Raw genomic sequence first — 118,244 nt, 5'->3', positions numbered from 1 at the left:
GTGCAATGATCTGTGAGCTGCTCTGACAGCTGGTGCTTGAAGTTAGTGAGGGAGATAAGAGTCTCCAGCTTCAGCGATTTTTGCAGTTCATTCCAGTCATTGGCAGCAGAGAGCTGGAAGGAAAGGCGGCCAAAGTAGGAATTGGCAGTGAAATATACCTGCTGGAGTGCGTGCTGCTATGTTGACCAGTGAACTGAGATAAGGCAGGGCTTTACCTAGCAGAGACTTGTAGATGACCTGGAGCCAGTGGGTTTGGCGACGAGTATGAAGCGAGGGCCAGCAAACGAGAGCGTACAGGTCGCATTGGTGGGTAATATGTGGGACTTTGGTGACAAAATGGATGGCACTGTGATAGACTGCATCCAATTTGTTGAGTAGAGTGTTGGAGGCTATTTTATAAATTACATCGCCGAAGTCGAGGATCGGTAGGATAGTCAGTTTTACGAGGGTATGTTTGGCAGCATGAGTGAAGGATGCTTTGTTGCGAAATAGGAAGCCGATTCTAGATTTAATTTTGGATTGGAGATGCTTAATGTGGGTCTGGAAGGAGAGTTTACAGTCTAACCAGACACCTAGGTATTTGTAGTTGTCCAAATATTCTAGGTCAGAACCGTCCAGAGTAGTGATGCTGGACCGGCGGGCAGGTGCGGGCAGCGATCGGTTGAAGAGCATGCATTTTGTTTTACTTGCATTTAAGAGCAGTTGGAGGCCAAGGAAGGATAGTTGTATGGCATTAAAGCTTGTCTGGAGGTTAGTTAGCACAGTGTCCAAAGAAGGGCCAGAAGTATACAGAATGGTGTCATCTGCATAGAGGTGGATCAGAGAATCACCAGCAGCAAGAGCGACATCATTGATGTATACAGAGAAGAGAGTCGGCCCGAGAATTGAACCCTGTGGCACCCCCATAGAGACTGCCAGAGGTCCGGACAACAGGCCCTCCGATTTGACACACTGAACTCTATCAGAGAAGTAGTTGGTGAACCAGGCGAGGCAGTCATTTGAGAAACCAAGGCTGTTGAGTCTGCCGATAAAAATGTGATGATTGACAGAGTCGAAAGCCTTGGCCAAGTCAATGAATACGGCTGCACAGTATTGTCTCTTATCGATGGCGGTTATGATATCGTTTAGGACGTTGAGCGTGGCTGAGGCGCACCCATGAACAGCTCGGAAGCCAGATTGCATAGCGGAGAAGGTACGGTGGGATTCGAAATGGTCGTGATCCGTTTGTTAAGTTGGCTTTTGAAGACCTTAGAAAGGCAGGGTAGGATAGATATAGGTCTGTAGTAGTCTGGGTCTAGAGTGTCTCCCCCTTTGAAGAGGGGGATGACCCGCGGCAGCTTTCCAATCTTTGGGGATCTCAGACGATACGAAAGAGAGGTTGAACAGGCTAGTAATAGGGGTTGCTACAATTTCGGCAGATAATTTTAGAAAGAGAGGGTCCAGATTGTCTAGCCCAGCTGATTTGTAGGGGTCCAGATTTTGCAGCTCTTTCAGAACATCAGCTATCTGGATTTGGGTGAAGGAGAAATGGGAGAGGTATGGGCGAGTTGCTGTGCAAACAAAAAATGACTCCTGGAACTCTGAGGTCGTCCCATTTTTTACTATAGGGAAATATAGGTATGTCTGTCTATTTCGCCAAATATCTCGCAATGTGTATATTTAGATCTTTTCAAGTCATGAGAATCTCTTTCTAATTATGTAAGGCTGGGCATTGTAGACCATAAATAGTCAGAAGTTGCCATTTTTCCCCTACTTCCTCTTTATGCAGACAAAAGCACACTTGGCACCATCGAGCTGCGGATGTTTACTTTCTACACAAGTTGTTATTTTTCAGTTCCGTCATAAGAACATATTGTAGTGGTAAAATAAAAAGGGATCCATTTTTTGGTGTCATTTAGGCGAAATTGAATTCTAAGCGTCACTCTAGTCAAAACTTTGCTTAGCCAACGTTCTTTTGCGATTTTCAGCCTTGGGTGAATGTTGACTCGTTCTGTTGTCCAGCCTAAGCTGGACTTGTATCCACCTCCTAAAGAGACAGTCTTTGCGGCTCTGGCTCAATGCGCTGAACCTAAAGAAACCATCAAAACGTCCCTTTGTGTGCTCCTACCGCTTTTTTGACAAAAAGCCTACAGTGGAGCATCCTTACCCAGAAAAATGGCTGGCTACGATGCTCCACTCGTGAAGAAGCGTTGGTCAGGCAGTCATCATCAGTGACAGGTATGCCACACACTTTAGCGGTTTTCCTGCTCTCATTTTGTGTCTCCCTCTTCTATCTTAGCACACTCTCATAATAGCACAATTTATTTCCTCTACAACTCAAATTTTTTTTTAAATCTAATTTTATATATACTTAATGTGATTATTAAATATTATTAGGAGCGTTCATGCAGTATGGTGTTTTATTGTACATTTTTTATTATTAATTGTCCATTGATTTCTTAACAGATGACACAACAGGCTCAAGTGTACACCAAATTGAAATGGGGATTGGCCTTTACAGATAGAAGGAATGGATATGCCTTCAGAGAAGGATGCCCAAACCCAATGGGAAGACCCATCTCTAAGTAATCACAACTACAGCTCAGGTGATCATGTAAAGCCCACTACCTGTGAGGCAGAGACACAGTGCCCAGCAGCACCTCTCTACAAAACCCTGCTGAGGAACAAGGCTGTCACGCCCATGTGTAGAGACGGACCAAGGCGCAGCAGAGGTTGAGTTCCACATCTTTATTTCTAAGTGAAACTTAAGCAAAGCAAAACAATAAAGACGAAACGAAATGACAATGGAGTGCTAACATGCCACTACACATAAACAATATCCCACAAACACAGGTGGGAAAAATAACGACTTAAATATGATCCCCAATTAGAGACAACGATTACCAGCTGCCTCTAATTGGGAATCATACAAAGCACCAACATAGAAAAAGAAACTAGAACACATCATAGACATAGCTCATAGACACCCCCTATTCACACCCTGACCTACTAAACCATAGAGAAACAATGGCTCTCTATGGTCAGGGCATGACAGAAGCACTCTGTTGACAATTCCAGCCTTCACAAAAAGAGGCGCACACCTGTCAGAGGAGGACACCACATGTACAAGACGGATAGCTAACGTGAGGGTTCATGTGAAACGCTTAATTCAAAGGCTCAAACGGTTTAGAATCATCTCACAGACAGTGCCAATCAACCTCTCATCTAAAATGGACAAAATACTTTGAATCTGTGCTGCCCTGTGTAACCTGTGTGGTGATAGCATTCATGAAGATACTGAATGAACTGAGCAATCAAATGCCATTCACAGGGTCGATTTCCCAATATGAATTAAAGTTGTGTCAAAAGTTACGTAAAATACATTTCAATTAATTCTATAACAACTTAACTTAATTTGTTTTACATACTCATTAATATTAATTAAAAAAAAAAATAATTAAAACAATTTCCACAATACTGAGACTGTTGATGCATCAAGTCAAAGCTTTTTAATTGAAAAACAATTTGTTAATAGTAACTGCAAACAGGAAAGACATCTGACTACATACTTCTACAGAGCGACATATACTTGTCACTTAGTGACAATCTGCCTGCCTGATGCTCCTCAACAATAACTGGCAGCATGTGTGTAAAGTAGAAGGCCTTCAACCTCAGGACAGCCTCTGCACAGGACTGTGCATCATAGGGAACAGGGATGACAACTTGCTGGGATGGAGTCGAGATGAGCATCTTACTTTCTCTCAAGTCCTGTGCAAAACTTACCAATTTGCACCTGCATGTAGTAGCCACGTGGCCCATGTGGTTGCAGTTGGGGTGTTTCCTCCACCACCTTCACATCACAGGCTTTCCCATTGAGGACATCCTCCAGAGAATCACAGCCTTTCCCCATGACCGGACACTTGATCTCCAACAGCTCCTTGGAGTTCAGCACTCCCGTCAGGGCTTGCTGATAGCCATGGCTCTTCAACACTGACAACAGTGCCTCTGTGGTTCACAGAGTATCCACAGTCTTCCAGCCACTGGGAGGCCAACAGCTCATTATCTTCAAATACATTAAAATGGTACAGTCACAAATAAATATTCCTTTCAGTCTAATTTTACCTAGGAAGCTACTGGCTGTGATATTATTGCTGGTTCAGCATTAACACACTTATAGAGCAGACACCCCAAAGTCAGATTCAGGTGTCTCAGGCTCCTATTCAATTATTCCTGTGAGTGGGAGGCAGGAGTGGGAGGCAGGGGTGGACATTTTAGATGCTTTTCTGCATTTTGGTCACTGGCCTTATGGTGTGTGAAGTCAATGCTGTTTAACCGCTTTGGCTCATGGTTCCTCCGTGTCCCTGAATTCCATTGTCGCTGCTCATCTGTGCAGGCTACGCCAGTTAGCACACTGTACACGGCATTCTGCACATGTGATAGAATGTTTGTTACAAAAAAAGACATTCAGAGAAAATCTCATTATTAACAATTGTGTGACAGGACTATGTGATCAACTTAATCAAAACACATGCAAGTTTCATCATAAACTTACCTTGCTATTGTTCCCAATGAGAAGAGACCACTTATACTTACCATACTTTAGGCATTACCCCCCAACCGCAAGGATATTTTACAAACCTTATTCACCCAGAAAAACAATAACACTAAAGACACTAATAAAACAAACAAATACATGATTGACAGATTGTGTCAGAGCAAAAACCAAGCCATGAGGTAGAAGGAATTGTCCGTAGATCTCCGATACAGGACTGTGGAAGGGTACGAAAGCATTTATGCAGCATTGAATGTCCCCAAGAACACAGTGGCCTCCATCGTTCTTAAATGGAAGAAGTTTAGAACCACCAAGACACTTCCTAGAGCTGGCCGCCCAGCCAGACTGTGCAATCGAGGGAGAAGGGCCTTGGTCCTTCTTCTTCTGTGGCGATGGGAGAACATTCCAGAAGGACAACCATCTCTGCAGCACTCATGGTAGAGTGACCAGACGGAAGCCACTCCTCAGTAAAAGGCACGACATCCCGCTTTGAGTTTGCCAAAATGCACGTAAAGGACTCTCAGACCATGAGAAACAAAATTCTCTGATGAAACCAAGATTGAACTCTTTGGCCTGCATGCCAAGCTTCACATCTGGAGGAAACCTGGTACCATCCCTACGGTGAAGCATGGTGGTGACGGCATCATGTTGTGGGGATGTTTTTCAGCGGCAGGGACTGGGAGACTAGGCAGGATTGAGAGAAAGAAGAATGGAGCAAAGTACAGAGATCCTTGAAGAAAACCTGCTCCAAAGCACTCAGGACCTCAGACTGGGGTGAAGGTTCAACTTTCAACAGGACAACAACCCGAAACACACAGCTAAGACAACACAGGAGTGGCTTCGGGACAGGTTTCTGAATGTCCTTGAGTGGCCCAGCCAGAGCCCGGATTTGAAATATGATATATGCGTTGATGTAATGATAGAATAGAATAGGATGAACTTCAAGGGGGAAATTGTCTTAGACACACAGTATGTACTGCTGCATACCAAATAGACACTGTACATTACATACTCAATTGTATGGGGTGGATTTAATGTGATGATCATGTGCCTGTTGCTGCAAGTTTCTCATCTGGATATTATTAGTTGTGTGCTTAAAGTTAAAGTTGTATCCAATTGAAAAACATTCTTTTGACATTCTTTTCAGGATGCAACAAGATGGACTGCAACAATCCTCTGTTAAAAAGAACGAAAGGCCAGCTGTCATATATGAACAGGGAGAACTCCATGACACATCATCAACTGTTCCTGTGCCATAAATCCTGCGAAATTATAAAATAAAAAATAAATAAGACGTACTCAGTAAGTGTAGCTACATTTGATTGTAGCAATGTGAATGCCCTACCCACGTCAGGATTTCCCTGCACACGATCTACTTACTTTCTTTTGTTACATTTTTATTTTTAATTAATACATTTTTATTTATTGTGTGCTTGGGGGCATTGTCTTGCTGGAAGATCCACTTTTGACCAAGTTTCCATCTTTCTTTCAATGCCAAACCCACTGCTGGTGTGCGTGGCCAAAGACGTCTATTTTGTCTCGTGACCGTAGCACCTGGTTACAATCCAAGTGCCAATGCCATTTAGCAAGCTCCAGGCGTGTACATTTATTGGTTACTTGCAATAAAAGCTTTTTTCTGACAACCCTTCCAAAGGACCTGGCATTGCCATGGGGGTGGCGTCTAATTGTAGATTAAGAGACTTGGTGTCCCCAAGATGCGACCAAGTTCTGTAATTCTCCTTGGACTTTTTATTGCCTCCAGAACCATCTTCCTCACTGTGCGTGGGGACTTGATCCACATGCATCAAGGGTTCCAATATTATTGTATTAATAAAACAATATGTTCATAATACAATACTGTATTATGAATGGTGTCCAACAGGGGTTGATTGTAGGTCCTGTACTTTTTACTGTATATATTAACAATATTATTGTCATTGCAAAAAACTGTAACATGCAGGTGACACTGTTGTGTATGCTATTGCTCCCACGGTTGACAAGGCTCTTTCGGAGTTTCAATCGGCCTTTATTGCCTTGCAGAAAGCCTTTTTTGAACTGAAATTGGTACTTAATGCAGGTTAAACCAAGTACAAAAATGTATCTGATGATTTATGCATATGTACATTGGAAGCATGTTGAGGAGTTCATTAAGAAATTAATAATTAAAATGGGCTTCTTTTATAGGAATAAGTCATGCCGCTCGTTAAATAGCAGAAAACAAATAATTCAGTCGACATTCATCCCGGCATTAAACTATGACAATATCATCTATATCCCTCAAACTCAAACCTGGACCTCAAAGCCAGTTCCAATGATTTAGACCTGGGATACCAGGTGTGTGCAATTAATTATCAGGTAGAACAGAAAAGCAGGGTAAGAGTCGAGAACCCCTGGTCTATGTGTATGCAGCTGCCATAGTATGAAACTCATTAGATGCAGTTTATCATAGTGCACTACGCTTTGTTACAGGCGATAAGGTTAAGTACACAAAAGTAGGCCGGCCCTCTCTTAAATCTCGTAGATCAATGCACTGCTCTATTTTCGTTTATAAAACCCTGTTGCGCCAACTTTCGCCATACCACAGACATACAAGTCACCAGACCCGCTCAAAGGAATGGTTCATTTGATAGTTTCCGGTTGATCAGTACAGAAATAGGTAAATCTGCATTCAGTTTTTTTTTTCACCGTGTATGGAATGATCTCAGAGCTCTCTGCACCTTGATGCTCTGGTGTCTCTAGGGCAGTTCAAGTCGTTATTGAGGTGACTCCTTGTTTAAATAAAGGTGGCATCTTTTTTGATGGCAGTCTTGTTTATTTTCATTGATATATTTATTTTGAGGGTATCCTGTAGTTTTGCTGTTGATGTATTTTCCTTTTTGAAGTAGCTTATGTTTGAGTCGTTTCTAAGAAAAATACAAATATATATTTGATATTAAATTGAATACATGAATGATCACTGAACCTGTCTGAATTACATTCATTATCTGAACCTAATTATACAATGGTCGATGTGCTATAATGCTATAATAGGGGATGTATTGTTTTCATTTATTAAAAAGCATTGAGTATCTTTTGCCAGTATCCAGCCGTTTATAGGAATTGTATCATATTTATAAAAGTGATATAATTCATATAGGTTGACCTTTGATTAGTGGGACAGGCGATTCCCAGTGCAAATTGGTCAGTTACAATACATTCACCAATGGCTTTCAGCACCCTAGGAAAATACTACAAGTCATATGAGCTTAAAAAGTCTTGATTAACAACCTTTGGGGTCTAAGATGTTGAGATAATTGGCATTAAAGAGTCTGACTGTCATGCCTACTCCCGCTCCCCCTCTCCAGTGCTCGACATCGCTGGTCTACTAACGCTGGTCCTGGAACCATCATTACGGACACCTGATCCCCATCATTACACACACCTGGACCTCATCATCATCTTGATTACTTTCCCTTTATTTAGCCCTCAGTAGCCTCAGTCATCAGGCAGTACTGGTTTTGTCTCGTTCAGCACCCGAGTCGTCCTAGCGAGCCAGATCCCCAGCCCACCCAGCAGCCGGCCAGGGAGGCGATGACTGACAGTCCCTCCTGGGACACCATCCAAATGCCGTGGCTTCCTACTCCAGTGCTCCCTCTATTTCACCCATCAGACAACAGCCCCCACCACTGAGAGGTCCAAGGTTGCCACGGTCATTTCCCTGCTGACCAGGCGGGCGTTGGAGTGGGCTACAGCCATCTGGGAAAGAGGAGAGGAAGAGCTGGGTTCCTGCGAGAGGTTCATGGCTCTGTTCAAGGTGGACTTCGACCATCCACCGGAGACCAGAGAGGGAGGTGAGCGACTATACCAACTCCGGCAGGGTGCCCAGACCGTTGCTGAGTGCGCCCTCACCTTCCGAACCATGGCAGCCACCAGCGGATGGAATGAACCGGCGCTCTGCACCCTATTCCGTAGAGGACTGCAAGAGTAGGTCCAGACAGTGTTGGCGTGCGGGATGACCACCTTTCCTTGGACGCACTCATCACGATGGCTATCCGTCTGGACAACCTTCTTCTGGAGTGCCGGCACCTCCCTCGCCCTCCTCCTTTGGCCGTCCTGGGCAGAGCCTGAAACCATAGAGGTAGGGACCACACACCACTCCTCAGCAGAGCGGGAGACAACTGGGGCTCTGTTCCTATTGCGGCCAGGAGGGGTACCAGCTTCAGCGGTGCCCGGTGCGTCCCAACCCGGGGTCCACTGGGGCGGCCCAGTGAGTATTCCATCATGGTTTTCCGCCAAACCCTTCCTGGTTTCCATTTCACTGGCTGGCCTTTGACCCCTCCCTGAACATCACCTAGTACCCGCTCTCCTTTCCCAGTCCAAGCCCTGGATAACTGACCATTGGGATCAGGCACAATCATGTACATCACAGCACCACTCACCCTCACCGTGGGACACATGCACCAAGAAAGCCTTTCCTTCCTCATCGTCATGGTAAAGTGTAATTCCTTACACCAGAGAGCGTGTTTGCACTGCTCCAGAGATTTGTGTATATTTGTAAATAACCGCTGGTGTACGAAATCTAATAGTCAGGAAGTCTCGAGGTTTTGCTCGCCTGAGGTAGAGTATCTCAAGATAAGCTGTAGGCTACACTATTTACCAAGAGAGTTTTCATCTATATTCTTCGTAGCTGTCTAATTACCACCAGAAACCGATGCTGACACTAAGACCACACTCAATGAGCTGAATACGGCCATAAGCAAACAGGAAAACGCTCATTCAGAGGTGCCGCTCCTAGTGGCCAGGGACTTTAATGCAGGGAAACTTCAATAAGCTTTACCTAATTTCTACCAGCATGTTAAATGTGCAACCAGAGGAAAAAAACTCAAGACCACCTTAAACTTCATATGGCTGCAAGGGGCAGTATTGAGTAGCCAGTTAAATGGTGCCCTTTTCAAACGGCCTCGTACTCAATTCTTGCTCGTACAATATGCATATTATTATTACTATTGGATAGAAAACACTCTCTAGTTTCTAAAACCGTTTGAATTATTTCTCTGAGTGAAACAGAACTCATTCTGCAGCACATTTCCTGACCAGGAAGTGGAATGTCAGAAATCAATGCTCTGTTCAACTTCCTGCCTATAGATGGGCATGATACGTAAGAGTCTACGTACACTTCATACACCTTCCCCTGGTTGTCAAGAGGCGGTGAGAGAAGAAATTTCGTGTTTATCTTGGTCTGAGGTGGAATTAAAGCTCTTTGTATGACATGATCGTCCATTTCCCGTTTCTGGAGCGTGCGAAAGAGGACATGGATTTGCCTTCTGTTTAGCTGTCGTTATGGACGACTAACATCTCCGGTTTAGATTTTATTTGATACATGTGACCATATCATCGTAAAGTATGTTTTTTCAATATAGTTTAATCAGATTATTGAAATTTTTTCAGGAGTTTTGCCATGTTCCGTTCTCTGACTTTGTTGACGTTGGAGAGATCCGTGCCACTTGGCAAGTGCCCATGCTAAATGATGAGGGAAATTTGCCGTTCCAGATCCAAACAACGACTGTTCTGGACAAAGGACACCTTGTCCAACATTCTGACAGAAGATCACCAAAAGTAAGAAACATTTTATGATGCTATTTCTAATATCTGTCGTGCATGTGAACTGGTCGTCGGCGCCAAAGTGTTTCTGGCTATTGTGGCTACGCTAATATAACGCTACATTTTGTTTTCGCTGTAAAACATTTAATAAATCGGAAATATTGTCTGGAATCACAAGATGCCTGTCTTTCAATTGCTGTACACTATGTATTTTTCAGAAATGTTTTATGATGAGTAATTAGGTATTTGACGTTGGTGTCTGTAAATATTATGGCTGCTTTCGGTGCAATTTCTGATTGTAGCTGAAATGTAAACTATGATTTATACCTGAAATATGCACATTTTTCGAACAAAACATATGCTATACAATAAATATGTTATCAGACTATCATCTGATGAAGTTGTTTCTTGGTTAGTGGCTATTTATATCTTTATTTGGTCGAATTTGTGATAGCTACTGATGGAGTAAAAAACTGATGGAGTAAGAAAAGTGGTGTCTTTTGCTAACGTGGTTAGCTAATAGATTTACATATTGTGTCTTCCCTGTAAAACATTTAAAAAATCGGACATGTTGGCTGGATTCACAAGATGTGTACCTTTCATATGCTGTATTGGACTTGTTAATGTGTGAAAGTTAAATATTTAAAAAATATATATTTTGAATTTCGCGCCCTGCACTTGAGCTGGATGTTGTCATAAGTGTACCGGTGTCGGGCTGCAGCCCAAACAGGTTAACTCCACACACAGAGACGCGTACAAAGCTCTCCCTCGCCCTCCATTTGGCAAATCTGACCATAATTCTATCCTCATTATTCCTACTTACAAGCAAAAACTAAAGCAGGAAGCACAAATGACTTGGTTAATAAAGAAGTGGTCAGATGACGCAGATGCAAAGCTACAGGACTGTTTTGCTAGCACAGACAGGAATATGTTCCAGGATTCATCCAATGGCATTGAGGAGTATCCCACATCAGTCACTGGCTTCATCAATAAGTGCATTGATGACGTCGTCACCATAGTGACTGTACGTACATACCCCAACCAGAAGCCATGGATTACAGGCAACATCCGCACTAAGCTAAAGGGTAGAGCTGCTGCTTTCAAGGAGCGGGACACTAACCCGGAAGCTTATAAGAAATCCCGCTATGCACTCCGACGAACCATCAAACTGGCAAAGAGTCAATACAGGACATAGATTGAATCGTACCACACCAGCTCCGATGCTCGTCGGATGTGCAGGGCTTGCAAACTATTACAGACTACAAAGGGAAGCAAAGCCGCCCAGTGACACGAGCCTACCAGACGAGCTAAATTACTTTCTGCTCGCTTCGAGGCAAGCAATACTGAAGCATGCATGAGAGCATCAGCTGTTCCGGACAACTGTGTGATCATGCTTCTCGTAGCCGATGTGAGCAAGACCTTTAAACAGGTCAACATTCACAAGGCTGCAGGGCCAGACGGATTACCAGGACGTGTACTCCGAGCATGTGCTGACCAACTGGCAAGTGTTTTCACTGACATTTTCAACCTGTCCCTGACCGAGTCTGTAATACCAACATGTTTCAAGCAGAGCACCATAGTCCTTGTGCCCAAAAACACTAAGGTAACCTGCCTAAATGACTGCTGACCCGTAGCACTCACGTCTGTATCCATGAAGTGCTTTGAAAGGCTGGTCATGGCTCACATAAACACCATTATCCCTGAAACCCTAGACCCACTCCAATTTGCATACCACCCCAACAGATCCACAGATGATGCAATCTCTATTGCACTCCACACTGCCATTTCCCACCTGGACAAAAGGAACACTTATGTGAGAATGCTGTTCATTGACCACAGCTCAGCATTCAACACCATAGTGGCCTCAAAGCTCATTCAATAAGCTAAGGACCCTGGGACTAAACACCTCCCTCTGCAACTGGATTCTGGACTTCCTGACAGGCCGCCCCCAGGTGGTAAGGGTAGGTAACAACACATCTGCCACGCTGATCATCAACACGGGGGGCTCCTCAGGGGTGCGTGCATAGTCCCCTCCTTTACTCCCTTTTCACTTATGACTGGATGACCAGGCATGACTCCAACACCATCATTAAGTTTGCCGACAACACAACAGTGACTCTCTACCGGTACACCCTGTATATAGCCTCGCTACTGTTATTTTACTGCTGCTCTTTAACTATTTGTTATTTCAATTTTTTATTTAACACTTATTTTTCTTTAAACTGCATTGTTGGTTAAGGGCTTGTAAGTAAGCATTTCACTGTAAGGTCTACACCTGTTGGATTCGGCACGTGACAAATAAAATCTGATTTGATTTCATTTGGGCAAAGGTCCGTCCTCTCCTCCATTCTTCCATCCTCCTGTCCTCCGTGGCCCGGGAACAGATAAGTGGTCAAGGGTGTCAACAGAGACGGAAGAGCACGTGAGACACCTCTGGCTTTTTTTTTTCTCCTGGTACAATGAAAGTCAATGAACTTAGCAGACCAGACCCAGCTGCTATTGCATTGGTGTCTATGAGAGAGCCACCCCATTAAGCAGACCGGAAAATACAAGTTTTTTCAATGGTAAACAGCATTCATTTATCCACCATCTTTGGTGTCAATTCGTTAGTAGCCAAACCTGGGGGGTGAACGTTATTTATTACATTTACATTTAAGTCATTTAGCAGACGCTCTTATCCAGAGCGACTTACAAATTGGTGCATTCACCTTATGACATCAAGTAAATGGAAGAATACTCTTATTGCAATGTGGATGGCTCTTAAAAGAGCCTTTGGTTGTGCATAGTGTAGTCTATGGTGTTGCCAGGGAACAGCACCCTCTTAAAAGAGCCTTTGGTTATTTATAATACGTACGGGTTACATGGAGAAAATCGGACCTCTCTGAAATGAAAGTGGATGCCCCTCCCTTCAGTAAAATCTATTTTTCCTAAACCCCCCGTAAACCCAAAATAATAATGAAAACAAAGTGGATAGCAGAGAACATGTCTACTTTTCACCCTCACTTCTTGGACAGACCAGAGCCTTAGATATGCAGTTTTAGAAACTGTTATTCATCTTGGAAGCATTACATGGCAACGCAGGAATTTTGTTAGCGCACAGGGCTGCGGGCCAGAAAGTTGTGGGTTCGCAGATCAACGTGGACAAGAGTAGGAGTGGAAAATGTCCTTCATAGTAAAAGCATCGCATGAATCTATCATCGTATTTGCAGGTCTGAGAAAAAAAATGCCTTTAATAAATATTTCATGCAATTCTACATAATTTTAGCAGAATATTTGTTAATATCACACAAATAACCGAAATTACAGGCTAAGAATGGACAATGAAATAGGCCTGTGTTCATCTTATCAGATTTCTCCAATGCCAAATCAGTGTGTCTTGTTTGCAACGAAACTGTCCCTGTTTGCAAATAATTAAATCTGAGACATCAATAGGAATCTGAGCATTGTACTTACAAAAGTTATGCCTACCTTTCCACCTCAGACCCAATGACAGAAGGTCACAAGTGTTTCCCTAAAAGCTGTCTGGGTTACTTTAAACATCTTCTATTCTACAGAAAGTGAATAGCTTCATCAATTGATAGTGACATAATTATATTACTTCCCGAGCAAAGTGGATTTTTTGTCTCCTCGGCTATAGAAGGTGGTAGCTCAGCCTCTGAATTTCAAAGAAACAAAACAATGATATCCCCACCTGTCTTCCCTAAGTTATAGATCACTTTATAAACAGGGTGGATCGAGCCCTGAATGCTGATTGGCTGACAGCCATGGTATATCAGACCTAAGGGCTGTATTCAGGCACTCTGTGTTACGTCATGCATAAGAACAGCCCTTAGCCATGATTTATTGACCATATACCACGCCGCCCCGGGCCTTATTGCTGAATTATATTACATAACATGATCCAATATGTACCTTTTAGAGATACCAGACCAAATTCACATAGAAATATGTGTTATAGATATGTCGTTCTCATTGAAAGCTAGTCTAAGAAGTGGTAGTTCTGTTCTATGTGCTCTATTTCTATGCTTCCCATTCTTTAGTTAAATTCTTTGCATCTTTTACTTTCGGTTTTGTACACCAGCTTCAAACAGCTGAAAATACAATATTTTTGGTTATGGAAAATATATTTCACAGCGGTTTAAATGGTACAGTGATTCTCTACACTATACATGCTTTGTCACATAAACTGATATTTGGCGAACTATTAGAATTTTAGCAACCAGGAAATGGCAGGGCGATTTCTGCATAGTGCATCATTAAGCTAACAAGGGTTAGGACTGTGCTTTTTGACATTTTCTTGAATAAAAGGTAGGTCTCATACCCCCTCAGTTCAAGTCTTGGATCTAACTTAACAGCCCTTCACTGACACTGAGATGGGCTATTTAAAGAGTGCATGGAGGGTGGAGGAATTGACTGACAAATCTATGGATATAGCAGCCTATAGCCTAATTGCGTCTGTCAAACAGGTAGGCCTACCTCTTATTTCTTAAATAGGAAGAAATATGCTCCAACACAAAGCCATCTTGTTGTTTGTGAAGTCTAACTAAAATCAAGATGGTTGGTGTCAATTATGCCTACTCGAATTTGCTTACTTTCAGCACCATGAGCTGTCCGTTTCCAAATGATTGTGCCGCCGCTGCTGCTTCAAGTTTCAGCACCACAATGTAAGTTACTCAAATCTGGCTTATTGTGAGGTCAATAACTCTGTTGACCTCTAGTCCTCCTTATCATCTCTGCGCTCTCCTTCTCCAACTGAACAGTACATAGGGTATAGGCTAGTCCGTGTGAAAGATGGTGATTGTTTGGGACTAGGCTTAATAAAAATGTATTTTCGGAAGCCTTTTCGGAAGACTCTCCTCCTGAATTGACACTGTAGGCCTACGCAGCACAGCCATTAGTTAGGCAGCACACAAAAAAGTTTTGGATCAGCAAGAGCAGAGCTGGGGCTCAGGGTTGGAATATCCATTGCAGTGTGTAATGTCACCTAGTTTTATTTACATCATCCCAGCATTTATTGGGGTGGCAGGTAGCCTAGCGGTTAGATTGTTGGGCCAGTAACCGAAAGGTTGCTGGATCAAATCCAAGAGCTGACAAAGTAAAGATCTGTCAGTCTGCCACTCAACAAGGCAGTTAACCCACTGTTCCCTGGTAGTAAATAATAATAAATTAGTTTTAAACTGACTTGCATAGTTAAATAAATATATTTTTAGAAATATAACTTTCCTCAGTTCTTCTCCGAGCATGCACTTCGTAGCCTATAGCACATAGGTTATAGATAATTTGATTGAGGCCACACTAAATAGGCTATAGGCGCACGTGATGGGGGGTGGCATCGGGCACACATCGATCAGTGGGGGCTCCTCAGAGGAATGGGAGGACCATCCTCTTCAGTGAATTTTGGATAAATAAAAATAGTGAAACATTAAAAAAAGTTATCCTTTTTAGATAAAACTATACTAAATATCACTGAAAAATAGCCTAATAAGCAAATCATTCTAAAACACAGAAATATTTAAATGTCATCAATTACATGACCCTCCCCTGGACTAAAATTTAAAAAGCATGACCCTCCCCCATTTTCCTCCAGGTAACAATTCTGTAAATTTCGATCCATCCCAAAGTTAGTTGTGCAAGACAATTTATAGATTAGTTGATTGGAGTCAAGTGTGTTAGCTGTTGCTGGGGAAAAAGTGGGACACCAACCAGGCCCCCAAGGATTGGAGTTGCCAATCCCTGTCATAGATCAAAGGAAAAGTAGCAATACTTAAAAAAAACATCTGCATGCTTTTCTACTCCGACCATAGAACAGCGGATTCAAAGGGGGTGTGGCAGATATCAAAACCCTTCCGAGGTAGGATACCCCTGTGCTTCCTCGCCAAAAGGTGACTATTGAGGAGCGGAGGACCGTCTTCCATTTGCCTACTAACGAATTGGCACGCTCCTCGACCGAGAAACACTATTTTCACGCCACTGTGTAGCAAGTTAGGAGAATTTACGCAGCAGGTTAGGATAATTAACATCGTAGGTTATCAAAATCACTTATAATCGAAGTGGAGTGAAAAGTGTACCCCCCTCCTTGACCATTCGACCACTTATCAGTTTCTGGGTCACGGAGGAGAGGACAGACTTTTAACCAAAAGAGAAAACCCCTCCGAGTATTCTCCCCTCCTCGATAACCTACTTCAGCAGAGGACGCACGAGAATATCCTCTCAGCAGCTAGTGTGGAAATGTTTTAAAGAGCAAATGCTCCTAAAAAACAACTTGTCATTTAGAAAACAGCCTATGTGTCATCGATTTGAGTCAAACATTTATTCTACTGGCAAAATTGAGTACAAAGTGTAAATAGGATCATTTTTGTCAAGTCAGTCTTGTCCAAAACTGAGTTTTGTGAGACTGGTGGCCGTGACAGCATCACAATGTAAATGAAAGTGTTTTGTTTTTTTTCATCCTGCCCACAGCACACAAGTAGTCTAATCATCAATTTGGAGTGCAGCTGCATGTGACCCAATCTCTAATTCCAGTGGTCAATTTGGGTTGACTTTGGATATACGTATGGTGTAGTTAGGGGCCATCTATAAATTACACAATGTACTTGGGAAAATGTTAAAATTCCAGTAGCTCCACATTTCATTGACTGCAAAAGCTCAAACCAACAATAAATTGTAGAAATGTGGTATCTGGAGCTCCAGCCCTTCCGGTTCTATGTCCGTAGAAATGTATACACACATATTGAAAAGCATTCAATGAGAACTAAAAGGTGTGCAACGTGGTCCCGTGTGGCTCAGTTGGTAGAGCATGGCGCTTGCAACGCCAGGGTTGTGGGTTCAATTCCCACGGGGGGACCAGGGTTCAATTCCCACGGGGGGAGCGGGATGAATATGTATGAGCTTTCCAATTTGTAAGTCGCTCTGGATAAGAGCGTCTGCTAAATGACTAAAAAATGTAAAAAAAACAAACAAATGCAACAGACAATATTTTTTACAACTTAGATTGTGTAATTTATTGAGTCCCTAACTAGCTCCGGAGATAGGCTATCCAAAGTCAAACAAACTTTGCCACAGTTGCACACCAGCTGGCTAAAGCGAATTGTCAAAATAATTTGACCACACTCTGAAGCCAACTCATGTTTGAATTCAGTCACGGCCGCTAGCATTTCTTAACATCTTTGATGTAAAGTCCCCTGTTTAGGTGACCTGTGTGGTTCTGGTACCGGTTCCAAGCTACGTTTTTGCTTAAAAATCGATCTGTGAACACCGTAGATTGAAATGGCTTGCATTGAGCAGCAGCCCTGATTCACAAAGACACTGGAGTATTTGTCATCTGCCTGTGTGAAGCAAGATGTCTGACACCTGGCCTGCAGGCTAGTCCCATTGCTCACAGGCCTTAAGAGGTTTACACAGCAATGGATGAGGGGCTGTCCAACGTCTACAAGGACCTGAAGGAAGCGCTGCTGGTGAAGTTTGACATCTCCCCAGAGACCTGCCATCGGGTGAGTCGATGGGCTCATGGCGGGTTTAGCTGGCACTGCAGTACCTTAATAAAAAGGGGGGACAGGAAGCGCTCCACTGCTGTACCTGAGTCGGAAGCTCTTGACCAGAGAAACCATGTATTCGATGTGGGCACAAGATAGCCTCCGGTACTACCTTCTTGGGAGATAATTTGACCTGCACACAGACCCCTGACGTGGATCCAGACCATGAAGGACAGGCATGCTTGCGTGACCAGGTGGTATCTGGAGCTCCAGCCCTTCCGGTTCTATGTCCGTCACAAGGAAGGAAGAGAAAATGTCACGGCAGGCTGCCTATCCCGGCTTCCCGAAACCTGGTCGCATCGGGAAAGGAAGGTAACGTGATGGAGAAGTCCGTCAATGACACCATTTGGTAAGCTAACACACTCATCTACCCTTCCCTGCTACATTTTCAGCTATGTTAGCAATGTGGGTCGACACAAGTTAACTTAGCGATCTCTGTTAATACATTACCTCCCTTCAGTAAGTTTGGTATGATATAAAGGAATACACAGACAAGCTTTCATCTTCAATTTGACATTGCTCTTAATGTTCTGGATGAGCGCTGTGTCTGTTCCCGTCTGTAGGTTTTGGGTATGCTGGAATAAGGACCATAGCTACGGCAATTGGGCTGGCTTTGTAGTGCCTGTCCCGAATGGCGCGTTAATGTGAATAGGCATATTGGAAGACACCATGTCAGTAGTGATGGGATTCTGTAAATGTTATATACCAATTGCAAAGGTTCAATTAAAAACTCACGTCTAGCTGGGTGGAAAATTAAAGCTGATGTTTGGTATTTGGGGGGGGCTTTTTGATAGCACTGTTTAGCTGTCCTCGTGTATACTTTGAGGTAGTGATTCCGAAAGAAAAATGGTACTATGTAAATGAACACCCTTGCACAGAAGTAATTTTGTGGCTTCGCCAGTTTTATTTGGTAGAGGTTAAGGTTTTTCTGGTTTAGCCTCCTGGCCTACTCAACGAGACAGTTTCATTTAGGCGTTATTGAACAAAAATCTTAAACAATGCCAAATCTAGAAGATTCTTCACACCCCCTTTGAAATCAGCAGTTTTCTGAGAAAAGCATGCTTCTCATCCTAATCTGTAAAATGTCTTACAACTCATTTAAATGTATTATCACTTTACACTCATTCTCCTGATGACAGGCAAGTGGAGGAGTCATTAAATACAACGACATTAGTTTCCTCGATTAGCTTTGACCCTTTACAAAATGAGGGGAGGACAGGTGACCAAAACCAATAGTCTCCTCTGGTTTCCCAGCTCTGGAATCAGTCTGTCAAGAATGAATGAAAAGCAACACAGACTGGAGCCATGTTCAAAACCAATATTGACTCAGGTCAGTCAGTGATATACTCTAGACAAAAATCAAAATGTCAACCAGTTTAAAATGTTTGGTTTATTTAGGTTATCGGTACATTTCTCCCAAATATCAGGGAATATTCACTTAAGTATTCCCCCCCATTTCTAAAACGTAATTTTTCCATACATTGTGGAAAATCTGATTATACATTTAAATAAATTCTTTCCTCTTAAAAAGTTTTCCATTTCATTTCTTTTTTTGCTTTTAATCTTTTCATACAAATCTTCACTTCAATAGAAGGTGTAAGCTTGCAGAAACAAAAACACACAAAAAACCCTACCTAAATAAAGACCGGTAGCTATGTCACAATGCAGGACAATGCTTTAGCCAGCTGTCATTCAAAATATTCAGAAATAACATTTCAGAGTTCATAAAGATACAGGCTTGAAACGAACATGGCATAAATGATTTCACACTTAAAACAACCCATATGACAAGGCAGACTTCCTGCCATCCAACCATTTTCAATCAATGACACGGATTCTGATGTATTGATTCAATTAATGACACGGATTCTGATGTATTGATTCAATTAATCACATCGATTCCATCGACTTGAACATAACTTTAATGCCCTTTGAACGTCTTACAATGCCTTACTCTCATAACCCAAAATCCAAGGTAATTTTTCAGATTGCAGCTTTAAACTGTAGCTTTTATGAACCAGAAAATAGCTACATCTGTATGTTTATCAATGTTAGCTGGCTAACGTTTTGACCATTGGTTGCGATCCACCCCTAGGTCAAGGCGAAGGCAGAGTTGAAGGTGGGAGGAGCCTGCCGCAGCTCTGAGGTAAGTCTTAGCATGGCGCCCCCAGTGGGCTGACCTCTGTTACCTCTTCAGACCTTTCTGGGCCTGCTTCAGTAAAGTGTCAAAGTCAAGTACATCAAACTTGCCCTTTGCAGGCGATGGGTCATACTCACGGTTAGAATCTGGAGGGAAGAGAGAAAGAACATTAGTGTCACTGTTAACTCTCCTTGCGTCACTGCAATCAATGTAGGTGTATATCAAGAAAGTTGCCAGAACAATAAATAAAGATCTATGATCATTTTATCTGAAAACTGACAACTTGTACCAGTGTTGACGACACCCCAAAAAAGTATGTTCTACCTAGATCAGCGTAGCTGGCATTGCAGAACTGTCTCCTTCCCCCAAAGCAAAGGTCAAAGGGGAGTTCGTCGGGTTTACGGAGCTTGCCACCATTCTCGATGGCTGTGAAAGCGTCCTTCGTATCGTAGTACGTCACAAACCCATAGTTATCCCTATCACAGAGATGGAAAGCAAATATGAAAACACATGCATTAGTCAGCAAGGGTTGTATTGATTCATTAGGGCACACAATTGATAATATTTTTATAAAATGCAGAGACTACAATAAACGTCATAGTCCAGGTAGACCTGCTGGTCGGTTTCCTTCCGTTTGGTGACATGAACACTACCAATGACTACTATGTATGTCGAGGTGTGAGTTGTTCTTAAAAGAGCCACCTGGTGGTTTAGCCAAGAGGCCCCAGTTATAAACAAGCCCGGTTGTTGCTGTAGCAGCTGTAGATTGGCCTGAGAGACCACAGAAAGGGTCAACCAGGTTCAAAGACAGTGCACTGGGGGGGGGGGGGGGGTTCATGTAACTGACAGGGTAAAGCCTAGGTGTTAGCACTGGGATAAAAATCTGTTTTCAAGTATGGTCCAGTAAGCGTAAAACCGAGGAAAATGTTCTGTGATGAGGCAGTAAGACAGACTTGTTCTATAGACACTTATTTTTAGTTTCAAAATGTTTTCCATAATCATGCCTACTGAACATGAGGAAATACTCGTTGTTGAAACAAAACATGACCTATGTTTGAGAGTACTTACCCATGGTCTCTAAAGTGTAGAGTGCACTCCTCAATCTCTCCATAGTAAGAGAAGCGTTCCCTCAGCTCTTTCCGAGTCATTGTCCCCCGGATTCGCCCTACATAAACAACCCTACGCTCCTCCTGAGGGGGGAGTGAGAATGACAGTCAGATGACATTTCTTATCCTGCGCCACGATTGGCTTAATTTCTCCCCCCCCCCCCCCTTCCTGACCCGTCTCAGACAAATGCCTCAGTCTTCAACTGGAGAAGACATGCTGCGCTGGAAAACTGAACCCAAAGACACAGAACTTGACCCAGAGACAGACTGTCCCGTTCCGACTTGTTCTTCATTGATACACGATAAACTCTTATGGAGGTTACTAAATGGGCACAGATAGCAGCAATTCTTGAAAAAAGGCACAAATCGCCAACTTCACTTGGATAGAAATGTACTCACGATCGCTTTTTCTTTGAGTCTCTTCACCTCCTGGCTGTTTTCTCTAGATTCAGGCCGGTAGCCTGGTCTGAGAGAGGGGCTATGGGAAGAAACAGAATGAGAGCAAGGCGATCAATGTTGTATATTAAAAAATAAAAAAAAATCTGTATCAATAAAGCCAAGTACATTACCCCAAGTAGTCAGGAGAACATAGTGCCTTCAGAAAGTATTCATACCCCTTGACATATTTCACATTTTGTTGCGTTACAGCCACTGTTCCGACCAGCAAAATAAAGTTCTGAACCGGTTTCAAACCCCCCCAAAAACTGTTTATCGTTCCTTTCTCTGTAAACCTGAATTTTTAATTTTTATTTAGCTAGACAAATTTAAACAAATCGGTGAGGATAGAGCAGCTAGCTGTGCAGCAGGTAAGCGATTGAATCTGTATAGAGAAATGTGTATTTTGCCATATAAGCATGGTTTAATGATAATGAAAGAGTCAGTGTAGGGCATGAGATTCAGAAATTGAGGGTGAAAAAGCATTCCTTGAAGGGCATCTTGTTAGGACATGCATTACCTGAATTAGGCCCACAGAATTTTACCTACGGAGAAGCAGCTTCTATGGAGGAACTTTGAATGTCTTTGATCTTCCGAGTTGGTTTAGCGTTGGACCAGAACTAACAATACCTAGCTAAAACACTTGTGTGCAGAGCAGCACTAGAATTAACATCTTACCTTTATGTAGTTAATAAATCCAACATGAAACCTATAGTATCCTTAACATCACTCCCTAATTTCGTCAGAGGGGGAGGGGCAGGTAGCCTACACCCACTGGTAAAGACTTCCAGCTGGCAGGCAGACGCTAGAATAAGTTTGCGTTACAGTGAGGGATTTGCATAGGCGCTTTGATTCGTGGGACTGGAAAACAACTCCTGAAAATGTAAAAGAATGCTATTAACCAGTTCCAATCCAACGGTTCTGTTCCGGAATAGTATAGATCACTTTGTTCATGGTTCTGTCCTTGAAACAGTTACAACCCTTGATTTGCACATTAATACAATTCTTCCAAGATTTGTCAAGTTGGTTGATCATTGCTAGACACCCATAGATTTAAGTCAAAACTCACTATGCCACTCAAGAACTCCAGTGTATATTTCACATTGTGTTTTAAGTTATTGTACTGTAGAAAGGTGAATTTGTCTCCCAGTGTCCGTTGGAAAGCAGAAAACCAGGTTTTCCGCTAGAATTTTGCCTGTGCTTAGCTATATTCTGTTTCTAATTTGTAGCGACTGGGTGTATTGATACACCATCTAAAATGCTTTTTTTTTTAACCCACCTACCAACAGGTGCCCTTTGCAAGGCATTGGAAAACCTCCCCGGTCTTCGTGGTTTGAAATCACTGCTCATCTGAGGGACCTGAGTTGTGTGGGGTAAAGAAATGGCGGCAAAATCCTGTACGGAGCCTTCACCGTGCGCTGCCACTTTAAGAGCGCACCAGCAGTCAGGGAGGAAGTAAAGATGGCTCTCGGTTGGTGCGGGCAGCTTGACAGTGTCCAACGCTGCAGAAATCATTTATGTTCAGCGTGCTAAGTTGTAAAGTGTTTAAGTCAAGTCAAATCGCCGGTGTTAGCGCTCTAGGTTGTGGTTGTAATCTTTTGGGACCGCTCCTGTCAATGTTCGCGTGGAGTAATAGCAACATTGTTGCAAAGCTTTGAAAAACAAACCATCAGGTGTATCAGACAGACCGTGCAACTGCAGGCCAGAAGTCAACAGCTAAGACCCCTCTCTTATGTCCCCTCTATCGCTCCAGTGCTTTTCACTGCAGACTTTCCTACATGCTCCTTTTGATGTTCAGTGTCGGAGTATTTGTCCCCAGCCAGTCGTATTTGGTGTGACATTTTAAAGTTAAAGGGAGTTTGCCTGAGGTATTCTTTGAACTGTATCGATTTTGTGGGGGACTATTTACATTTGGCCGAGAAGATTGACATTAAAACTTCTTAGCGCTAGGGGTCAGTATTATTATTATTATTATTATATATATATTTTTTTAAATAACGTACCCAACGGAAACGGACATTTTCTCTGGCCCAGATCGTAGAATATGCATATAATTTACAGATTAGGATAGAAAACGCCAAAGTTTCCAAAACTGTCAAAATATTCTCTGTGAGAAAAATAATACTTATTCTGCAAGCGAAATCCTGAGAAAAAGTAACCCGGAAGTGATAATAAAAAATAAAAAAAATCTTTGTTTCCTGGCACGTCTAACCTCCATTTAAAGGGTTATCAACCAGATTCTTTTTCCAATGGCTTCCTCAGGCTGTGACCAGGCTTTAGACATAGTTTCAGGCTTTTATTTTGAAAAATTAGCGAGATGTTTCAAAAGAGGTTAGGTGTCCTCTGAATATTTCCTGCGCGCGCGGGATGAGCTCACCATTTTCCTTTTCTCTCTTAACCTGTTATGGCTGCACGCTGAATATTGAAAAAACTGGAAAATGTGTGCACATTTTCAAACGGCCTCCTAAGAAACTTTTTATTTTCCAATATGCATATATTTACTACTGTTGGATAGATAACAGTCTGTAGTTTCTAAAAAGGTTTGAATTGTTTCTCTAAGTCGAACAGAAATATTTTTACAGCCATTTTCCCAGCCGAATTGAGTTTCCCAAAATGCGATGTGTCTCTTTAAGACCTTCTCTATAAAAGGCCATTTGACTTGGGACCATATAAACACGTCAGAGGCGTTCGTCAGACTGTAATGCGGAAGTGAGAATTGAAAGGAGTCGAATATCTCGTCCCTGGACTGAATAACACAACTTCTTGTGAGACCTGCGCAGTTAAAATAAAAATCCGGGCGCGAAGGATAATTTGATCTCGGCTTCTGGAACAAGGTAGTTAACGTTGAATATGATGCCTGACTACGATATTATTTGCTACATGTCACAAAATCATCCTAAAGTATGTTTTTTCAATATACTTTAATTATATTATTGCAATTTATTCTGGACTTTAGATGTGAAACGACGGAAGAATTTTTTGAAGAAACGCTTTCTGGCGCAGCAATGCTACCGTGCTAGCTAACCAAAGAGGGAAATAATTCGTTCTGGAACCCAACTAAAGACTCTACTGGACATTGGACCCCGTTACAACATTCTGATGGAGTACCAAGAAAGATAAGACCCAATTTGGGATGCTTTTTCATATATATGTCGAACTGTTGAATGCTAACTCTGCTAACTATGCTAGGCTAGCGCTTGACTAGAATCAATGCTGCCTTATGCTAGCTTATGATGTTAGCTAATATAACGATATATTGTGTTTTCGCTGTAAAACACTTCAAAAATCGGAAATGTTGTCTGTATTCACAAGATATCTGTCTTTCATTAGTTATCCACCATATGTTTTTCTGAAATGTTTTATGAGGTGTAATTAGTAGCCGACGTTGGTGTATGTATTTTCTCTGGCTACTCCCGGCTGGATTCAGACTGTAGCTATGTATTAGCATTTTTGGGTAGCATCAATGTAAAACTGATTTATAGCTAAAATATGCACTTTTTATGAACAAAACATAGATTTATTGTGTAACATGTTATATGACTGTCATCTGAGGTCGTTTTTTCTGGGCTCTTTAGGTTGGTTTTAGTTTATTTCGGTTGGTTGTGCATGCTACTTCAATCATAATTCATACTTCATAATCATAATTCATACGTGTCTGTCCACTTTTGTATTTGGTGGTGAGCTAACATAAATATATGTGGTGTTTTCTCTGTAAAACATTTAAAAAATCGGACATGTTGGCTGGATTGACAAGATGTTTATCTTTCAAATGCTGTATTGGACTTGTTAATGTGTAAAAGTTAAATATTTTTAAAAAATAGATTTTGAATTTCGCGCTCTGCAGGGGTGTCATTTTCGGTCCGAGGTCGGGCTTGCACCCCAAACAGGTTAATGAATAGGTTATGCTCCGGTTGAAATATTATCGATTATGTTTGTTAAAGACAACCGTGAGGTTTGATTATAAAAAATATTTAATGTTTCTACGACCATTTCGGATACTTTTGGGGATTTGTCGAACGGAACACGGCTTTTGTTTTCTCAAAATAATGCTCAACCCAAATGGCATTTGTGATAAAAGTAATATTTATCGAACAAAAAGAAGATTTGTTGTGTAACTGGGAGTCTCGTGAGTGGAAACACCCGAAGATTATTAAAGGTAAGCGATTCATTTGATTGCTTTTCTTACTTTCATGACCAAGCTAACCAAGCTAATATAAGGCTAAACTAAAGTAGCATTGAAAGCTACACTCACAAAAGCTAGGATTTCTTTCGCTGTAAAATATATTTTCAAAATCTGACACCATAGGTGGATTAACAACAAGCTAAGCTGTGTTTTGGTATATTTCACTTGTGATTGCATGATTATATTTTTAGGAAGATTTTTGAATTTGGCGCCCTGCAATTCAGCGGTTGTTTAGGAAAGTGAACCCGTATTTGGTATCCGTAGCGCAGAAAAGTTAAGGCCTTTTGTTTCGTCTATGAACAAAGACTGTTTTTTCCTTTGCATTATCTTTTGCCAGATCTCATGTGTTATATTCAACTACATTAATATCACATTTCCAAACTTCAAAGTGTTTACTTAAATTTTTATTGTTCAGAAATGTGGTGGGTACTTTTCGTTCGCAGGACTTGGTCCTGCTAACTGTTCCAAATGTCCGAACTGAATTTGGCAAGGGCTTTTATGTACTCTGTGCCGGCAGCTTGAAACGCCTTACAAAATACTTTAAAACTGGAAGAACTTGTCCCGATTGGTGTTTTTAAATCACTGATGAAGGATTGAGACCGATTCCCTGACATGTCAATGTTTTTAATTTGCTGTTTTATGATTTTGTTACACTCTTGAATTCTATGGTTTTTACTAGATTACTTGTAGTTTTTCATGTTGTCAGTCTAATTGTGTAATGACTTGGTGCTGCCCAGGACGCGCTTGAAAAAGAGATTTCAAATCAATGAGCCCTTCCTGGTTAAATAAATAGGGAATATGAACAGGCAACAGTACAACAACAAAAAACTATGAAGATACTGTTAAACAGAACTCCTGTTGTTTTCCCCAAGACCACCTGCCACAGTTAGAGCTCCCTCCCCATCAAATGACATCCCCCCACTTTTGGCAGCCCAGAAGACGTCGAGCTGCTGTTTTTCCAAGTGTAATGATACTTTATATCTGGCCCCTTACTGACTTAGAGGTTCTTGCCACCCTCCGCAGTGTTCTCCATGGTACAGCAAGAGACTTCTGGGAGATTGCCCATGAACATATCAACCTGGAAGGAGTTTCAAAACTATTCCTCTCAGAGGACTATGAGGATGAACTAGTGGAATGGATTCACAACAGAGTCCAGGGTGAAGCAGAGACAATATGGGACGTTGCCTCATCCTATCGAGTTCTAGTCAGGAGATGGAAGGCTGACATTACTGAGCAGGAGATGGTCAAACTCATTCTTAAAAACATGGTTCCCCGCCTTGTCAGTCAACGTCGGGAACAGGCGCAGAATGTGCATGATCTGGTGCGTCTTGGTGCTTCCAGCCCTTCTCAAACTCAAAACCCTGTTCCCTCATGGCGGTATGCAACCAACTCTCGTTGGGATAACCAGTCTCAGCCGTATGTGCCCAAGATCCAAGACAAAAGTCCAGTGACGTGCTGGAGGTGTAAAGTCACACCCTCCAGGTTCTTGCCCCCCCCCCCTATGGCCAGCATAAGAATTTTAAAAATGTCAGAAAGAATGAAAGACAATTGGGTCAGCCTCCATGTCCACCATGAAGCCTTCAGACAGCACAACTAGCCGTCTCTTCTATTTCGCAACTATTGGGAACTCTGATTGTTGGGAACTGGAGGGAAGGCCATAAATCGACAATACAACTTACACCCTACCCTGATGCACGAGGTCCCTGTAGCTCCTCCCATGAGGAGCTTCAAACCTTGGAGGAAGGACCATTGTACTTAGCCATTGGAAAACCTACCACCCCCTCAGGTTGGATTTATATGAAAATAAAGCTGCATGAGATTAACCTTCCTGTGGCTATTCTTGCAGATACGTGCCTTGCATTTGCTGTAAGCCTTGTCCTGGACTTGAATGCACTTCAGTGGACTGACTATTTTGATGCCCGAACCGTCATAGCTGCGCTCTGACCATTCCTGGCCTCATCCATTTCAACCTGGAAATGCACTGAATTCAGGCTGGAGCCTGCTACCTTATCCAGAGTACTGGCTAGGTCAAGACAGACAAAAACAAGTTCTACCAGTGAAGCAAGGGAACCAGGCTAATCACCCAGTTTACAGCCGTACCCCTCTTATCCGAGAGCAAAAGCAAACTTGATGCCGATTTCTACATAAAACAAGCATGTCTGTCATAACGAGAGGTGGCAGCTCTCCCAGATGTTGGAGAGGAACAGTGAGGTCTGAACTCTTACCCCCAGACAGTCTCCAAACTCTCCAAATCAAGACCCAGCATGAAGTCCATAAAGCAGCATCCCTACAGGCTAGCCCCCGCCAATCTGGCAAATCTCAAAAAGCATATTGGATAATTGAGTTGTGGAACCTTTTTAATGGATGGGCTTTGACCAGTTGTCCTGATTCCAAAGAAAGATGGTGGATATCGATTCTGTGTAGACAGGAAGCCGAATGCCATAAAGCGATAACTACCCTCTACCGAGCATTAATGACATACTGGAATCTCTGGCAGGAGCATCCATCTTCAATAACCTGGATCTAAACAGCGGATATTGGCAATGGATCCCGCCAGTCAGGACAAGACTGCCTTTGTCACCCCTCCTTCAAAATCATGCCTTTTGGTTTGAAGAACGCTCCAGCAACCTTCTAAAGGCTGATGGAGACCGTTTAAACGCTACTTTAAATGTGTACATGACACTGCAACAAAGTTTCCCCATGGGGACAATAAATTGAGTAAACAAGTCCTGTGGGATCTGAGAGGAAAGTCTTGTGTATCTAGTCGGAATCATAATCTATTCCTGTCACTGACCATCTGCAAGACAGTCCGTCTTCGACAGACTAAAGTGTTATTTCTGCTTGCCAGAACTAACAAAGTTCATTAGTCATGTGATTAATGCTGAGGGTACCCATGTAATCCAGCCAAAGTTGCAACAGTTCCCAATTCCCAGATCCCTCAAGGCTTTTCAGCGCTTCCTGGGTATGGCACCACGCATTTGTGACTGACTTTTCAAAGGCAGCCGACGCACTCAACCACCTTAAGGGAGTGAAATTCCGCTAAGTGTCTGGATGATGTGTGGAGAGCACAGCAGAATGATGCCGCCATCATGGCAATCCACAAGTCTGTACAACGCAGACTTGTCTCGCGTCAATGAGAAGTTCAATACTTTATCCTGAATTATGCTCCAAAAGGAGAGGAAACACATAGCACCCATTAACGTGTCGTCATCCCCTCTACATTGACTGACCAGATATCCAAGCTTATCATGAGTAGCCATCTTGGCGTTTAAGCCCTACGGAAATTTACAGGAGGCGGCTTACCTGGCCAGGCATGAGGGTTGATACCAAGAAGTTTGTACAGCAGTGTGAAGTCTGCAGTTTTGCATTTCTGGCAGCAGACCGAGGTGAACCAACCAAATGAAATGCTGGGAATTGACCTCATGGGACCTTTTTCTCCCAGCCAAGGGACCCAGAATTAATGTTTATTGGTGGTAGTGGACATCTACACACTGTGTGGAGTCGTTTCCCCCCCCCAACAAAGCCACTGCATCCGCCATTGCTCCAATTCTGTGAAGGGAGGTCTTTACCAGAGTCAGGATTCCAGACCAAAATCTGACCGAGTTCCGCAGTTAATCTCAGGAATCTACAAAGAGCTCAGTACCTACTAGGGTGTAGCTGCCAAGCTGACCACTGCCTACCATCCTCAGACAAACCTGACGAGAGGGTAAACAGCACCCTGAAGGGGATGATTGCTTCATTTGTGGAGGACCAGCACACAAGGTGGGATCAGCGTCTTCCTGAGGTTTGCTTTGCACTGAACCCAGCCCTGCACTGAACCCAGTCCCAACATTTCACCTGACTGACCAGCGTTTGATGCAGTACACCACCACCACACCTTTCTAGCCACAGCAATACAGCTATTCATTCTTGAATCATATTAAACACAGAATTAGTCCATGCAACGTGTGAATGCAAATACTTACTCTTGCCATAACGGAGTTGAATAATCAAGACATTTATGCTTTTCATTATTATTAAATCATTTCTGACATGGTTGTGTGTAGGCCAGTGGCATCTTAAATTCAGGCTGTAGCAAGGAAATGTTGAAGTCCAGGGGTGAATAATTTCTTTAGGCAATGTACACAGACTGCATGCGGTTAATTTTGTTTTTTACCCCACGGCTGTTCACAAGGAAAGTGCTTTAATTACCTGCGTGGACTCCTGCCTCTGCGCCACGCCCGTCTGTGGGGAGAGCGGGAACGGGACCTACTCCAGGACCCAGACCGGGAAGAGGAGTACGAATAGCGCCGCCTGGGAGGAGAGCGGGACACGGAAGGAGAGGAGGAACGAGAGGAGGAACGAGAGGAGCAAGACGAGGAACTGGAGCTGCTCTTAGAGTGACGAGGCCTGTACCTGGAGGAGAGGGGGGAATCTGTCAGTGATGTCAGATGACGGACGGATTAGATATCGCCATTAGTCATCGGTTTACATGTGACATCACCTTTTTGAGTGCTACATTGGTAGCAGATGGGGGGGTGACAGATTGAGAACTCATGCTAAGTCTGTTCAAAACTGACATCTGTGCCCATAGCATGAACCAGCCATTTTCCCCACACTGACTAGAGATGACTGGGATGAATATGGACATTCTCATCCCGTCAGATTTAAGACTCAGTGCCAATAGAGGACACTGCCTTGCCCAGTGAGGGGACAAATAGATTTTAAGACAGAAACAAAGAGGGGATGAGCATCTCACCTCTTCCTGGGTGGAGAGCAAGATCTAGACTGAGAAGAGGACGAGTGAAAGTCAGACTCCGAGTCAGTAGAACAAGGGCTGGAGGAATGGTGGATTCTTCTTTTCCTCTCGCGTCCTCCCTTTCCTTCCCTGGGGCTGGGGGAGCAGGTAATGTTGTGGCCCCGGTAGGATCTCCCTTTCTTGGGACTCATCTCCAGGGGACAAACCTGTTGCTCCTGCCTGGTGGGAGAAGCTTCAGGGGTCCCCAGCGCAGAGCTAGTCCTATCAGTCCTTACATCCAGGGGCAAGGGAGCCTGCTGGGTCTTCGTACCCAGGGCAGGGATCAGGGTCTGGAAGGAGGGGGCAGGGATCCTCTGGGGTGCCCTGGTAGTGGTATTGCCAAGTGGCTCGATGGTCCTGATGGTGATGGCTGCTTGCTGTTTGACATTCCAGCGCTTGCCTGGCTCTTCAGCAATAGCCACAGGCACCTTCTGAGGGAGGCAGTAGTCGTGGTCTGAGAAGGCCAGGTTGAGAGCCACCGTGTTGGGGGGGGGAGTTACAGAGGGGCTGGGAGGCTTGCTCCGAGGCTTGGTGGCGGGCAGGGGCCGTGCGTTGATCTGGATGGCCTTGGAGGGCGATGGTTTGGGAGCGTCAGCCGCTCGGCTCTTGCCGAGGAGTGCCACGGGGGCCAAGGGCTTCCACATCTGGTGAGGAGGAGTAGCTGGAGGGGTCAGACCTAGAAGGAGACGGGAACAGAGAGTAGTCCACTGCTGTTAAATCTGAAGCAGAATGCCTCATTGTCATTTAAAGGTAGATTTTAGACCACAAGAATGGATGTCAAGCATTTTACCAGGAGATACAGGCAGGTGCTCCAATTTTCCATTTACTCCATGAGTGACAGCAATTTATCTTTAGGGTGTAAACCTCTGCCATGTTTTCAGTATGTTAGCAGTGTATAGGGCGGCAGGTAAACTAGCAGTTAGTGGTCGACCTACAACCGAAAGGTCGCTGGTTTGAAGACTAGAGCAGGGCACTTAAACCCAATTTGCTCCAGGGGCACCACACTATCATTGACTGACACTGAAACATTTCATTGCACCTATCCACTGTGTGACAATAAAACATGTTTTTTATTATTAGCATTAGCAGTGTACAGGGTAATTGGTGTGCGACTAGCATTAGCAGCGTACAGGCTGAATGGTGTATGATTAGCATTAGTAGCGTACAGGGCCCAGTTTCCCTGATCTCTGATCAGCTTTATCCATTCCAATCTTACCTTAATATTAGAAATAACCCAACAATACTGACGACGGATCAGCGCCTAGACATATCGCCTATGGCTACAAATATCAACTTCGTAGTTATCGGCAGTCAGACAGATAATCTTGATTCTATGTTTAGCGGAGATTTGGGCATGAAGTGACACGGTAGGGGGAAGAAAAAAAAGATACCTAACGACGCACTTAGCTGTTCTACGAGTGGTCGAAAGCAACTAACTGTTTAAGTGCAACTTTCCTAATGATTGTTATATCTCCCAAAAGTGAGCAAAACTATGTTCCTACGGAGGTTGGAATGATGAACCTTAGCCTTAAGATGTTTTGGGAAACCGGGCCCCGGCTGATTGGTGTGCGATTAGCATTAGCAGTGTACAGGGCGATTAATACACTTAAAATCCTGGAGCTGCATAAATCATGCTCTACCAACTGAGCCATGCATGACCATTGGCGTATGACTAGCATTAGCAATGTACAATTAGCATTAATAGCCAAAGACAAAATTGTCTATATCGGGGGGTTCGGGGGGGAGAAGGCTTTGGTCACAATTTAAGGTTAGTCAAAGTTAGCAGTGTGGTTAGGTTTAAATCAGATTTGACAAGTTACATTTAGTAAATAGACAGGGATTATGACCGTGGCAACTAGTGACGACCGGGTGATTTGGTTTATGATTAGCAGAATACAATTAGCATCAGCAGTGTACAGTTAGCATTAGCAGCTGACAGGGTGATTAGTACAGTAGTTCTTACCTGCAGTGCTTGTCAGGTCATGTGCACAGACTCTCTCCACAACTGTCCTGTCACATGGCTGCTCCATACTACAATTGAAAGAAACAAACACACACCTTCAACACCGCTTCATTGAACAGGTACACTTCTAAGATGAAGTGTAAGGCTTAAGTCCAGAAGCCACACAGACAAGGACAGTAGAACAATTGGGAATTGCCCATTGTGCGGTCAGACATCAAGGTCTTCAGTGTGCGGTAGGTCTCAAGTTAACGCATACAAAGTACCCACACCCAGAGCAGCATGGGGCTGTAGGGTAACTCACCTAGAGTTTCCTACAGCTGCTGCTCTACCAGAGACCTCCAGAACATACTGCTCCTCTTTTGCTGGAGAGAAGAGAGAGAAGGAATGAGTCAAATCAAGGGAAGGGGGAGAGGTCAGCAAAGTAGCATGCTCACCTTTCACCAACACATTCATAGGCACTCGTTGCCAGGATAACATTTTGGGCTAGATCTACATGTTTCCGCCATTATGCAAGGCCTGGACTAGTCAGTGGCAGTGCCAACACACACACACACACACATCTGGCCAGTTGTTCTAGCTGGGGGCCTGTACATCCAGCCGGACAAAGGCAGTGGTCAAAGTTAAATGGATCTGCAGACAGGGCAGAATTCCAGCTCAGTGGACATGTCCGCATAGCAGCCACCCTGACTATGCAGCATCTTATTTTAAAGGCACAGTAGCAATAGTATCAAATGTGAACCCAATTTCCCCCCTTGTAGGGCTGGACAATATGGCAAAAATATTATATATATATATATATATATATATACATATATCTCAATATATTTTTCATAGTAAGACAGTACGGGTTTTTGAATAATTAAAAAGGCAAACCACCCATGTAACTTGCAAAATGCTCAAATAGCTCTTTGTTGACTATTGCTGGGTGCTATTGTCCTCCATCAGCACCGGCCTGTACCCTACCTGCCCAAAGCTCTCTCCTGGCCCCTTACACTAGCTCTGAATTTGTCCTGCTAGGTGACCTAAACAGGGACATGCTTAAACCACCTGACCAAGTCCTAAAGCAATGGGTCCCCGTAAATCTTTCTCAGATTACCAAATCGCACATGGTATGACTCCCAACACCCAGAAAAGGCTACTCTCCTTGATGTTATCCTCACAAATAATCCTGATAGGTATCCGTCTGGTGTTTTCTGTAATGACCTTAATGATCACTGTTTACCAGAGTGACTGCACGCAGGGAGAAACTGAGTCCGAGGTACTAAAGGAGCTCCGTAAACTTGACCCCCCCAAAAAACATCTGGCTCAGTTCTTTTAGACCCTTTTATAGTCCCGTACACCTTTTTAAATTCAACCTCCAGCTGCGTACCCCCTCTAGCACCATGGTCAGCACACACAAATGTTTTTTTTGCCATCATTGTAAGCCTGCCACACATACTATACATTTATTAAAACATAAGAATGAGTGAGTTTTACCATGAGCCGGGTTGTAACAGCTCTTATAGGACCAGGGCAGAAAAATCACCAATAAATATGCTCTTTATTTAACCATCTTACATAAAAAAACTCATTTGTTCGTCGGAAATTGTGAATAACTCCCCACAGGGTAATAAGAGCGTGCTTGAAAGGATGGACATAGACTCTCCAATACAACCAACACTGCAGAGTTGTCTTAAATCAGTTTCCACAGTCTGTGCCTTCATTTAGTTTATGCTAGTAAGGGCCGAGAATCCACTCACATAGGTACGTGGTTGCAAAGGGCATCAGTGTCTTAAAGGCGCGATTTGCCAAGGCAGGATACTCTGAGCGCAGCCTTATCCAGAAATCATGCAGTGGCTTCTGACTAAATTCAAAATGTTCACAGAACCACTTGTTGCAATTTCGATGAGGCTCTCTTGTTCAGATATCGGTAAGTGGAATGAGGCATGAAAGGGATAACGAATCCAGTTGTGTCATCCGTTTCGGGAAGGAACATGCGTAATTGCGCACCCAACTCACTCAGGTGCTTTGCTATAATCACATTTGACATAGCCCGTAACCTCGAGTTAATTTGCACACAAAAAAAATCATACAATAATGGAAAGACCTGTGTATTGTCCTTGTTAATGCGGACAGAGAAGAGCTCCAACTTCTTAATCATGGCCTCAATTTTGTGCCGCACATTGAATATAGTTGTGGAGAGTCCCTGCAATCATTCAGGTGAGAAAAAACATCACCCAGAAAGGCCAGTCGTGTGAGAAACTCATCATGCAAGCAGTCAGACAAATGAAAATTGTCAGTAAAGAAAACTTTAAGCTCGTCTCTGAATTTTAAAAAAAACGTGTCAATACTTTGCCCCTTGATAACCAGCACACTTGTGTACAGTATGTTGTAAAAGCGTTACATGGTCGCTGCCCAAATCATTGCATAGTGCAGAAAATACACGCGAGTTCAGGGGCCTTGCTTTAACTTCTTGCAACTATAGGGGGTGCTGTTCCGCATTAGCATATTTTGGTCTCCAAATTAAACGGCCTATTGCTCAATTCTTGATCGTACAATATGCATATCCTTACTAATATTGGATAGAAAACACTGTCTAGTTTCTAAAACCGTTTTAATTATGTCTGTGGGTGACCCAGAACGCCCTCTACAGCAAAAATCCTGACATGACTTGCGAAGGTCTGAGAATTATCCTCTGATCTGGGTTCAGTTTTAAAGCCTGTGTATATCCTATGGCTTGAATTGAACTGCACCCGCCTTCCCCTGGATGTCAGTAACCAATGAGAAGTGGAATGGTCTGTCTGCGTAGCTGTCCGAGGTTATAAAGCCGGATGGAACGAGAGTACCTTTCTTTGTCTCGTTCGTTATGGCGCATGGCAAGAAGTCAGGATGAAATTTTGGAACGCTCAGTTATCGACCAGAGATGTATCCGTCTGTAATTTAATTAAATATAGGTGTTAGAAACATCATAACGATGTTATTTGAAACCGATTTATATCAGTTTATGCGAGTATAGTGCTATTTTTCAGAATTTCCTTTGTATCTAGTTTGAGGATTTGGACATGTGTGTGCGACATAGCTAATGGTAGCAGCTAGTTCCAACGGTGAAGAGGACGTTTTACAACAAAGCAACTATTCTTTTGAAGAAAAGACACATTGCCCAAGATACTGATGGAAGCTCGTCCAAAAGTAGGAACTATTTATGATGTTATTATGTATTTATGTGGAAAAATGTCAGTGTTTGCGCGCCACTTTTGCAGGCACTGGTCTGGCTGCAACGCACACTATATGTCTAGTAACGTTAATTTTAAAAATCTAACATAGCGATTGCATTAAGAACTAATTTATCTTTCGATTGTTGTCCAACATATTTTTTTGTCAAGTTTATGAATAGTATTTTTATAAGAATAGGCGCTAGTCCAAAATGGCGCCGGCCAGAATACATGCAATGTTTGTAGTGATTACATAGTATAACCACGATTTGTGCTGCTAAATATCCACATTTTCGAACAAAAGCTATATGCATTGTGTAATATGATGTTACAGGTCTGTCATCTGATGAAGTATATCAAGGTTAGTCAAATTATATATCTTTTGTTGGGTTGTTACGATCGCTAACATTTACAGCTGGTAAATGCGGTTGTGATTCTGGCTATTGTGGTACGCTCATATAATGCTATATTGTGTTTTCGCTGTAAAACACTTAGAAAATCTGAAATATTCTCTGGATTCACAAGATCTGTGTCTTTCGATTGCTGTAGGCTGTCTATTTTTCTGAAGTGTTTTAGGATGATTCTTTTGGTAATTGACGTCGGTCTCAGTAATTATTCCGGCTGCTTCCAACGCTATTTCAGATTGCAGCTGCAATGTAGAACTGTGATTTCTACCTGAAATATGCACTTTTTTCTAACAAAAACTATCCCATACCATGAATATGTTATCAGACTGTCATCTGAAGAGTTTTTTTCTTTGTTAGTGGCTATCAATATCTTAGTTTAGCCGAATTGGTGATAGCACCTGAAGTAGTAAGAAACTGATGGAGTTAGAAAAGTGGTGTATTTTGCTAACGTGTTTAGCTAATAGATTTACATATTTTGTCTTCCCTGTAAAACATTTTAAAAATCTGAAATGGTGGCTTTATTCACAAGATCTGTATCTTTCATCTGGTGTCTTGGACTTGTGATTTAATGATATTTAGATGCTACTATCTACTTGTGAAGCTATGCTAGCTATGCTAATCAGTGTGTGGGGGGGTGGGGGGGGATCCCGGATCCGGGTTTCAGAGGCAGTAGAAGTTAACAAAGTTAACCATTTTCACTGTCCAAACGTCTTTCAAGCCGCCAGGTATTATTTTAGCAGCAAGAGCCTCTCGGTGGATGCTGCAGTGTACCCAAGTGGCGTCGGGAGCAACTGATTGCCCGCACATTACCACAACACCATGTCTCCCAGTCATGGCTTTTTCACCATCAGTACAGATACCAACACATCTTGACCAGCAAAGTCCAGTTGATGTCACAAAGCTGTCCAGTACTTTAAAAATATCCTCTCCTGTTTTCCAGAATAGGATGTCTTGAATAATTGACCGCCCATAAATGTAACAGACATATACCAGGAGCTGTGCCAGGCCCGTCACGTCTGTTGACTCATCCAGCTTTAACGCATCTAAATCACTAGCTTGTAGCAATTGTTTCAAAACATCTATGTCACTGATGAATCATGAAACTTGTTTGAGGCCTTTTCCCCCGGCATTGTCCCAGCCATATCCGCGGCAAGAGGAAAAATGAAGTCCTCAACAATAGTACGAGGCTTTCCTGTCCTAGCCACTCGGTAGCTCACCATATAAAGACACTTGTAGCCCCTTATTAAATGGCAGGTGTTGCTTTTATGTCTTACTCGAAAGTAGCCTTAATTCTTGCTCAAACTCCATAGCTTATTTTCCAAATTGGCATGTTTGGTTTCTAAAGGACTGGACAAGAGTGAAGGTTTCATAGAGTTGTGAGATTGTTTTATTTGCAAAAGTACTTAATGTGGCTGAGGAATGGCACTCCTCCCAATATAAGTGAACCCCTAAATCAATGCAGTTCTCATATTTGCGCCTCTGATGGTCCAACGTCCCCGTCTCTTGTTCGGTGCTTTCCCGGTGAAGGGGACAGCCGCTTTTCGGCTGCATCAGATTCACAACTGTCAGCGTCCATGCTAGCTGGGCTAACAACAAATGTAGAATTACTGACGCTAGCATTGGACGTGCTCGAGGATGCAGAACTTGAGTCACCGACAGGTGCAGTACTGCTGGTATGTCTCTGGGCCTTTTAACCATTTATCAATTTAAGCAAACGGAATGAGCTGCAGCTACATTTGGACCGTTAGTGGAATTCCCGTGAGTGTAACGGTTAATGTGATAGGATGTTAATTATTTGACTAGGCTACCTGTATTTGACATTGTGTTATTTCGCTGAACCCCAGATGTTTCACTGCCAGAAATAAAATTAAACAGAGGCCACTCAGGGAAGAACCCCCCCCCCCAAATGTACTATAGCCCCAATGGAAAATATAAATGTACTTAATATATTTTTAAAATGTAAATCACATGTTTATTTGCGGGACCCATGACAGCATTGCACATACACCAGTTTGGGAATACCAGCTGTAGACCATTCCATTCTTGTGGGCTGGCTAAGTAGTGTCTCTGAGGGGTCTTTGGCCTGGTTTGCTAACTAGCCATCTCAAGAGTGCAGTGTATAAAGTCAGAACATCTGTCTCAGCCACTACCTGTCACCAAGAGAGTACCCCCAAGGCTAGATCCTAGGCCCCACGCTCTTCTCAATTTACATCAACATAGCTCAGGCAGTAGGAAGCGCATTCATTTATACGCAGATTGTCATACTCAGCTGGCCCCTCCCCGGATTTTGTGTTAAACACTCAAAAGCTTTCAGTGTCCAACAAGCTTTCTCTGCCCTGAACACCTCAAACAGAAGGTCATGTGGTTTGTAAGAAGAATAAACCCTCAGGAGGTAGTAATCACACCTGTGGGGAGAGGGGCAGAGCTTGAGGTAGTCACCTCATACAAGTACTTGGGAGTATGGCAAGCCAGTACACTGTCCCTCTCAGCACAAAGCTGCAGGCTAAATGTTACGGATCTTATCATGTGTGTATTTCTTTGCTCTCCTTCTCCTCACAGGTGGCAATCGTTCCCCAATCAGTCATCAGAAGACACACCTCCCCCTGTTTCCATTACCCAATCACATCCCCTTTCCCTTGGTTTGAAAACCCATTCAGTTGTTCTCTGCAGCTCCATCTCTCGGTCATGCAATCTCTCTGTAGATCTCTCATTTGGTTTAGCAACTACATGTAACTTTGTATGTTATCCTGTGAGTATTGTTTTGTTATGGTGTTTGACTGTTTGATGGTGGAAAGGGAGGTACCAAGACAAGTCGTCCATGGGCATACACTACCCGTAGGAATACTTTGTCTAAGAACTCTAGTTAGAATTGGGCGGACCACCCACTGTATTTTTGGTTAGTTAGCTGTATTGAAGTAGGCTAGTCTACCTTAGGGGTGTTTTTGGATTTGTTTCTTTCCTTGGGTCCAGCTCAGCCCTTTTTCCTGCCTCCCACTTTTACTGTGTGTTTACCAAATAAACCATGAGTGTTTGACAGTAGATGTTGTCTGTGGTTTTGTTCTCACTTTTTTACTGTTATAATTTGCATGAGTTGTGTTACGGGTCTCGTTGCCATCCCCCTAGACTGTAGAGCCAAAGGGATTCGTAACACTAAAGTTAACTCTAGACTTGGTTTCCTCTATCGTAGTCGCTCCTCTTTCACCCCAGCTGCCAAACCAACTCTTATTCAGATGACCATCGCACCCATGCTAGATTATGGAGACTATTCATAGATTGGCAGGTAAGGGTGCTCTCGAGTGGCTAGACGTTCTTTACCATTCGGCCATCACATGCGCAACCAATTACCCTTATAAAGACACATCACTGCACTCTATACTCTTCTGTAAACTGGTCATCTCCGTATACCCGACGCAAAACCCACGGGTTGATGCGCATTTATAAAACCCTCTCAGGCCTCACTCCCCCCAATCTGAGATACCTACTGCCGCCCCATTCTGCCAGTCACATTCTGTTTAAAGGTCCCCACAGCACACACACATCCCTGGTTCACGCTTCTCAGTTCACTGCAGCTAGAGACTGGAACAAGCTGCAAACAGTCAAACTGGACAGTTCTCCCTCTTCATTTAAATGTTTACCTTGTCAGCTCGGGGATTTGATCTTGCAACCTTTCGGTTACTAGTCCAACGCGCTAACCACTAGGCTACCAGCCGGTTACCTACTGGCAGTCGTGGCTGCTTTGCGTGATGCATCGTCTCTACCTTACCCTTTGAGCCCAATGTTTGTACCATGTTATCTTGTGTTGCTACCATGCTGTGTCATTTTAGGTCTATGTAGTGTTGTGGTGCGTTTTGACCTATATTCTTTATTTTTAATCCCAGCCCGTCCTTGCAGAATGCCTTTTGGTTGGCCGTTATTGAAAAAAAATAAAATAATAATCTTACACTTCAAGTTAAAAAAAAAAAAAAAAAAAGTACATTACATGTTGCTTGCTAGCTCTAACTAAACATTCATGCTTGGCCTATTCCACTGATTTAGAAGATACCATAGCACAATCATGCTGCTCTAGGCCTACACCAGCACTTAGATCACACTTAGCTAGCTACGCTTACATTTTGCTAACAACATTTACTTTAGCCACAACATGCTAAGAAAAGAATGCCTTTGGCAGAATACATTGAACAAAAATAAGGCAAAATGAAACAATTCAAAGATTTTACTGAGTCACAGTTCATAAGCAAATATGTCAATTGAAATAAATTGATTAGGCTGTAATCTAAGGATTTCACATGACTGGGAATAGATATGCATCTGAGGCGTGGATCAGAAAACCAGTCAGTATATGGTGACCACCGTTTGCCTCATGTAGCGCGACACGGCTCCTTTACGCATCGAGTTGACCAGGCTGTTGATTGTGTCCTGTGGAATGTTGTCCCACTCTTCAATGGCTGTGCGAATTTGCTGGATATTGGTGGGAACTGGAACACACTGCTTTACACGTCGAGCCAAAGCATCCCAAACATGCTCAATGGGGACATGCCTGGTGAGTACGCTGCAAGAACTGGGCCATTTTTCAGCTTCCAGGAATTTTGAACAAATCCTTGCGTCACGGGGCCGTGTATTATCATGCCGAACCGTGAGGTGATGGCGGCGGATGAATGGCTCGACAAATGGGCTTCTGGATCGCATCACAGTATCTGTGTATTCAAATTCCCATCGATTAAAAACACAATTGTTCCTAATCTGTAGCTTATGCCTGCCCATACCATAACCTCAGACACAATAGGGCACTGTTGCCAACACGTCTGCCATCTGCCCAGTACAGTTGAAACAGATTCCTCCGTGAAGAGCACACTTCTCCAGCGTTCCAGTGGCCATCGAAGGTGAGCATTTGCCTGGCAAGAGGAGCTTCAGTTTCATCAGCCGTTTGAGTGGCTGGTCTCAGACCATCCCGCAGGTAAAGCCAGATGGAGGTTCTGGGCTTGCGTGGTTACACAGGGTTTATGGTTGAGGCCAATTGGACGTACTGCCAAATTCCTTAAAACGATATTGGAAGCAACTTGTGGTAGAGAAATTGACAGTACATTCTCTGCCAACAGCTCAGGTGTCAGCATGCATGCTCCCTCAACTTGAGACATCAATGGCATTGTGTTGTGTGACAAGTGCGCCTTTCATTATCCCCAGCACAAGGTGCAACTGCATCATGATCATGCCATTTAAGCAGCTTCTTGATATGCCACACCTGTTTTAACTTCTTATGGCTGCAAGGCAAAGTGTTGAGTAGCCAGTGAAATCGTGCCCATTTCAAACTCCCTCCTACTCAAATCTTGCTCGTACAATATGAATATTATTATTCTTTTTGGATAGAAAACACTTTCTAGTTTCTAAAAGAGTTGGAATTATTTCTCTGAGTGAAACAGAAGTCCTTCTGCAGCACTTTTCCTGACCAGGAAGTGAAATGTCAGAAATCAATGCTTTTTTCAACTTGATGCCTATACATGGTCTTAACACGTAGGAGTCTGCTGACACTCTATACGCCTTCCTATTGGTGTAAAGAGGATGTCAGAGAAGATATTTTTTTGCTCCTCTTGGTCTGTGGTGGAAAAAAAACAACTTCTTTGACGTGACCGTCCACTTCCGGTACTCTGAAGGAAGTGGGATTGACTTCTGTTTTGCCTTGGTAACGAACGGCTAACGTCTCCGGCTCTATTTTTTTTTGATACATGTGACCATATCATCGTAATGTATGTTTTTCAATATAGTTTAATCAGATTATTGAAACGTTATTCGGGAGTTTTGCCGTGTTCCGTCCTCTGACTGTGTTTACGTTGGAGAAATTTATGCCACTCGGCTAGTGCCAATGCTAATTGAAGAGGGACATTTGCCATTCTGAAATCGAAACAACGACTCATCTGGACAGAGGACAAGTTCAACATTCTGATGAAAGATCAGCAAAAGTAAGACCCATTTTATGATGTCATTTCATATATCTGTCGTGCATGTGAACTGGCCGGCGGCGCCCAATTATTTCTGTCTATTGTAGCTACGCTAATATAGCGATACATTTTGTTTGCGCTGTAAAACATTTAATAAATCGGAAATATTGTTTGGAATCACAAGATGCCTGTCTTTCAATTGCTGCAGACTATGTATTTTTCAGAAATGTTTTATGATGAGTAATTAGCTATTTGACGTTGGTGTCTGTAAATATTATGGCTGCTTTTGGTGCAATTTCGGATTGTAGCTGAAATGTAAACTATGGTTTATACATGAAATATGCAAATTTTTCGAACAAAACATATGCTATACAATAAATATGTTATCAGACTGTCATCTGATGAATTTGTTTCTTGGTTAGTGGCTATTTATATCTTTACTTGGTCGAATTTGTGATAGCACCTGATGGAGTAAGAAACTGGAGTAAGAAAAAGTTGTCTTTTGCTAACGTGGTTAGCTAATAGATTTACATATTTTGTCTTCCCTGTAAAACATTTTAAAAATCGGACATGTTGGCTTGATTCACAAGATGTGCACCTTTCATCTGGTGTCTTGGACTTGTTAATGTGAGAAAGTAAAATATATATAAAAAAAATTGATTTTGAATTTCGCGCCCTGCACTTTGAGCTGGATGTTGTCATAAGTGTACCGGTGTCGGGCTGCCCCCGTAAAAGGTTAAATGGATGTATTATCTTGGCAAAGAGAAATGATCACTGACAGGGATGTAAACAAATGTGCACAACTTGATAAATAAGCTTGTGCATATGGAAAAATAAGTTTTATTTCATGAAACCAACACTTTACATGTTGCATTTATGTTTTTTTCTGCAGTGTAATCGTGTAATTATACAACAGTTGGAAGCAGCATCGGTGTCACAGACATCTCGTTTCTTCTGACCATGCAGACTGAATGGCAAGTGAAGTGCCCGTGACTCCGTAGTCGAGCAACATGCTCCCCTTGAGTGATGGGGCAGGGCTACGACATGCAGGAGAACAAGGTGAGACACGACTTGCAGGAAGCAAACGGCAAACTATAAAAATGTACAAATGTGAGTGAGTTGGGCATCACATTTAACAAACCTTATATTGAAATACCATTATAGCAGGCACGGTAAAACCCAAACCGGTCAGTGCATCAATCCCTTTATATAATTAAATAGGTATAATGCCTAGCCCTACCCCCTTGGGGAAAATGACAAAGGCTCATTAAAAAGGTTGTGACATCAAAACCCATCACCTGAAACAGCCATATCCCACGTTAGCAACTTTCACCTCAATGTTTGAACTTGAATACCAATGCTTTCACACGAGTTGGACACTTAACTTCTTATGGCTGCAGGGGGCGTATTGAGTAGCCAGATTATATGTGCCCATTTCAAACGGCGTCGTACTCAATTCTTGCTCGTACAATATGCATATTATTATTAAAATTGGATATAAAACACTCTAGTTTCTAAAAACGTTTGAATTATTTCTCTGAGTGAAACAGAAATCCTTCTGCAGCACTTTTCCTGACCAGGAAGTGAAATGTCAGAAATCTATGCTCTGTTCAACCTCATGCCTATACATGGGCGTGTGACGTAGGAGTCTACAAACACTTCCTACGCCTTCCCCTGGTTGTCAAGATGCGGTGAGAGAAGAAATTTCGTGTCTATCTTGGTCAGAGGTGGAATAAAAGGTCTTTGTTTGACGTGACTGTCCAGTTCCTGTTTCTGGAGCGAGCGAAAGAGGACACTGAAATGGCTTCTGTTTAGCTGTGGTTATGAAAGACGAACATCTCCATCTTAGATTTGATACATGTCACCATATCATCGTAACGTATGTTTTCAATATAGTTTAATCAGATTATTGAAACATTTTCGGGAGTTTTGCCGTGTTCCGTTTTCTAACTTTGTTGACTTGAGTAATCCGAATCACTTGGCAAGTACCCATGCTATATGAAGAGGGATATTTGCCGTTCCAGATCAAAACAACGACTATTCTGGACAAAGGACACCTTATCCAACATTCTGACGGAAGATCACCAAAAGTAAGAAACATTTTATGATGCTATTTCTAATATCTGTCGTGCATGTGAACTGGTCGTGGGCGCCCAAGTTTTTCTGTCTATTGCTGCTATGCTAATATCACGCTACATTTTGTTTGCGCTGTAAAACATTTAATAAATCGGAAATATTGTCTAGAATCACAAGATGCCTGTCTTTCAATTGCTGTACACTGTTTTTTTCAGAAATGTTTTATGATGAGTAAATCGGTATTTGACTTTGGTGTCTGTAAATATTATGGCTGCTTTCGGTGCAATTTCTGATGTAGCTGAAATGTAAACTATGAATTATACCTGAAATATGCAATTTTTAAAAAAAAACATATGCTATACAATAAATATGTTATCAGATTGTCATCTGATGAGGTTGTTTCTTGGTTAGGGGCTATTTTTATCTTTATTTGGCCGAATTTGTGATAGCTACTGATGGAGTAAAAAACTGATGGAGTAAGAAAAGTGGTGTCTTTTGCTAACGTGGTTAGCTAATAGATTTACATTGTGTCTTCCCTGTAAAACACTAAAAAAAAAATCGGACATGTTGGCTTGATTCACAAGATGTGCACCTTTCATCTGGTGTCTTGGACTTGTTAATGTGTGAAAGTTAAATATTTTAAAAAAAATATCTTTTGAATTTCGCGCCCTGCACTTTGAGCTGGATGTTGTCATAAGTGTACTGGTGTCGGGCTGCACCCCTAACAGGTTAACTAGATAAGACTGTCACCATCACATTCAATATTCACTTGCTTAATACATCACAAATCATGTAACCAAACATGAACTCAGAACTAGGGATGGGCGTTTGAAAGAAAAGTAATACTAAAATAATGGGGAAATTGATATCCAGAATACATGAAATTTTGTTTTTACTTATGTTTTTAACCTGAGCACAAAGGGACAGACTACAGCTCTGCTGTTGCGGGGGAAGGGCCGGATGGTGTGAGAAATGCGAGTGGAGCTGACAGGAGGGAAATAGACATGGCGCCAAGCCAGCTCGTCAAAGACTAGTTAAACTGGCTAACTTGCAGCAGCCACAATGTAATTCATCACCCCATTTGACAGTGCCCATCTTGACTGCGTCAAATCGGCGTAACCTCAAGAAGCCAGCTAGCTAAACTAGCCAGGCTATATTTTGCCGTGCTTTCTCCTTAACTCTTTTCATATTAAAATCACAGCCTACCTGCTGGTTGCTGTAGCGTACTCTTTATTTTGCTAAATTTTTATTCCACCATTTAAATTCCACCTTGCATTGTAGTAGTGATCACTTCATTTGAAACAAGCTACATGCATGAAGGCTGGGACGCACGTCATATAAGCTACTACATTCTGAAGTCCGTTTTATTAAATAAAAGTCAAGTGATGGTATATCCTAATATGTAACATCACATGGTTATCTTAATCAAAGAAATGAGTCGGTCAATCCACTAATGAAGGCCCCTCTAGATAAGCCAAAACACTGATAACGCTGCTCCGCCAAGCTACTTACCTGCACCAAAACACACAGGACATTGTGCACAATGCAGATGGACCTGCAAAGTCCAATGTTTGTCAGCCATTGACTTCGCAAGGTGCCCGTTCTTAACCTCAGGGGTCTTGGCACTCTAAAATCGTCCACCCACCCCATACAGGGCCAGAGATAGCCCTGCAACCCTACACGCCACTTCCCTCCACTATACAGTCCAGTGAAAGTGATCCTGGTGACAGATTTAGTCTAGTACTACTGAACTACCGGACCCACTGAGCGGTTAGCTAACATGTGGTGTTGGCCTACACCAAAACCATTAGGCCACTAGCATGCTCGAGGAGTAAGGGCTACGTGGATTATATTTTCAGCCAGGAACAGTCAACCATTAAAGCAAAATTCCTGACTGTTTTCTAACAGACTGTCTTGTTCAATAAACAGTGGGTAATTCGTTATAGATTAACTAAAAGCCAAAGAAACATGGAAATGTGAAAGAAGGAGAACGCCAGTGTCAATACTCAGTATCACTCACCTTGCGTCTCTTCAAACTGCTCCAGCAGGCTGGTGAGGTCAGCAGCTTCAATACCTGTGAGATAACAGAACCACTCAGTACTATACCAATAAACCACAAACGGTGGCAAGTCTAAACACATTTAAGCAACCAGAGGATCAGTAGAACTTGTGTCCACTCACCAATTTCACTGGTGAATGCCTCTATCAGCTCCTGAGTAGGGCTCTTGGCTTTGGGGGCTTCCTGGGCTGTAGTACACCTCACTGCAGGTTTGGAGGACTGGGTGGTGGAGGGTTTGGCTGGGGTAGACCCAGGAGTGACTGTAGGCAACTCAGGCATCTTAGGCCAGGGCAGTGTGACTACCCCCTTCTGTAGAGTAGTAACCACCTTCAAAGGAGCCGCAGGGGCAGGTTTCTGAACACAAACAGCAGCAGCGTTGGCGGTGCAGTTGACCGTTTTCTCAAGTAGAGCAGCAGCGATGGGGGTGGGTTTTTGGGCTACAGTAGCAATTAGGGTGGGCCTGTTGGCATCTGTAGTGGTTTTAAAAGAGGCTCCACTGGAGCTCTGAGATTTGATAAGGACCACAGTCTTGCAGGGTACCTGGGACTGGAGCAGGGGGTTCGTGAGTGCAGGATGGGGGGCCTGGGGTATATTACACGTCACAAAAGGGTTCTGGGGTGGTGGGGGTAATACACTCACAGTACTGGATGAAGGCACAACGGAGATGGGGGGTTGGCTAGCTTTAGCTGGCTGTGGAGTAGGAACAGCCGCTTGCTGGGGAGGGGTGGTAGGGGATGCATTTGCACTAGAAGCCTTGCTTGGGGAAGATGATTTGGAGGCCAGCATGTAAGCAGGAGGCACAAGCAGAGCTTCGGGAGTAGGAGGTGCTCCTGGTCCCATGGGCTGCCAGGCTGCTTTCACCTCCACCTCGGTTTTCCCTGGGGAGGGGTGGGGGCGACGAGGGTCTCTGGGAGAGGGGATGGGGAGGCAGGGGATGGGGGGCAACTCGGTAGGGGCATCTGGGAGGCTGGGCCACTTGGTGCTCTGGTCCTCTGGTCTCTCTAAGGGGGCCGGTTTCTTCTGCTGCCGCAGCAGCCGGTACTGCTGGAGGGACAGGGGCTTAGGCTTGGGCTCAATAGCCTGGGAGGCCTGGGGGATCACCTGGGGGACCGCTAGAGAGGCACCATTGGACTGCATTATTGCCTGAGGGGCCACTGACACAGGTAGTTCACTTGGGTTAAGCGCCTGGGGTGCTACAGGGTTGATTGTCATTGCCTGGGGGGCTGTTGGGTTAGCTGCAGAAGCTAGAAGGCTTTGAGGCTTCTCACAGCCTGTGGTTCGTTGGGGGACCTTCTCGGGGGTCATAGTCACCGGCAACAGGTCAGAGGCCATGACCTTTGACACATGGTCAGAGGCGGGGATGACCTTAACGCTGGGGTGTGTGGATAGTGTTAGGGTTGTGACTTCCACATGGCTCTGCCGCGGTATGTGTTGTGTTTCGCCAGCATGTGTCGCTCTTGTCTTCTGTTTTGGGGCTTCGGGGGCGGCCACAGATATGGCATAAGAAAACGACTCCTTGTCCTTTTTCTCCGGTCTGGTCGTCTCCTTGACGGGCTTCCGGGGCCAGGATTCCTGGGCTGCGCACCTATGGGAGGCGCTCCTCAGGACCCTCCCCTCAGCCTGGGCAGGTTCAGGGGTGACCTCAGCAGGTGAACGCTTCACTTTGTTTTTACGTTTCTTTTTCCTTCGAGACAGACATCTTTCTACAGTCTCTTCCTTTGGTCTCCTGTAGATAACATTCTCACCACTTGCTTTTGCCCTCAGGGTCGCGGCAGGGTCAGCCACCTCTGCTGTGTCGTCGACTACGACGTAATTCACCGCCTCAGACTCTGGCGTCTCCAACATATCCACCTCAGAAATTTCATCCGGAACCCTCTGCTCCGCTTTGAATGAGTCTTCTACTCCCGGCAAGGAGAGAGAGAGACGAGAGCATCCCATATCTGGGATGGCAAATATAGTCTCGCCATGCTCTCCATGTTCGACCACTTCCAGCAGTATCCCTTCCTCCGCCAGCAGCAGTTCTTCCCCTTCATCCTCCATGCACACTGCCATGCAATAGGGGTGCATGTGTCTGACCAGCTCTCCTAGACTCACTGACATGCTCTCTCCGTCCATGTGCTGCTCCAGAGCCAGAGGGAGGGACAGGCCACCCCAGTTCAGGAGCTCTTGCTCTGGGGACGAGGGTTGTCTGTCTGGACTCAGGGAGGGAGAACAAGCCTCTGCGTCCTCTTCCTCCTCTCCGTCACTCCTCTGGACGGACTCCTGTGTCCTAGGGAGACTCTGGATAAAGAGGGGGGAAACCGTTTGGTTAACGTCTGGAGCTTTCCCTGTTCAGCTTGGAGGTTTATAAACATCAGCTGGACCACCTGCACAATGCAGACTTCACAACAGCTAGACTATTTGGGTTGTGTGCACGTCACCGCAATAAGGCTCATGATTTCTCTGAAGACTTATGTACATTTCAATATGAAAATAGAGCAAACGCTAAGAGTGACAGTTGAAGGCATGTACAAGAGGGAGGTAATGAAACGGTGTGCTACCTTTCCGGTGGAGAACTGTCGTGTGTTGCAGGGTGTCTCGCCCTCTGGAGGCGAGTGGGACAAGCAAAGCATTTTCCTCAGCTACAATATCAGAAGAAAAACACAGGACAAACAGTGAAACAGTTAAAAAAAAAAAATGTAAAAAAAAAAATGCCTAAGTCATTGGAACACATTGTCACCAGTTTCTTATTTGTTTAGACGGCCCTGCTTCCTAGAGCTGGGTACATCTGAGCCCTACGAAGTTTACCGTCATGTATACAGTTACATCTAGGGGTGTAACGGTTCACCAAACCATTGGTACGTATTGCGGTTTTAGGGTCACGGTTTGGTTCCGGTACAGCGAGAAAATGAAATGACAGTTCGTGTCGTTTGTTTATTCAAAGGCCTGTTGCAGTCAAGTGATTTTCCTGTGTTTCATATGCATTTCCACATTAGGTTGGAATACTTAAATTGTGAAAATGACGACAACACCCTTTTGGTGTATGAGCCGTTTGAAAAGTGGGATTGAGTACTGGCCTTCCATGGTGACACCACCATGCTGTAAATTAGTTAATAAGCAAGAGAGTTGTGCGTATATCAGTGGCTATAAAAAAAAAATTGCTCCTGTCATTTCTTTGGCCCGGACAAAATCAGCTACGAAAGGCTGCTTGGAGACGAAGTGGCGTTATTTTCCATTGCCGTCTTGCTCTGGTGGTAGGAAACCGGGGATATGTCAAGATGTTTGAGGTGTTGGCAGTGGCGACATACTGTTAATATTATATCCAAAACTGTCCATCGGCGTTGTAATCTACCGGGAAGCAAAAATGTTCCAAACTGGAGACCTAAACGATGGAGAATCCTCGTTCGTCGGCCCCACCCACAGGCCATTGTACATGTTCCTGGCTGCACTTTACAAAATGACAGTTTGAAATGCGGATTACAACGTGCGTATATGCTCTAGAGGCAGACCGATTATGATTTTTAAACACCGATACCGATTATTGGAGGACCAAAAAAAGCCGATATCGATTTAGTCTGCCAATTTTAAGACAACTACAACAATACTGAATGAACAATTAACCCTTTAATTTTAACTCAATAGATTATATTTTCAAATAAATAATGCATAAACAGTGTGGATTAGTAAGTGTAATATGTGCCATGCAAAAAAAGCTAATGTTTAAGTTCCTTGCTCAGAACATATGAAATCTGGTGGTTCAATATTCCCAGTTAAGAAGTTTTAGGTTGTCGTTATAGGAATTATGACATGTCGACTTTCTCTATACCATTTGTATTTCATATACCTTTGACTATTGGACGTTCTAATAGGCACTTTAGTATTGCCAGCCTAATCTCAGGAGTTAATAGGCTTGAAGTCATAAACAGCGCTGTGAAGCAAGCATCGCTAAGAGCTGCTGGCAAACGCAGTAAAGTTTGAGTGAATGCTTTTGAGTCTGCTGCCGCCTTCCACCGCTCAGACTGCTCTATCAAATCATACTTAATTATAATATAATAAACACAGAAATATGAGCCGTTGGTCATTAAACCCTTTACATTGAAGATATTTGGATTTTTACAAATTATCTTTGAAAGACAAGATCCTGTCTTTTTTCAGATCCTGTCTTTCAAATCTTTTTTTATGTCAGGAGACACCAGTCTGATTCACAACCCTCCTAGTGGACTAACACATTGCGGACGCCGCAGGTATGGCACACCAGTATGATGTAACTTTAATACCCATAATTTCTTATCTATAATGTTTATGGTAATTTATTTTAATGGTTTGAATACGGTATTACCGTTATTATTGGAGTGGACCCAGTTGCGGACCGCACAATCTAGACCACACTTCTGCGGTACAAGTTTGTTTCATTACATTTAGGAGTTGTCAATTTATTCATCGTCATTTGTTTGTAGCGCTCCTATCAATGTTGAGTAAGGGTGTGCACCGGACTACACAGAAGTAGCCTTGGGCCACTTGGCGTCACAAATTTAGTCTTATAAATGTGCATATTTGGGGGATCTGATAGTATTTCTGATTGAACAGTTAGATAGTGGTGGTGAATTAAGTAATTTGTTCTTCACCTCAAAAAGCAAATGAACAAAATCTGTTATTACATGTTTCGGAGTTGTGCAAACAGCGATAAGTTCAGTTTGTATGTGGGACTCACCGGAGAGTGTTCCCGGCCTTTCTGGCCAGTCAGTAAATCAGAGTCTGGCAGTGTGTCGAAGGGGGACAGGTTCTCGTTGTCCACGTTATCCAGGATCTCAGTCAGCGCTGTGAGCAGTGTCGCCTCATTATCCTCATCAAGTCCAACTTTATTCTGAGAAATTTATTTTTATATAAATTGTGACATTTCAGCAAATTCTGTTAAATTTGAACTATTATACAGTTAGCAAAAAGTTAAATGACATAAAAGTGGCTCTGGTCAGAAGTAGTAGATCACTATATAAGAAACAGGAAGTGATTTGAACTTTGAGCCTTACCTCTCCTGTGGTTGTGTCCTCAAATATGGACAGTATGGAGGCGTCCAGACAGCACAGGGCCTCCAGAGCTTCCCCTGTCTCCAGCTCCAGACTGTCACTCGACATGCCCCCGTGGAGGATCACTGCCTGATGGGGAGAAACAGGGGGAGTATGGGTCAGCAAGCCTGAAGAACCAGAACCTAACAAGTCAAAGCGATCCGAAATCAACCAATAGCGCCAACACCCGGGCTAGTTGCAACTAGTTGCAATTTGATGCGTTGTTTAATCAATATATCCAGTAGTGATCTTCCCCTTTGACCGGCTGGGAATGTATTACTTTAACCCTGCGCCATTCCTCTCAAACCTACAAATGGAGAGAAGCCCTACCATCAATGGCTCTACGTATAACAGCGTTTACTCAAGTTATGGAAACAATTTAGGATACCCGTTTTTAAACCAATGGTGATATAGCCTATATTCCGGATGTGAATTTTCATTAACGATTCAATTCGCATCTAGATGCATGGGCTCCAATGTTTTAGTTTGAAACAATCCAGTGGGATACATGTTGCATTAACAATTTTCCATGTTAAATGAATAGGAGCTGGGCCTCTGGTTTAAACAGCTTAGAAGTCACTGCGGACAGATCCAGCTTAACTGTAAATCAGCAAAAAGCCGACAGTTACATGCAATACCGTTCGATAGGCTACTGAACTGAAGGAGAGGACGCGTCAATTAACTGGTGTTTTCTGAATAAAAAAAAGCAGCAAACAGTGAACCGTCGAGTCACAACTTTTGAAATCGGTTTTCTGACCAGTGCATGATTAATTTGGACGCACTCACTAGGGTTGGCGTATCCAGATTTTCATATCTTCCTTCTCTTACCCCGGGATTTACAGTATTACCGGTTTGGTTGGGGAAAAAGTCCAATAGGCATCTTACCAGAATGCTAACAAAACGTGCGCAAGTAATAGTGAATTTGCATGGAGGCTGCTAGCTAAATATGGTAACGAGCACAAACAAAAACACATTTCTAAAGATAAATATATCTTTGAGCTGAATTGCCTATCTATATAGGTTGGAGCAACAGAATGTCATTGAGTAAGTTGACATTTACAAGCGAATGTGAACAAGAAACTAAAATTAACAAAGTTGACGCATGCAGTACTGGCTCTCGAGCAGCATGTCTACACTGTGGAGTCAGCCGTCACTAGCGCAATGATCTGCTCGGAGAGGGGAGGAGCAGACAGGCTGAGAGGAGAAAAGAAAACGCAATGAAATCAAGAGTAGTGGCAGCAGTACAACTAACTAATCCAAAGGGATTTGCCTTCCCAAAACTAATATGGGCCGTCAACTTCATAATTCAGCCATTAACTTCGATAGCAAGTTAACTTCTTTCAACAGTCGCCATGACGCAAGACAGACCTCAGGATTGCGTTCTGGAAAGTTCCCGTTATAGGGCTTAGATATATCCGGCTCTGATTTTATTCGATATAGGTGTTAAAGACATCATAATGTTGTTATTTTAAACCGAGTTTTATCAGTTTATATCAGTATATTGCGATTTTCAGATAACTTCCAGCACTAAGAATTTTAGTGAAAAAAGGTTAGTGAAAGAAGGTTAGTGAAAAAATGTATATCTTTTGCTGGTTTATTCGTTATCGCTATTGTTGGCTTGAATCAATGCTGTTGTGTGGTTGGCTATTGTAGTAAGCTAATATAATGCTATATTGTGTTTTCACTGTAAAACACATAAAACATCTGAAATATTGTCTGGATTCACAAGATCTTTGTCTTTCATTTGCTGTACGCGGTGTATTTTTCATAAATGTTTTATGCGTATTTAGGTAATTCACGTTGGTCTCTGTAGTTATTCTCGTTGCTTTGGTGAGAGTTGTGATGGTGGCTGCAATGGTAAACTATGATTTATATCTGAAATATGCAAATTTTTCTAACAAAACATATGCTATACAATAAATATGTTATCTGACTGTCATCTGATAAAGTTGTTTCTTGGTTAGTGACTATTTTAATCTTTATTTGGTCGAAATTGTGATAGCTACCTATGCAGGAAAAAAATGGTGGGGGAAAAAAGTTGTCTTTTGCTATCGTGGTTAGCTAATAGAAATACATAGTGTCTTCCCTGTAAAACATTTTAAAAAATCAGAAATGATGGCTGGATTCACAAGATGTGTATCTTTCATCTGGTGTCTTGGACTTGTGATTTAATGACATTTAGATGCTAGTATTTACTTGTGACGCGATGCTAGTCAGCTTTTTTACTGGTGGGGGTGCTCCCGGATCCGGGATTGTGACCAAGTAGAATTTAATAAACTGGCCCTAGAACAGACTGCCTGATTTCAGATTTCTCACTTCCTGACAGGAAGTTTGCTCCAACTTGAGTTCTGTTTTACTCAGATATAATTCAAACAGTTTTAGAAACGAGTGTTTTCTATCCAATAGTAATAATAATATGCATATTGTACGAGCAAGAATTGAGTACGAGGCAGTTTAATTTGGGAACAACATTTTTACAAAGTGAAAACAGCACCCCCTATTGAGAAAAGGTTAACCCCTAATTTAACACATTCTCATGCAGAAAAAGAAAATGCATAAACACATTGGTGCATTTTTTTTTAATAGATCAAAAATATTTAGATTGTAATATCTGCTCGGCATCACTAATTATGTGCTTCAGTTGCACTTCTAAACCCAGATGAGAATAAATGAACGGGCATTCTATCAGCAGACAATGCTCTGACTGATGCATACCTTCTTTTCTCTGTACTTCAGTGTGGCCAGCCTATTTTTCTACCAGTAAAATGCAAGACTAACTAAGCAAAACATTAGAAAAATGTACACTAAAAAGTGTCGGGAAAGTGTTCAGTTCTTCACTTTCCGCGGTTAGGTTAAAGCCTTATTCTAAAATGTATTAAATGCCCTCACCCCAATCTACACAATACCCCATAATGACAAAGCAAAAAACAAGCTTAGAATAGTACAAATTTACACAAAACCATTTAAATAAGTATTGACCTCTTCCTCAGTACTTTGCTGAAGCACCTTTGGCAGCGGTTACAGCCTCGAGTCATCTTAGGTATGATCCGTCAAGCTTGGCACACCTGTATATGGAGAGTTGCTCCCATTCTTAGCAGATCCTCATGTTGGATGGGGAGCTCATGTTGGATGGGGAGCGTTGCTGCACAGCTATTTTCAAATCTCTCCAGAGTTGCTCGAACAGGTTCCAGTACAGGCTCGGACCCTCAAGGACATTGAGACTTATCCCAAACCCACTCCTGCATTGTCTTGGCTGTGTGCTTAGGGTCGTTGTCCTGTTGGAAGGTGAACCTTCCCACCAATTGGAGGTCCTCATCGCTCTGGGGCAAGATATCAATGAGATCTCCCCGTTTCCAACGCAGGGATGTTGCCAGGTTTCCTCCAGACTTGACACTTGGCATTCAGGCAAAAGAGTACCATCTTGGTGTCATCAAATCAGAGAATCTTTTTTCTCATTGTCTGAGATTCCTTTGGGTGCCTTATGGCAAACTCCAAGCAGCCGGTCATGTGCCTTTTACTGAGAGGCTTCTGCCTCCCCAGATTGCTCAGTTTGGCTGGGCGGACAGCTCTGGGAACTTTTTCCATTTAAGAATGGAGGCCACAGTTCTTGGGGACCTTCAATGCTGCACATGTTTTTGGTACCCTTCCCAGATCTGTGTCTCGACACAATCCTGTCTCAGAGCTCCACTGACAAACCCTTCAACCTCACTGCTTGGTTGTTGCTCTGACATGCGCTGTGGGACCGTACATTTGCCTTTCCAAAATCATGTCCAATCAATAGAATTTACCACAAGTGGACTCCAATCAAGTTGTAGAAACATCGCAAGGACGATCAATTGAAAACAGGATGCACCTGAACTCAATTTCATGTCTAATATTATTTTGGCAAAAATGTCTTTAAAAAACAGTTCAGTTTATCATTATGGGGTGTAGACTGCCGAGTAATTTTTTATTTAATCAATTTTAGAAGGCTGTAACGTAACAAGATGTGGATAAAGTTTGTCTAAATACTTTCCGAAGGCACTAAAACATACACTCAAGTATGTTGACACCCCTTCAAATTAATGTATTCGGCCATTTCATCGAAACGTGTATGAAAATCGAGCACACAGCCAAGCAATCTCAATAAACAAAAATTGGCAGTAGAATGGCCTTAATGCAGAGTTCAGTGACTTTCAATGAGACACCATAAGATGCCACCTGTCAAATTTCCCCTGCCCCGGTCACCTAAGTGCTGTTATTTTGAAATTGCCCTTCAATAGAGATGGACTCAGCATGCTCACGCTTCCTCCTGTTGTGCTATTTACACTCACATGACTGGCTCAACTGTGCTGGCGAACTAAGTAAGCTTCATAACATATAAATGGACCAATGCCAGTGTTGCACGTTACACTAACATCACGGTACCAAAAACAGGAAACATTTTTGAAAACCATAGTACCGTTTCACACGATACTACCAAATTTCTCAGCACTACCGACCTAAAAAACCCGCACCTGTAATAAAATGTTTATAAAGTCAGTTGTCTATAAATTCTGTTAAATTTGAAGCAACAGCAACTAGTCACTTGTATGCACCGGTCCAATAATGTCCACTTTCATACGTGTGTGGCAGCTGTAATCCACCAGCCGAAACCTCTTCCAGCCTGCTTCTCTCCGTCCGCTCTTCATGTGCATCTATTCTTCAATCAGTTGAAAAAACAGATGTACCCTTGATGGCGAGGGGGGGATGCAGACCCTGATCGTTCTTCTGTTACTTTAAAGCGGTACGGGCAAAGTTCATACATCTAATTTCATCCCTGGTATGACCAAGAGCACAGGCCAGACTGATAAGCATTGCAAGTGTGCAGTGCCAGAAAGGGGAAAAAAAGCTTTACGACAGTCATGCTTGAAGTGTTACAGCAAAGGAAACAGCTCCTCTAGTTCAAACAGCTGTCAGTTGTTTAAGGACTCACAAATGGCACTACTTTCTCTTTCTGCATGATTTCACGCACCTTTGATATAACTTCACAAACCATGTTAAAGGCCGTTTTATACTAATCCCGGGCCGCTTATGGTTTTGATAAACTTATGTTCAGTCATGTTAGCAAGCTAGCCAACGACCTGGTAACTTGACAGTAGGTCTAGGCAAGTAATTGGCACAGGAAGAAAGGAAGAGGGGCTGCTATTCATGAGTTGTGCTTAAAATAAAAGTAGGATTCAGTGTTTAGTCTTACATTAGGCATATCAAAAATAAAATAAAAAGCACTTTCTGGTGCACATTACATTGTTTGGTGCCTAACATTTTTAAAGTTGGGAGTGTGTTTTAATGAAAAATTCCACCCCAAAATGCTTTATGACAAGCAAAACATATTGGGACTGTCAACATTGGCCTAAAGAAACAAAATACCAAAAGATGGTTTTTGGGTGGATTTTCTTCTTAACCTGTTAAAGCTGGGGGCGCCGTTGTCACTATTTATGGTAATCGTGTAATTTTTGAAACGGCTTCCTACAAAATTCTTGATCGTACAATATGCATATTATTACTATTATTGGATAGAAAACTCTAGTTTCTATAGGCGTTGAAATTTTGTCTCTAAGTGGAACAGAACTCATTCTACAGCAATTTCCATGACATGGAGTCAGATTTCACACATTTTGGCCCCTGATCTGGAGTCAGTTTAAAGGCCACTGTGAACGCTAATCGGGATACGGACACTGCTTACGTCTTCCCCTGTATGCCTTTACGTGATGACGATTTGAACGGTATCGATTGCGCAATCACAGCCACTATAAATGAAAAAAACCTGTAGGTGGGAACTCTTTTCCAGCTGCGTCGGGCGCGCGGTGGACACCGACCTGCTCTTTTTCCAAGCATTAGTGTAGCCAGTAATATTTCTCAGGTCATGTTTTTACTCGTTATAGGAGTTAAAAACATCATAAGGTAGTTAATTTAAACCATTTTATAGCAATTTATATCCGTTTAGTGCGCATTTTGGGACATTTATTTCTGAGACACTTTGAAGCGCCGGGCAGGTTTCCAGTTCATGCCGAACGCAGTTGGCATCTCCACATGGCAAGAGGACAGCTTTCGACCAAAAGACGATTAGACCCAAGAAAGGATTCTTTGCCCAAGATTCTGATGGAACATGATAAATCGTGTTTGTCGAAAAATGTTAATGCTTATGACGCCATCTTGTTAGACGTAGCTTCGCTTGGCGCAAACTGTATTGAAAAGTAAGGATTATTTTAAAAAATGTAAATCAGCGATTGTATTAAGAATTAAATTGTCTATCAATCGCTGTCCACCCTATATTTTTTAGTCACGTTTATGAGTATTTATGTATACGACTAGATCACTGTCTAATATGGAGCACGACATTGTCTGACCAGCTGGGCTACTTTTGTCATTGTCTAACCATGATTTTGGTGGCTAAATATGCACATTTTCGAACAAACTGTATATGTATGTTGTAATATGATGTTACAGGAGTGTCATCTGAAGAATTCTGAGAAGGTTAGTGAAAAAATTTATATATTTTGGCGATGTTTACGTTATCGCTCTCTTTGGCTAGAATCAATGCTCTGGTAACGTTTGCATATGTGGTATGCTAATATAACGATTTATTGTGTTTTCGCTGTAAGACACTTAGAAAATCTGAAATATTGTCTGTATTCACAGGATCTGTGTCTTTCGATTAGTGTATGCTGTGTATTTTTACGAAATGTTTGATGATTAGTAATTAGGTAAACACGTTGCTCTATGTATTTATTCTAGTCCATTTGTGACGGTGGGTGCAATTGTAAACTATGATATCTACCTGAAATATGCACATTTTTCTAACAAAACATATTTATGGTATAGGATAGGTTATCAGACTAATCTGATGAGCTTTTTTCTTGGTTAGTGGCTATCAATATCTTAGTTTAGCCGAATTGGTGATAGCACCTGATGGAGTAAGAAACTGATGGAGTTAGAAAAGTGGTGTCTTTTGCTAACGTGGTTAGCTAATAGATTTACATATTTTGTCTTCCCTGTAAAACATTTAAAAAATCTGAAATGGTGGCTTTATTCACAAGATCTGTATCTTTCATTAGGTGTCTTGGACTTGTGATTTAATGATATTTAGATGCTACTATTTAATTGTGACGCTATGCTAGGCTATGCTACTCAGTGTGGGGGGGGGTGTGCTCCCGGACCCGGGGTAGATACTCGTGAAAGGTTAAACAATACCTAAAGTTGCATTGGAAAAGTAGTTTGAAATGTTTGGACAAAGCTTACAGGTAACTTGAGATATTTTGTAGTCACTTTGTGCAAGTTGGAACCAGTGTTTTTCTGGATCCAATGCGACAAATAAATGGACATTTTGGATATATAAATTGACGGAATTAATCGAACAAAAGGACCATTTGTGATGTTATGGGACATATTGGAGTGCCAACAGAAGAAGCCGTCAAAGGTAAGGCATGAATTATACTTTAATTTCTGTGTTCTGTGTTGCGCCGGGAGGGTTGAAATATGATGGTCTGTGATTGTTAGCTGGGGTGCTATCCTCAGATAATAGCATTGTTTGCTTATGCCGTAAAGCAATTTTGAAATCTGACACTTTGGCTGGATTCGCAACAAGTGTAGCTTTAATTTATTATATTGAATCTGTGATATCATGAAAGTCACATTTTTATAGTAATTTATTTGAATTCGGCGCTCTGCAATTTCACTGGATGTTGGCCAGGTGGGACGCCACCGTCCCACATATCTCAGAGAGGTTAAAGCGGTACAACCTCAGTGTTCACAGGAAACGCGCCCTGGAAGTCGCACAGAATCTCCATACATATACCCATTAATTGTTGTAACTGGTACCGGGGACCTTCAGACGAGTCGAGGCTGGGTGAGCAAAACTGAGCACGCCATCGAGTCCCTGGGAGCCTAATCTTTCAATAGATAATAATAGTTTGTAGGTCAAACCGGTTGGACGCTACAGATGATTTTGTGCATAGACAGATTTTCACTGCGTCTCATGGTCACAAACACCGCTATAGCTCTGCCACCTTTCACTGTGGCTGAGGAAGGGCGATATCGGCAGATTGTGACACTACCCATCCTAAAAATAAATAAACACTGCTAGCTTAAGAGGGATTTTGATGGGGACTTTTCCATTATGTTAGATTTCTGCAGGGCATGGAAATTGTAGGTCAAGGGTTAACGGTAAATGTACTACTGGTGATCTATGTAACGGGGAACTGATAGACAATAACAAAGGGCAAACAATTCACAGTTAAGCTATGAAACAATGAATATGCACTAAATGGCAGGAGAGCACATTCTAGAGAAATGTGCCGTGTGCATCTTGGCCACACTGCGGCCTCCGCAAAGGATCAGTCTACTGAGAAGAAACACAGGTGTGGCACAAATATTTTTGCAACAATTATTTTTTTTAGCACTAGTTTAAACAGTAACCTAAATGGGTTCAGCCCTACTATTGGTGACAACACTAATGCATATCGTTACATCCCTAGCCTAGATGAATTCTAGCTACTTCTGAAGCACACGTGCACTAGAAACGAATACTGAATCCTGTAAATGCATGTGTTTATTATAAAATGCTAAAACCTCGATACAAATAGATAATTGAAAATACAAAAGTGCTTTGTGGAATATTAGGTTCTACATTGTGTAAATGCACTATTTTCCTATGGAAATGCTTTGTAGAAAATTGTACACTGTCTCCAAGTCAGGTTTGTGATCTACAACATGCAAGAGATCCGTCATGGATATACTGGTAAAGCTACCAGGTCTTAAGCTAGCTAACAACGACATAATAAAAATGACTGAACGACGAGTAAACAAATGGTTAATGGCTCGAGGAGTTTTATAAAGTCATGCAACATGGTTTGAATGCAAAATGAGGCCAGCCAATCCACTATAGCAGGGGCGTACTACTCATTCCACAGAGTGCCACAGAGTGCCGAGGGTCTGCGGGTTTCCCCCTTTCAATTAAGACCTAGACAACCAGGTGAGGGGAATTCTTTACTAATTATCAACTTTAATGCATCAATCAAGTACAAAGGCGGAGCGAAACACCGCGGACACTCAGCCCTCCACGGAATGAGTTTGACACATGCGCTACAAGTTCAGCGGGTATTATGGGTCATTTCTTTTGAACTAGTTGGGCCAGAAACCAGTTTTCGCTGGTGCATTCAATAAAGTCACAAATCTATGCTCAGTTCTTAATGGCATTCAAAAACAGCACAGCAAAGCTTAAATCATAAAAATGTTTAGGCGCAATGCTCTCAACTTAAAATTCCAGGTGGCACAGCAAAATATTTAGGAGCATATGCGACAAAATGGTCACACCCTGGGACTACCTACACACTAGCACAACAAGGTAATGTTACACAACAGGACAATGAAGCAGGTTAGGGCTGATTTGAGGTGAGCAGGACAAACAAGCACGAAGCACAAGGATAGGAGCCCTGGGGAGAGCATTCCGATGCAAATGACCAATTGCTCCAGAATCTGAAGTTAAAGTCTGGGTGGTGTGCGCGAGAGGGGTATCTGTGTGTCTTTAGAACTAGGCCAGGGTGCGAAGGCTGTCTTCTACAGTGACAAGGAATCCGCCTCAGGCAGAGGGTTCACGCCATCCCACAGCCCAGATGTCTGAATTGTTTACATGCGACAATCGTAAAATCAAAACCACAAAATAAATACCACCAAGCATCCAATACTCAGTCCTTTCAAATCAGAAGCCGGTGAGTCACTTATGAAGATCAGTCTCCATCTGAGTTTAACACTGCAGCAGCACAGCCCTAACGAGGAAAAATATTTGGAAGCTTTCCAACAAACATAATGTTACATTGGGCCAGACCATCATAGCATTGTAGAGGTAAATGTAGCCTAGTATCTAGGCCCCCATTCCAAGTGTGAAACTGAAGATGTCCCAATGAAGAAGAAATAAAAAAGTATTCTTATGGTAGGACCTAAACAGTTGTGTTCACTACCGTCCACTTACACAAGTCCCGCCATCACGTAATGGATGCCTGGGAACTCTGCATTCCATTTATGGGGAGAAATAAAAATAGATGCAAGTACAACTGCAATAAAATCATTGAACAGCACATATACCTCATACCTAATCCATGTAGCTGTCGATTATTTAGATATGGTAGTTTGGCCAAACATTCTCTCTCTCTGTAACCCACGTGTCGTTCAGTCCATGCACAATTATCTGACCCTGCGCAGTAGGAAATGTTGCTACCACGCACCTCACCCAAAGGGATCTCCTTCCTCATTACCACGTGTTGCACTACAACAAACGCGGCTCCGCTGCAGGAAAGACGGTTGCTACCCTCGTGGAATCCAGACAGGCACTATTGTATACACATATGTGCTAATAATACCTCAAATACAACTCAGTTGTCTGAAATATACACAGACTGGTATGCAAGTTTCATGGATGACCGAGGAAACGTGGCTAGTGCTGTTGGTTTGAGTGAGTCAACAAGAGATTCATTCGCAAACACCACGTGTTGCTCATACTAATGAGCATGGTAGTGGAAATAATATTACAATCGCATACACAACCTCGGGTTAAAAGAGAAGTGTTGCCAATTGCCCAGAGGTGTGCCATTATGGTCTAAAATAAGGTTGCATGTGTAGCCAGGGGTTCACTCATTACAAACCATTTCTCAAGCCAACTTACCTGCAACCATCTAACTGTAAAACAACGTTAACGATAATGCCCATTTTGTACATTACATTGACAATCTATATACTCGCATTCGGGATTATGCAGTTTCATTGAATGGTTTACGTCATACATTTACAACCACGTGGGAATGAATCTTGAGAACGAATTTAAAGCTAGGCCCAAAATAACATCCGTTAACATGGCGCATATAGATTGCATTTACACGTTTATCCAATCAACACATTTGGTTATATGATGTTAAAATGGACAGACATCGACTTGTCACGATTTTATACTGATATCCAGGTAGTTGTCAATGGCCTCATCTTAGCCAAACAAACTGGACAACTCCCTATTAGTCATCCATGTGGTTTTACGTTAACTAAATTAGTACATTCAGTAATGGACATCGGATTACTACACTATATGCTCATTACATTGTTTGACCGATGTAGTAAACAATGAAATTAAAGTCTAAATTCAACACATTTAAAGCCAACATTAAAACACGTTGTCTACAGCTAACCACACATCCGGGCATTATCCCGGCTAGCAATGCGTTACTTAGCTAGCCGGCTACTTCAGAAGGTTTGTATACTAACTAATGCAGCAGTTAACACCCATGAAAACATTCTACGTATAAATATATCTTAGTTGTAATCTTACCATCTGCTAATAATCATGCCATGATTCGTCTGTGCAGCAGTGATTTTATCCACGTGTCACTTTTTCCAGCGCATTATTCCCAGCACACGAGACATTCACATACAGCAGAAATACACGCATGATACCAAATATGAAACACCTAAGTGTCAAATCATTGTACTTTACCTCGTCCAGTGTATTTGTAGAGAAAAAATCCATGTTGCAGGCAGTTAACATCGCCTCGCCTGCTCCCCACCGCGCCGCCATCTTAGCAACAACTCTTGCTCTTTGCGGGGATTTTTTTTTATGTGAATCGTGCACTGATGGAACAAGACGGGGCGGGGACACGTGGTATTTGGATTCCCGGCTAAATGATCTATAGGGTCAGAGTTTAACTCCGCCCTCGCCGAAGTCTGGACCAATCTATGGTCTGGACCAAAGACAGTGGCATAAACCACAAAGTTTCCCAAACCCAGAGATGCAACATAGGGAGACTTTCGCGAACGCTTGCGTGGCAGAACAGGCCGGGGTTAGGGGTATGATATTATTCCTTAGTTGTTCATATTCTAGAAATCCAAAGGCTAGATTCGAGCCAATGCTTTAAGTATTTGAACATGTCATTACCCCAACCTTGTGACATACTGACACATTTGCTCCTTTGCACCCCAGTATCTCTACTTGCGCACTCATCTTCTGCACATCTATCACTCAAGTGTTTAATTGCTATATTGTAATTATTTCACCACTATGGCCTATTTGTTGCCTTATCTCCCTTATCCTACCTCATTTGCACACACTATATATACTTTTTATATTGTATTGTTGAGTGTATGTTTGTTTATTCCATGTGTAACTCTGTGTTGTTGAATGTGTCGAACTGCTTTGCTTTATCTTGGCCAGGTCGCAGTTGTAAATGAGAACTTGTTCTCAACTAGCCTACCTGGTTAAATAAAGTTGAAATTAAAAATAAAAAAATTGTCAAAAACGACATTATATCGAAGGAGTGGCTTTGATTTTTGACGGCCTGCACATGCGCGAAACCACCCCAACGTCGCCATGATATCGCCTAAAAGCGTGATCGGGGATTTCTATAGCAGAAGCAGTTTCTTCATACTGTACCGTTTTTTATTATACCTCAGTGGTCTGGAGCAGGGATGGCCAACTAAACTGGCGGCCCGCAGATCAATTTCCAAAAACACCCCAGTCAATTTTTTAAAATAAAAAAATACAATAATTTTGAACTCAGTCAGGGTCTCAACCAGTAGTGGAAAAAGTACTAAATGGTCATACTTGAGTAAAAGTGAAGATACCTTAATAGAAATAATTAATGTAAAAGTGAAAGTCACCCAGTAAAATACAAGTTGAGTAAAAGTCGAAAAGTATTTGGTTTTAAATATACTTAAGTATCAAAAGTACATGAAATTGCTCAAATTTAAGTATCAATGTACAAGTAAAAGTATACGTCATTTCTTATTCCTTATCTTAAGCCAACCAGACTGCACGATTCTCTTGTTTTTATTTATGGATAGCCAGGGGCGCACTCCAACAATCAGACATCAATTACAAAAAAAGCATGTGTGTTTATTGAGTCCACCAGATCAGAGGCAGTAGATGTTCTCTTCTCATGGTTGTTCTCTTGATAAGTGTGTGAATTTGACCATTTTCCTGTGCTGCTAAGCATTGAAAATGTAACGAGTACTTTTGGGTTTCAGGGAAAATGTATGGAGTAAAAGGTACATAATTTTCTTTAAGAATGTAGTGAAGTAAAAGTTGTCAAAAATATGAATAGTAAAGTACATATACTTAAAGTATTTTTACTTAAGTACTTTGCACCTCTGGTCTCAACTTACTGTTAGAATAGTAGAATACACAAGGTGCACCTTGGCAAAATGTGTAGAATTGCAGGATATTTCTCTCTGGAGTCAAGACTGTGGTCAGTTAAATGTTTGGCCCGTGAGGTGGGGGTTCCCTCAACCAAATCTCGGTTAGGGCCCCCAAAACACTAGCCTACTAGTATAATGGATTTAGTTAAGAGAGGTAAGTGCTCCACAAATAGATTACAAAAATCTGTGTGGTGGTAACACAGACCCATGAGCCACTGCGGCCACTTATGATGAGTTCAGATTTTTTTGTGGCCCCCATGAAAGTTGCCCATCCCTGGTCTGGACAGTGAAGTCGGTAGGGCTCAAACGTTCCAAAGGTGTTCGCATACATAAGTTCGCTTTTCATCATTTAGCAGACACTCTTATCCAGAGTGATTTACAGGAGCAACTAGGGTTAAGTGCCTTGTTCAAGGGCACATCAACACATTTTTCATTACTGGGCCAACATTCTTAACACCTACGCTATCCATCGCCTCTTGCGCCTACAGGAAGTGAATGTTTGTGCTCGCATATACTTTATGTATGGACAAATACATGGACGAGTACATCAACTTAACGCAGACAGGGTTATTACAAGTCAAAATAACATTTACATTTGTCAAAAAGTTTAAGGTACATACTGCTTTTTAGTTTTTACTGATCATTTCTAAGTAATGATTCAGTTCTATCTTAAACAATAACAATTTAAATAGGGGGTTGTTCTCTTCATCTTTTGAATAAAGAAATCTTCCAGGAAAAATAATCAAATTAACAATGAAAAGGTAATCGGGGTCCGTGTCAGTTGGGTCAAAATAAAACACAAAATCAGTTTTCCAAATGAACATTGAAATTAGTTTCCCCTAAAATAAAGTATTCTAACTCAATCAAAAATCTTCTGACATGAGAGCAGTCCCAAAATAAATTGTCAATAGTTTCTGGGTCACAACCACAAAACACACATTTGTCATCAATAGCAATTTTAAGTCTGTACAATAAAGGTCTTTATATGGTACACTCTGTGAATTAGTTTATATTGTAGCAGTATTTATTAGAGAGGGGTAAAGAAAGAATTTATTTGGGCGCCAGGCAGGTATTAACCATGCCGAAAGGAAAAGAGTAGAATAGAGAGAGTACCACTACCAGACCCACACACATCAGCAGAAGAGACTGCCTAGAGTGTAGCCTGTTTACCAGATAGCCAGTGGAGAGAAAAGAGAATACACACCCTATAAAACCCACATCACAGCACAGGGGTAACCCCAACAAGAATACCTCATATAATAATAATAATAATAATAATAATAATAATGGCAGAGCAATTTAACAGCAACTTCATACAAGAACCCAGTCATCAACAGAGGATTTGGAATAATCTGTATTATCTTCCAGTGGAGGAGTGCAGAGCGTATGAATGTGGGGGGTGTTCATACACACAACAAAGGCCTTCAAAAATGTCCAATCTTCTCGGCCACATGTCATTAGTACACCCCACCTAAATACAGTTCAGATAACAATACACAACTTGCAAGCAACCTCCCCTTAACTAAAATGTCCACCCAAATACTTCTGGCAGGGCAATAATAGTCCAGCTCTCATGAACTTCAACGGGAAGTGCATTTGAAAAATAGAGAGTCTGTTGCAGGGTAAAGCACTGGAACGATGGAGGGAAGAGAAAGAGAACAAGAGAGATCTTAGCTGTGGTCTTCAGGCGTGCCGGTGTACTGTCTGACCGTCCGATGGTTTGTATGTTAAAGCTTCGCAACAATGTTGCTACTAATCCATGCGATCCATTACCGGCGCGGTCCCAAACGATAACGACCACGATCTAGAACGGTCACACCGATGATTGAGTTAAATACTTTATAATATACACACGCAGAAAACAAACAAAACTTCTGCAGCATAGCACACACAATCAAACTGTCGCGCCACTTAAGACTCCTCCCCAAAGAGCTGAACGAGCTGTCTTTATTTCCTCCTTCCTTACTGCTCATGCGCTCTTAAAGTAGCAGCGCACGGTGAAGGCTCCGTGCAGGATTTCGTCACAATATGATACTTCTTTTAATCTTTTAGATATGCAATATTTTCTAGCCAACAACAATCATTTTTCCAGTTTAGGGCTGCATTTCAGTATACAGTATTTGAGCAGAAGGAATAGTAACAAATGTCTGAGGTACAGGAAAACAAACCCTCACTTAATAAGGCTGACTGACCTTTGACCTCTGTTCTGATTTCCTGGTGAGGCATGATCAACCTCACTAGGAAGACAAAGAGACATAGATTTTTTTATGGGCTATGTAAAAAAATAAATTAAAAAATAATTGTAAAACGTTTATAATTTATAAATAGTCCTGTGTGTGATTCGAACCACGAGAAGGACAGAGAGAGAGCTGTTTCTATTCTATTTTACCAGTACCTTATGTGATACAATTATTTCCTTATGGAGTTATCAAGAGATAATTTGATTTGTTATTCTAATTTGTTTATTTATTGTTTATCATTATTATTACTTTAAGTAACCATCCTTTATTTGTCTGCGCGCTGGAGAGGTTCCAATCAACTGAATGCACCATAGTATACGTCAGTCAGAAGCTCTGCCTGGGCAGTCCCAGCAATTGTCTTATATACGGCTATAGCCGACAAGTTATATTTGCATGATTTAGCTGTCATGTGCCTTTTACTAAGGAGTGGTTTCCATCTGGCCACTCTACCAATAAGTTCTGATTAGTGAAGTGCTGCAGAGATGGTTGTCCTTCTGGAAGGTTCTCCCATCTCCACAGAGGAACTTTAGAGCTCTGTCAGAGTGACCATCTCCGCCGATTGCTCAGTTTGGCCAGGCGGCCAGCTCTAAGAAGAGTCTTGGTGGTTCCAAACTTCTTCCATTTAAGAATGCTGGAGGACACTGTGTTCTTGTGGACCTTCAATGCTGCAGATTTTATTTGATACCCTTTCCCAGATCTGTGCCTCGACGCAATCCTGTCTCGGAGCTCTACGGGCAATTCCTTTGACCTCATGGCTTGGTTTTTGTTCTGACATGCACTGTTAACTGTGGAACCTTTTATAGACATGTGTGCCTTTCCAAATCATGTCCAATAATATGAATTTACCAACTGTGGACTCCAATCAAGGTTTAGAAACATCTCAAGGCTGATCAATGGAAACAGGATGCACCTGTGCTCATCTTCGAGTCTCATAGCAAAGGGTATGAATACTTTTGTAAATAAGGTATTTCTGTTGTTTTTTTTTTATTCATCTGCAAACATTTCTAAAAAACTGTTTTCACTTTGTGGGGTATTGGGGTATTGTGTGTAGATTGATGAGGAAAAACATTTATTTAATCAATTTTAGAATAAGGCTGTAACCTAACAAAATGTGGAAAAAGTCATGCCTCTCCTTTCCGAATGCGCTGTATATATGTTATTACATTTAGCATGACAGCAGTATGTACCGGTATGTTAGCTAGTTACCTAATGTTAGTTGGATACTAATACATCAAACTTGCCAGGCAGTATATTAACTATCTGCTATCTAACTAACTAACCAACGTTTATTGACTCGATTATTCACATAATTCTTAGCTAGGTGGTACAGTCGTTGTGCTTTCAATGGACATTGTAAATTCTGGCTGCCTACTCTGATTTCAGAGCACTCTCACGCACCGTTAAATATGGCCTGGGTCAGTAAACGTCGGCAAAAAAAGTGTAATAAAATTGTTGCCAGCAGCACAGTTACAGTCACCAACACTCTGGATAACATGAAAAACACCCTAACCAGCTGTGCTGGGGCGAGTAAAGTGAGGTGTTCTCAAATTGTTTTTGGAAGTTACTAGCCACCGTTAGCCAGTTAACGCACTCTGGCACTCCAGATTGAATTTACGAACACAACCGAAATTGTAAAATGTTTAGCTAGTCATTTGTTATGCTAACAAGCTAGCAAGAGGTTGCATAGCAACGGCATCAACTTCCGGTAGACAGGTGAAGCTCTAGTACTTTCAAATGAAACGATATTATTTGTTTACAGTATACTAAAATGAACTAATTGTATATAGTATGTAGTATATGCACATTAAGTGTGTAGTATGGGTATTCAAACACAGCTCTTGACTTATTCCACATTTTGTTGTTACAGCCTGAAATCAAAATGGATAAAATAGATTTCTACACACAATACCCCATAGTGACAGAATTGAAAATTTATTGAAAATTTAATACAGAAATATCTCATTTACATAAATATTCACACCCCTGAGTCAATACTTTGTAGATGTACCTTTGGCAGCGATTACAGCTTTAAGTCTTTCTGGTTAAGTCTATAAGAGCTTTCCACACCTGGATTGTGCAACTTTTGCCCATTATTCTTTAAAAAATAAATAATTCTATTTCAAATTGGTTGTTGATCATTGCTCGACAACCATTTTCAGGTCTTGCCATAGATTTTCAAACAGGATTGTAACGGGTACGCTAGGAGTCAGGAAGCAATAACAGGGAGTGAATTTAATAAATGAAACATGGAACAAAACAAGAAACACGAGTATGGTACAGACATAAAACACGAACAGAATCAATAAAGCCTGGGGAAAAAACCAAAGGGAGTGACAGATATAGGGGAGGTAATCAGGAAGGTGATGGAATCCAGGTGAGTCTCTTGTAGCTCTCAACCTACTCCACTTCAGCTCTGTCGATGAGAATGAGTGCGTGCTCAGTCCTCCTTTTCCTGTAGTCCACAATCATCTCCTTTGTCTTGATCATGTTGAGGGAGAGGTTGTTATCCTGACCTCCTCCCTATAGGCTGTTTCATCGTTGTCAGTGATCAGGCCTACCACTGTTGTGTAATCGGCAAACTTGATGGTGTTGGAGTCATGCCTGGCCATGCAGTCATGAGTGAACAGGTATAACAATAGGAGACTGAGCACACACCTCTGAGGGGCCCCCATGTTAAGGATCAGCGTGGCGGATGTGTTGTTGCCTACCTTTATCACCTGGGGGCGGCCCATCAGGAAGTCCAGTATCCAGTTGCAGAGGGAGGTGTTTAGTCCCAGGGTCCTTAGCTTAGTGATGAGCTTTGATGGCACTATGGTGTTGAACGCTGAGCTGTAGTCAATGAATAGTATTCTCACATAGGTGTTCCTTTTGTCCAGGTGGGAAAGGGCAGTGTGGAGTGCAATAGAGATTGCATCATCTGTGGATCTGTTGGGGTGGTATGCAAATTAAGAGTGGATCTAGGGTTTCTGGGATAATGGTGTTGATGTGAGCCATGACCAGCCTTTCAAAGCACTTCATGGCTACAGACTTCTTGAGTGCTACGGGTCGGTAGTCATTTAGGCAGGTTACCTTAGTGTTCTTAGGCACAGGGACTATAGTGGTGTGCTTGAAACATGGTATCAGCCAGGGACAGGTTGTAAATGTCAGTGAAGACACTTGCCCGTTGGCAGGTGTGCGTAATTATGAATAAACTGGCGACAAACAGCGCCAGTGAGGGGGAGCGGGAGTAGACGTGACATGGATTTAAGTCAAAACAGTAAATCGGCCACTCAGGAACATTGACTGTCTTCTTGGTAAGCAACGCCAATGTATATTTGGAATTGTGTTTTAGGTTGTCATGCTGAAAGGTGAATTAATATCCCAGTGTCTGGTGGAAAGCAGACTGAACCAGAATTCCTTTCTAAGATTTTGCCTGTGCTTAGCTCCATTTCTTTTTTATCCTGAAAAACTTCCCAGTCTTTACTGGTACTCAGTATTTGTTTTATTGGATTTGACCCAAACTTACCACTTTATTTGTTAAGTTGAGCGACACTCGGCAACCCAAGAGCAGACTCAGATGAGGAAACAGGGATGAATGAACCAAAATATTTATTGTTACACAGGGAGATATGGAGTACAGCTCCGGGGAAGCTTGGATAAGTTGCATAAAAACCAGATGTGGAGACTGAGGTTGGAGTTAGCTGAGTAGAACAGGGTAAACAGGTCCTGAGGGGAATCCAAGGTAGTGGTGGGGAGTAAAATCCTGAGCACGGTAGTTGGGTGGTGAAATGTGGAACAGGAGCCAGAGCGGTAACTGCAATGAGAGGATAAACAGGGTCAGGCAGAGTAACAGGATCTTGAATAATCATAAATGGCTAGAATCATGAACTGACTGAGCAGAGATTACAATATGGCAGAGTGGAAGTGGCAGGACTGAGTATTTGTAGAGGTCTTGATTATGGAACGAGTTGCAGCTGGTAGGGATCTGCTCTGACTCCAGCACACCTGTCTCCAACCACACAATTGCAGGTCAAGAAGACACCGGAGGAACACCAGAGGGTGTAGCAGGAGCAGATGTGACAGTATTCATGACAAAAAGTTAATTGCTTTGCCCCATTTTTTGCAGTATTAATTTAGTGCCTTCATGCAAACAAGATGCATGTTTTGGGATATTTGTATTCTGAACAGGCTTCCTTCTTTTCACTCTATCAATAAGGTTAATATTGTGGTGGAACTACAATGTTGTTGATCAATCCTCCATTTTATCCTATCACAGCCATTAAACTCTGTAACTGTTTTAAAGTCACCATTGGCCTCATGGTGAAATCCCTGATCGGTTTCCTTCCTCTCTTGCAACTGAGTTTTTTCCGGCAACTGTATCTCTGTAGTGACTGTAATAGTGATTTTACCCAAATCAAAATTGCATTTGACTAAGAACCCCAGACCACCGACCTGTTGGAATATTAAATTAGGGAATATATTCCAAATGCAATTATTATTTCTTTGATCATTGTGGATCTCTTTGATCTTAAAGATTCTGTTAGAGGTTTTAAAATCCAGAGCGTTCAACACTCACTCACCTTGGGTGTTACATAGGACCTATTTTCTTAAACAATAAGGTTTATTCTTCATATCAATTTAAATGATTTTGTATCAACCATTTTAGTTTAGTTGACAAAGGAGGTATAAACTAATCTGGACAAACCTTCAGATTTGGATAAAAGTACAATTACGATCTCTTATTAACCAGGAGTTAAATCTCTTTCCATTTTTATCTACAATAGGAGATACATTTAAATTGTCCTTTTCTTTTTGATCTTTGCCAACTTTAATTCCAAGATATGTTATCACGTCCTTTACAGGAATATTACATTTTGAGTTCAAGTCACATCTTTTCAATGCAAATAGTTCACATTTCCTATTATTCAGAAGAGACTTGATTGGGCTAAGATACACGAGCAATGGATATTAGACCGGTGTAAATCTTCCTTTGGTCTGATGAGTCCAAATCTGAGATTATTGGTTCCAACCGCCGTGTCTTTGTAAGACGCAGAGTAGGTGAACAGATGATCTCCGCATGTGTGGTTACCACCGTGAAGCACGGAGGAGGAGGTGTGATAATGCGGGGGTGCTTTGCTGGTGACGCTGTCTGTGCTTTATTTAGATTTCAAGGCACACTTAACCAGCATGGCTACCACAGCATTCTGCAGCGATACACCATCCCATCCGGTTTGCACTTAGTAGGACTATCTTTTGTTTTTCAACAGGACAATGACCAAACACAACTCCAGGCTGTGTAAGGGCTATTTGACCAAGGAGAGGGCTATATCAGATGACCTGGACTCCACAATCACCGGATCTCAACCCTATTGAGATGGCTTGGGATGAGTCAGACCGCAGAGTGAAGGAAAAGCAGCCAACAAGTTCTCAGCATATGTGGGAACTCCTTCAAGACTGTTGGATAAGCATTCCAGGTGAAGCTGGTTGAGAGAATGCCAAGAGTGTGCAAAGCTGTCATCAAGACAAAGGGTGGCTACTTTTAAGAATCAAAAATATAAAATATATTTTCATTTTTTAAAACTTTTTTGGTTACTACATGATTCCATATGTGTTATTTCAGTTTTGATGTCTTCACTGTTATTCTATAATGTAGAAAATAGTAAAAATAAATAAAAACCCTGGAATGAGTAGGTGTGTCCAAACTTTTGACTCGTAATGTATATAAATAAATAAAAAGATTAAATAAAAACTAAGATGTTTGGTGTAGTTTTTCTCAAGTGCAAAAAATGTTTCATGAAAACTAGTCATCTCTCGTTGAATGACAACAAACAGTTAATGTTCCCACTCCAGTTTGGAGTAGTACTGTTGACCAATCACTGACGAAGGGGCGTAGACTTCGGCAACTGATACTCGACTTGCCTCAAGAACATTTTTGGTGTGCTGGAGCAGCTGAAAAAAACCCTGCCGAAGACCAAAACGAACAAAAAAAAGTAATAATACTGTATATGCACGAGCTGTTTTGACTGGCAAGCATACGGTAAGCTTTAGGATGGAATTAGTGTAGCCAACTGTGTGATGATCGTCAAAGCTTAGCTTATGCAAAAAAAACTGACATATTTATGAAGTATGTGTAGCTGGAGTAGGCCTACTAGGGAAAGGGGGATACCTTGTCCGATAGTACAATTTGTGTACTTATAATGATGATCACTAATTCTAACTTGTCCCACATTTATTACTGTAGTAAAACAGTAATAAATGTGGTTTTGTAAGAATTATTAATTTACTTACTTCATCAACAGCAGTAGGCATGGTTAAGGTAGGCTAGGCTACTACTAGGCCTATAGCCTAATCTAATTCTTCACTGATCCAAAAAGTTGTACCTGACATGAACTGGAGCTGTGGATATTCTACTCGAACCGAATGATTTTCAAAAAAAGAGACCCGACCAGATCGGACCTGAGTGACAAATAAAACGTTATTCAGCTAATTTGCCCCACAGTATGTAAGCTATAAAGAGCTGTGGTCAGGTTCGTAGGGGTCCACTCGGGTATATATCAGCTCTACTTACATAGACCTGATCCATGACAATTGACAACTCAACCTGACTTGGACCCGAGGGACAAGTTGAATTTTGGACCCTCATGGTACGCTAACCTGAATACTGGACCCAGGACCAGAACAGGTCCAAAATTCTAACTTGTCCCTCTGCCCCGGGTCTTTTTTCTTTTGCACAACTTTTTGGACCCGTGAAGACCTTCAACCTTCTCATCATCGATTGATAAAAATAAATAAAAAACTTGACATGGCATGATTGCCAAAGACCAGCCTCTTTCCAGAGATTACATACCTCACAAAAACATCTTCAGAAGGGCAGATGGAGGGAGGGGGACCCTAAATTAGGTTCCCTTGTAGTGTGGTAGTCTGTCATCATTAGGACATTCACTGCTGCTCTGGAGGACTAGAGGGAATCACACAGGCTGTGTGCATGTCAGGAACAGACCGAGATAGTGTGCTCATTAAAGAGCGAGAGAGAGTAGGTGTGTGTGGGGAGGGGGGGATCTGGGAGAGAACACTGCTGTGCCCCAGCGCGCTCAGCAACCACAGCTTACTGCTGCTCTGTAGTTGCCATGGATACAGTGCCCTCTCTCGTGGGTATGGAGGGATGGGGTGGAGGAGAGGAGAGGAAAGAAGTGACTCTGGCTGCTGCCTCTGCGTCATATTTATACCATCGAAGAGCTAGCTGTCTCCATACCTCCGCGATCCATTACATCTCTCTCTGTTTCTGGCGGTCTATTTTTCTTTGCGGTTGACCTGGTGGATGTTATAGTGAACTGGCTCTGGTGTTTCTACAGCCAAGGACAGAAGACCGGAGGAGACAAAAGGGGGGAGGGGGGGGAAGGTAAGCATGGATAGCGTGTGTGTGTACGTGTGCCTGTTTGTGTAGTGAGGTGCCAAGTAGACAGACCGACAAAGAGGAGAGGCAAGAATGATTGTGTGACCTCACCTGAGATGGACTGGTGCCTGGGAGATGGATGTCATGCCTCTCAGGCTAGACTATGCCAAAGTCCTTATTTTGGGTGTGTAAAATGTAATGTTCACAATGAGTGTTTTGTTTACCTCCAGAGGTCAACATGTTCTTTTACATGTTGCGTGAGGCCTCTCATTCAGTTGTGTTTGTGCAAATACTTGACTCCTCCTCTGACATGACTGCTGTGCTGTTGCTGCATGCCTTTATGACAGAGCGACACCATCTTTGTTTTCGGAAAAGCTGCTTCGGCGGGTGAGTGTGAGCGCCGGTGCGATAAACATTGCCTGTTTGTGCAGTCAGCGGTGAAGTGTATATCTCTAGGCTTAAAGCCTACCTGGTATATAAACGGGAGCCATTTCTCCAAAGCTGCAGTGGAGACAGACACACAGACGTACTGTACATGCAAACAGACACACTAACACAAACACACATACAGACACACAAACACTCTGTGTGTGTGTGTGTGTGTGAAAATACTCATCTATGCCTTTGTTCTCAGTACGCCATTTCAAAAACCGTTCTACTGCCAGCTGAGATAATTCTGTTTTGGTCTGGCTGGACTGAGAGAGAGAGTGAGAGAGAAGGGGAGAGAGAGGAAACAGAGTAGAGCGATCTAAGAGAGAGAGATGTGAGGACTGACAGTAAAGGCCTCAGGGAGGGTGGTGGTAGTTCCTCAGAAATGTGTCTAACCGCATGTATGACATTCAGCTCTGATGGCTCGGTCATCGACACGGCGCTTGATAGCCTGTAGAGAATGTCGTGTCCCACTGTGACGTTTTTGTAAAATGGTTGTTGTGTTTCCTCAACGTATTGATCCTGACTGATGGATAACAAAGAGCTGTAGCTTGTGGAGAGGAGCCCCACTCCTACTTTGAGTATATGTGTGTGTCACTGCGAGTGTGTGTGTGTGTTTGATTTAATATTCTCTCCTCACCATTCTTGATGTTCCTAAGATATCATGTAGTGGAGCGAGGAAGAGTAGACAAGGGGCTCAGAGGAGTGTGTGTGTGTGTCTGTTTGTCTGTCTGTGCACGTGTGTGTGGTGGACTAAGATTATTGGGTTAGAGAGCAGACACGCTTGATGGAGAGAGGGGAGGCTAAAGAGAGGAGAGCGCTAGTGTAACCGATGTGAAATGGCTAACTAGTTAGCGGTGGTGCGAGCTAATAGCGTTTCAATCGGTGACGTCACTCGCTCCGAGACCTTGAAGTAGTTGTTCCCCTTGCTTTGCAATGGCCGCGGCTTTTGTGGCGCGATGGGTAACGATGCTTCGAGGGTGGCTGTTGTCGATGTGTGCAGAGGGTCCCTGGTTCGAGCCCAGGTAGGGGCGAGGAGGGACGGAAGCTATACTGTTACACTAGCGTGTGCGTTTAAAACATTTTATTTCACCTTTATTTCACCAGGTAAGCTAGTTGAGAACAAGTTCTCATTTACAACTGCTACCTTGTGTGTGTTATTTTTTTTTTATATATATATATACAGTTGAAGTCGAAAGTTTACATACACTTAGGTTGGAGTCAATAAAAATTGTTTTTCAACCACTCCACACATTTCTTTTCAACAAACTCTTGTTTTGGCAAGTCGGTTAGGACATCTACTTTGTGCATGACACAAGTAATTTTTTCCAACAATTGTTTACAGACAGATTTTGTAACTAATAACTCACTGTATCACAATTCCAGTGGTTCAGAAGTTTACATACACTAAGTTGACTGTGCCTTTAAACAGCTTGGAAAATTCTGATAGGCTAATTTGAGTCAATTGGAGGTGTACCTGTGGATGTATTTCAAGTTCTACCATCACACTCAGTGCCTCTTTGCTTGACATCATGGGAAAATCTTGAAGAAATCAGCGAAGACCTCAGGGGGAAAAAATGTAGACCTCCACAAGTCTGGTTCATCCTTGGGAGCAATTTCCAAATGCCTGAAGGTACTACATTCATCTGTATAAACACTAGTACGCAAGTATAAACACCATGGGACCACGCAGCCGTCATACCGCTCAGGAAGGAAGAAGCCACTACTCCAAAACCACCATAAAAAAGCCAGACTACGGTTTGCAACTGCACATGGGGACAAAGAGCATACTTTTTGGAGAAATGTCCTCTGGTCTGATGAAACAAAAATAGAACTGTTTGGCCATAATGACCATCGTTATGTTTGGAGGAAAAAGGAGGAGGCTTGCAAGCCGAAGAACACCATCCCAACCGTGAAGCACAGGGGTGGAAGCATCATGTTGTGAGGGTGCTTTGCTGCAGGAGGGACTGGTGCACTTCACAAAATAGATGGCATCATGAGGGAGGAAAATTATGTGGCTATATTGAAGCAACATCTCAAGACATCAGTCAGGAAGTTAAAGCTTGGTCGCAAATGGGTCTTCCAAATGGACAATGACCCCAAGCATACTTCCAAAGTTGTGGCAAAATGGCTGAAGAACAACAAAGTCAAGTTATTGGAGTGGCCATCACAAAGCCCTGACCTCAATCCCATAGAACATTTGTGGGCTGAAACTGAAAAAGTGTGTGCAAGGAAGGAGGCCTACAAACCTGACTCAGTTACACCAGCTCTGTCAGAGGAATGGGCCATAATTCACCCAACTTATTGTGGGAAGCTTGTAGAAGGCTACCTGTAACATTTGACCCAAGTTAAGCAATTTTTAAATGCAATGCTACCAAATACTAATTGAGTGTATGTAAACTTCTGACCCACTGGGAATGTGATGAAAGAAATAAAAAGCTGAAATAAATCATTCTCTACTATTATTCTGACATTTCACATTCTTAAAATAAAGTGGTGATCCTAACTGACCTAAGACAGGGGATTTTTACTAGGATCAAATGTCAGGAATATTGAAAAACTGAGTTCAAATTTGGCTAAGGTGTATGTAAACTTCTGACTTCAACTGTATACACTACCGTTCAGAAGTTTGTGGTCACTTAGAAATATCCTTGTTTTTGAAAGAAAAGCAAATTTTCTTTATCCATTTAAAGTAACATCAAATTGATCAGAAATACAGTGTAGACATTGTTAATGTTGTAAATGACTATTGTAGCTGGAAACGGCTGATTATGGACGCCTTTCCTTCCAGTTCTCTGCTGCCTGCGACTGGAACGAATTGCAAAAATCTCTGAAGTTGGAGACTTTTATCTCCCTCAACAACTTTAAAAATCTGCTATCCGAGCAGCTAACCGATCGCTGCAGCTGTACATAGTCCATCTGTAAACTACCCACCCAATTTACCTACCTCACCTCCATACTGCTTTTATTTATTTACTTTTCTGCTCTTTTGCACACCAGTATCTCTTCTTGCACATGATCATCTGATGATTTATCACTCCAGTGTTAATCTGCTAAATTGTAATTATTCGATTTATTGCCTACCTCATGCCTTTTGCACACATTGTATATAGATTCTCTTTTTTCTACCATGTTATTGACTTGTTTATTGTTTACTCCATGTGTAACTCTGTGTTGTTGTCTGTTCACACTGCTATGCTTTATCTTGGCCAGGTCGCAGTTGCAAATGAGAACTTGTTCTCAACTAGCCTACCTGGTTAAATAAAGGTGAAAAAAAAAAAAAAAAAAAAAAAATGCAATATCCACATGGGTGTGCAGAGGCCCATTTTTAGAAACCATCACTCTTGTGTTCCAATGGAACGTTGTGTTTGCTAATCCAAGTTTATTATTTTAAAAGGCTAATTGACCATTAGAAAACCCTTTTGCAATTATGTTAGCACAGTTGAAAACTGTTGTTTGATTAAAGAAGCAATAAAACTGGTTTTTCTTTAGACTAGTTGAGTATCTGGAGCATCAGCATTTGTGGGTTTGATTACAGGCTCAGAATGGCCAGAAACAAATAACTTTCTTCTGAAACTCATCAGTCTATTCTTGTTCTGAGAAATTAAGGCTATTCCATGCGAGAAATTGCCAACAAGCTGAAGAAACAGACGCCTCTCAAGTCCTCAACTGGCAGCTTCATTAAATAGTACCCTGCAAAACACCAGTCTCAAGCCATATCTCAGACTGGCCAATAAAAAGAAAAGATTAAGATGGGCAATAGACCACAGACACTGGACAGAGGAACTCGCCTCTTCACTGTTGACGTTGAGACTGGTGTTTTGCGGGTACTATTTAATGAAGCTACCAGTCGAGGACTTGTGAGGCGTCTGTTTCTCAAACTAGACACACTCATGTACTTATCCTCTTGCTCAGTTGTGCACCGGGGCCTCCCACTCCTCTTTCTATTCTGGGTAGAGCCCGTTTGCGCTGTTCTGTGAAGGGAGTAGAACACAGCGTCGTATGAGTTCTAAGTTAAGCTACTCAACTTTTGAACGGTAGCGTGTATGTCTGTTTGCGTTTGTCAGAGGAGGCTGGTGGGAAGAGCTATAGTAGGACGGGCTCATTGTAAAGGCTGGAATGGAATTAATGGAACTGTATCAAACGCATCAAAAATATGGAAACCACATGTTTGCCTCCGGTCCATTTATTCCATTCCAGCCATTACAATGAGCCCGTCCTCTTACAGCTTCTCCCACTTGTGTATGTGTCTGTGTGTCTCATTGGTCTCCAGTGTCGCAGTGCTCCGGGAGGGCTTTGCATTTTTAATCGATGCTGACTGTAGTGATTAACACTGCTGTTCTACACACAGATACAAAACAGAGGGAGGACAAGGGAGAGAGTGAGAGGGAGTGTTTTGAGGTTATCCCTATTTACACGAATGAACATTACAAATGGACGCTCAAATCAATGAACTGCACATTTAAGGCCACCAATTAAATACGAGAGCCGGCACTGGCTGATCAATGTTCGCGAAGCACATAGCCTCTGCACGACATCATACATTTTGGAAAAACAACAGGAGATTGCCCCGTCTGTTGCCCTGTATAATCACGTTGCTGCGCTGTATAAGCATAGTCACTGATACGTTTGCCACAATAAGCAATTTCAAGAGACCTATGGTTTGTCTCCTCTCTCATATCTTTCTCCGCCCACCAGTGTTGCAATTAGCATATTCATGAACCAACCAGTGCACTCTATTTCCTGCTTCCTGATTCTCAGCGAGAGAAAGTGAGAGAGTTCCGATCCAGTTTTGTTTCATTATATTCCCTGCTGTTCTACACCTTTTTTTTTCCTCACTCTTCTCCTTGTTTCTTTCTCTTTGCATGTGTCCAGTGTGTCCATGCGTACGGAGGGAGGACTGAAGGCAGCTGTTTCCAGCAGAGCAGAGACCTACAACATGTGAGAAGATGTCTGTTGGAGGCTGCGCTTGCCCGGGTAAGTCCACCCATCTCTATCGCTCTCTCATGTGATCTCTAGTGTCTTTGCTGCTGTAAAGGTTTGATGGTATCCACATATTTGTTTAGCATGTGCTGTTAAAAAAAAGTCCAACTGCTTTACAGTGTTTTCCTGACTCAATATTCAGGGTACTTTAAACTGTATCTCAAGAAGACTGCACAACAACTTACTAGCTATTGCTAACTCGCATATGTGGCTTTCCCCCATGTTGAATGAGGTAAAGATTGTAAACAGAACTTGGGAGCAATGTTTTCTTGCTGGGACAAGTTTAGGCCAGTGGAGCGCTCCTGTGCCCTCAGAACAATCATGTTCCTTATGGAGGGTGGGTGGGGGTGGGGTCGAGGAGGAGGGAGAGGGAGAGAAAGAAAGTGATAAAGAGGACACACACACAGTAACTCAGTGGTCCTGTTTGTTTACATTCCTGTATTGAGAGGGATCCTCCCCCTCAATGTGTGTGTGTGTGTGTGTGTGTGTGTGTGTGTGTGTGTGTGTGTGTGCGCGCGTGTGTGTGTTTGTAGCTCTGTGTAAGACTGAGTGTGGGCTGTGCTGTGGAACACTGACATGACTACGTCCTAACAGTCCGCGAGAGTCTGATCTGTAAGTACTGCAAGACAGATCTCACTGCTCTGTCATGGTGGAGGTAGTCACAGCCTGGTAAAAATAGAATGCCCGTGTGGTAAATTATCCCCCCCCCCCACACACACACACGCATGCAAGCTGCTCTTTCCCCTCTCCTGTCTCTTCCTCTACCACTCTCCTCTCTGTACCTCTCCCACTCACTCCCTGTTGTCTCTCTCGCTTTCTCACTCTCTTTCGCCATCGGTGGGCACCAGCTCATGCAGAAAGTCACATGGTCTGCCTCCTTGATTGAAGGGAAAAGGACTTGAAGCAGAACTAAGATGGCAGGCAGGGGGAGTGAACCGATTCACTCTTTCCCTGATAGATTGGGACTGCCTCTGCTGACTGATACCACTCTCCCATTTTCACTGTCCCCTCCCGTCAGAAAGAATGCAGTAAGACGAGGGATGATGAGAGGAACGGAGGGGGGGATGGAGATGGGGGGGTGCAGAGGAGATGGGGGGATGCAGAGGAGGGGGGGGGTGCAGAGGAGAGAGGGATGCAGAGAGAAGAGAAAGGGATACAGACAGCTTTCGATGTGATGTCACGTGCTGCAAGGAGAGAGGAGAGCAGAGGAAAGTTGGCATGAGCCACTGACTGGCGAGAGGAGAGGAGGAATGAGAAATGGGTTTTCTACATGGTTGAGAATGTAGATTACACGTAAACAAAGTCACTCAGTTGAACACAATCCATCCAGTGCTCAGAGAAAGCTTAGTTGTGAGGAATAGGTGAGAAGAAGACCACTAAAAGATGAACAACATAAAGCTAGTATTGCATAGCTTTATATAATAATTAGCCAGTGAGGTATGTGGTTTAGCACTGAAGGAGAGGCAGCCTATGGTGAGTAATACAAGCAAAGAGACAGCAACTATTTGCTGTTCTGTTAAATTCCATCTCAGTGGATCATGTCTGTGCGAGCAGTGACGGTTACTAGGCATGCCCATAATTGTGCCCGGCCTCAACAACCCCTGCTATCCCATATAGACTCAGTAGAAGAGATAGAGTATATATATATAGGCTTAATGCTTTCTCTCGCTCTTTTTTCGTCCCCATTGTCTCCCTCTTTCAGCTTCTAACTACTTGCTTTGTTTGCCATTCTGTTGGCCTCCTTGTTTCTATCACAACCAGTGAGCAGCTATGACAATCCCGACGGGCTTGTGTTTTGATAACTGTTTGTATGTAACTAAGCGGTTATATAACGGTAACTTAGTCTGAGCTTAATGGCTTTTTTCATCACTACCCTTCATTTTTTTACTTTTTCATCCTAAGTGGACAAACAAAGGGGACACACTCCAACTATGCTGTTTGTCTGAGAGCTAAAACCTGTAGACATTTAAAAGATAGATTCACTGTGATTGCTTGTGTATGAGAGAGAAGTACGCACATATGGTCTTTCTTTGTTGAGAGAAATTGTCCGTGACTTTTTGTACAGTTCGCCTCCAATATCAGTATCTTATCAGGGTCAGTTTCATTTGCAAATACAAGTCTGAATCACTCTATTCAGAACACGCATGATGCCTACCCGGGCGTGGGTGTCAACGTCCGTCCCTTCAGGAAGTGAATTAAAATGTCATTAATGAACTGAAAAATCATCTTTTAATTCAATGATCATTAATTGCTTAATGGAATTTGCCTTGACCCTGCTGCCTGTCAAGTCAACACAGCTATTGGAGGGGACATTTTGTCATCTTGCAGCAGGGTCATGATCAATATGCGCCGATTGGATGAAAGTCGACAAACAAGGACGACCTGAAATATCAACAACAAACACTAATCCCAATCACAAATGCCAATTTTCGAGTCCCATCACAAAACATTTTCCATTGTATGCCATACTAATACACATCCCCCAGATCTGTGTAGATGAAAGCCCGTTGGCCAGTGAAGCACACAGTGGCGTCCATCATCAGCTCTGCCTAACCTTTTACAGGAAACGCTGCGAGAGCAGAGTCTGAGTAGATGGAGTGATGTAAGACAAGACACAAGGCTTCTAGGGTAAAGGTTAGACTTGTGAATGAGACTACAGTGTGGCCCGCCTTTTCAGCGAGGTCTGTCCGGGTTTGAAACCTGGGACATCTGAGCTTCACTGTGAATTTTCCATAGGGCATTCAAGGTTGTAAATTCCATCAGCATTCCAGTTGAACACAACTAAGTTATATTGAGCATTCTGATATGATCTAGATGGTTTGATGAAGCAGAGAGCAGTAGGGAGATATTCAGGAAGATCACAAGAGGACGCCAAATCACCCTTTTCATGATTTCTAAAATACACTACATTACCAAAAGTATGTGGACACCTGCTCGTCTAACATCTCATTCCAAAATCATGGGCATTAATATGGAGTTGTTCCCCCCTTTGCTGCTAAAATAGCCTCCACTCTTCTGGGAAGGCTTTCCGCTAGATGATGGAACATTGCTGCGGGGACTTGCTTCCATTCATCCACAAGAGCATTAATGAGGTCAGGCACTGATGTTGGGCGATTAGGCTTGGCTCGCAGTTGGCTTTCCAATTTATCCCAATGATGTTTGATGGGATTGAGGTCAGGGCTCTGTGCAGGTCAGTCAAGTTCTTCCACACCGATCTAGACAAACCATTTCTGTATGGACCTCGCTTTGTGCACAGGGCATTGTTATGCTGAAACAGGAAAGGTCCTTCCCCAAACTGTTGCCACAAAGTTGGAAGCACAGAATTGTCTAGAATGTCATTGTATGCTGTAGCGTTTAGATTTTACTGCACTGGAACTAAGGGGCCTAGCCCGACCCATGGAAAAACAGCCGCAGACCATTATTCCTCCACCAAACTTTACAGTTGCCACTATGCATTGGGGCAGGTAGCGTTCCCCTGGCATCCGCCAAACCCAGATTCGACCGTCGGACTGCCAGATGGTGAAGCGTGATTCGTCACTCCAGAGAATGCGTTTCCACTGCTCCAGAGTCCGATGGCGGCGAGCTTTACACCACACTAGCCCGACGCTTGGCATTGCTCGTGGTCATCTTAGGCTTGTGTGTGGCTGCTCGCCCATGGAAATCCTTTTCATGAAGCTCTGGACGAACAGTTCTTGTGCTGACATTGCTTCCAGAGGCAGTTTTGAACCCAGTAGTAAGTGTTGCAACTAAGGACAGATGATTTTTAAGCGCTAACAGCACTTACAGTGGATCGATGCAAGTCTAGCAGGGCAGAAATGACAAACTGACTTGCTGGAAAGGTTGCATCCTATGACGGTGCCACGTTGAAAGTCACTGGCCTCTTCGGTAAGGCCATTGTACTGCCAATGTTTGTCAATGGAGATGGTACGGCTGTGCGCTCGATTTTGTACACCTGTCAGCAACGGGTGTGGCTGAAATTTTAAGGCGTGTCCACATCATTTTGTATATATAGTGCCGCCTATAGACACTGTTTAGCAACATAACCAACACGTGCTTAACTATGCAGTAAAACATTTGTACATTTGCACAATGAGCACTTGTTGTCTTTCAAATACATGATTACAGTTTCGGTTAGCCATATTAGCATAGACATGGCATCAGTCAAAACAAAAAGATGGTGTCAGTAACAAGATGGAACAAGCTGAGACTAGCCACCTACAATTCCCCACACGGCAGCGGCTTGTCATTGTTGCTAGCTATCTGATGCATAACAATGTACGCTACCTGGCCATATCTATGCACGCACATCATTTCCGTGACGTACTCGGTCAACCCGTCTATTGTACTGAACACACAATGGCACAGTGGAGGGCATAGGGATTACTGGCTTTAACAGGCTGTGCTGGCATACCAGCACGTTGTCCTGCTGTTCCCAGGAACTCGCTCACGCACGAGCGCAAGCTCGCACACACACACACTCCCACAAACGTACACGTGCACACTTGCATGCACGCACACGTACAACCATATTGTTTGTGTCTTCTTCTGTCTCTGAGATAATCCCAGCAAAGAACCACAGAAAGGCCAAGCTGTGTGTGTGTTTGTGTCTACAGTATTCTACATTCTCAGCCTGATGTGACTTTTATTCACCAGTGATGTACAGTTCTCAGAAACTGCATTTTTTTTTTCACCAATCTACACACAATTCCCTAATGATAAGTATTCACACACATGAGTCAATACATGTTACAATCACCTTTGGCAATGACTACAGCAGCGAGTCTTTATGGGTAAGCCTCTAAGAGCTTTGCACACCTGGAGTGTACAATATTTGCATTATTATTATTATTATTATTATTATTATTATTAGTTGGCTGTTGATCATTGCTCGACAGACATTTTGAAGTCTTACCATAGATGTTCAAGCCGATTCAAGTCAAAACTGTAAGTAGGCCATTCAGGAACATTCAATGCCATACTGGTGAACAACTTCAGTGCATATTTGGCCAAGCATATTTAGGTTATTGTTCTGCTGAAAGGTGAATTTGTCACCCAGTGTCTGTTGGAAAGCAGACTGAACAACGTTTTCCTTTAGGATTTTACCAATGCTTAGTTAGCTCTATTCCATTTATTTGTATCCTTAAAGAAATCCATTGCCAATGACAAGCATACCCATAAAATGATGCAGCCCCCACCATGCTTGAAAATATGAAGAGTGGTACTCTTGTATTCAGGACATAAAGTACATTTCTTTGCCACATTTTTTGCAATTTTACTTTAGTGCCTTATTGCAAACAGGATGCATGTTTTGGAATATTTTTATTCTGTACAGGCTTTCTTCCCTTTTCACTCTAGTTACTCCACAATAATAACCTAAATTATAATGTCATTAATCCATCCTCAGCTTTCTCCTATCACAGCCATTAAAGTCTAACTGTTTTAAAGTCACTATTAGCCCCATGGTGAAATCCCTGAGCAGTTTCCTTCCTCTCTGGCAACTGAGTTAGGAAGGACGCCTGTTTCTTTGTAGTGACTAGGTGTATAGAATATCCCTTTAAGCATGGTGAAGTTATATCACATTTTAGGAAAGACCCAGATGCAAACAGTGTCGAAGTAACAAAAGTGTATTACTAGAACATGGGGCAGGCAAAAAGACAGGTCGCAGGCAGGCAGAGGTCAGTAATCCAGTGTGGTGGGACAAGGTACAGGATGGCAGGCAGGCTTAGGGCAGAAAGAATGGTCAAAACCAGGAAAACAAGAACTAGAAAAAGTCAGGAGCAAGGGGAAAAACGCTGGTAGGCTTGGCAAACAAAACAAACTGGCAACAGACAAACAGAGAACACAGGTATAAATACACTGGGGATAATGGGGAAGATGGGCGACACCTGGAGGGGGGTAGAGACGAGCACAAAGACAGGTGAAACAGATCAGGGTGTGACATTCAATGTCTGCTTTTTTTTACCCATCTACTTATAGGTTCCCTTCTTTGCAAGGCATTGGAAAACCTCCCTGGTCTTTGTGGTTGAACCTATGTTTGAAATTCACTGCTGGACTGAGGGACCTGATAGATCATTGTATGTGTGGGGTACTGAGATGAGGTAGTCCTTCATAAATCATGTTAAACATTGCACACAGAGTTTGTTAAGCAAATCTTTACTCCTGCACTTATTTAGGCTTGCCATAACGAAGGGGTTGAATACTTATTGAAGGCACTGTATCAGATCACACAGTCTATTATTGAGTTTCACAGACAAGAGAGGTGAAGCTGTTTTTCAGCTGGTCCAGTAGAGGGGGATGCTTTTTGACAAATCTCTCTACCTCTCCACCCCTACCTCCCTCTTCAGAAGGCAACAGTTTAGTGAGGCGTGACTGATCGCATGCCTCATATGGAACAAACATCAGGCTGGGAATTAGGCTAGTAGTGGGATTCTCATTCTTGTTTCAATAATTCAAGATGCTACTTTCCTCTGCTCCTTGCATCCCCCCCTCCTTCCATCCCTGCTAGCTTTCTTCCTTCCTAGCTTTCTTCCCTCCTTTCCTCCCTCCCTGACCAGTCCACTAAAGAGTAGAGATTGGGGTGGATTGGGTTAACACAGATTAGTGATCACTGGTCATGAATGAGTGTGTACTAAGACGGAGCCCTGTTTGCCATCTAGTGCATCCCATGGCTCTGTTTTGTGTGTGTGGGGGGGGGGGGGGGGAATATTTGACGTTTGAGGAAATATTGAATTTGGCCTTTACAACTATAGCCCAGAGAAATGCATTAAATAACATATCATTGGCAAAAAAGACAGTCAAGAAATACATCTTAAGAATCAAGGTTTTGAAGTGTTTGTCTTATATCCAGCCAATATAAGAAAAATATATATATATGTTTTACACCTACAGTATTTAAGCCCTTTATTGGCTAGGCACAAAACTAACTTCATACTTCCATTAATTTTTTAAAACCGATACCGTTTACCTTCAGACGAGTAAGAGCAAAACGGAGAAGCTACCCTTTTCACAGTGGGGTCACATGAGTTTGTAGCCCAAACGGTTCGGATGCTCCAAACAGAAGTTGGCACATTGACGGTGCCGACTTCAAGAGTCCCGATACTTGTGGGGTTCTAGAGCAAAACTGAGACCAACATCGTGTTTGTGAGTCTCCCCTGTCAATAGAATGGTCATAATAGTTTGTAGGTCAAATCATTCAGATGCTACGGATGTTTTTGTGAGAATACCGATTTTTCAGGATGTCTCAAGGTCTGTCCAACCACCGCTCTAGCTCTGCCACCTTTCACGACATCGGCAGATGCGGAGGATTGAGACGCATCCAATGCAACAAAAAAAATCATATCTCTAGCTTTAATATGTTACTTAGATTGACACACTGTGTTTAACCCCCTAGAGTCGATTGATGCAGCAGAGGGGAAATGTGTACAGCTGTCCCGACGCTCTGTAACCATTCATAATCACAGCGTGCAATACAGTTTTGGAAACCTCAAAAACTCTACTTTCATATCACCACAAAATAACTTTACAAATACAAAAGGTCCACTTACTGTGCAACATTTTAACACATATTCCCATAAAAGGTGTTTTGCGTTGTACTTCCTGAGCTAATTGAAACTCTGGAAGGAACAATTTGTAAGTCGCTCTGGATAAGAGCGTCTGCTAAATGACTTAAATGTAAATGTAAACAGAAAAAACAACATTGCAATCAAGGATAAATTGTTTCTAGATAGAGCATTTCACACTTGACCAAATCACCTCCGCTATTAATCAAAAGGGGACTTTTTGGCCCTGACGGAGACATGGATCACCCCCAAAAACACTGCTACTCTAGCTGCTCTCTCTTCATCTTACGATGTGTTCTCTCATAGTCTGAGAGCATCTGGTTGTCATGGTGGTGGCACAGGGCTACTCATTTCTCCTAAGTGGAGATTTTCTCTTTTCCTCCACACATGTCCATCTCCTCATTTGAATTCCATGTTGTCATGGTCACTTGTCCACTCAAGCTTAACATTGTCATCTATCGCCCACCGGGTGCCATTAGAGTTCCTCAATGAGCTTGACACCTCGATAAGCTAATTTCCTGACGATGGTTCGACACTCATTGTACTCGGCGACTTCAACCTCCCGACGTCTGCACTCGATTAATTTATTTCAACCTCTTTTCTTTCCACTCCTCTTTTGACCTCACCCGTTCCCAGTCAAGGCAGGCCACTTTACTATATGCTGTTCGCCTACTAATCTCACTGCAACCCCCCTCCAGGTCTTTGATCACTACTTAGTTTGCTTTTCCGTCTCCCTCTCCTCCAGCCCCTACCGAGATGGTCATGTGTCGTCGCAATCTTAACTCTCGCCCACTACTCTCTCCTCTTATCCAATCATCTCTCCCTTCTGCTAAATCCTTCTCCCTCCAGTCTCCTGATTCTCCCTCTTTGACCCTACTCCTCCTCCTGTTTCGCATCCTATGACTCACTGTAACCTTTCCTCTCAGCCGGCTTGGCCCTCTCCTCCTGCTCCGTGGCTGTGACACCATTGCGAGGTCACAGAACATAGCTGCAGGCAGCTGAGCGAAAATGGAGGAAACTTAACTTCCGGAGGACCTATCATCCTTTCTCTACATTCTCTTCCAGCTGCTAAAGACAATTTCTATCACTCTAAATATCAAGATTCTGCCTCTTTGCCACCTTCTCTCTTCCTTATTCCTCCAACACCTCATTCCCCTCCCTCTTTGCAGTTGACTGTCAACCACTTTGAAAAGAAGGTTGACGACATCCACTCCTCATTCACTCAGCCTATTGAGTCCACTGGTCCCACTGACACAGAACATGCCTTGGTCTCTTTCTCCCCTCTTTCCAGATGAAATCCTGCGACTAGTGATGTCAGTCCGCCCAACAACCTGCACATTCAACCCGATCCCCTCTTCCCATCTTCAGACCTTCTCCTACAGTTGAAGTCGGAAGTTTACATACACTTAGGTTGGAGTCATTAAAACTCATTTTTCAACCACTCCACAAATTTCTTGTTAACAAACTATAGTTTTGGCAAGTTGGTTAGGACATCTACTTTGTGCGTGACACAAGTCATTTTTCCAACAATTGTTTACAGACAGATTATTTTACTTATAATTCACTGTGTCACAATTCCAGTGGGTCAGAAGTTTACATACACTAAGTTGACTGTGCCTTTAAACAGCTTGGGAAATTATAGAGAAAATAATGTCATGGCTTTAGAAGCTTCTGATGGGCTAGTTGATATCATTTGAGTCAATTGGAAGTGTACCTGTGGATGTATTTCAAGGCCTACCTTCAAACTCAGTGCCTCTTTGCTTGACATCATAGGGAAAATATTGAAGAAATCAGCCAAGACCTCAGAAAAAGAATTGTAGACCTCCACAAGTCTGGTTCATCCTTGGGAGCAATTTCCAAATGCCTGAAGGTACCACGTTCATCTGTACAAACAATAGTATGCAAGCATCAACACCATGGGACCGTCATACTGCTCAGGAAGGAGACGCGTTCTGTCTCCTAGAGATGAACATACTTTGGTGCGAAAAGTGCAAATCAATCCCAGAACAACAGCAAAGGACCTTGTGAAAATGCTGGAGGAAACCGGTACAAAAGTATATATATATACAGTAAAATGAGTCCTATATTGACATAACCTGAAAGACCGCTCAGCAAGGCAGAAGCCACTGCCCCAAAACCACCATTAAAAAAAGCCAGACTACTGTTTGCACATGGGGACAAAGATTGTACTTTTTGGAGAAACGTCCTCTGGTCGGATGAAACAAAAATAGAACTGTTTGGCCATAATGACCATTGTTATGTTTGGAGGAAAAGGGGGAGGCTTGCAAGCCGAAGAACACCATCCCAACCGTGAAGCATGGGGGTGGCAGCATCATGTTGTGGAGGTGCTTTGCTGCAGGAGGGACTGGTGCAAAAAATAGATGGCATCATGAGTGAGGAAAATTATGTGGATATATTGAAGCAACATCTCAAGACATCAGTCAGGAAGTTAAAGCTTGGTCGCAAATGGGTCTTCCAAATAGACAATGACCCCGAGCATACTTCCAAAGTTGTGGCAAAATAGCTTAAGGACAACAAAGTCAAGGTTTTGGCCATCACAAAGCCCTGACATCAATCCTATAGAAAATGTGTGGGCAGAACTGAAAAAGCGTGTGCGAGCAAGGAGACCTACGAACCTGACTCAGTTACACCAGCTCTGTCAGGAGGAATGGGCCAAAATTCACCCAACTTATTGTGGGAAGCTTGTGGAAGGCTACCCGAAATGTTTGACACAAGTTAAACAATTTAACGGTAAGGCTACCAAATACTAATTTAGTGTATGTAAACTTCTGACCCACTGGGAATGTGATGAATGAAATAAAAGCTGAAATAAATCATTCTCTATTATTCTGACATTTCACATTCTTAAACTAAAGTGGTGATCCTAACTGACCTAAGACGGGGAGAATTTTGACTGGAATTAAATGCCAGGAATTGTGAAAAACTGAGTTTAAATGTATTTGGCTAAGGTGTATGTGAACTTCCCAACATCAACTCTTCCATGACCACTGGCTGCATCCACTCTGACTTCAAAATGGCTTGATTCTCTCCCATCCTCAAGAAACCAACAATAGACCCCTTTTAACGTCAAAGACTATAGACAGGCATCCTTTTCTTTCCAAAACACTTGCTTCCTCTGACCAACTCTTATTATCTCTTCCAGAACAATCTTCTTGTCCCTAACCAGTCAGGATTCAATACGGGTCACTCAACTGAGACTGCTGTCCTCTGTGTCACGGAGGCTCTCTGCACTGCCAAAGCTGACTCTGTCTCGCCTCTGTTCTTATCCTCCTTATCCATACTAGATCTCATCATCTCTCTTTCCCTCTGATACTGCCTACGCTGTAGCAATACATGCTCCACGGTCTCCGTTTCCTGGCAATAATCACAATAGTCGTATTCAAGCGGCTGTGTCCCACCCTTAATCTTGTAAAAAAATGGCCTCCTCTCTTCTGTCCCTTTCTGCCGTCCTCCCCTCCCCGACTTTCCTCTGTGCTTTAAATAAATGCCTGCCTTTTTAGTATCTCTTTTCCATTGCTCTTGTCATCTCTGCACCATCACTGTCCATGTCAGGTTTTTTGCCTCTGACTTGCTCATTGAAACTACAATCTCAACATCCCCACTACTAAGTGCTTGTTTAGCCAGTACATCAACTGCCTTGCTCCCCTCCACCCCCACACGGGCTGGGACCCAAGTAAATATCATCTGTATACCCATCTGTCTAATCTTGCCATCGGTTTGTAGTACCTCAAAGCAGGTCTTGTCTGTTACGTGAGCTAAAGGACTGCAGACTCATCAACACTGCACATGAATCAGAGAAAATAACTACTCTGTCTGGCTTGACTTCCTCCACCAACTGCAAGGCCAACAGTATGGCCATCAGCTCCGCCATATATACAGCCAGATGATCTGTAAGACGTATCCTGACTGCCACCCTACATTCCTGCACTACAAATGCTGACCCAGTGCGTCCTGTCGTTTCGATCTTTTGAACCATCTGTGTAAATGGCCACAAAATCCTGATGCACAGTATCCAGACTTCTCTTAAACAAATCAGGTGGATCAACATTCTCCCTCTTTCCGTAGTCTCTACAACACTTCTAGATCAACTACTGGAGGTGGGAGTAGCCATGGTGGATTTACAGGAATAGCTACCGTTGGACTAAACTCCCTTCCATACAGTCCCATCTCCTTCGCCTGGACATTACCCACCCACCCAAAGCTTGCGTTCTGTCTTCGCTCATGTTCCCAGTATGCCTATAAAATCCCTTTTGCAGGATGAGACACCCCATGTCCCTGTAGGGTGACCCAATAATGAATTGCCAGCTGCTGTCTCCTAATCTGCAATGGCATATCCCAACATCTCCAACTGTAACGCAGCCACTGGAGAGGTCCGAAACGCCCCACTACATATTCTGAGCCCTTGCCCCTGTATGACATCTAGCCTTTCCAATGACGTTCGGGCTGCCGAACCACACGCTATACTGCTGTAGTCTATTATAGATCGGATCAATGCAACATACATGGTCCTCAATGAGGAACGCCCAGCCACCCCACTCCTTCCCCGTCAGACCGGATCAATGCAACATACATGGTCCTCAATGAGGAACGCCCAGCCTCCCACTTCTTCCCCGTCAGACAGCGCATCACATTTAGCACCTTCTGACACTTTCCCACCACTCTCTCAGTGTGTTCTGCCCAGGTCAGTCTAGTGTCAAAATATACCCAAAGGAACCTGAAGGACCCCACCCTCTCCAAGTTTCTCCAAGTTTCTCCCATATAACCTCAAGCATACCTCATCTCCCACCTTCCTCCTGGTAGAGAACACTGTCTGAGTTCTCTACAGAGGACCTGAATCCCCACATGAAGGCCCACTGCTCTACCTCATCATTTGCTCTCTCTGTACCTTCCTGACTATGCATGGCACATTTCTTCTCTTCCATAAGGCCCCATCATCTGCAAATAACTACCTCCCAATATCCATCTGTACTTGAGAGGTAAACATTATTGATCATGATTGAGAACAACATAGTGTTTCTTCCCTTCCTGAACCCACTCTGATGTGGCGATACTAGTCCCTGCTCTCCAGGAAGTGCGTTACCCTCTCCGTAATCATACGTTCCATAATCTTACATACATGTGATGTTAAAGCTATTGGCTGATAGGTTGTTGACCTCGTTGGGTTCTTCCCTGGCTTCCGGATTGGTACCACTACAGCCTCCTTCCAGCTTCCTGGTTGTTTCCACTCCTCCCACACTACAACACCAATACCTTATCCAGTGCCTCATCACTAAGATGTGACAACATAACATAGAATACCTTATCTTTCCCAGGTGAAGTTAACCCAGCCTTACCTATTGCCCTTTTCATCTCTGCCATGGTAAATGGTGCATTCAAAGCAACATTTACGTCCTCCCTCCTATCCAGGTGCTCCTCCATCATTCTCTCTCTCCCCCTCTGACAAATTTTCTGAGATATACACTTGGATAAACACTTTGTCCATCATCTCTGCCTTCTCCTCATCTGTTACTGCCACATCCTCCCCACTCGTCAACACTGGATAATCCCACTCTTCTGACTCCTCATCCTCTTAATCATCCTGCACACTTCTCCCACAGGTGTCGCCCTTCCAATGGTGTCACAGAACCGACACCAGCATGACCTCTTTGCCTGACTTATAGTTCTCCTCACCAGGGCCTGGGCTTGCTTATACTGAATCAGATGTTGGAACTTATGCGTCCTGGTCAGTACTCTAAATGCCTTGTTCCTACTCCTCACCATTGCCCCACACTCCTCCATCCATGAGACTGCTTTCCTCCTTCTCGAACTCATAGGTATCGCCTCAGCAGCTGCCCCGACTAAAGCTGTCCTCACCCAGTTATTCATACTATCCACATCCCCTCTCGTATCCACTTGAGTCATCACCTGCTCACTCAGCTCCTGAAACTGATCCCACTTTGCCCTTCAAAAACACCCACCTGCCTACTCCATCCACTGACACCTCTTTCCTCTGGCCTACTGTGCATACTATGGGGTAATGATCACCCCCCTACTGTGGACTCCTCCCATACCTCACACTCACAGATACCTGCCATCGCACTAGATACCAGAGTGAGGTCCAAGGCAGGCTATTTCTCTATGGCTACATCAATCCTGATCCCTCAGCTATCAATCGGGCACATCAGATCTTTCATTTCTTTCCGAATTTTACAACGCTTGGCCACCCCCCAGAGCGTGTCATAGCCATTAAAATCCCACACCACATTACATTACTTATAGCATGACCCTCCACCCTCTCCAGTACTTCCAGGTCCAATATCTGATAAAGATAATAGTAGTTCACTACCACTAGCACCCCTCCTCTCAACCCCACCACCTCCACCACCACATATTCCTGTTCAATACCTTTGCCTAGCATCCTGTAAGGAAGTCCTTGCTTTATGAAGGTGGCACATCCCCTCCTCCCCCTATGTCTCTGTCCACACGAACCACTACATATCCCTGTATGATAGTCGGTTTGAGCCACAGTCGCCAGTCACCACCCACCTGCCCTGTAATCCCCTGTCTATATGTTCACGCCCACCGCACCTCTGATTGAGGGGTTGGGTTAAATGCGGAAGACACATTTCAGTTAAATGCATTCAGTTGAACGACTGACTAGGTATGCCCCTTTCCCTTTCCTACCCATCTCTACATTGAACCTGTATCTCCGTCGACCTTGACCACCCTCACTGCTTCAGCATATAACTCCCATCTCTCACTTGTTGCACTTCCACTGCCTGCTTCATTGCCTCACACCCACCATATGCCACACTATGAGCACCCCCACAGCTGCAACACTTTGGTTGTACACCATCATTACACTTTTAATACTCCCCTCTGCATCTTTCACACCCCTTTTTCTCTTTATAGGCTGTTGCCACATGCCCAAATCTCTGGCAGTTATAACATTTTAAAGGCTTCGGTTCATACACCCTCACATAATAACTCGTATATCCTATGGTTACTTTATTTGGCAGTACCCTGTCCCTGAAGTGTAACAGAATAGACAAGATATCTACCTAAACTCCATCCCTTGTTGCTTGCAATCGTTGAGCATTCAATGGAATGCCTCCAAGTTGTCGCTTACCTCTTTTAATGCTGACACTCACAGGCACTCCTGTTATCACCCTTTTAATCCACTGCTTCCCTGCTTGATCAGTTCAGTTGCTCGACATCACCTTACATTTCCCTTTTTTCCCCTCTGTGCCATGTCCTTACAGAACACCAACAAGCTCCCATCTCTTAACACTTTTTAGCATTGACAACTTCCCCAATCAACTCTCATCACAGCCGTCAACCTTATTGGACTCATCGCCCCAACTCCCCCTTCCTCCCTAAACTTCGGAATCACTTTGTGATCACGTTTGTGAACACTATGTTGCTCTCCTCAAATGTAGTTCTGACATCTCTCTGCCTCCATAAACCTCTCGCTTCCCTTCAAACCCCTACTCCCTTTCTCTCCCACTTTCTTTTTTATTTTCTACTTCCCCTTTTATTTGTACCGCTATGCTCCATACTTGCTTCTCCATCACTATCTCCTACCATATCTGACCCAGTCACAGCACACCCGTGCCGAACCGCCGCCACGCCGAGTAAAGTTTGATTGTTTATCAACTATTGATACCGGAGCTCCGATCAACCCACATCCCAACAACCGTCGCCAGCAATTCCGTCCACACTAAAGGAATTCCCGTCAGAGATACTTTTGAGGAGATGGGAAAACTCCATTGGAATTGTCCGCTGGGTGTAAGGTTAGTTGGTAAGCCAATTTCTTCCCTTTTCCCCATCCTTTTTGAGTCACAAAGTGTAATGAATTCACACTCCAGAACAGTAGGTGGAAACACAGGGCTGGAAAAGAAAAATATGAACAGGGACCGGCTTCACACTCCAGTACAGTAGGTGGCGGTCTATGCACCTTTCATTTGGTTTTGATCCGCTAATACAAATTTAAAGAAGACGACAAAACAGCGAGAAGGGGGAAGAGAGAGAAGGAAGTGAGACAGTGGATGGTGGTTGGAAGAGCGTGCTTGTTTGAATTGGAGAAGTGTTGCAGTAGCTTTTGCTAAAGAAGAACATCAAGACGAAGCGGCTGCTTAATAAGTGGGATGCACTGTTGAGTGCTACATCCCGAGGGGTTCGTGCTGACTGTACGGAGATTGTGACAGCCGGTTAAATGGCGTCCCTTGAGAAGGCAAGAACAAGATGTATGTCAGGAGAAGTGCGATATCATAAGGAGACGTTTACTTGGAATACGTAGGAGGAATGGAGGGGAGAAAAGAGACAGAGGAGGTCTTAAGAGAGAGAGGGAGGAAGCAGACAGGGTGGCGTGAGTGGTGAAACAGAAGAGTCGTCGTCTGTTCTTTTGAGCTTTAATGTTGAGTCTTTTTGCCAACAAAGTGATGTTAGGCTATACACTAGTTCAAAAGTTTGGAGTCACTTAGAAATGTCCTTGTTTTTGAAAGAAAAGCTCTTTTTTTTTTGTTGTCCATTTTAAAATAACTTCAAATTGATCAGAAATACAGTGTAGACATTGTTAATGTTGTAAATTACTATTGTAGCTGGAAATGGCTTATTCCATAAAAAAATATCTACATAGGTGTACAGAGGCCCATTTATCAGCAACCATCACTCCTGTGTTCCAATGGCGCGTTGTGTTAGCTAATCCAAGTTCATCATTTTAAAAGGCTAATTGATCATTAGAAAACCCTTTTTCAATTATGTTAGCACAGCTGAAAAGTGTTGTTCTGATTAAAGAAGCAATAAAACTGGCCTTTTTTTTAGACTACTTGTGTGTCTGGAGCATCAGCATTTGTGGGTTAGTGGTTAGAGCATTGAACTAGTAACCGAAAGGTTGCTAGTTTGAATCCCAGAGGAGACAAGGTAAAGATCTGTCATTCTGCCCCTGAACAAGGCAGTTAACCCACTGTTCCTAGGCCGTCATTGAAAATAAGAATTTGTTCTTAACTGACTTGCCTAGTTAAATAAATAGGCTCAAAATGGCCAGAAACAAATAACTTTCTTTTGAAACTCAGTCTATTTTTGTTCTGAGAAATGAAGGCTATTCCACGTGAGAAATTGCCAAGAAACTGAGTATCTCGTACAACGCTGTGTACTACTCTCTTCACAGAACAGCGCAAACTGGCTGTAACCAGAATAGAAAGCGGAGTGGGAGGCCCCGGTGCACAACTGAGCAAGAGGACAAGTACATTCATTTTTTTATTTAACTAGGCAAGTCAGTTAAGAACAAATTCTTGTTTTCAATGATGGCCTAGGAACAGTGGGTTAACTGCCTTGTTCAGGGGAAGAATGACAGATTTGTACCTTGTCAGCTCGGGGATTCGATCTTGCAACCTTTCGGTTACTAGTCCAACGCTGCCGCCCCACAAGTCCTCAACTGGCAGCTTAATTAAATAGTACCCGCAAAACACCAGTCTCAACGTCAACAGTGAAGAGGTGACTCCGGGATGCAGGCCTTCTAGGCAGAGTTCCTCTGTCCAGTGTTCTTTTGGTCATCTTAATCTTTTTTTATTTTTTTGGGCCAGTCTGAGATATGGCATTTTCTTTCCAACTCTGCCTAGAAGGTCAGCATCACGGGGTCGCCTCTTCACTGTTGACGTTGAGACTGGTGTTTGCCAGTTGCAGCATTATTTGGGTGTGCGAGACTATACACCAGAGGAGTTACAGGGTGTGTTAAGTGGTGGTGTCCCATCCTTTTAGGTTGTTGGCCTGAGGTAGGACTACATAGATTTATATAATGGAGTTGGGTGGTATTTTGTTTTCGTTTTTTTTGAGAGAGAAGTGTTAGATGGTAGGGTATTTTGTTTATTTCTTTGTTTTTTCAAGCAAAGTACAAAGGAGTTGTACTCCAGTCTAGTAGGTGGCGGTAATGCAATTTTTATTAGATGCCAACCGCCGTTAAACCTCATCGAAGAAGAGCAAGTGCATAGACGGAGGGGGGGCATTGTTCGCTGCTGGCTAGGAACAAAGGGGTTGGCTCCTTCACCACTTTTCAACATCTGTGTTGCTAAAAAAAAAACGCTACCTTGGAGGAGCAAAAATAATGCACCTGAGGAAATAATAATTATTGCCACTTTTGTTTTGCTTTTCGTTTTGTTTCGGAGGAGCACTGAAATAACGGCTATTTTAAGCTGAGCCTGAAAGTGCTTCAAATTGGGACAGCTAGCATTCAAGCTAGCCTGCTAACCGAGCAGTGGTGTTGAAAAAAAAACACCGCGTTTCGTTTAACCATTCGGTGCAGGTATGGTGGCTTGAAGTGTTCGCAATTAACTCTAGGTACTAGTCTTGTTGCAATTTAAGTAGCAATGAATTATTATGATGGAAACGTGAAATGTCGAATGCGGCTCGTGCAGCTAGCTAACGTACTTAGTTAGTTAACAGTTAGATGGCTAACGCCAGCTAGCTAACTTCACTGCCACTGGTCAACACAGACAATCTTGCTGTTGTAGCTAGCTTGCTATCAGCATCGAGTCAAACCTTTGTTCAACTGATCTCACGCGTCAGTATTCATCAAGATAAGACAATTAATGAAGAATTCACCATGTAGTTGGCTGCTAGCTTCTCAGCTCTGTCACTTTGATGTTTATTAACTAACGTAATCTGTACTAGGCTCATAATGCTGTCTTTCGGTGTGTTTATTGAGCAATTGTCGATTTTTGTTGTATTATTCAATTCTCGTTCTAATCAATCATAACCCCCAGCCTACAGTATAAGCTCATCCAAATTTCTGAGTGGAAAATTCAAGATAGGCCGTAGATCAGTTTCTCTAGTAGTAGAGGCAACTTCACCCACTCCAAGATAGGTCAATGGCGATTTCATTGGATAGTGTGTGTCATCTGGGGAATATAGGAGAGGTTGTCTGTGACTCTCCTCTGTATATGACATCTCTCAGACATTGACATGATGCTCCTCCATGTTACTCTATGCTTCTGCCCCAGATCTCTGGAAGCTTGGACTGATGTCATCCATCTACATCTGTCATAAAGACACTAAACCCCTTCCATTTTGAGAATTAGGATTGATCCCAGAGTAGAGTGAGTGGATGCCACCAACTGCTTATCCATTCTATTCTCATGTTGGCAATGTTGGCATGGCTATATGCAGAGGTTACAGGCTTGAAGCCAGTCTGCAATGAAAAGTATATTTATTGATTGTAGGATGATTCATGAGTAATTTAATATGACGTACCTGGCTAGCCTAGAGAAAGGCTGAGTGTATACAGGGGGATGTTTGGTGTACCAGGGTTTGGGGTTGCTGCCAGGTCAAAGGTCATGCCAATAGAACTGCAGTGAACCCTGTGAAGAAGGGCCGGAGAAAGGAGGCTAGACAGCCTCTATGGGGTGCAGTGAAACAAGGGGGGTTTGAGCGTGCTTTTTTGGGAGGGGCGGTATATAATATGGGTAATGTTATTCTCCAAACAATGCTTAATTGGTGAGATGCAGGATTCTGCTTTTGGGAGCATATTAGTTGTTGTAGTAGAAGCTATCGTTTTTCCTGTGTTAAGGCCTCGACATGCTTCAGTTCGGCTGGTGCCTAGCCGAACATGTGTACTCGCATACTCCATTAAAAGACCTTCGATTGAAAAAAAAAAAAACCAAGAAAAAAGCGGCAGTAGTACTGTTTGTCCATATTGTGAAGCCATCGCCAGATCCTCAAAATAGTCTGAATTAATCTACGATCGCTCAAGATATCTGTCATTAATTTTGATGCTTTTGCAGAGGAGATCTTTTTCGTGCAATTTCACATCTAAATGAGTATTTTGGTGCCGTATTTCTCAATGAAAAAAGGTATTTGAAAACGAGTCCTCTCGTTTAAAAACAATACTTTATTGAAGAATCCCTACTGTTGACCAATAGCAGAGGAAGGGGCGTGGACTTCAGCTTGCCTCCAGATAAAATGTGTGTCGAACAGCCAAACAAATCCTCACAGAAGTCCAAAACGAAATAAAACATCACAAAATGCAAACTCTTCCGAACAGTTTTGTCCGGGAAGCATTTGGATGCCTTTTATAATGACCTGGGCTGGCTTAGTTGTGCACTGGAGAGGAAGGAGGGCAGGCAGCTCAGGACAGTGCACATATCCCCATCTCTCCCTCTAATCTCTCTACGCCCCCCCGCCCCCCCCATCCCTGTTGTTGACAAAGTAGGCCACAGAGTAGCCTATTTTTTTATATTCCAGCCAAACTTCTACAGATGGTGATGTTATTGAATACAGGTTGAGGCTCAACGCAGTGTTTCTCGGTCTTCAAATTCAGTAAACCTTAGATGGGGTGTTTAGTTACAGCAGCCTTGTAATGAAGGCCTGAGTGTTTCAGTATGCACAGATCATCTAGGCAGGAGAAGGTTAACACCACAGTAAGCTAGACTGAGTGGTGGGGGATGGGCAGGACACCACACACAACAGGACTGTGATCACATGATTTTTGGCTGCTGTATGCAAGAGAGGGGCTTAGTGTTGTATGGTTTACTGAAACTTCTGTATGTTTTTTTTATTTTAAAAAGCTGTTTGGTACTAGAATTTGTTACTTCTGTCAAATGTGTCTAGTGTGATGGAGGATCAAGTCTGTCTATCAGTGCAGCACCTTTTTTAGAGCAAAATACCTGCTCCACTTACTCAGTAATTGCAAGAGCTGCCTGGGCTGCGTTGTTAGCTCCTGACTCATGCTGCACATATATTAACACACTTGAATAATGCAACATGGCATGTACAAATTTTAACAGAATTACTGTTGGCAAAACAATGTTCATACAGGCTAGAACACTTTTACAATGCAAGACCATACTAGCTTTAATTGAAGGTTAACTTTACTTGCTAGCTTACAGCTGAAGCAACACATTCACTACCCTACTACTCTCTTTGTGATAATATGCACCTTTCAAATCTGATTCTCACCCAAAACTTGATTAATTCACTTTGTCTATCTCGCCACCATAAACTCATTCATTTCCTTCCTGCCTGGTTTCCCCTATATTCCATAGCCACCCACAAAGCCAGAATCCACCGCCATGTTCTGCCTTACAAATGACGTCATTACTTAGAGACAGCGCACACTTTTATAAAAGACTGCTCCTTCTATGGAAATGTTAAGTACAATAAAATAAGTTTTACCTGGAAGGGATTGTCATCTGTAGCCCCACAAAATCAGTTAGAACAAGCTTGATAGTTCAACGCATTCACACACTCGTATTGAATAATATGCATTAATCTGTATCATGAATAGACCAAGGCTACATCTTGATTTACCGAGTTTATCAATAGAGATTTAGAGCAATTCCATAGTAAGGTCAACTTGAGCATGAAATGGCTCATTTACTAAATATTTACCTAGCAAGTGTGTATTTTGAGTACATTTGGCCTTTTTATAGTTTAATATTATTTTTACTACAAAGTAGGATACAAAATAAGTATTTTCAGTCAACCAGATTGCATAGCTTTTGGCAATGGCTCACAACTTTTTTTTATTTTTAACAAGGCAAGTCGGTTAACAAATTATTATTTACAATGACTGCCTACATCTGTCCCCGTGTTTCCGACGAAGTAGGAAGGTTAATGAAACGATATCAAACACATTTTGGTCCATTTGACTGCTACTATAGAATTCTAAAATCGAGTGAAGATATGACATTGTGATGTGACAGACGATAGTTTCTATATTTTCATTTTTTTAACCGATAGTTTAACCTATTTAAACATGACTGGCCCTGCCGGAGTCAGGCAGAGCACAACAGTGCAGCTCACAGCCAGGTAACAAATGAGCTACCTATTCCTGTTTACCATAGCCTTTTTTCAATACATATTTAGGTTGACTTAGCCTGCTATTAACACAGTGAAAGTAGGCCTAGAATGTAGATTATGAGCGGAGTGCCAAAAGCTGCGTAAAATGTCAGAGCATTTTTCTCGCTCACCTCTCCAATGTCCGATGATCATGGGCTTTTTCAAATCAAGTTTTATTGGGCACATGTTTTTGCGGGTGTAGGTGAAATGCTTGAAACAAACATTTTGCAGCGGACAAGCTGTTGTCTGGCATGTTTTAAAATCTTCATTTCCTTTTTGTCCCAATACCCATTTTAATTGAATTGTTGGTCAAAGTATATCTTTTATGATGATGATGGGGGAGATCTTCGTCGGTGAACATGCGCACTCGATCTCAGTTGAAATTGTCCCAAATCACCATTGAAAGGGTTTTGTATCACACTGTAGGCATATGATTGGTTTGTATTTATTTGCACACAAGAAAATACGATATTGGTAAAATTTCCATAATGTAGTAATTTCCATAATGTAGCTTTTTTAAATCTGTTCTCTCATCCGTACTCTGAAATATGCTATAAATTAATGTTATTTCAGTCAACCTACCTGGTAGAGTGTAAATAAGATTTAAAGCTGCATATTTGTCTAATAGTCAGCTTTCACACATGGAGGGGCAAAAACAAGCAAGTAAATGAATTGGTTGTAGCTGGCTTAATGGTGGAGCGTGTTGGTGCGAGGCTGCAATTCATTGGTTGGTTTTTGTTAGCACGGGCTGTGTATGGAGCCTCAGGCTGTAATCCTGTTGTCCAAATCGCTCACTCTTTTTCTCTCTCAATCTCTCTCCAGGCTGTTCGTCTAAGTCGTTCAAGCTGTACTCCCCCAAGGAGCCCGGCCCTAACGGCAGTGCCTTCCCCCCCTTCCACCCCGGCACCATGCTGGACAGGGACGTGGGGTAGGACATGCACGCATTTGCCACTTAGCTCGTACTGTAAGTGTATTACTATTAGTACTGGGTTTTAATTCTGACTTTCTCCTGTCTTTCGGTCTGCAGGCCAACACCAATGTACCCCCCGTCATACCTAGAGCCTGGCATGGGGTGAGTACAACGACTGACAATCACAGCATCAACCTTGACCCCCCCCCCCCCCCACGCCTCGAAATAGTGTTAGAGCAAAGCTTTTAATTAGAAAATAAAGTTGTGCCTTCCAGTCCATCTGTACTAACCCTGCTCTGTCCTGTTGCAGGAGACCAACACCATACGGCAACCAGACAGACTACAGGATATTTGAGCTCAACAAACGGCTACAAAACTGGACAGAGGTGAGCGAAGATGGCGATTTGGCTGTGCCCTTAGTCTGTGGTGGGAGATTGATTTATTGAATGATTGATTCACTGATGGTGGGAATATCTTCTCTCCCCTCTACTGTTGGACTGATTTGGTTGTGTGTTGTAGGACTGTGACAATCTCTGGTGGGATGCCTTCACCACAGAGTTCTTTGAGGATGATGCCATGCTCACCATCACCTTTTGTCTGGAGGACGGGCCCAAACGATACAGTACGAAACATTTCCAGGGCGGCTATGCTTTATTATGGGATTGCATATTTCACCCTCTAACCATAACGTGTTAATCTGCATTTGATACTAAATAATTTTATTGAAACAGTAAATGTATGCTCTCCCTAGCTATCGGCCGGACATTGATCCCGCGGTACTTCCGGAGTATCTTTGAAGGTGGCGCCACTGAGCTGTTCTACACATTGAAGCACCCTAAAGAGTCCTTCCACACTAACTTTGTGTCTCTGGACTGTGACCAGTGCACCATGGTTACACAGAACGGCAAGCCCATGTTCACACAGGTACGAAAATACACTTTCCGGTACATTTGAACATTTGCAAATACACATTACATTCCCCACTTACAATTCCACAACTCCACCTTTCATTTACAAATCCAAACATGTATTTTAGTCTTTCTCCCCCTATTTTCTGTGCACTGTATGATAAGAAACCTTACCTTGATCTAGGTGTTTGACATCTAACCTCTTTCTCCTTTAGGTGTGTGTGGAGGGCCGTCTGTACCTGGAGTTCATGTTTGACGACATGATGAGGATCAAGACGTGGCATTTTAGCATCAGACAACACAGAGAAGTCCTGCCTCGCAGCATACTGGCCATGCACGTGAGTCGCACACACACACACCAGGGTTTCCGTTAGCCAGTAATAGTAGGCGGTTGGTCAATAAATGTTAAATTGGCGCCGGCCAATTGTCCCTGAGAAGAAGAGAGAAATCCTATTGTGAAATAATGCTTTTTAGTCAATTTATGGAAATTCGAGTCTATCGGTCATGCTTATCGGTCTATAGGTTAATTTGCATAATTTTGTTTATATATGGTGTATATATACAGAATCTCAAACAAATGCATAGGCAACGGAAGTTGGGCTTCATCGTTGCGTCACACCACTTTACACTGAGCTGGAGGCAGTAGGCATTTTGAAAACATAGTGCCTTTGGAAAGTATTCAGACCCCTTGAATTTGTTCACATTTTGTTACGTTACAGCATTATTCTAAAATATCCTCAGCAATCTACACACAATGACTGACATTTTTGCAAATGTATTACTTTTTTTTTTTTTAAGAATACCTTATTTATGTAAGTATTCAGACCCTTTGCTTTGAGACATGAAATTGAGCTCAGGTGCATCCTGTTTCCATTGATCATCCTTGATCATGTTTCTACAACTTGGAGTCCACCTGTGGTAAATTCAAATGATTGGACATGATTTGGCACACCTGTTTAAATAGGGTCCCACAGTTGACAGTGCATGTCAGAGCAAAAAACCAAGCCATGAGGTCGATGGAGACTTATCACGATTGAGGCGAAGATAAACGGAGCAAAGTACAGAGATCCTTAAATGAAAACCTGCTCCAGAGCGCTAAGACTGGGGCGACGGTTCACCTTCCAACAGGACAACGCAGGAGTGGCTTCCGGACAAGTCTTTGAATGTCCTTGAGTGGTCCGGACTTGAACATCTCTGGAGAGACTTGAAAATAGCTGTGCAGCAACGCTCCCCATCCAACTTGACAGGATCTGCAGAGAAGAATGGGAGAAACTTCACAAATAAAGGTGTGCCAAGCTTGTAGCGTCCTACCCAAGTAGACTTGAGGCTGTAATCGCTGCCAAAGGTGCTTAAAACAAACAGTTTACTACGTATTGAGACATGTCTTACCTTGCTTCAAAGTAGGCTACCCAAAATCAGACCACATCCGTGGAGGCAATTATTTTCTATCAACTTTCTTTCATTGTCCAGTCGCCAAAGGCACAATCCTAGTCATATTAGCAACCCGTGCTAATTGTTGCAAATTAGATCTCGTCTCTCTCAAAATGTCGAACTGATATTTTTATCTGTCACAAGAAACCACTTGCATGTGCGGTGTGCTTTGACAATGGTGTTATCCCCACTATGGAATGGACATTGCTGCGCTAATAATGTGACGAAATAATAGTTTAGCAACATTTTAAGCTAAACGTTCTGATCTGTTGCGTCAGGCTACATAGGCTAGTCTATCCTCCCACAACTGTCCCCGAGTCTGTTAACCTACCAATAGAATAGGTTAACTTCCATTGGGCAATAGTAGATTCACGTAGGCTAGTGATTTTGCTGTTACTCGTCTTGTTGGCTGTAGACAATATGGCATCCCAGGGGAAACAGAGGTGAAACTCACAATAAAATAAGACCGTGGGAGACTGTTTTGCAGTGCTCAAACAAAAGTTGTTCCTTACAAAATTTTGGGGGGAATGGGGAGAAATAACTGAAAGGCGTCTCAGGTAACGGGTGGGTCACTCGGTGTCTGGCGTGGCGGCTCCTCGGACCGCCTGTGGTAATGAACAACAGAGAGAGCGATGAGTCCGGGGTTTCAATACTTGTTCTCAACTTGCAGGTGGCATGCTGCCTGGGAATGGGTCCTCTTCTCCAGTTCTTCTAAGGTCTAGGCATACCCTCTGCCTGTCTGCTTAAGCGCCCGAGTGACTGCACCTCTACTTATACTCATTTGGGTTAACGAGGGACAGGTGGGACCAATTCCAGGTGCCAATTGGTTGCAGCACCTGGACTGGGTAGTATTAGTGTTGGATCACCAGCCCCAGTTGGTGCCGGTGGTGGTGTCCATGGTGCTGACTCAACTTGGCCTCTCTTGCCCTCTGGTGCTGACCATGGTCCTGCTCCTTCCTTTGTAGCTCCCTGCTTGCCCCCGGGTTGCCACACAGTAAATGTGGACAGTTATTGTAACATCTTCAAAGTACGCATCAGAATTCAGTAAGAAGGACTGCACATCGTTGGATCCTCGACCTGCATGTTCTGTTAATATGAATGACCGTAATCTAAATGTGATTTCTGTCATTCTGAGCACTGTGGGTGGACGCCCTAATCAGGTTACGCAATGCATATGGTCCGGTATATATCTCAAATTTCCGGTGCCACATTTTCCTAACGGAAACCCTGACACACACCCACAGATTTGGTGGATTGATTTATGAATTGATTTCCAGACCAGTGTTACTGACCACCTTCCCATGTTTGTTCTCTGCTCTCTTTCCACCCTTCTCTCTTCACTCTCTTCCAAGGTGCAGGACCCTCAGATGCTGGATCAGCTGGCTAAAAACATCACAAGATGTGGCCTGTCCAACTCCACACTCAATTACCTCAGGGTATGTCCAGTCCAGTGGAGGCTGGTGGGAGGAGCTATAGGAGGACAGGCTCATTGTAATGACTGGAATGCAATTCATGGAACAGTGTCAAACGTGGTTTCTATAGGTTTTTATTTTGTTTGATACCGTTCCATTAATTCCATTGCAGCCATTACAATGAGCCCGTCCTCCTATAGCTTCTCCCAACAGCCACCACTGGTTGTCTCGTTCAGTGCTTTTTAGTCAGTGGAATGGTAAATGTGGTTAGAGATGCTGGTACTTAAGCAGTATTGGTAATCTGTTTCTCTGACTGTCTTTCTCTCATCTAGCTGTGTGTGATCTTGGAGCCGATGCAGGAGTTGATGTCCAGACACAAGACCTACAGTCTGAGTCCCAGAGACTGTCTCAAGACCTGCCTCTTCCAGAAGTGGCAACGCATGGTGGCCCCACCAGGTAACAATCAGACTTTACACAGACAATCCACTTGGTAGGGATGTGCATCTGACATTTTTTGACTGTTCCAGTACTCGCATAAAAAAAAATCTGAGTACTCAAATACATTTTTTGATTTATTTGTAGAATGCAAGGCCCGAACTGGTAAGAAATATGTGCACATTTATCTATAGGCCTATGCCAACAGTGCGTGACAATGCCTAATTTATCATAACCATTACAGATATATCTATTCAGTCAATAAGAAAGCAAGCGCCATTTAAGATTAATTTATTGAAATCGTAATCTCAACTGTCTATATTGTTCAACAATAATCTTCAAAAAGGCAGTAATCTCAGCAGTGGCGTTGGTTTGTAGAAGCCAATGGCTATGCAATGGCATAGCCTTGCTTTGTTAATTTAGCAGTCACGATGCTCTTATTTCCTGATCCCTTATCAGTCAAGACACCTTTTTTATTGTTAAAAAAACATGATGTAATATAACAGAATAAAATATAATATTTTTCCAAATGAAAATCTAAGAAGTGATGCGCGTCTCGCATCTGGAACAGTTATTCTCAGTGATCATTTGAAACAGGGCTCAATTTGGTGAGTTGAATGAAGATTCAGGGTTACAAAACATTCTGTCTTTTCGATATACAGACGTCTTATTTTATTTTGCCAGTTTTTTCCCCAAAGTGTATTAAGAATTTCACAGTAATTACGGCCATGACATCTGTTTGGTGAGTAGGCCTAGGCTTAATGATTCTGATGAAAATACACACAATTGTATTTTCAGTGTGGAACCTGTCTATGTTTAGGGGGTTATAGCATAAGCTAACCAATTTTTAAATGGCACTAGCATTTTGCGGAAAATAGACGGAGCACAATTATTCAAAAACTGCAGCTCGTTGTTGGATCACATATCTTCCTACTTCAATCAACCAGTCCATTTTGAATGTGATAAAACTGTCGCCATTTTGCAATGAATGTAGCTTGTGTATTCTATCAGTTAGATACTTTTTTATAGGCTTTTATTTTTGTAGGCCTAACGGGAGCTTGTGTGCACACTCAGCATGCGTGCGAGGAGGGAGCAATGTTCCCTCTAAGCCAGGGGTGCGCAAACTTTTTGGCACAAGGGCCTCATCGGGATTTTGAAATTCAATGGAGGGATGCATTTTTTGGGGGACCAATTGATTGTTAAAATCAATTTGCGGGGTCCTCCCGAGTTGCACAGCGGTCAAACGCACTGCATCACAGTGCTTGTGGCGTTACTACAGAACCGGGTTCAATCCCAGGCTGGATCCCAGGCTGTGTCACAGCTGGACGTGACTGGGGAGACCCATGAGGCGGCGCACAATTGGCCCAGGGTCGTCCGGGTTTGGAAGGCTGATATTTCCTTGTCCCATCGTGCTCTAGCGACCCCTGTCGCGGGCCGGGCGCATGCACACTGACACGGTCGCCAGGTAAACAGTGTTTCCTCCTACACATTGGTGCGGCTAGCTTCCGGGTTAAGCGGCCATTGTGTCAAGAAGCAGTGCGGCTTGGCTGGGTCGTGTTTTAGAGGACTCTCGGCTTTAGCCTCTCCCGAGTCCGTAAGGGAGTTGACGCGATGGGACAAGACTGTAACTACGAATTGGATACCACGAAATTGGGGAGGAAAAAAGGGGCCGGATTGAAGTGCCCGTGGGCCGTACTTTGCCCCTCCCCCCCTTGCTCTAGGCTGTGCACGGGCGCGCAGCTCCCCGGGACTGCAGTGGAGAAGAAATATCAGCCCGCGCAGAGAAGCACGAGATTGAACTTCATCCAACTTTCTAGTTAACTTCTTTTGGCTCAAATCCCGTTAACGGGATCAATTTGACAACAGCCAGTGAAACTGCAGGTCGCCAAATTCAAACAACAGAAATATCATAATAAAAATTCCTCAAACATACAAGTATTATACACCATTTTAAAGATAAACTTGTTGTTAATCCCACCACAGTGTCCGATTTCAAAAAGGCTTTACGACGAAAGCATACCATGCGATTATGTTAGGTCAGTACCTAGTCACACAAAAAATTCAATTTTTACAGCCAAAGAGAGGAGTCACAAAAAGCAGAAATAGAGAAAATGAATCACTAACCTTTGATCTTCATCAGATGGCACTCATAGGACTTCATGTTACACAATACATGTATGTTTTGTTCGATAAAGTTCATATTTATATCCCAAAATCTCAGTTTACAATGGCGCGTTATGTTCAGTAATGTTTTGCTTCCAAAACATCCGGAGATTTTGCAGAGCCACATCAATTTACAGAAATACTCATCATAAATGTTGATGATAATACAAGAGTTATGCATGGAATTAAAGATATACTTCTCCTTAATGCAACTGCTGTGTCAGATAAAAAAATAAAAAAAAAGCTTTATGGCAAAAGCACAGTCCTGTGTCATGCCAACAGTAAAGCATCCTGAGACCATTCATGTGTGGGGTTGCTTCTCAGCCAAGGGAGTGGGCTCACTCACAATTTTGCCTAAGAACACAGCCATGAATAAAGAATGATACCAACATGTCCTCCGAGAGCAACTTCTCCCAACCATCCAGGAACAGTTTGGTGACGAACAATGCCTTTTCCAGCATGATGGAGTACCTTGCCATAAGGCAAAAATTATAATTAAGTGGCTCGGGAAACAAAACATCGATATTTTGGGTCAATGGCCAGGAAACTCCCCAGACCTTAATCCCATTGAGAACTTGTGGTCAATTCTCAAGAGGTGGGTGGACAAACAAAAACCCACAAATTCTGACAAACTCCAAGCATTGATTATGCGAGAATGGGCTGCCATCAGTCAGAATGTGGCCCAGAAGTTAATTGACAGCATGCCATGGCGGATTGCAGAGGTCTTGGAAAAAGAAGGGTCAACACTGCAAATATTGACTCTTTGCATCACCTTCATGTAATTGTCAATAAAAGCCTTTGACACTTATGAAATGCTTGTAATTATACTTAAGTATTCCATAGTAACATCTGACAAAAATATCTAAAGATACTGAAGCAGAATACTTTGGAAATTAAATTTGTGTCATTCTCAAAGCTTTTGGCCACGGCTGTACAAATAGAAAATCAGAGTCAAAGCAAATTAACATTTGTCTTCAAGAGACAATAAAAAAACTTTTCACGTGCCTGTTTGGGCAGCCACAAATGACATTCCACCAAATAGTTTTACAATGTTTTTTTTATTTCTTGTTAAAGATCGAGCTTTGACGGCCGTGCGAGTCCTCGATTACGCATGCCCATCCCTAATGTTAGGTAAACCACACAACCTTACTTGAGACTTGAACCCTTTAGCTTGGTGCACAGATGAATCCGATTCTCTCTCACACACACACACAGCATATGTTTAACTATCCTTGTGGGGACCTAACAATTATTTCCATTCAATCTTATTTTTCCCAACCCTAATTATAAGCCAAAAATAGCCTTGGGGAATGTCCCAACAAGGGCAAATTTTCCTTGTTTTTCTATCCTTGGGGGGACTTTTGGGATTCCGGTACCCACGAAGATAGTAATGCAAGCTGCACACACACACACACGCTGCAGATCTGTTACACCTCTCCTCCTATTTCTCTCCAGCTGAGCCTGCCAGACAAGCGCCCAACAAGCGGAGGAAAAGGAAGATGTCTGGCGGGAGCAACATGAGCGCTGGTGGAGGAAACAACAGCAAGAAGAAGAGTCCTGCAAACAACTTCCCTCTCTCCACACAGGTACCTGTAAGCATCCCATCTTTACATTTTTTTTTGTTTTGTTTTTAATTTAACCTTTTATTTAACTAGGCAAGTCAGTTAAAAACAAATTCTTATTTACAATGACGGCCTACACTGGCCAAACCCGGACGACGCTGGACCAATTGTGCGCCGCCTTATTGGACTCCCAATCACAGCCTTTTGGGGGGGGGTAACATGGGGGTAGACATTCCTGGTCAGATGGGAGAGATAAGACAGGTAGGAAAGGAATATGGGGGGGGTATGGGGCATGAAAGATGGGGCTGGTATGATAAGGATATGAGTTTAAGACAGGTTTGTTGGGGATAGGAGAAGACAGGATATGGGGTTGAGAGGAAGAAGGGTGGATGTGGGGCCTTTTTGGTTTAGGATCAGATTGGGAAATGGTGGCAGTGTATTATGTTTATGATGCCTGTCTGACGTGAGCCAGTGCTGGGCAGTCCCTGGTCCTCTGGCCTACGGGTCACACACATACAGGAGGTAGACATTACCACTGGTCCTGGATGAGATACTATATCAACCCTCTAAATGTTAGTTAGGAGTGGAGATGCACCAATCTGATTCTAGGTCTGTGGTTAGGGGTAAATTCTACTTGGAGCAGGTGAGACATTCTGCTCAATCTGCTTTATTGTCCTACAAACTTAGGCACAGCGGTAGTAGCTGGTTTTATCAAAACGTAGAATTCACAGACAGCTTAGGTGCTTTTGGTTGGTTAAGTGAGCCAATGAGACCCGAGGTGGAATGAAAAACCCCATGATGCAGCACTCGAGGATCAGGGCTGCCCACCGCTGACCAATGGGGGAAGGGCAATACTACCCAAATCCCTGGTACAGAGGCTGGCATTGGGCCTGCTGTAGATGGTGTTGAATATTTGGGCTGTGTGCCTGAAATCCAGAGCTATGTCTGGTTGTGAGTGGGTTGAGCATTGATGGACACACACTGAAACATGAGTTATCCTTATTTTCATAGGTACTGAAAGGCTTCATTCTAAAATGTCCATATCATTTTAGGCCTTCAAGGACCTAAAGGTCACGTAAAATATTAATCATAAGTGTCATCTAGACCAAAATCCACCATTACATGTGACCACGGTAGTCCCAGCCCCATCCATCCCATTTTCGAAGTCCTTTGGGATCGTCCATGCTCGGTTCTCCCCCGTGGTTATGGGGATAATGTTCCGGCCCTTGCTGTCCCTCTTTAGGATGTGATGATGGTGGGCGAGCCCACACTGATGGGAGGGGAGTTCGGAGACGAAGATGAGCGTCTGATCACGCGGCTGGAGAACGGCCAGTTCGACACGGCTAACGGAGCGGGGGGCCTGGAGGACGAGGACAGTTTTGGTAGCTCCCCTGCTCTGGGGGGCGCACACTCCCCCTGGAACAACAAGACGCCCAGCAGCCAGGACAGCAAGAATGACGCACAGTAGAGCCACAACCATAAACCCTAACTCACCACCCAGATACGCTACTCATCTACCTGCAAAATGAATCCCACTCATGCTCTCTCTCGCACATGATCAGTGGTGCTCAACCCCGGCCCTCTTCCCCTTGCTCATCAGTGCTAGGCCTGACTCTGTTCTGTTTGTGTGTGTGAGAGAGCCTGTGCTTACTGGTCAGAGTGTTTGAGTCAGAGCTGGGTTCGGCCTTCTATGATCAGTGCTAGCTAGCCATGTTGGCCATTTTGCTGGCGGACATATAGGCGGGTTCTTGTTCCAACCTCGGGTCTCTGGGTGTATTGCCTTGACAGCCGTACCTCTATTTCTGTTGTGCTCACCTCACAGGGAAGGAATACCTATCTTTTATTTATTATCTCTTAGATTTTAGCAGAGTAAAACGTATTGTGTGCACTACAGCATAAATCCAACGTTCAGTTTTTAAAAAACTAAATTATTTGTTTTGTAGGACCTGGTTGGAACAAAAACCTGTACACTGCCGGAGCTTGAGGACCGGAGTTGAGAACCGCTACGCTAAACCTAAAACACACACAACACACGCACGCAACACATACACACACACACACACACAACTCGCTCGCACACACACACACACACACACACACACTCTGAGGTACTGGAGAGCGGTCCTACTTCCCCACCTGGACCAGAGCACCAGGCCATACAGAAGTGGGTTTTAATTTTCTATGTTTTTAGTTTGATTTAAATTTTTTATTTTTATATCAATTTCTAAAAATGAAACAGACGAGCAAACAAATAAATGAAACAAAAATACACCCCAGAATATTCTTTACTGTTTTCCACTATCTTCAATCTATTTTTCTTATTAATTGATGGTGTATTTTGTTCTTTTTATTATGGCTTATATAAAGAAATTGTAAAGCGTCAGAAACCTGTGACTGGAGAGGAGAATCTACGGTATGTAACTGTATAAATATTACTGTTAGATCATTTGTATTATTGTCATTAAGATTACTACATCTATGTAATATTGAATTGTCTATGCCTGATACAGTATGTTGCCTGTCAGTGTCAGACATGGTAATGACGTTATAACGAATCCCAGTGATTCGAATCTGAAGGGAAAAGCCACCTCTTTTAATGTCCAAGCCTGCAACTTAAATAGCACCATATTCCCTGTGAACTACTTTTGACAATGACCCATAGGGCTCTGGTCAAAAGTAGTGCACTATATAGAGCAGTGGTTCTCAACTGGTTTTTCCTGGGGACCTAATTTGAACCAGGTCTGTCGTGGTCCAGTATTTGCATTGCGTTGTTTGTTGTTGCCAAAATGCATACTATTTTCAATGCTATATTGATAGTAAATGTATCAATTAAATGACAAGGGAACCACAGTTCAATTTTGCCCATATTCTTGAAGAATGTTAAACTCACTGGTTTGAGACTACAAAATCAATCCAATCTGCTAAATAGTGCTGCTAATAACTCTATATTGAAAATACTGTGATTTTTAAGAAAAATAGTTGAGGTTAAATTAAATATAGTTTCATTATAATTGTTTGTCGTTTAACTTCAGACTTGAGGATGTATTTAATTTTTAACTGGGACACTCGCGACTCATTCAAAACCTCTCACGAGAGACCCACCAGTTGAGAATTGCTGATCTAGAGTATAGGGTGTCAGTTGAGACCCATCCCAACTCCCTGTCTACTTATCTGCTCAGTACCTCACGTCCACACCTCAGACAGTACAGACACGTATTTTCTCTCTCCGATATGCTACGGAAACTTTTGAAGACCATTTTGGCACGGCATTGTAAGATATAAGAAAACAACACATTTTGTATTGGCTTGCGATTCCCAATAATTTGTAATCACTATTTTTGAAAGCTACAAACCAAGAAGCTACTTTGCAAGATCCTTTTAAATATTGATCCCCGATATGCTATTTGTTTGTATTAAGAATAATTTTGTGCGCTCTTTCCCTCTTTCTGTTTTTGTGTCTTTGTGCTTGTATATTTAAGGTAGTTTCTGTATAATTGTTCTTCTACGTATCCTTCCTTAGATCAACACCCTATGGCATCTCTCCAATGTAAAGATACATTTTAAAACTGTTTGGAAATTCCATTCAAGGGTACAACCACCATTCATGAGAGCTGGCTATGAGTTTTTGTTCTACATACAATTTATTTATTTTGATACCGATGCCAATAGCTAGGTTTCCATCCACTTTGCGACAGATTGTCATGCGAATATTCTAAAATCTGCATAAAACAATATGCGCATTTTCCTACCAGAGATGTTTCCATCAAACTGACTTTTTGCTGATAAAAGGCTGTGCGCAATGACGTAGTAGACAAAACTAACTTGTGCAGTTAAATTCCTATGTATTCAAGTTAAATAGGTTTTTATTGCATTTTCAACTCTACTGATGAGTAGAACATTGTTGCGTTTTTGTAGCAAATGTACACGCTCTGGTTTTGACAGGTGCACTCTAGCCAACAGCTCACAGATACAGTGCGGGTAGGCTACCTACATTATAAGATGATTATGGATAAGAGCGATTTTTATTGGTCAAACTGCAGCCAAGCATCTATCATTTCACCAGAATAAGACCCTCAATATTTAGTGGAAAGGAGCATCAAGTTCTTCACCTTGCACATTCACCACTCTACGAAGCTGTAGCCTACTTTAAACCCGTCGTGGGAGAACCATATACCATATCATCGCTGACTCCCAAGTTTACTAAAATATTATGGTTATTATATCAATATTTAATCATAAAGGTGTTTCACCACCATTGTTTTGCACAAGTAATTTGAGACACAAAGATGCCACCATGTCGAACAAACAAATTGGCTGTCAGCTTTTATAAAATTGTACCAGCATTTCCTGTTTCCATCAGCACTGTCAATACTTTTATGCGTCAGGTAATTCATCTGCATGAAATGGTTGGATGGAAACCTGGTTAATGAGTTTGCAAGTTCATGTACAATATCTATGCCTTTGCCCCCAATGTCGTTTTGTAGGCTTTTCTGGCTATGTCATCTCAACTATACTTCACATTTTCAATAACTGACCCCGATGTCACGATCAACATTGATGTCTGAAAAGACTAGAGAATTACATTATTTTCACATGCTTTTCCATATGTTTCTCATAGGTAACTTGACATGCTTTTCAGTCAAGTCAATAGGAAGAAATCACCATAGGAAAAAAAAGATTATAGAAAAAGGACTACTTAAAAATAAAAATCTGTCAAATCCATCAGGACCTAAGTTAAACGAGTAATGCATTTCTCGCTCTCTATATATTAATCTTTAACGCTGCATTGTTGAAAGACCTGTACGTAAGCATTTCACTGTTAGCCTACACCTGTTGTTTAGGAAGCATGTGACAAATAAAATTTGATTTGACAGTGATGAATGATTCCTCTGCTTTCTCTGTACATAACTTGGTGTAGATGCTTAGTTTCACCACCAGGGGTCTCCAGAGCTTGAGCAGCCCACAAGTCTGCAGGATCAACCCTCTCTTTCCTACCTCCCAAACTGTCTCTAAATCCATTCAGACATCACCAGACTTAACTGTATAATGTTTTCAACTTTCCAATCATGTTCCCTTCAGCAGGCTGACTGAGTAGAGACTGTGGCACGTGTCAATATAGGGCACTATCACGTATAGCGCTGGTCAAAAGTAGTAGCGTCTGAGTGGTGTGACGTACCCATACATGTCCCTGTTAGCGCATCATAGGCGTGGTTTGATATACGGTTTATATTATATTTTGCCGCGTTTCTGCCATTTATTCATGTAACGGTATCAATAAAGACACTTTCACTTAAGCGCAGTTGACTGAGGTTCTTCACTTGCTACGTCTGTTCTTAGCACAGAGACAAATACGTTTTAAGTCACCTTTTCACTGTCTTGCATTGATGTCAATGGGAGACAGTGAAAATGTGACTTAAGTGGAAGTTAGGTTTTGCCCTAGAGTTAGCGGGTGGGTAAATACGTGTTTTAGTAGCCTCGGGCCTTCGAAGATATAGAGAGAGACTGACTTGGCAAATTGTCCTTCATGTTAGCACGGAAAGCTCCAAGACTAGAATGCAATTACCAAGAATGGTATTTCCATTCTAAAATATCACGTCTGGTTATAAGAAGACCGTTGATACATTTTGGCAGACGTGATGTGGGAGATGATAATGAGTAAAATTGATTGATTAAAATTGATTATTTCTTCACCGGGGTGCCACTGGTTTTTGAAGTGGGGGGGTGAGTGTTTTTTTGCTGTCTAAAGCTAATTTCCTGCAATTTTACACAATCCAATATGCCATCTCTATTTAGAACAAAAAGTAAGCAAAAATACCCTCAGTCATCAAGCTTGGTAAGAGATTATTAAATATGTTTAAGTGATTTAACGAGACTGAACTAGATCAAAGGTAATTCAATAATACATATTGTGTTGCACCTTTTAACCAATAGCCAAACAAATGAACAACTCTTAAAAAAAAAAAATAACTAAGACTTATATTCTCTTTATTAAGACCTATATCAAATTTCAGCCAGCCCGAACCGCCTGCACGCCAGACCCCCAGCAGTCTAGTCAATAACTCAACTTTTTCCCAACACAATTTCCTTCCCAGTTCACAAGGCTTTGAAAAAAAAAAAAAAAAAAAAAAAACACACCTCAAATATACATGAACACACAGAAAATCTGAAAATCCTCCATATAAAGTAATAGTACTGTAGCGCTCTTTTTTACTTTCACACAATATAGCTGTCTTGCCCTGTCCAGTCCCTAAGGATCCACCACCCTGCAGCGACCCAATACACCCCACTCGGCTTCAGGATCTTAGTGAAACGTTCATTATTGGTTCCGGGTGTGTTAGGCCAAGGCCAGAATGACAACCCAACCCAACCCAGGACTGAGCAGCCCAGCAGCTAGGGATTGCCTGAATGTTTATTTCCCCTAATGTGGGCATGTTTTCAATACAGACTCCTTTAGTCACACTGTATTCCAAGTAAGGCATCCAGGCCTTATGAAAGTTGCACAGTATACCCTTAATCTTGTAATAAATCAAATCTAGTGATACATAACTTGACATTGTAGGAGGATAACCAACCTTCCAATTAATGTTAATACATTTGTAAGCCGCTGTAAATGCTTGGTTACACAGTTTCTTCAGATAACTGTCTCCAGTTTCCCCATTTCCAAGCAAACAAAGAATGGCGAATTTGTAGACATGCTGAGATAAAAGAACATGCTCTTTGCCAGAATTCAGCCAGCCTCCAGCAGAGGAATGACATTTCTGAGTGCATGTAATTCAGTTTCACTGGCGTGTAGTACGTTCTATGGATGGTCTTAGACTGCAGCAATTTATGTATGAGATTATATGAACATGACTGAGCATTCTAACATATCTGTATCAATTCATCATCATCATCAATAGCTTCTATCAGGTCTTCCTCACATTTTTGCTTTACATGTTTTGTGTCATTGGGAAAAGCCTCTCAACCCTGGATACAGTTTGGAAATCAACTTTGGAGGTTTGTCAGACTGCCTTAGCATCTGGTTTGTGCAGTGTTATTTTTTCTGCATAGAGAGAATAAAGTGTTATCTGCACATTCACCTCCCCTCTGTCACAGACTGGTCTTCCCTGGCTGCCCGACCCTGCTGAGACCCCTGTCACAATCTGATCCTCTTAAAATGAGGCATGACAAAGAATTACCTAGGTGTGCATTTATTCGTTATATTATCTAAGAATAGAATCAATGGTTCATTAATTGAAATGACCATTATTCCCAGATCCCAGACTAAGCTTAAACTGCTGTACTATAGGTCTACCCATCAACTCAAGATGGAATTTTGTACCATTCACTGATATTTAATATACAGTTGGGCAAAAAAGTATTTAGTCAGCCACCAATTGTGCAAGTTCTCCCACTTAAAAAGATGAGAGGCCTGTAATTTTCATCATAGGTACACTTCAACTATGACAGACAAAATGAGAAAAGAAATTCCAGAAAATCACATTGTAGGATTTTTAATTCATTTATTTGCAAATTATGGTGGAAAATAAGTATTTGGTCACCTACAAACAAGCAAGATTTCTGCCTCTCACAGACCTGTAACTTCTTCTTTAAGAGGCTCCTCTGTCCTCCACTCGTTACCTGTATTAATGGCACCTGTTTGAACTTGTTATCAGTATAAAAGACACCTGTACACAACCTCAAACAGTCACACTCCAAACTCCACTATGGCCAAGACCAAAGAGCTGTCAAAGGACACCAGAAACAAAATTGTAGACCTGCACCAGGCTGGGAAGACTGAATCTGCAATAGGTAAGCAGCTTGGTTTGAAGAAATCAACGGTGGGAGCAATTATTAGGAAATGGAAGACATACAAGACCACTGATAATCTCCCTCGATCTGGGGCTCCACGCAAGATCTCACCCCGTGGGGTCAAAATGATCACAAGAACGGTGAGCAAAAATCCCAGAACCACACGGGGGGACCTAGTGAATGACCTGCAGAGAGCTGGGACCAAAGTAACAAAGCCTACCATTAGTAACACACTACGCCGCCAGGGACTCAAATCCTGCAGTGCCAGATGTGTCCCCCTGCTTAAGCCAGTACATGTCCAGGCCCATCTGAAGTTTGCTAGAGAGCATTTGGATGATCCAGAAGAAGATTGGGAGAATGTCATATGGTCAGATGAAACCAAAATAGAACTTTTTGGTAAAAACTCAACTCGTCGTGTTTGGAGGACAAAGAATGCTGAGTTGCATCCAAAGAACACCATACCTACTGTGAAGCATGGGGGTGGAAACATAATGCTTTGGGACTGTTTTTCTGCAAAGGGACCAAGATGACTGATCCGTGTAAAGGACAGAATGAATGGGGCCATGTATCGTGAGATTGTGAGTAAAAACCTCCTTCCATCAGCAAGGGCATTGAAGATGAAACGTGGCTGGGTCTTTCAGCATGACAATGATCCCAAACACACCGCCCGGGCAACGAAGGAGTGGCTTCGTAAGAAGCATTTCAAGGTCCTGGAGTGGCCTAGCCAGTCTCCAGATCTCAACCCCATAGAAAATCTTTGGAGGGAGTTGAAAGTCCTTGTTGCCCAGCAAAAGCCCCAAAACATCACTGCTCTAGAGGAGATCTGCATGGAGGAATGGGCCAAAATACCAGCAACAGTGTGTGAAAACCTTGTGAAGACTTATAGAAAACGTTTGACCTCTGTCATTGCCAACAAAGGGTATATAACAAAGTATTGAGATACACTTTTGTTATTGACCAAATACTTATTTTCCACCATAATTTGCAAATAAATGAATTAAAAATCCTACAATGTGATTTTCTGGAGAAAAAATTTTGATTCTTTTGTGAGCGTTGCGTCTTTTTCA

General features: G+C 42.7%; 2 protein-coding genes and 1 non-coding gene across 12 annotated transcripts; 1 reads left to right on the top strand and 2 right to left on the bottom strand.

Annotated features, from left to right (window-relative positions):
- Positions 1-18,524: 18,524 nt before the first annotated feature.
- On the bottom strand, positions 18,525-62,605 carry LOC129836070 (peroxisome proliferator-activated receptor gamma coactivator-related protein 1-like). The gene is made up of 14 exons (XM_055901829.1): positions 62,453-62,605; positions 50,920-51,045; positions 50,604-50,756; positions 48,454-48,534; positions 46,036-48,193; positions 45,875-45,928; positions 32,549-32,609; positions 32,248-32,315; positions 30,246-30,960; positions 29,699-29,902; positions 21,289-21,367; positions 20,852-20,973; positions 20,108-20,259; positions 18,525-19,929 (listed from the first exon to the last, which is right to left on the bottom strand). Exons 1-14 carry the CDS (start codon positions 62,531-62,533, stop codon positions 19,829-19,831), a joined length of 4,155 nt encoding a protein of 1,384 aa, XP_055757804.1. The 5' UTR covers positions 62,534-62,605; the 3' UTR covers positions 18,525-19,828.
- LOC129836544 (small nucleolar RNA SNORA50) lies at positions 20,458-20,599 on the bottom strand. The gene has a single exon (XR_008756671.1). It is a non-coding gene; the product is annotated as a small nucleolar RNA SNORA50 (small nucleolar RNA).
- A 9,683-nt stretch (positions 62,606-72,288) lies between the features above and the next one.
- On the top strand, positions 72,289-114,263 carry LOC129836071 (LIM domain-binding protein 1-like). 10 transcript variants are annotated; one of them, XM_055901835.1, is made up of 12 exons: positions 72,289-72,405; positions 79,066-79,167; positions 101,388-101,493; positions 101,593-101,637; positions 101,786-101,861; positions 101,995-102,097; positions 102,227-102,399; positions 102,599-102,721; positions 105,167-105,250; positions 105,559-105,682; positions 109,280-109,410; positions 110,630-114,263. In XM_055901835.1, the coding sequence occupies exons 2-12, from the start codon at positions 79,140-79,142 to the stop codon at positions 110,852-110,854; spliced, it is 1,218 nt and encodes a 405-aa protein (XP_055757810.1). In that variant the 5' UTR covers positions 72,289-72,405; positions 79,066-79,139; the 3' UTR covers positions 110,855-114,263. The 10 variants fall into 10 exon arrangements, with proteins under 10 accessions (XP_055757810.1, XP_055757805.1, XP_055757809.1 ...); XM_055901830.1 differs by having other exon boundaries at positions 109,280-109,416; XM_055901834.1 differs by having other exon boundaries at positions 72,290-72,405; positions 105,173-105,250; positions 109,280-109,416.
- Positions 114,264-118,244: the final 3,981 nt, after the last annotated feature.

Source organism: Salvelinus fontinalis, chromosome 37 (assembly GCF_029448725.1).
Source record: "Salvelinus fontinalis isolate EN_2023a chromosome 37, ASM2944872v1, whole genome shotgun sequence".
In the NCBI taxonomy this organism is placed as follows: Eukaryota; Metazoa; Chordata; class Actinopteri; order Salmoniformes; family Salmonidae; genus Salvelinus; species Salvelinus fontinalis.
The sequence above is the reverse complement of the archived record's forward strand: the minus strand, read 5'-3'. Positions and strand labels throughout refer to the sequence as shown.

Excerpts from the sequence above, each read along its gene's own strand:
- LOC129836070 (XM_055901829.1), bottom strand. The coding sequence starts at position 62,533 with ATGGCGGCGCGGTGGGGAGCAGGCGAGGCGATGTTAACTGCCTGCAAC. Across the intron at positions 32,610-45,874 it reads GCAGTTTGAAGAGACGCAAG|CAAAAGAGGAGCAGTATGTT; the intron begins GTGAGTGATACT and ends TCTTCTCTCCAG. Across the intron at positions 21,368-29,698 it reads AGAGGCAGGAGTCCACGCAG|CCCCTCTCTCAGACCAGGCT; the intron begins GTAATTAAAGCA and ends TTCTTCCCATAG.
- LOC129836071 (XM_055901830.1), top strand. The coding sequence starts at position 79,140 with ATGTCTGTTGGAGGCTGCGCTTGCCCGG. Across the intron at positions 102,098-102,226 it reads GGACGGGCCCAAACGATACA|CTATCGGCCGGACATTGATC; the intron begins GTACGAAACATT and ends TGCTCTCCCTAG. Across the intron at positions 105,683-109,279 it reads ACGCATGGTGGCCCCACCAG|CTGAGCCTGCCAGACAAGCG; the intron begins GTAACAATCAGA and ends ATTTCTCTCCAG.